This window comes from Diabrotica undecimpunctata, chromosome 6 (assembly GCF_040954645.1).
Source record: "Diabrotica undecimpunctata isolate CICGRU chromosome 6, icDiaUnde3, whole genome shotgun sequence".
NCBI lineage: Eukaryota > Metazoa > Arthropoda > Insecta > Coleoptera > Chrysomelidae > Diabrotica > Diabrotica undecimpunctata.
The window spans coordinates 152,052,598-152,196,776 of record NC_092808.1 but is presented as its reverse complement, the minus strand read 5'-3'; the positions used below and the strand labels follow the sequence as shown (position 1 = coordinate 152,196,776).

Sequence of the window (144,179 nt, the reverse complement as noted above, 5' to 3'; positions counted from 1 at the left end):
TTAAAGTCTATAAATATAGCAAAATGTTCAAACTATTCTTACGGATTGTACGGAATTTGATAGTGTGTGGAGTCTATAGACCTCATAATTTACATCACAATGATCTTTTGGGAGTAGTGGAAAAGGTACAACTGAAGGGTATAATCAATTTCGAGAAAAAAAATGAGAAAAATAAGAAAAACCAACACAAGATTAAAATAAATTTAGTCAAAGCGATGAGAAATCTTTAAAAAACATGGCTAGTTTCGTAGAGTTAGGTAGTATGATATTAATCTAATGGCAGCATCACACTTTTGGCTTTGTGTTATTCCTTATGTGCCATATTCGGCCGCAAAAGATGAAGTATGGAGAGTACATTCGTCATCCATTTGCTTTATTCGCACGGATAAGCAAATACCCGAAAAGCAAATACGCCTTTCCGTCCACTTGTCGGTTTTTTGACACGCTTAAAAGGACTCGAATAAGCCGAATGCACGGCGAATGTATGTGTCGACTGCCCACACTTCGCTCGCACCGGTGGTTGCCTCGCTGATTATCTTAACCTAACTTTACTGTAATTCTCGTTATTATTGAACCATTATTTCGACAAATTTGTGTGTATATAATATATATAATTATAATTAGGCTTCGATTTGTGGTGTACCTTCTGTGAAATGGAGTGGGCAAACGAAGAGGTAGTGAAATTTCTGGACTTAAGTAAAAATCAGTTGCAGCGACCGTCAACACGTCCACGCCCATTTTGGTTCTGATAAACACGCATAATGCAAATATTTGGCATGTTTGGTCCGCCGGCACAAGTGTGGAGTAGCGTATTTGTTATTCGCTGACGAATAACAAATATTTGGGCAAATGCAACGAATCCGCATAACAAATAATACATAGCGAAATGTGGTGCCACCATAAGAAATTTAAACACAAATAATTGAGCGAGGGTCTGTCGATCAAAAAAGATTTATGCCAAAACTGCTAATACGAATACATCTAAAGGCTAACTAGCAAACATTTTTACGTAAAAAAACCACATTAAATAATGATATTTTTGATACTCCACTATAAATCAAAGATATCATTTTTATTAACGTATTTTTGCGTTCTCATTTCGAAGATAAGACTGACCATTATCCAGTGTTTTTATAGAATTATAGTTTCAAAGATTATTTGTATAAACAAACATGCCAAAAGGTTATTTAATGTGATATTGATGGTTATTTAATATAATAATAGCAGGAATCAGTGGACACAAGATGCGGCTACAAATTAAAATATTTTTATTGTGTGCTTTTGTTTTCGCAGGTAAATATATATTTTATTTAACAATACAACACTGAAAACTTTGTTTTCAAAAATTTCCACAAAATTTATTATAAAAACTTATCACTACAGCGGTTTCGACAGAGTGCCTTTCTCAAGTGATCTATTTTTGGCATGCGTTTACACTTTATAGTCTCTAATGAAATAGGTTGAGGAGGGGAGAACTGTTTGTCTCAAGTTGGTCACTCAGAATTATATCTGTGATTTTTAATTTGTTAATTTCCATAGATTCTAACAAAGATAGCTTAAGGCTTTTATTTTGAATGTGAAGAATTTGAAATTCGTCATTAAAAGAATGATTATGATCTAGAAGGTGAAGTGCGTATTTAGAATCTGTTTTTTTATTATTGAAATCCCTTTTATGTTCTGCTATTCGTTTATTAAAATTTCTAACAGTTTGACCGATGTAAGTTTTTGGACAGTCGCCACATTAAAGTTTGTATACACCACTGTGTAAGTGCATCAATTATATATTTTATTTATTTACTGTAATTTACAATCCATTCAATAAATGTTCTAGGTATTTTGTACTTGTTTTGATCGCTATCGGATCATTATCTAAGTTAATCGGTGAACGAGTACATCCTTGTTTTATATGTTGTTGATACAACATTTAATTATGCTTGATTTTCCGCTTCACTAGCCACTTTTGCATTAGGTTCAGATAATTCAATAGTTTTAATAGTTTTTCAGTAGCTCTTGCTGGATCAGATTTTACAATATTTGAAATGACATACGTGTGTGAAGTTTTTGAAGAAATTGACAGGCATGATCTACTCGGTCCGCAATAAGGATTATGTTGTCTGCAAACCTCAAGTTGTTCAGAAAGTCCCATTTATGCTGACACAAATAGTTTTTCAATTATTGTTTCTCATAGCACTGGGCAATAAAGACGTGAATAGTTTAGGAGAGATGGTGCCTCCTCGCCAAAGACTCTTCCCCAAAGAACATGTGTTTGTGTAGCCATAGTATATTCTTACAGCAGTTGTTCCGCTATTATATATATTCCGAAGAAGATTTGTGTACCTATGATCACTATTGCACTCTGTAAACGCTCTGAACATGGAACTAAGCTGGACTGTCTTGAATGATTCTCCTTTTTTATGCAATATTATGCATAAACAGGCAAACAAAGGTTTTAATAACGCATTTGCCTCCTAGTTTTATCATGCCATTTAAAATGCCGTCCTTTCCAAATGTTTTATTATTCTTTCTACCTTATAAGGCTGATTGATTTTCCTCTTCGGTTTTATCCGAAAGTTCCTCTAATTCTTGATTTTGTGATCATCTCTAGAATGTGATCATCTCCATCGTTTGAAATGAGTTTATTCAACTACCTTAGCTCTGCTATGTTCTTTGTATGCTTATCTTTCATTTCACTTTGTTTTTGCATTAGATTTCTAAAAGGTCTTGAGTTTATCACTTCTCCTTGATTGCTTACCTTGGCACTTCTGTGCCTTCGTTAGGGCATCTACCAACGTTTCACTAAGTTAAGCTGTTCAATATTGGTTTCATCTTGCACGCCTTTCTGTGGTTACTCTCTATTTCTTCCAGGTGTGCCATTGTTTTAGTAATGGCAGTGCATGTGACATTTTTAGTCCTTGCTACCACCTTTCTTCTTTTCTTCTTTACGTTCAAGACTATCTTCAAAATTGATTTATTATAGTAACCTCTTAAACAGACTCTTTTTTATTAGTAATTATAAAATCAATTTCTTTCCTGTTTAAGCCATTTGGTTTTTGACAAGTTTACTTTATTTAGAGGCTTTTTTTAAAATAAATGTTCATAATATGGCCTGTGTTGCAGATGCAAATCTATAAGAGTTTGGCCCCTTTCGTTTCTATCTCCATATCCATGAGGTCCAATTATAAACCTAATCATCTTGCTCTTAGGTCTTTCCTAAATCCTCTTTTGGCGTTTAGGTCTCCAATCAGTATAGTATAATTCGTGGTGACCTCTTGTATCGTAGTATAAACGTCGCATAACCATTCATCATCTTTGTCTGTGTGAGCACTTGTACGTGCGTATACCTAGATGATCTTCAATCGAATTTGTTCGTTTACTTTGTAGGTAAGATATATGACTGTATCTCTTATGCTTTTAATTGTAAGTACTTTATTTATATGATTTTCATTTACCATAAATCCGATGCCACCATTAGACATCTCTCCTCTATAATGCAATAGATTTTTGGACGAAAGTACCATTTGTTCTTCACTCTTTCGCCGTACTTCTGCTAAGCCAAGTATATCCCTGTTTGTATACTTCGTTTGTTACTTTGGTCTTGTTCTTCGGTATATATGAGTAGATCCGTATCGTTCCATCTGTATAGTATAAATTAATTATACTTAACAGCGAGTTTATCAAAATTTTTAATTACAATGACATTTGAAGATCAAGACCTTTGACAAAAATGATTAATTAAACGAAATAAATCATTGAAAAAATAGTTAATCATCTTGTTAGTAATATACAGGATTTTATTAAAAAAATTTTAAAATAGACGCAGATCAATAATAGACATTAATATTTCGAACACAAATATTCTGTGTTCTTCATAAGATAAACAATAAATCAAATATGTTGTCTTTTATTTAAACGGGATTTTTCATTCGTATCGTATTCGTATCCATATTCGTTCTAACACTTCTTCAGTAATTTCTGCCATATGCCATATGTATGTGATTAATACTCTTTTTGTATTATTTTATACATTTTATTTTTTCCTTGTTCTTAAGATATACCTATTTTAGTTAGCTTAGTAGATATTTACAGGATATCTCATACATCTACACGTACCATACAATTGCGCATGTTATAAACGAGAGACAGAGTAAGAAGCACGTGTTGTAATTGCTGGGTAAACAGAATAGGAATCCCATTGCCACCTTATTATATAATTTTTTATTTTTTATATTCAATTATTTATTATATAATTTTTTATTTTCAATTAAATTTGTGTTTTGTCTGTCCTTTTACATAAAAGTGACCTGTAAAGGTCAAATTGAAAACTCTGTTACTTCTGTATAACAAAAGTAGCTAGAATAATAAGCAAGACCAAGAAAGACGATAAATATCTAACCTGATATCAGACCAGTTCCTCACGCTGACGAACTTCCAATCCAACTTTCACCTGACAATTGGAATTTACACACAGAAAGCTCTGAGGTTGAAGATATGATACCTGTCGAATTCTTCTTCTTCAAGTGCCATCTTCGTTCCGAAGGTTGGCGATCATCAGGGCTATACGTATTTTCGAAACTGCTGACCTTAACAATTCGTTGCTGCTACAGCTATACCATTCCCGTAGATTCTTTAGCCAGGAGTTTCGTCTTCTTCCTATGGACCTTTTTCCTGCTATTTTCCCTTGCATAATTATTCGAAGCAGTTCATATCTTTCGCCTCTTGTAATGTGTCCCAAGTATTGCAGTTTTCGTTTTTTGATCGTAAATATGACTTCCTTTTCTTTATTCATTCTTCTCAAGACCTCAATATTTGTGACTCTCTCGGTCCATGATATTCTCAGGATTCTGCGATACATCCACAGTTCAAATGCCTCTAATTTTTTGGTATCAATCTTTTTCAACGTCCATGACTCCATTCCGTAGAACAGCACAGAAAGTACGTAACATCTCATCAGGCGAAGTTTCATTTCAAGGCTCAAATCTCTTCCGCAGAACACTCTCTTCATTTTAGTGAATATGGATCTGGCTTTTTCTATTCTTATTTTGATTTCTGCTGAGCTATCGTTGTCTTCATTTATAAAAGTGCCTAAATATTTGTATTTGCTAACTCGAGCGATAATTTCATTGTGTAAATATAAATTTTGGACATTTTGTGTTGATTTCGATATTACCATAAATTTAGTTTTCTTTATGTTCAAAGATAGTCCATATTCTTCGCTGCAGTCTGCTATCTTATTCACCAATGTCTGTAGCTCTTCAAGTGTTTCTGCGATCAGAACGGTGTCGTCGGCAAATCTCAGATTGTTTAATCTAACACCATTTATTTTAATACCTACAGATTGCTCAGAGAGTGTTCTATTCATTACGTCTTCGGAATAGAGATTAAACAGGGTTGGTGACAGTATACACCATTGTCTCACACCTCGCTTTATTTCAATTTCTTCAGTGGTATTATTCTCTAGAAGAATGGGTCGAGACAAAAAATTGTTGAGAACGATAAAAGTACGCAAGACTGCATACCTTGGACACATACTAAGAAATAATAAATATAGCCTTCTGCAGGTCATCATGCAGGGTAGAGTCGATGGCAAAAAGGGAATAGGTAGAAAGAGGAAGTCATGGCTGCGAAATATTCGAGACTGGACAAACATGACTGTAGACGAATTATTCCACGTTGCAAAAGACAGAGAAGCTTTTAAAAATGTGGTCGCCAACCTCCGTTAATGGGGACGGCATAGGAAGAAGAAGATTATTCTCTACTCTCACTACTGCTTTCTGATTATAGTACATATTTGCTATTAGTCGGATGTCTCGTTTATCTAAATTCTTTTCTGTCAGGAGTCTGATTAAGTGATCATGCCGCACTTTATCAAAAGCCTTGTTGTAATCTATGAAACATATGAATACATCTTGATTTATGTCAAGACATCTTTGAGACATAAAGTTCAGTGCAAACAACGCCTCTCTTGTTCCAAGTTTATTTTGGAATCCAAACTGGGTATTATTGATGTCCATTTCCAGTTTTCTGTGTACTCTAGAGTGTATAATTTTCAGGAATATTTTCAGTACATGGCTCATCAGACTGATTGTACGGTAATCACTACATTGTTTGGCATTTACCTTTTTTGGTATAATAACAAAGGTGGATAAAAGCCATTCTTGTGGTATTTTTCCTGATGTATAAATGCTATTGAAAAGTTCAACTAAAATGTGAATCGAGTCTTTTTCTATTAGTTTAAGGATTTCCGTTGGTATTTCATCTGGACCTGGGGCTTTACCATTTTTCATTCTTTTTAGTGCGTACATTACTTCTTCTTCCGTTATTTCTGGACCTTCGTCTCCTTGTATGTTACTTAGCTCAGATTGTTGTCTATCATCTGCAAAGAGTTCTTCAATATAGTTTTTCCATGTCTTCAATATCGAATTGGACCTACAGAATTTTAATGGTTGTAGGTTGCTGATTCTTTATTATACCTCGTGTGGGGTGAAATTATATATGTACTTTTCTTCACTGATTTATGAACTAATACATAACAACTAAACACTTGGTAAATTAAATACATTACTCTTATAAGGAACGTGTGAACGAGAGAGAGAGAGAATTAAACTGAACTTTTGTGTACGAGAGAAATTACTGAGAATAACTTTCTTCTTTGAGAAATGTGATTACGATGAGACTATGTGGGCAAGGAGGCAGAAGGCAGAAATTGTTTTTTTTTGAGGAAACGGAAGCTATCAAGATTGTCCTTTGACAACGTATAAGTTTATAGTTTATTTTTTTGTCTAAAAGATAACCAATGCATTTTAAAAGACATAATTCTGTTGTATTATATTATTTTGTTAATAATTATCAATATTGTGATTTCAGGTATTACCTGCAACATTCCCAATACGCTAAAGAAAGACTTTTTCCAAATCTACAAAGGACTAGCAGTAGAAGCAAAACAACTCACTGGTACCCATGTCACGATCGACAAATTAACATTTACCCACTTTGACAAAAAACATTTGGAAAATGGAACCTTATTAGATTCTTCAAATCTGGAAGATGTTAAGTACGCCAAAGAGAAGATAGTATTTATTTTACACGGATGGGCTAGTTCTGCGACTGTGGATTGGGTTCTGGATATGAAAAATGCTTTTCTTACTATTTATCCGAACAGTTCTGTGATCACAATTGATTGGAGTGGACCGGCATCACAGCCTTATTCAATATCTTCCATCAATACTTACGATGTTGGTATGTTAAAAAAGCTTAACATTAATTAACATAATATAAGTCATCATGAATTTAATTTCTTAAACTTAATATTATAATTTTTTGATATTTGATTAACGATTCTTTCTAAGATATATTGCTTTTTTTTACATTGTTCTTCTTATTAGCAGTGTGTTATCACCCAACAGAATAACTAATACAAAACTATAGGAAATAACAAAACGAATAACATATCTACTATAGCCAAGGAAATAAAAATTAAAATGTATGGGTCATACTTTGAGAAAAGATTAAACAAACATAGCGAGACAAGCTTGAATATTAACCAGAGGGCAAAAGAAAAAAAAAGGAGATCAGACATCATCATATAATGGGGGTCCTACGGCGATTGCCGCTTCCCGCATTTCAGCCTCCTTTTTTTCCTATCTCTCCAATCTCCCTCTTCTAAGCCTCTAGATTGCATTGTTTTTGTAATTTCTCTTCTCCAGGAATTTGGTGGTCTTCCCCTTTTCCTTCTTTCTGGCGGAATATACATTAAGGCTTTCTTTGGCCACCGCTCCTCCTCCATTCTCATCACGTGATCATACCATTGTAATTGCCTTCCTTGTATTCTATCTGAAAGAGTATCTCTAATTCCTGTACGGTTTCGTATTTCCTCATTCCTGATTCTTTCCATTCTCGATACTCGACATGACCTTCTAAGATAATCCATTTCCACAACGTCTACTTTATCTCGTTCATTCTTTGTCATCGTCCAACATTCGGCACCATATGTAGTAATTGGTTCTACAATTGCTTTGTATACGCGAAGTTTGGTATGCATCTTTGTTTTATTAGACCACAGTAATGAATTCAGTAGTTGGGTTATTCGGTTTTGTACATCTATCTTAACTCTGCCATCTGCTGATATGATGCTTCCCAGATATTTATACTGGTTGCAGCCTTTTATGACTGCGTTTTCAATCCTCAGATCTGTGGTATTTCCTCCAATGTTTAAATATTCTGTTTTGCTTATGTTTACAGTAAGCCCCCTTTTGACATACTCCTCAAATAATTTTCGATTCATATAATTTATATCTTCCTCATCGGTTGCAACCACCACCTGATCATCTGCAAACAACAATGTATACAGAGTTTCTTGTCCCACTTCGATGCCCATAAATCTACATTTATTTCTCCAATTCCTCAATGCTTCTTGGACGTATATTTTAAAGAGTGTCGGTGACAAACAGCATCCTTGCTTTAGGCCTTTAGTGACTTTAAATTCATTTGAGGTTCTGGTTCCAATTTTTACACAACTAACTTCATTTTCGTACAATTTATATATCGCTCGGATATACGTCGAATCCAATCCGGACCTTTCGAGGACCTCAAACATTTTCTTTAACGGGACACTATCATATGCTTTCTCAAGGTCTATAAATACCAAATGGGTCTCTCTACTTCTTTCGACACGCTTTTCAATTATTTGTCGTAGGATAAATATATTATCAAGGCAGGATCTCCCGGTACGAAAGCCGCTTTGTTCTTCAACTGCTGGAAAAGAACTACAACAAGGAAATACCAAACATTTTACTAAGATGGGGTGAAGTCAAAGTCAGAGCAAGAAATAGAAGAGAATAGAAGAAACTAGTACACAGTTTATCCAGAGAATAAACAAGAAAGAATATCTCCCCACTCGGCCAGTCAGCAGTCTTACACTTTTGGCCCAGAAACGCATAAGTTCTTAATATTGCACAAGAGAGAATGGTACTAAAGAGAAAGAGCAGTATATTCTCAAATATTGAGAATATACTGTTACAGTTACTCATCCATTCTGACTTTCTTCTTGTTATTTTGATAGTTGTTTTTAATGGTTATTATGATATCCAAGGGAACTTTTTTATTACGCATAGGAAGGATTACATATTTGAGACACTCTGTTGAATACTTTCTTTAACTCAATCATTCTGAAATTCGAATGTATGCGGTAAATAATACTGTTAAAAGTCCTTACCGTGAAGCGTGCAGCTTAAGGAGCTAGATGAATACTTCTACGGTTTCAAAACGTTTTTCAACAACGATTGAAGAAAGTCCTCCGGATCAATAAAGAAACTCTAAAACATTCGAATTCCAGTCCGCCGATTAGGCTCATGAAAGAATCAAGATTCTGAAAAGACCGACGAGACATTTGAAAATGTTTCCAGTAAAATTCTCGGCATCTTTTCTTTATGACGAAAGCAACAGATGTTTTCAGCTCTGTGCAATCCTTGGAAGGAGGGGTAACACTGTTTTGAACAGCATTATACTTTTGGATTAAAGCTACATATTATCTTGAATAGTTTTGTATACTATCTTTCTGTATTTATTACCAGCGAGAGGTTTCCGGATAACTTGTAGACTGTTGGGTTTGAAATATACACTAGAAGGAAAAGAAAACGTAAATCTCGATAGTGGTGGAGTTATGCTTATGAACGATCAGAGTATTTTAGATTTCTCAAATATTTTTTAAATTATTGGTAATATTGGCTTGGACGATTTTACTTTAATTATCAGTTTTTCCGGATTTCGTATCACGAATAATTCCGCTATTTTTCACGGTATTGGTACCTATCCTAGCCTAAATGCCGCGTTTACGACGTTTGTGAGTTTTCTGGTGGTCTTTTTCAGGACTGGTATTTAGTAAAATCCCAGAAATTAATTATTATTAATATTATTTTTGATTACTTCTGTCGTTTCTTTGGTACTTCAGTCGTCAGGACGAAAATACCACTGAACAACTAAAAATCATAAGAGCAAGCTAAATTTTAGTCAAAATGTTAGTTTTAGGACCCCAAAGAATATGCAAAAACGTTCACCATTCCTACCCTTCGGCTTCCCCCCAAAACTGCCCCTCGTACGGGAGAAAAAACGGAAAAAATCGATTTACCAAGAATCTGTAAGCTGTAGAAAAAAATGTTTGAAAAAAAAAGTATATAGCTGAGATAAGTATTTTCTACCTAAGAAGACCGCTTTGCAATTAAATGCTGGTAGCTTTATTACTAGCGGAGCAGATAAGCGGCGATATATTTTAAACTACCTTTATGAATAACATTCTACTACTCTGTTGTTTCAATCAGCATTGCTCAACCAATTATCATTTATTGGTTTTAATATTTTAATAAATTTGTTAAAAAAATTGGAGCGACCATCCATAATAGTGTTGGATAATGCATCCTACCACTCAAGAGTAGAAGAGAGATTTCCTTCAAGCAGCTGGACAAAATAAGAAATAAAGTTGTGGTCGACAGAAAAGAAAATTTATCACAGTGACATATTTTTAAAAGTCGATTTACGTCAAAGGTGTGGAGAGCATAAAATTCAAAAGAAATTTGTTACTGACCAAATGGCTCTAAAATATGGCCATGAAGTTGTTCGACTTCCGCCCTACCATTGCCACTATAATGCAATTGGGTTAGTTTGGGGTATAGCCAAAAAATTTTATGGTAAACATGCATCCAAAACAACAGATGACGCTAGCGTTCTTAGTTTATGGAAAGAATCGCTAGAACAAATAAAGGCAGAACAATGGCAAAATTGTATTAGATATACGGAAGACATAATCGTTCAGTCTTTTCAAACCGAGCGAGTTATAGATGAGGTCCAGCCTCTAATTATTAGGATAGACAATTCAGATAGTGACGACTCTGATAGTGAAATATCAGACAGTGAATAGGACAAATCGTTTGCTAAAACGAAGTAATAAAATTTTTTTCAGGAATTCAATTCGGACTTTGTGGTGTGTTTTAGTTAAACGGTCTAATTACTGGACTGCATACTCTCAATAGCTTTGGTATTAATTACTGGACTATACGTGTTTAAACCTTTTGTTTTGCTTACAACTCGGAAGTAATTTAGTGCCAATCTATTTCAAGGTTATATTTAATACAGTGTCTGCAAAAAGTAAAGTCTTGGATGTATTTTATTCAAATTTGGACATACCAGCAATTTGGCAAGTATTTTCCAATTTTACTACATGCAAAACCATTCGTATAATTTTTACTCTACGCAAAATAGTGACTTATAAAGACCTTGATGAACATTTGATGTCGACAAATAATTTCGAGTATTCCAAATATTCTGTCCCACTTCTTTTAACACGCTCTGTATATACATATTATATTTATTTTATTTGCCTTCGATACAGTAAAATCCAATATTATTACTGAACATAAAATACAAGAAATTAAATATTTTTACTTTTCAAGCGATCGGAATTAAATATTACCGCCCCACTGTTTGAGGCTCACCGATAATATCTTAATTGCATATCGGCAGTCACACTTTTTATTTAGAATGAACCATTCTCTCAGATACAATGCTTGAAGCAACGGGTGATCGTGAATGTCAGTACGCGGGCGAAATCAATTTTAAATAAATTGCATAAATAGATTGCAGATTTCGTTCATAATTTTTGTATTTTGCCGCAAAGTAAATTGGTTTTTATAAAGGTGTTCAATAAATAAACGTTGCGCGATTTTTGTCTTTTTGTATGATTCTATTGGGAGCAATTAAGTTTATTACTTTCATTGAATGGTCATTAGGAAATTTCTACTACTAAAGTCTAATCTTTAAAACCAATAGCATGCAATTTCGGTTTTGTGGTTTGGCAACAAATGTGAGGCATTTGAAATATACCTAAAAAAACGCTGAATTGAAACCTTTTGGACAAATCTCTGACGACTGGCCTATGGGGGTGGTAGGTTTTATTTTTGGCATATTATTCGAATTAGCGGAATGTGTTGAGTTGGTCTATTTATTCTTTTTGTACATTTCCCTAGCGGGTTTAGGTATTGATTTATTGTTGAATTTTAGTCTTAATTGTTGTTTTAGTGTTAGTTTTTTGCCTTGTTTTTCAGGCTTTTTTAGCTCTAACACATAAAAATTGTTGGATAGGGTAAATATTTCGCTGTATTTAAAATAAAAACGAAATTGTATGTTGTCCATTGATTATTTTATCTTCTTTAATAAGCGAAATATTCCTTGTAAACTATTACTTAGACTGACTTAGAGCACTTTACATGTGTTGGAAACAGTATTTAAATTCAAGCACCACTATTGTATATAATGTTGCCTATGCATTAGTTACTCTTAAATTGGCGTAAACTCCCGTTAATTGAATCCAAGTCACAAAGTAAAGTAAGTAAATGTAAAGTAAATGTTTAATTATTGTAATATACGTTGAACTATGAGTACTATAAAATTTTAAGAATTATTTTAAAAATATACATTTAAATACTATAAAGAAAGTATTTAAATAAGTTCTAAATTAAAAATTACTGAAAAAAAAAGATGTGCTTCAAATAAATGAAAATGTACGTAGAAATAAAAATACCACAAATAACGCTCAGAATATAAATCAAATAATTTTGTAGTTCGTACATCGACGATATACACAAAGGCAAAGCAAACAACAATTTTCAGCCAACATAACAAACAGTAATTGTATTTCTAGCAGTGCCATCTATGGTGTCACTCGAGAGATTGGCACTGCCTTCATAACAGGAAAGTTAAATAAAACAGAAACAGGTTTGGTTTCGGAAAATCAGGTTCGGGAAATCATAAAAAACCGGTATCAACCAGCGGGCGATACCCCCTCTAAACTTTTACCATAACCACGTTACTATTCGTAAACCTAATAACGCTTTGGTTCAAAATTAAGAAAAACATAAAATTAATTAGAATACCTACTTCTGTCATCTGTAGGCCAAGTTCACAGATTAATGAACCTATATGAAAGAACGAAAACTTACAGACCTATATAAGCAACTAGCAGCATCAAAAAATATAAACGAAAGACAGACAATTTAAATCAAATTAATACAGAAAGAGTACAACAAATCATTTTTTATCAATAAATAAAATCACATTACATTTAAAAAAGGCATCTGAACTAGATTCCTCAACAAATATCACAATATTCTATTATGCATTATTTTATTTGAATATTACTTATACACACTTTGGATTATTTTTATTTAAGTTTTATATGGTCGGCTACCATGACCAGGTAAAAATACGATTATAATTGAAGGTATGTAAGTAATAATAAAAAATGTTAGTGGATATAATAGGATAATATATTACAGTATAATGAAATATTTTATGATCTAACTGTGCATCATTAAGACACACCATTTAGTACAGAATTTATTTGATTTGGGTTGCCGGGTTATTTAGAAATTATTTGTTATTTTATTGTCTATAGGAATTTATCGGACATCTAATCAAGTTATGGTACATCCCTTTACAATTATTATTATACTACCATCTAGAGACTGGTAGAAAAATCTATGTCAGCCATTTAGTTGGATTCAAGACAGGGAGAGGTCTCTGGCAGACTCTAAGGTTAAACACAGACAGAGCGGCTTGCGCTTCGTTGGCTGCCGCGCGGCTTAAAACCAGAGATATGTAAGAGAGCTCTCTTACATATCTCTGCTTAAAACACATGAGCCGTTTTAACGGAGGCAGTAGTTTTGCCATTGTATTCGTTGTTCTCAATGTCAAATTTAGAGTTTTGGACGTAGAATGGTACGATGATGTCTCTAGAATCATCTAGTGAAAGTGACGATTTGTTTTTCCTAATAAGTGCAAATTTACTTTATATTAGGTCAAAGAAGAAAAAGAAACGCAGGTATTGGATACATCTTATAGTGAATGAATGCAAAAATAATGGAATGTTTTACACGTTAGTTAAAGAAATTATAGATGGTCCAGAAAAGCATCTTTCGATATAAAACTGTGGGTAACCTCTTCCCAAGCATGTTTTTTCTTTATTTTATTCGAATATTCATTTGAGCGCATATCCCAAATTGCTGGCCGTGTGTGAATTTGGGTAATTAATTTATCGATGTCTATAGCTTCAATAATATATACAAAATTTGGCAAACACTCACAAAAGTAATCAAATAAAACCGTTGGAAAACAGTCACACGTCTGTGTTGAAGCAAGAGATATCTATGGACCGTGGAAGTGATGACGTAGATTTTATTGACATCTGTCAGTTTCACTTTCCAAACAAACCTTGTTTAGTGTGGATAATTTGTATTCTTTGTTATTTTTTCATTTTTTTTACAGAATCTTTCCGCTTTTTGCAATATCTAAGTATTCTAATAGTTACTACAACAATTTTACAAAGTTGTGTAAATAATAAAGCATGTTGTTTTATAAAAATAGCAATAAAATGCATGTATCAATAAAGTAAGGTTAGAATGTCTTTAATTGAAATTTTTAAACTATATTTCATAGAAATAGAATACTGAATTATGATGGTATTATCGTAAAAAACATTATACTTAAAAAAAAAGCAGCAGAGGAAGCAAAATGTTAACTTTATAGACTTTAAAAAATCTTGAGATTGGGCATTTCAACTTTTGTTTGGAAAGTAATTGACAGTTGTGACGTCACACTTCCACTGTCCATTACTGATGTGCCGTCAAAAGTCATAAAACCACCGACGGCGCATGGTACTCAGCATAGGCCGCGCGACGGCCGACGCGGCGAGCTGACAAATGACGGCTCGTCTGTGTTGCATAACATAAGTATCAAAGACGAGAGACCACTTTCAACACCGCCGCAGCAGCCGACGCAGCGCACGCCGCCCTGTCTGTGATTAACCTAAAAGAGTACACAAACGGCAGCAAATGAAAGAAAAGTGAGGCTTTTAGAACAGTTTTTAGTCTAGTCAGGTTGTGAGTATGTGAGTTTCACGTCAGGCGTTAAAGGATATTGAAGTGTTGCACATTTGGAGGAAACTAATTTTTTCTCTCTGCAACACTTCACATTTTAAGTGAGTTCCCATCTACTATGGTTTCTGTTGAACGATCTTTCAGTACCTTTCGAAGGAGAAAGATGTGCATCAGAAGTACAATAGGACAGGACATATTAACTCGGCTGTGATTAATGACCGTCCTTCATCAAGGGAAATTCATGAAGGAAAATCAGAATTGGATTAAAACGATAATTTTGGGAAAGGTAATTACTTAATTGATAAAGAACTGATATTATTATTATTATTAAGCACTAATTTATGGCCATTTTCGCAAGCGAACCTCAAAGTCAAAACTTCTCAATAATTTTGTTAATGCAATAGGCCGTCTAGTGAGACCCTATGATAAAGTGAGAGGAAAAATAACAGTTAATCTGGTATAACGTTAAGCCTTTGAATAATCGAACTATCCAGTTGACCAGAGTTTATTATTCGCAAATCGAAAAACAATAACAGTAAATCGTAAAAACACAGATAACAGAAATATCTACTTAAACAATAAAGCGATGTTTACTCGTTGGTTGCCTAATAGTTAGGAATGTGACTTTTTAAAATTAAAGAGGTTTACCATTTTTGTAATGTTCAAAACCGTTTTGAAAACATAATTATCAATAATTATAAATATCTATAAACTTTAAAGTAATGAGTTCATTCTAGCAATATTTTGCTAAGATTCCTATAGAAGAATGTTTTGGGATGATTCTTATAGCAGTTACAAGAAATAAAACCGTTAATTTTTGTTTTCAAATTTACTTCTACATATAAACCACTAATTCCACTTCTAGTCGGAGTTTATTTGCAAGATATTATTAAAAAAAACATGAGGTTTCAGATAAAAACAACTCAATTCTTTTGTTACTATTATAAGATTTGTTTGGAGGATGTGGGCTAGGTTTTCTGCGGAACTGGACAAGACTCTAGGCTGGATACCCCCTACCATCAGAAATTACAAAAGATTCGTTGGAGACGTAATAAGCACGGCCAAAAAGCATATACCAAGAGGCTATCGAGAAGAATACATTCCTGGTTGGTCCCATAACAGCGAAGAACTGTATCAAAATTTCCTTGAAAGCGGCGATCAAGAATTAGTCGATGAACTGCTCCACAGCCTAGATGCAACAAGACAACAAAAATGGACGGAAACTGTAGAAAGTCTTAATTTCAAATACTAAGTCGACAAGCATGGACAGTACTAAGAAAATTAGGAAGGGGAACTCCCATAACAAGGAACAAAACAACAATTAACCCAAACACTATTGCCTCACATCTGGTATCGACATCTAGGGCCTCGAATGACAAGTCATATACAATCAAGATAAAACGAGTGCTCAAAACTTTACAATTCTAATCTACAGAACACTGAATACTCCCGCCAATTCGCTTGCGAAGAAGTCACTATAGCTCTCAAGGTTGTAAAGCCCCAGGTTTTGACAATATTCATCCCGAATTCTTAATTAACAGCGGCAAATATGCGAAAGAATGGATGGCCCACTTTTTTACAGACATTATGAAGACCGGTAGGGCCTGCGTAGCGCAAGCGGTAGGATGCTTGCCTCGCATGCCGGTGGTCTGGAGTTCGAATCCTACCGCCGACAAGAACAACTAGACATTTTTAAAAATGTCTATAGGCCCCAGGTCGACTCAGCCTGAATAAAAAATGAGTACCTTGGGTAAAACCAGGGGTAATAATAGGCGGTTGAAGCGTAGCACTGGCCATGTTACCTTCCTTGTATACCGTAGGCCCTAGATATAGCAGACTACCCTGCTATACTCCCAAAGCCGCGAAGCGGTATAAAACGGGAGACTATTATTATTATGAAGACCGGTACCATACTACAGGAACTCAAACGCTCGAAGGTCATTGCCATAATAAAACCAGGGAAACCAAATGATAACAACCCTAAGAACTACAGACCAATAGCCCTACTATCGGCGACCTTTAAGCTACTAGAACGACTTATCTACAACAGAATTAGTCCAAAGCTACTTGAATCAATACCGGTTGATCAGGCAGGTTTCCGACCGAAAAGAAGCTGCGCAGATAAGGTTCTCTGACTTACCACATTTATTACACACACCAAAGTACCCTGGGCATACTCTTGACAGAACCCTATCTTTTAAGGAACATCTGTAAAAAACAGCGGAAAAACTTAAATCCAGAAACATCATCAAGAAGCTGTGCGGCACAATATGGGGAGCATCGGCTTCCACCTGGCAATCATCTGCCCTGGGCCTTATCTTCTTAACCGCGGAATACTGCTCTTCAGCCTGGCTTAACAGTTCACATATACACAAAGTACGATAAATAAATAAATAAATAAATAAGATTTGTTAATATGAATATCGTAATTTTTATACCTCAATTAAACATAATATAAATTTTAGGAAATTTCATGGCGGATATGATTCTTGACCTGATAAATAAGCATAACGTTGATATTAAGAAATTCCTTCTGGTGGGTCATTCACTCGGAGGACAAGCTTGCGGATTTGCAGGAAAAAAACTACAATCAGTAGGTAAAATTTTACCTAGAATTATTGGTCTTGATCCTGCTGGTCCACTGTTCAGTATTAGACCAAAGTAAGTTAACTTAGCTCTTTTATTTAGATTTACTTGTTCCAGTATAAGACTGTTTTACAGACTTTGAGTTCAATTATATATACTTTCCAGATTTCCTGAATAGTTTTTTGAATGGTTTGTTTATATACTCATTTGTTTTTATCTCTTAAAATTATTGATATTTTCTCAATCTTAAAAAATAAAGAAACCAATACTGAATAAAGCCAAACAATTATACATTAAAGAAAAATGTTAACAAAAATTATGCGAAGAAGTATGATTAGAGATTATACACAGAAAGCAAAGAAAATGACAGGAACTCGAAGGAAAAAATTTAATAAGATTGGTTAGACCCAAACAGAAAAAATTGCATCGGCAATGTACCAACGGTCTCACAAGAGCGTTTTGACAATGTCAAAAATCCATGTTAGGCCTCGAATTTTTTTTCATCTATCATATTCACCTGATTTTTCTCCTTTTGATTATTATGTATTACCATGTCCGAAAAGATGACTCGATATGGACATCGACAAAAGGTGAATAAAAAATAACGACATAACAAGTTGTAAAATGGCTAGAATCGTTTTACTAAAAGGAGTTCTTACCGAATACAATAAAATAATTTATATAGCAATAGAGAGTGAGAAATAACAGAGAATTGAAAAAATTATATAACGAGCCAGATATAGTAAAAATAATTAAGGCAGAAAGGGTCATACCATGACTCAAGATCAACAAACCGTAATATTATTATTGCAGCAGATTAATACCCTCTTGTTATTGAACAAGAAGAGGAACTAATGATGGACCGTTGAAAGTGGAGGCAGATTGTTAAAGCAGCGAAGACTCACCTCGGTTTTAGTGCTAGAAAGAGGCGGAGAGAGAGAGAAAGATGATGAGAGAGAGAGAGGAAGAGAGAAAGAGAGAGAGAGAGAGAGAGAGAGAGAGAGAGAGAGAGAGAGAGAGAGAGAGAGAGAGAGAGAGAGAGAGAGAGAGAGAGAGAGAGAGAGAGAGAGAGAGAGAGAGAGAGAGAGAGAGAGAGAGAGAGAGGAGAGAGAGAGAGAGAGAGAGAGAGAGAGAGAGAGAGAGAGAGAGAGAGAGAGAGAGAGAGAGAGAGAGAGAGAGAGAGAGAGAGAGAGAGAGAGAGAGAGAGAGAGAGAGAGAGAGAGAGAGAGAGAGAGAGAGTATTTGAGGTAAGAATTGACTTTTTAATATATTTTATATACTGTTTGCAGAGACAAGAGGCTGAATCCTACAGACGCAGAGGTCGTAGAGGTTATTCACTCTGATGGAGGAAGATTCGGATTTGACAATCCCTGTGGTACTATCGACTTCTTCCCAAATGGTGGAAAATGGCAACCTGGATGCCAAAAAATCGATTTACTTGATATTACGAGCGTCGCTGATCCAGGTGTGTATAAAATAAGAACATATACATACAACTATTTAAAGTCACAATTTTTTTAAATACAAGCATAATCACTAATTATAAAAACTATAGAAACGGAAAATTATAGAAACAGTCTAATATCTCAAGAAATACACTTCCAAATAAAAAACTAAAATACGCGGTTCAATATTTTTCAAAAATCTATCGATAAAATTCGACTATAAATAATTTTCAAAGAGAATATAGCCAGTAAACAAATTCCTGAGTGAGCTCTGTTCTAGTTTTGGCCGTCTTGTTATAAAAAGAGCTCAAGTGGCAGAGATAAGTAATAATATAATAAGTTATATAAGTATATATTATAATAATAACTTGATTATTAGCTAAATACTATAAGATTGGTACTATATAAAAATAAATAATATATAAAGAAAGAAAGAAATATAAAATTAAAAGACATATATAAAAGATAACTATTTTCTGTTTCAGAATTTTTTAGACTGTTTATATTTTTTAAATCAACATAAATATTTGGTTTATTTTTTTTCAGTTACTTGTGACCACCAGAGATCCCACGAATACTTCACTGAAGCCATTCTCAATCCCGGTGATTTCCTCGCAACAAAATGTACTCAATACACTTTATTATTTAAAAAGTGTGATGAAAACTACAAAGTACCGTTGGGAGACCTCACTACTACGCTGAAAGGAAATTTCTACTTCGAAACGAATAAGGAACGACCCTATGCTAAGAGACAAAAAGGACCAGGAGTGATAAACAAGATATCTAATCTTTTTAAACATTAGAAATTATGCTAAATTGTTAAGCTAGTAATAAAAAATAGTTTGATATAAGTTTATCAGTCATTTAGAGAATTTTAATTTACTTACAAATAAACAAAATAGCTCTTGACAGAACCGATCTGGCATAATTAACATATAGACTTGGAAAGTGATAATCATGAGTCTTTAGCAGGAAAACAATATTGTATCGCATTTGACTTTATTATAATGTACAATCATCCAATATATGTTAAGAGACAGGATATTTTAAAACAGTTATAGAACATTCGTGGAAATTGGCTTTATTTTATTCAAAACTTTTTAGAAAACAGATCGTTTCATAATAGAGCTAACAATCGCTTCTCTTAAGAACAGCAGAAGAAAATGGGACTTTTTAAGTCCAAATTAATAGTTCTACACTCTTTTTGATCGCCACTAATGACCTAATCGAAACCCTGGAACCACGTTTACATGGAATATGACATGGTTGTTTATGTTAAAGCAAAAATATCAGTTTAACTTCAACAGTTTACAAAACTCCTTAGGCAGTTGGTACAGCTAGCAGTAAAAACTTTTAAACTTCCAAACACTCATGCCAACTTGAACCGTATGTCAGTTTTAATGTCAATCAATATTTGACGATTGTAGTTGAATTCTCACTGATGGATTAAAAACTGAGCTGTAGATTATCGAGAGATAATAGGAGAACTTGAATTCCTACTAATAAATAAGAAAATTCAAGGATATCTAATAGTTCAGTAAAAATGTTATGGTTAAAACCAATTAAAATAAACTAGTGGAAGAGGTTAGGTAAGTAATAATAAACACCGAATAACCTTGCTCTTGTAAACTACATATTAAAATTTCGTTTTTCTTTTAAATTTTCGAATGTCTTTTTTACGGATATGGATTTTTGTACATATGGATTTATCAAGTTAACCAATTTTCAAACTTAAATGAAAAAATATAAGAGCTATAGAAAAATAGACAATACTATTTTATATACATCTATTTCATAATCTTTACATTTTATTTTGGAAATATATTATTATAGGGAATGGTTTCCATGGGTTTTGACATTGCTTTCTCAAAGTAAGTAGCAAGGGCTGGTTCTACTACTGGAGCTGTTTCGTCAATCAAGGCACGTAAATTATTTTTCAGTACTGTAGTTGTTAGTAAATCTAAAACAAAAAATATATAGATTAAGAAAGTGGCATTATATTGTTTTAGAGTTGCTGAGTAAAATTGAATAAGAGCACCCAAAAAGAGAAACAAAAATAAGACGGTTTTTTATTATAACTATAAGATAAATTAAGATCGTAAATGAATGGAATGAATTTGAGAAACCAACCTATATCCTTATTTTCCTTGAATACTCCATCAAAGCTGTAGCCGGTAATGGTGCCAACGTGTACCTTTGCTTCAACTTTAGTATTTTCTAAATATTCAATGCCCTTTCTTTTAACAATTCTCATCGTTAAGTTGATACTGATTTGTGAATCGGCTAAAATTATATACACATTTTTTTAAGTAGTCCAGTTTTTATCTAGTTAAAAATAAAGAAGAGCAATAAATGAAACTTGCACAAAATGAGAATAAGTGGATGGTCAAATGCATGATAAAAGCGAAAATATTTCTATTGCGTATTAGTGAGTAATATTAAGTAGTCCAAACAGCATACTTATGTTTCCGTACAAGTTACCAGCTCCTTTAGTGTTGGCAAAAAATAAATTTCCAACCAAATCAAATTCTCCTTCGAGGTAAATATGTGGTAAATCTATAACTGCGTAAGATGTTAGTTCTTTAGGATCGAACCTAAAACAAATAAACTTAAGTCAATACTGTGTATATATATATTTTTAATTAGCCTCGTTCCTTGTTAAATCAGCGATATTTAATACATGTGAACTCCATTGAAAAGTTACATTTGGGATTGCGTTTTCAGAGGACGCGATTCTATTTTTTAATGTAATGGGGGTATTGTTATACTACTATTGTATTTTTAATAAGCCACAATTGAAGTTTATTGACCAATAATGGGGGTTAATGACCAAAAAAGGGGTGCAAAGGGTTTTTGTGTTGTATCTCGTAAATTAGCAACCCTACAGAAAATTGTATTAGATATTATTTGTAGCAAATTAAATTGTATTCATTTTCTTCAAATAATTTTGATATTTTCGTAATGTTATAATACCAGGACAGTTATGGCACACTGCAGAACATTTGAGACCTGCTTTTCGGCAACCACACATACTGCCACAGTTTCCCTTGCTTCTGAAAGTTTGGATTTTTTTCCAAATTTTTCCATGCTTTTTTCTGTGCACACAGTGTTTAAATCACAGGATTGAAATAATAGGATTGCGATGCTGCAATCGCAGAACAGATAATGACTGTATCTACATCTGATTTAGCCTGGTCGGCACTAAATCAACCTCTGATAGAGCAGTTTTGAGATGGTCTATTAAGTTTATTTTATTCTTTTTATCACCAAGAAATTTATTTTGTGATAATGTTGGTACGGTGTTCTTATTAAACTTTGTCTCTGTCGCTTGGTGCTTTTTTCTGCGACGCAAGAGCTATCACAATTTTATTCCTGCAATATTAGGGTTTTTGGAATAGCCATCAAATAATATTATACTTGCAGGTAGTCCATAGTGTTCTATTACATACCCAACAAACTGCTTAAGAATGTCGATGAACAATTAATGAATGTCCTAAAATCAAAGCAAATAGACTACAATGACCTCAGGATCATATCGAATTTATACTATAAGCGGCAATCAAAAATACGTGTTACCAAACAGCTGTTAGATGAACTTGAAATTAGACATGAGGTGAGACAGGGATGAGTATTGTCGCTAATTCTTTTTAATGTTTATTCGAAAGAGATCATGAAAAGACTCTTGAGAGAGAAACAGCTGAAATAAAGGTTATTTAAGTTCCCATTAACAACATTATATATGCGGATTACAAAAGACTTCTTACCTAGACTAACTGTGTGTGAAAGCAAACCCACTTAACACTTACAACAATTCTTCAATGAGTCGATATATACTTACGTGTATCGCTTAAACTTATAGTTATCTACGCCAAGTATCGTCAAATTTGTTATTTTAACTTTAAAATTTAAGGCTCTATTCCCACGTTGTTCCAATGTTACAAATGGGATAACAATACTTTTGGTTGCTGGTATCAAATCTTTAATTCCTTCTGCTACGAATGGTCTAACTTGTTCCGTAGCTTTGATGAGACATTTCTCCATATTTGGTTCGTTTCTTCTACATCTTGGAAAATATGGAGCTGAAATGAACGTATGATAGTACCAAAAAAAGATAAAGTATGTATAAAAGTATGTATGTGAAATATGAAAAATTAAACACGAAAAAAAAAACAGGTATGTACGAAATAATGACAGTGATTGGTTGTACTATGGTCATGTGTTACAATAAAGTACTATATATTTCACACTACTGCTCACAAAACGAATCACTTTCGAATTCCCTCATAAAAAAAGCTATTTATAAAGATCGCTGTTTATTCCTGCTATCTAAGTCCTATTATAATAATCCGGGAAGAAATGGTAATACATCAAAAACATACTACATCGATGAAGTGGTTTCTTGTTTGAAACAAACTTTTGTAAATGCAATACAAAGGCAAAATACAAACATTACTAATGTTTGTATTTTGAGAACGATTTCCGAAGTGGAAATTGAAACGTCAATAAACGTATTTTAACCTTTAATTGTGGTTTATTCCCATTTAAATAGTAATTAATTTAAAATGCCACAAGAAAATAGCTTCAGAACAATACAAGCTATACTGGGACCGCACTGTGCTCACAAACCAAACAGTGGCACATAATAGACCAGATCTCACATTAGTTAATAAATTAAAGAGACAAACAACATTAATTGATGTGGCAGTACCCAACAACAATAATCTTCGTGTTAAACAGAACGAAAAAATCGAGAAGTACAGGGATCTGGAAATTCAAATACGAAGACAGTGTAGAATGGAAAGTACCCAGACAATACCTATTATTCTCTCTACTACTGGAGTCATTCCAAAGAACTCTCTAGAAAACAAAAAAATACGTATGAAAATTTTTGGGAGATACTCCAGCATACCAAGTCACCTTGGAAAGGTGTTATTGGAGGTGATATTGTTTGAGTATTTATAAGTTGAATTTGGGAAGATGGATTATTATATTTTATTTTTTATTCATTAAAAAAAAAGCTTTAATTACAATATTTCTGATAATTGTTATTTTATCATACGATTTTACTCTTATTGTGATTGGCCTACATTTTTAAATTCAACTAAAATAATGTTGTAGCTATAAACATCAGTTAAATTTTATTAGTCAATGACTTAGATATAAAATAAACATACATATTTGTTTTTAATAAATAATGGTTTGTTTAAACAAAAAAACAATAACAGAAAACATGCAATGCATTGAATCTGTTCATATTAGGTGTATAAGTAAATATTTTAAGATATTATGTACTATTCTAAAAATACTGTAAGGGTATATAAACTGACAATATATTAAATTTTTTAAATATTGTGTTTATTTAATTGTAATTAAAATTACATTCTTAACTATCTAAAATTTGACGTTTCGATTTCCATTCGATTTCGATCTCCGAAAATCGTTCTCAAAAAAGATCATATTAAGATTTTTTTTGAAAAGAAAAAATTGTTTCTTGTCAATAAAATGCTACATAATCTTTTTAAAATGAAAATTTTCATTTGGGTGACAATAAGATCATTAAATAATACAATAAATGAATCCCAAAACAATTTATAGATCGCATAATCGCAAATACAGGTGGGACAATACGCGAAAAAGAGAGGAAGCGTATACGGGAGAAGAAATAAAGACATAGGAAAGAAACTAGAAAAAATATACGAGTACGAAGGAGAAACATATACTTTTCCTAGACTTCAAACAGTCGTTTGACAAACTAAACAGAAGAAAAATGATCCAAGATTTATAAGAAAGTAATGTACCAAATAAAATTATAAGAATGATAGAAATTCGAGATTCTCAAGCAATAATAGACTCCGGAAGAGAAAGAATAGAATTAACCAAAATAAAAAAATGGAGTAAGACAAGGAGATGTACTCCCAACGGTACTATTTATTCTATCACTAGACAAGATAAGAAAAAAACTGTCAAACGCAGGAACTACAAACGAAAATGCAGTACAAATAATAGGATATGCAGACGATATAACCATAGTAGCAACAGATAAAAGGGCATTAAATAAAACATTCCAAGAAATAGAAAACGAAGCCAAACTGAGAGGACTGGAAATAAATGAAAATAAAACAAAAGAATCTACGACAAAACGACGCGGAAAACAGGACGCGCGAAAAAAGGACGCGTGGAAAAAAGGACGCATATTATTAATGAATTACTATAAATAGTTTATTTTAATTGACATTAGCCATTACCCCCTTTTTATCCCCATATGTTATTACAGAAAATGATTCTACCTAACCTAAAATCGGTTACGAAAAATAATTATATGAAAAAAACTTGCACTCACATTTTATCGAGGCTTAGGACTAAAATATCTTAAGTAAAATAATAAATACTAATATAATGTTGATTTAAGATTTCTGGTATTGAAACAGGTTAGATTCCATATTATCAGAATTATGTATGGGATTAGAAAAACCCAAGTACCAGCCCAGTAAGGGGTCTAATAAGGGTTTAACGCGAACCGGAAGGTTGGTAAATTCCGCAGGTAATGTTAAGAATGTAAATAGAAACGATTAGTAAGAAAATAAAACTTTCTAATTGTTTGATAATTGTTTTTAAGAAATGAATATTACAAAAGGTCCGATATAACAAAACATCATTAACCAAATTGTTTATATAGGGGAAACTTGTCGCGGTAGGTAATTTATTCTGTTCTTAACAAGAAAACATTTTACAAACTGATATCAGTCTGTTAAGATGGTGTTAGCGTTTGTGAAAAGCCAAAAAGTCAACAACTTGTTACTTTATAATTTTTCTCCATAAAAAAGAGCGAGTGATTGGTGAAAAGACAATTTGGAAGTGTGCTACTTATAATAAGTGCAAATGTACAGGAAGAGTGCATACCGTTGTGGATGAAATTACAAAATCCATAGAACATAATCACGTTGCAGACACGGCAAAGATTGAAGCAAAAGAAGCTTGTAACCGGATGAAAGAAGTTGCGCAACAACTGGAACACTCCACCCAAGGTGTAGTAAGTGAAATTTCTCAAGGACTTTCCTTAGCTGCTACGGCACAACTTCCATCAGTGTCGTCGTTAAAAAAAACTGTGCAAAGAGTTCGGAACGAGCTAGGACGTACGCCCGCAAATCCGAGAAATTTAGAAGAACTTGTGCTTCCTGAAGAATATAAAACAACTACAGGCGGTGAGCTATTTCTATTATTTGATAGCGGGCCAGAAGAAGAACGTATTTTGTTATTTTCAACACAAAGAAATTTAAGATTTGTGGAACAATGCGATCATTGGTATGCCGATGGAACATTTAACTCAGCACCACCATTGTTTTCTCAAATATACACAATTCATGGAGTGCGATACAGTAATGTAATCCCGACTGTATTTGCACTTCTAACGAACAAAACACAAGAGACTTATACACGTGTTTTTCAGCAACTAAAGGTGTTGAATCCGGCCTTGCGCCCTCTAACAATAATGATGGATTTTGAAAGAGCGGCAATGAATGCTGCACAAGCTGAGTTCCCAAATGTGAGAATCCGCGGATGTTTTTTTCATTTCTCGCAGTGTATGTGGCGCCATATTCAAAGTGCCGGATTGCAACGTAGATATATTGAGAATCCTGACTTCGCCCTTCACCTAAGACAATTGACAGCTCTTGCGTTTGTTCCAGACAACCATGTAGTCAGAGTGCACGAGGAGTTGCTCAATAGCGATTTTTATACACAAAATGAAGAACTACTAGTGCCGCTGATTAATTACTTTTAAGACACTTGGATAGGGAGATAACCTAGAAGAGGAAATCGAAGACAACCCCTTTTTCCAGCAAATATATGGAATTGTTACGATTTGGCAGACCAAGATATACCTCGAACTAATAATGCTGTCGAAGGATGGCACAACAGCTTTTCTTCTCTTCTCAATAGTGCACATCCGAATATTTGGAAATTTATTAATTCTCTAAAAAAAGAATATGATTTAAATGTTTTGAAAATAGAGCAGTACATTTCGGGCAATGTACCTCCACGTAAAAGAAAATATCAAGATACAGCAAACAGGATAAGGGCTATTGTTGCCGATTATGCTGACAGGCCAACTTTAGAATATTTGAGAGGCATTGCTCACAATTTTCAGTTACAAACATAAAAAAAATACAAAAAAAATTAATATCAAAAATAAAACAAACAAAAAATAAAATGACAAAAAAATTCCAAAAAAAGCAAAAAATTAAAAAAAAATAAAAAAAAACTTGTAAACACGCCAGCTTCTGCTGCCAGTCCTAAGCCTGGATAAAGTGTGAAGGCAAGTTTTTTCCATATAAATATTTTTCACTTTTTACTTTTACCGTAACCGATTTTAGGTCAGGTAGAATCATTTTCTGTAATTATATATAGGGGATAAACGAGGGTAATTGCTATTGTCAATTAAAATAAACTATTTATAGTATTTCATTAATAATATGCGTCCTTTTTTCCACGCGTCCTTTTTTCCACGCGTCCTTTTGTCGGTATACCAAAACAAAATTCATGACCGTAAGCAAAAAAAAAAAGAAGACACAAATTACAGAACTGACAATAGATGCACACAGTTTCAAAGACGGTAGCATTCAAATATTTGGGAGTACTGGTTAATACAAGAAATGAAAGTGAAGATATGAAAAGAACAATTCAGGCGGCCAGTACAGCGTTTTATAGAAATAAAAAAATGTTTATAAATAAGAAAATAAGCCGAAACACAAAAATGAAATCTATAAAACGACCATAAGACCAATAGTAGTATATGCTGCAGAAACATTTACGTTAACAGCAAGAGAAGAAGAGCAATTAAAAATTTTTGAGAGCAACATCATCAGAAATATACTGGAACCAAAGAGGAAAAAGGAAGAGAATGCAAGACAATGTATGAATCACGAAATACAAGAATGGATGGGTTAAGAGAATATGGTTAAAACAATAAGAGCACAAAGAATTAGATGGTACAGACATATATTGAGAAGAGAGAAGAGCAACCCGTTAAGAGTTATAACGGAATGGATACCACCAGGTAAAAGAACGAGATTCAGACCTAAACTGAGAGAGAGAGACAACAAATGAAAGAAGACTTAAGGAGTATGAAAATTAAAAATATAGAAAGAACAATCAAAAAAAGAGAGAAGAATAGAGAAAAGTAGTGGGAACAGCAAAGTCACACCAGAAACTGTTAAACCAAACCCACAGAAAAAGGATCTTCAAGTGAAAACATATATATATATATATATATATATATATATATATATATATATAAGAAAACATTTAAAAAAAAAGACGAAAAGTCCATTATAGCGCTGTGTAAGAGGAATTGGACGAGATCAGGGGGGCGACACAGTGGACGAAGTCGCTGATTCCAAATTTGAGAAGATGGATGGACTGTGGGCTTCGTTGTTTGGATTACTTCCTGGCGCAATTCAGCGATATGTCAAAAAAAAAACGGTGAAGGCAACGAAATAGGAAAGAAGCCAACACGACTGGTGAGCAAGCAGTATGGTTGGAGAAAGTAAGAAGCTTTGAAATTAAACATCAATAGGGGGAAAATTGAGACATCAAATTATTAGAGCTATTAGAGCAATGTTTCTATATCCAAGTAGCAATTAACAGAAAAATTTGTTAATTTTTTTTAAAATTGATATTTTTAAAAGTATTTTTTTTATTTCATCAATTCAATATCGCTAATAAAAGAGACGTTACTAACCAAACTAGTTGCAGATATTAGTAAAAATCACTTACGTAATTCATTTAATCCAAGACCCACCGAACTTAGTTGCAAAATCACAATTATAGTCCAAAATGTGATGCCAAGTTTGTACATGGTGACTCACTGTATCTATTTAAAGATCATAAATATGCACTCGATATTATTATACAAATATTGTTTAATAAAAATGTATTTAACAACAAATCAACAATTACCAGCCACACATCGTACCGTATTTTGTTTAACTGACATGATTCAAAAGTATCAGCAATTATTATTTGCTAGATCTTCACGTAGAAATAAAAGGAGAGGGTAATTATTAGTCCATAAAAAAATTAAATATTAGAAATATTTGTGACATGAATATAAAAACGAATAATTCTTTAAGCCGCTGTAAAAATTTTACAAACTTAACTAAAAATAAATTCATAATATTTATAGAATCATTATTTGATAGACATTTTTGAATGATATTCACTATATTATTTCATGGACTGTATTAAAAATATCAACTAATTTGTTGTTGCCAGGGTGTTCTCTTACTTTAAATTTCTTTCCAGCGCTGTTTTTCGTCTAGATTTACTATTTTTCGGTTACATTTTAGAATTCATCTTATTTTTTTATGTAGAATTATTGCACCCCTTAGGGAAAGATTATCAGCGGATTTTACAAAAATTGTTTATAATGTAATAAACATTAATATAATAACAGTTTCATAAATTATTATTATATCTTTGTTTATTGGAGTCTCTAATTGTGTTTGATAATTTACAATTTAGTATGCATTTTAGTTTTCTTGGTTTATCTGGTACAGAGTTAGTACTTCTTTTAACGAATTAGAGTATGATAATATTCAGTTGGTATGAGTATATATTATAAGTCAAAGTATTATAAGTATTATCATTCTAACTTTACAACCTTGCGTGGGTCCTAACCTCCTCAAGAAATTCCTTCCTCCACCAAGCACGTAGTCCCATATTTTTCATGTCTTCATCGATGTAATCAAGGAACCTTGTTCTGGGACTTCACCATCTTCTCTGACCAATGAGTCTACTAAGGAGCATTTTTCTAGCTGGACCATATTGTTACATCAGCATTACATGTCCTATCCACCTCAGACGTCCTATCTTAATATGTTTTACGATATCTGGTTCCTGGTATATTCTATAAAGTTCGAAGTTATACCATCTTTTCCACACTCCATTCTCATTTAGTGCTCCCTAAATTCGCCTTAGTACTTTTCTTTCGAAACATCCCAACTTGTTTTCATTACTGTTTGTTAGAGTCCAGGCCTCTGAACCATATGTTAGGACTGGGCGTATTATTGTTTTGTAGAGTTTTATTTTGGTATTTTTCGATATAATTGTGGATTTAAGGAGATTGAAGCCAAAATACCATCTGTTGACAGTGCAAATTCTGCATTGTATCACTGCGGTAGTATTATTTTCAATTTTAAGGAGCGCTTCCAGGTATATAAATTCGTTTACTGCTTCGATGATGTCGTTTTCTATAGCAAGTGGTCGTAGAATTTGTGGTTTGTGCTTATTTTCATATACTTCGTTTTGTTAGTATTTATTATTAAACCCATTTTTGTAACTGATTTTTTTAATGCTACATACGTCTCTCGTACAGCGTTTTCCTTTCTCCTAACAATATTGAAATTATCAGCATAGGCAAGAAATTGCACTGATTTATAATATATTGAACCAATGGTTGATTTGTGACATAGGTATTACTTTTTTCAAAGCCAGATTGAACAGTATATAGGAGAGAGGGTCTCCCTGATGCAGCCCGTTATTTGTTTTAAATGGTTCAGACAGTTCTTCCTGAATTCGTACTCTTTTTCAAGAGTTAATTTTGTTAAATTTACCAACTGATTTGATATTAATAGCTCTTTCATTAATTTGAACATTTCTCTTCTATTCACACAGTCGTAGGCTACTTTGTAGTCTATAAATATGTGATGAGTACGCCATATTTCATATATATTTTCATATGCCATATGTCGTATATATAGATATGCCATATTTCAGTCTTTTTTTTTTGTTTAAGGGTTGCAATCTGAGAAGTTGTCGATTTACCACCTCTAAATCTAACCTGGTATTTTCCTACTATTCGTTCTGCATATGGTGCCATACGTAGTACTGTGATGAATATTTAATACTCTGCATTTAGAAGCTTAGTTCCTCTGTGGTTAGAGCATTCAAAGCTATCTCCTTTTTTCTGTATTGTGCAAAGTATTCCAATATTCCAATCATTAGGGAGGGATTTCTGTGTCCATATTTCTTTTATAAGCTGCTGTAATGGAATTATGGTATCGTGGCCACCTTTTTTTATATAGTTCAGCTGGGAGATTATCTATTCCGGGTGATTTGTTTCTGGCTAGTTTTTCAACTGCAACTTTAACATCAAGAATCGTTGGTGGTTCTTTCTCCCTCTTGTCTGTTCCCCTTACCTCATCTCTTTCGTTTTTCAGGTTTTCTTCTTCTTCCTTTATATTAAGTGCCTGGTACTAGTATTCCAACCATCTATTCAATACATCTTTTCTTGTTGTTAATAGGTCGCCATTCTGTGTTCTGCATTGCCTTGTGGTTGAATTCTTTTCTGTTGATGTTAACTTTATTATAGAATGATTTAAATTCTTTCTCTCTGTTGAGGTTTTCTATATATTTAAGTTCCTTATTTAAGTAGTTTCGTTTTTCTCTTTTGTGAATTCACCTTTATTTTCTTCTTTTTGTCTGGTAGTTCTCTACAGTTGTTCTAGTTAGTCGGGTAAGCATCTTTCTGTAGGCTTCATTTTTTTCTTTTGATCCATTCTTGCCTTCATCGTCAAACCAATGATTTTTTGTTCCTATTTTATCTTTTGCTGCTGCTTCAATGTTTTCCTTTATTCTGGTCCAGAAAGAGTCTATATTTGTCTGGCCTTATTCATTTACATGGCCCAAGATGAAGACAGTCTGTAAAGGCTGGTCCACAGATTTAACATAAGAGCAAAAGAATTTAATATGATAATCTCATTTCAGAAAACTAAAACAACAGTAGTCAACCAACAAAAGCATCGGAAGATCCCGCAAAATATGGAGTGACAACCTTCCATAGAGGTATTAATCCGTCAATGAATAAGCAGAATTAATTATAAAGAGGAAGAAGAAGAAGAATATCAATAAAGACACCTAGCCATTTTTGATTATATAAAAATGAATCAGAAATTGCAGCATTAAGAGGTTGTCGGTAGTGGATCTGCCATTGAGAAAACTACTTTGATGTGGGGAGTAGTCTTCTACTATTTTATAAATCTTTCATCAATTTGTACATACTAAATGTCAAGGAGATTTGATGATACGACATGGAGTGGTCTTTGGGTTTGTTGGGGTTATAAGTAAAGAAGATTACAAGCATTACATGATGTCTCAGGAAGATTGTTTAAAGAAAATAGGTGAAATGTCATCTGGAATAGATGTAATATTTTTTAGGCTATCTAGAGAGTAATGAATTTCTTTAAGAGCCATGTTTTTATCTACGAGTAATTTGATGTTACGCACTGATAATTTAAAAGGGTTTTTCGTGAGTTTTTTATTGATTAAAATTTAGGTTTAGGTTGCTGTCATGAGCAGTTTAGTTGTAGTTTAATGTCAGCTTTAATTTCACTTAAATCTGAATAAGCTTCTTCTATTCAATTATAATAAAAATTTCATAACAAGAGGCAACATAAGTTGTGCAACTTATCTGAGCATTCAAATTTACACTAAGAAGATGCACAAAAAACAGAAAAAAAATGTATGAAATTTACTAACTTGCAATTGAAATATAAAATTTATTAAACAAGAATATTCATCATTTTTTATACTAATCTAACATCCTTTTAGATTAAAAAATCATTCAAAGCCAAAAGAATCTTACTAGTATCATTGACAAATTGTTTGTTGGTCTAGATAAATTTGATATATACAGGAAATTCATGTTGATAGACGGTACATATTTTTTCTGCATTTCAGTTGTTATTGATTATATTAACAGTGAATAAAGAAAAATGTTCCAAGAATGCAGTGTAGTGGTTTTATGTTTTGCGATTGTGCAAGCCAAAATGTATAATCAGTCTGATATAGGTAAATATAACTTAAAGCTAGTACTTTTTATATAAAAAGTCGAATTGTTCTAATCATATATGAGGATAAAATAATTTTTGAGTTTACCAGTAAAAACAATGAATTTGTTCTTTGAATGAACATGAAAAATAAGCCTTTTTTCTTCTCCTTCTCCATTTCAGAGTTACGCATTTATTACTTCTTCAAAAGATGTTCTGAAGCTATTTTCTTGTGGCATTTTAAATTAATTACTATTTAACTGGGAATAAGCCACAATTAAAGGTTAAAATACATTTATTGACGTTTCAATTTCCACTTCGGAAATCGTTCTCAAAATACAAACATTAGTAAATTAAACAAATTTTGTTTTTGTTACTTAGTGAAAAATTCTTCTAATAATTTAATTTTATCTGACTCATCTATATTGACAATTCAGACATACATTATACATTTTAAAGTAGACGACTTTAAAATGATATTGCCAATATTGTTGAGTTGCGTTCCTGGGACGACTTTACTTATAAGATAGTTCATTCGATTACATGAAATCAACTTTAACTTGAGAATATCCGTCAGAAAAGATCATAACATGTAATTCGTCTTTAAAAAGACAAATACATGCCATGATGACAGTAAAATTCTCCTGTTAGTGATTCCATAGTAAATTATGAGGGAAAAACCAGGAAAAAAACCTCATAATACTATCCCGACATGGTAAGTATTTGATCTTGCATTTAGTTTACCTTCAATAAATACCAAATTCCGATTTTATATGTTTGTTATTTAAAAAATATAAATGATGTATTCTCTATATGTTACTGACTTACCAATACTGGTATTTTCTTTTTAATAACTTCCTCTTTCAATATGGGTAACCAGATCCTACTACATTCTGCCGAGGAATTCGCGACACAATTGGTCTCATTTAGCATAATTAGAGCCGCTTCTTTGATTTTTCTCTTTTTACCATCCGTTTCTTTTAGGACTATATTTGAATCATTCCATTGAACCCTATGTTCATTATCCCAAGCATGTTTACATATTTGAGATCTATCAAATTCTCTATTTTTAATATAGGATTGATGTTCACTTATTCTAACATTTAATGGCCTTGATGTTTCACCTAAATAAAACTGATCGCATTCACAAGGTATTTTATAAATGCAATTCTTTGTCCTTTCTTGTTCATTGTTAGGTTTGGTTTTGGACAAAATAGATCTCAACGTGTTTGTCGTTTTGAATGTTGTTGAAATGTTGAATTTATTTCCTATCCTTTTAAGCTTTTCCGATAATCCTTTTATATATGGTATTGTTATTTTCCTCGTATTATCCCTTGTATATGCTGTAGGATCTCGTTCTAAGTTGTTTTGTTCTATTCGATCGATTGTTGAAAATTCCTTATTTATAAACGATAAAGGATAATCATTTTTTAATAAAACAGATGTTAACAAATGTTTCTCCTCCAAGAACGAATTTTCGTTAGAACAAGTAATTTTGGCTCTATCGTATAAGGATTTAATGATTCCCTTTTTAATATTAATATTGTGATTTGATTTGAAATTTAAATATCTGTTGGTGTGTGTTGGTTTTCTATACACCTGAGTTTCGTATCCAGTATCGTTCTTAGAGATTAAAACATCCAGAAAAGGTAATGTGTTATTATATTCCTTTTCCATGGTAAATGTTATTGTCTCTTCTTTATCGTTTATATCATTTAGGAATGTGTCCAACAACTCTGATCCATGAGGCCATATTGAGAATACATCATCTACATATCTCCACCATACTGAGGGTTTTAAATTTTGTTTAGAAATAATATTTGTTTCAAAATCTTCCATAAATATATCGGCTAATAATGGAGATAAACTAGAGCCCATTGCTAGTCCAAAACTTTGTTTATAGAATTCATTATTTAGTTGAAAATATGTATTATCAGTACATACTGTTATTAACTCCATTATAGCTGATATATTTAGTCTTGTTCTAGTTGCCAATGTATCATCACTCCCTAATTTTGTCTTGACTATATTTAAAGTCTTATCTAATGGCACATTCGTAAATAAACTATTTATGTCAAAACTTACTAAAGTATTATTTGAATTAAATTCAATATTTGATAATTTATTTAAAAAATGTTGTGTATTTTTTATAAATGTGTCATTTTTATTTGCAATTGGTTTTAAAACATTTAATAAAAATTTTGATAGTTCACTACAAGGAGAATTCATTTAAATAAACACTTAGACCCATTTGTAGTACCATGAATTCTCCTTGTCCAAAACCAAACCTAACAAGAAAGGACAAAGAATTGCATTTATAAAATACCTTGTGAATGCGATCAGTTTTATTTAGGTGAAACATCAAGGCCATTAAATGTTAGAATAAGTGAACATCAATCCTATATTAAAAATAGAGAATTTGATAGATCTCAAATATGTAAACATGCTTGGGATAATGAACATAGGGTTCAATGGAATGATTCAAATATAGTCCTAAAAGAAACGGATGGTAAAAAGAGAAAAATCAAAGAAGTGGCTCTAATTATGCTAAATGAGACCAATTGTGTCGCGAATTCCTCGGCAGAATGTAGTAGGATCTGGTTACCCATATTGAAAGAGGAAGTTATTAAAAAGAAAATACCAGTATTGGTAAGTCAGTAACATATAGAGAATACATAATTTATATTTTTTAAATAACAAACATATAAAATCGGAATTTGGTATTTATTGAAGGTAAACTAAATGCAAGATCAAATACTTACCATGTCGGGATAGTATTATGAGGTTTTTTTCCTGGTTTTTCCCTCATAATTTACTATGGAATCACTAACAGGAGAATTTTACTGTCATCATGGCATGTATTTGTCTTTTTAAAGACGAATTACATGTTATGATCTTTTCTGACGGATATTCTCAAGTTAAAGTTGATTTCATGTAATCGAATGAACTATCTTATAAGTAAAGTCGTCCCAGGAACGCAACTCAACAATATTGGCAATATCATTTTAAAGTCATCTTCTTTAAAATGTATAATGTATGTCTGAATTGTCAATATAGATGAGTCAGATAAAATTAAATTATTAGAAGAATTTTTCACTAAGTAACAAAAACAAAATTTGTTTAATTTACTAATGTTTGTATTTTGAGAACGATTTCCGAAGTGGAAATTGAAACGTCAATAAACGTATTTTAACCTTTAATTGTGGCTTATTCCCAGTTAAATAGTAATTAATTCTTCAAAAGAGACGTCTTAAACCTCTTATTCTTTTCCGTTTGTGATCAGTTTGTGTTTGTTAGCAGAGCTCATCCCTTCTGTTTTGATCGATAAATATTCAGTTCTCTATCTTTGCTTTCTATTTTCTTTTTCTTGTTTAAAGTCTCATAAACTGATATAAGTAAAGTTCTCCCATTCATTAATAATTTAACAACCTTTTTTTAACATAAATCTGGTTTTCTTCACTGAAATACTCTTTCAAAAGATTTTTAAAATGTTGTCAAAGGGCTTTGTTTCAAAAAATGTCTCAAGATTTAGGAGACGAAATTCTGAAGAAACAAAATCTGGTGAATTGAGAGGATATTTTAAAAATTGATATCTCAAATTATCCTATTTTCCCAATAACAAAGCTAATTGTTAGATGAAGGGTGCATTGTATGGTTGAAAGAGTATTTCTGAAGCTTCCTTTCTGCTGTTACAGTTTTTATGATTGTCCAATTGTTACTATTTTGCTTCTAGTCTATATATTTTTGAGTTTACAACCAGATCGCCTCTATATATTGAATAATGAAAGTTAATTACTTAGCTTAGTTATATACAAGCCCAACACCGAAAGGTACAAATGGGTCTACTGATTAAGTAAGTAAGTATTTACTTTATTCTTGTCTTACACCATGGTTTATATTAATTTTATCGAACACTATCAAGTTTCTTTTTATAGCCATATCTCTTTGTCAACTTTTGCCAACCTTTATCCATCCACTCCAGAATGTAGTTGTTTCCCAATTGCTTCCATCTGACTTTGTCCTGCACCTATCTCCTCCACTGCTTATACGTCACTGATCTTTATGTTGTCTATCCCATATCTCTCCTGGTCTTCATTCCAGGATTCTCCATGCTTGTATGTTATCGTCATATCTAACTATGTTGCATCCCTATTACTATTTACCTTTTATCACCTCCTTTACGATGTCCCTGACTTTTATTCTTGGTCTTATTTCGGTAATTTTAATCTTGTCTCAGAGTGACACTTTAAGCATTCTTCATTTTATTGTTGTTTGTGTTGATTTTACCTTTTTAAACGGATTTTGTGGTAAGCTTGACATGCTTGCTCCAACCCTTTTGTGTCTTTGGAAGATGGTGACTGTTCAATCTTAGTTTTTTTAGATAGTTGCATTCTAAGATGAAGACGCAGATAAATAGGAATGTTCAGGAGTTTAAGTGAACCTGTAGTAACTACACATTCAATTATTCTGGTTTGATTGATTTATTTTAATTTGTTTCTAGATCTTTCCAAATGCAAAACGCACTACTCACGCTCTGGAAGTGTCTACAAAGATTTCTACAGCATCTCTGAGACTCCCAGCGCAAACGACACTCTTCTCCTGGACTTTCATTTCTCAGTCCTAGCTCCCAGTGATGCGCATATTCTCCTAGCTTCATCGGACAAGGTTCAAAAGACAGATCCGGCTTACGAGATCGTTATCGGTGCCGGAGGAAATACGTTTTGCGATATAAGAAGAAAACAGAAGTCTGATGTCAAGTCTTCGGTAAGGGTGAAGGGGTTGTTGAATGCGCTGGATCCTCAGTCTTTTTGGCTTCATATCACGAAAGGTAGGTACTATATTAGTCATTAAAGTCTAATACTGCTCAACATAGGTGGCCAATTTTTTTTAATATGAGTTTTAATACTGAAAATCGCGCCCAGATTGACATTAAAAAATTATTATAACAACACATTACAACACTATTCGTCGCTGGAATAATACGATTTTTTTTAATTTGTCACCTACCCTATATTTATCTATATTTACAGCAAGTTCTGGTTTAACAAAAGGCACCATTAAATGTTCTTAAAGGTCTGGCAGTATTGTCGATGGAAGTTTTGATTTTATTATGCTTAGCTTAGAAAAAGTTCTCTCACAAGTACCACGTTTAATAGTAAAATAATGGTAGAAGGTATGCCCCAACAAAGGGCATACAAAGAAAAAAAACGCGAGCTATACCGATACCTTCTTAATCTTTTTCTTGTTGTTTGAAACGTTCTAAACGTTTTGGCAGGTATAGCCTTTACTTAGGTAGCTTAGCTTCCTTCGTGGATGAGTTAGTTGTTGCTCTGGAAACCTTCTACCTTTATTATACGTATATATATATATATATATATATATATATATATATATATATATATATATATATATATATATATATATTGTTATGATGTATTGTTTGTGAATGATGAGCAATGAGTGTTTATTTAATAATATAGGGTTTTTATCGCGGTTCTCAAAGAATTAGTTTGTAAGTACTTTTTAAATTATCTTTATTGTATCTATTATGAAACACACATATATATCTAACATAACCAATGTAAAATTTAAAATAAACTATCTTTAAATTAAAATTCTTATTAAACTAATTAAATTCTAGAGACAATGTAAAATTTAAACAAACTATCTTCAAAATTGAAATTGTTATGAAACTAACTAAATTATATTAACAAAATTTTGTACCTTTCTTTCACTGAATGCCTAAATGAACTGTTTGCACTATATTGAACAATTGGACCTTCTGACTGACTATATTTGATCTGACTTCTTCTTACTAACTGAATGGCTTATTTCATGCTAACTTTCATACTAAACTGGCCATCTTGAATCCAAATCACCAAGTATTTATACCTTTTCAATCTTCCAGAACCATCTGGTAAGAAATCCTATTCGATTTTGTTCTATTTCTTCTATATGGATGTTCTGGAAAAAGTAAGAAATCCTATTCGATTTTGTTCTATTTCTTCTATATGGATGTTCTGGAAAAAGTATATGTTCGATCCACAGACATAACCATTATTCGAGAATGTTCTACCGTAAACAGAGGTCAAATTCTGTATTCTGGAGAATTCTTTAATTTTCTATTGATAATTTTGTTGACATTTAGGCTTTTCAGATCAGAATATACACTTAAATCAGAAACTAACACTCTAATTTAATAAACTACACATTTTAAACAACATATTATTATAACCCCACTTTATATTCGTAATCATTACTTAAACGTCACTTTAAAGAGTATTTTTGGTTGCCTAGTTACATGGCTCACTTAAATATATCTACAACATTATAATTACTAAAATAAAACTTTTTTTTACACTTATTACATGCTAATTTCTTAAAAATGCCCCCACATAAATAATTTTTATTAAATTCTCTAGTATATAACTTCTTAAAATAACCAAATACTTTTTATATCTAATATTATCTAGTATATAATTTATAAATTATTTTCTTTAAACACCAATCATCTCAATATATATACATATATTCATATATTTTCATATATATATATATATATATATATATATATATATATATATATATATATATATATATATATTGTTTAATTATATTGTGTACGGTTTTAATTTGTAGATGGAGATATAGCTGTTGGTAAAGAAGGAGAAGAACTGCCTTTTATTTCGTGGGTAGACCCAGATCCTCTTCCTTTAAAAGTAATAAGTTTTAGTACATGGTCTGGTGTGGAGGCTAAATGGTATTTTGATTGTGAATTTAAACATGAAACTGAGGTAGGTATCTAGAATATTACATGTATAAGAAATGAAGAGATGCCTAAATAAAGCAAAAAAAGTTTTAACAATCTGCCGAAATATACGTTAAACAATATTTTCTAAACCATCAAGATATATTTTAGAATGACCACCATAAACAAATAATTGTTTTATTTCATCTTATAGCTTGGATCACTGGTAATTCACACAGTTGCATATGATATATAATGTTAATCTGTATTGTGTATGTTTAGTAAATAGCTTGTTACTAAGTTAAGTCGGTTTGTTGTTTTTGGGTATTATCATAATCGCTAATTATATTCGAACAATCACTTTTGGTTTTGTTGGGTACTTTATAAAATTCCTAAAATTAAAATCAAACTGACGAACCATTGAACCATTGTGCTTTTTGGGAACTAAGACCATCTAACAGTGGCCGTGTTGTTAATGGCCAGTGGCTAAGTTGTTCTTAGAAATGTAATTGTATTAGTGATAGACACCGATATAGATATTCTACCTATCCTTCTTGAAGCGAGATGAGCTCGGTGTAACTTGCAGTGTGTCGAAACAACAGATTCACTAGCAAGATGATAGTACTCGAATAGATCGCATCTGTCTTCTAAAAAAGACATTGAACGTTTGGGGACTGGAAAGGCTCACTAGACCCCCGTGTGCGATCGTAACTATGACTCTCTTAAAGAGATAACTGAATGAAACCATCATTTCTATAATCCAATGGATACGACACCTTAAATCTTGTTTTTTCTTCTTCATCTTTATGTTTATCTTCTTATCGGAGGTTCCACATCAACTGTAAAGTTTTGCAGCTAAGAGAAATTATTACGTAAGATGCCTCGTCTTCCTTCGATCTTTTCTTCAACGATCAACTGCAGCAAATCATACTTATCGTGTCTAATGTTGAACCTTGTTTCTTTATTCTCAATTATACCTGTAGCATTTTTATTTAAACAGTTCGTCAAGTTTTCAGTTGTTTCACTATGCAAGTGATATTCATCCAAAAATCCAACTGTTGAAACTGTCTTCACTTAAGTATGTACATGAAGTAGAATCCTGTAATATGTTTATTGTATAAAGTTTTTGTAGATCTATTTGTTGATACACTGCAATATCGACTTAGTCTTTTTTCATTCTAGTATTTTTTTCTGTTATAGTTGAAACTATCAAGACAAAGTCTCCGTATTTATTATATTTATCCTTATCACACACATATTTCGACGTATCGATTCTAAACGATCTAATTTAGTTCATACTTGACGTGCCACTTTTTGGAAAATTAAAAAAGGAATTTTTTATATTTTCAATGTTGGATTTTTTCATCAAAACATAATTGCAATAATTCCATAACAGCATATTATTCACATACAAACTATTGGTTTCACGGCTATTTGAAATGGATTTGTCCACAGTATTTTCTCACTTTGTAATTGACGCTTCTTATATCTTGCTCTCTCACTTAAAAAACTTTTGATCAACACATTATTAGTGGGATTAGTTTTAGTTGATACACAATTATTTATAATTATTTTAATTAATTTTTATAAAATTTTACTCGCTCACAAATATGCACTTACTTTAGTCAGCGCCATCTTTCAAAGAATATCCTAAATTATGTTTATCTTACTGTACTATTTTTATTTTAGGAGATACAAAGACCTTTGACAGATCTTGATAGACTCCGAAAAGATTATCTCTATCATTATAATCCATACGTTAGACCTGTTAAACATTTTAACACTACTACCACAGTGTCATTGGCTATTAATATCAACCACGTAGCATTAGTAAGTATTCCTATTTTAAATGTTTGTAGTATAAGAGTAGTTTAATGCCAAGGTAAACAAGTTAGTGGTGCTTTTGGATTGGTAGAAAGGAATGAACGAGCAGAAATGCTGTTGCAGTTTTATCAAAAAGAACAACTTGTCATTAAAAATACATTTTATATTCTTCAACCTACCCTGGGGCAAACAAAAATAAGGACAACGAACAACAATGAAAAGACATCAAAAGTTATTTAGAGGTAGTTTCACACAATATTCTAAGTCACAAAAGGCACATGTGAAGAAACATAACAGAATTGTGACGTTCACAAAAAACTATGAAAAATCAGGCAAATGTATATACCTACTACTGTTTTCTCTATAATCATGGCGGAAATATAGACAACTGGACCACTAATATTACTCAGAAGTAGAATAGGCAATCTACATTTTCAAAAATCATACGGCGGCGGTTAGACCAGCTGGTATAAACCCGGAAATCCTGATGCTCTTGGAAAGCAAACTCTAATGCCGATTGCATAAGAACAATGGAAAGATGCTAATAGGTTAGCAGAAATTATCCTTTCTTTGCAATATCAAAGAAACTTGATACCAAAAATAAGCAAAGGTGTGAGACAGGGTTGCATTTTCTACCTACTTTTGTACAGCATTAATTTATAAAAGATATTTCAGCTTGCACAACAGAACGAAAGTATCGAGTATCGTAATGAATGATATTTCTATTAATTTAATATACGCTAAGGACAGAGCTATAAAAGCAGGCGGTATAGAGGAGCTGCCAGAAATAGTTAATATCGTGAATAGAACAAAGAGGAGTACGGACTTAATATTAACATAGCAAGAGTCCAGTTGATGATAATCAGAAGAACAAAGGAAAGCTTATTGGGTAATAATTAATAGAACCATTGAACGGATTGAAAAATTTAAGCACTTTAAGGTTAATGGCTACAAGTGCCTTCGTTAAATTTATTAACTATTTCTTTCGACCTGAAGTTCCTTTAAATCTTCGAATGTGGGTCTTAAAATACTACATCCATCCTGATGTACGGAAGTGAAGTGTCACATAAATTATGATTTTTGAATGGATGAGGTAGCTTTCAATCTGTAGTATCTTATAAGTATAATATAATCATTTTTCGGTTTATTAAATTTTTGCTTTATTTTTGTTTTCAGGATGAAAAGCGATCAGTTATAGAAGTTTTGGGAGTAACAAAGATGGTAAAATTTATATTTAGAAAAAATTAACCTTTTTTTCAATTCATCGGTGATAATTCTGTATTTCGTGGTTAAACATTTTTAATTTAAGATAATTAGGTCTTAGAAGTTTGGAGTGAGAATCAATATTATAGTCTTCAGGGCCTTTACGACAATGCTTTCTTACAGATAGGTCAACAAAATGTTGAGAGCAACTACACCCAACTACCCAACTGAAGAGATCAAATGCAGAATTAAAGAAGCTTGCACAACGTTTCTAAAAATGAAATCATTCTTTTGTAACCACAGCCTAAACCTAAGATTACGTCAAGCAAGCAAGCAAGCGATGTAATTAAACCCAGCTTGTGAGACATGTTCACCCCTAAGACTTACGTTCGAGTGTAACAATTCATTGGAGCGAGGTGTATTGACTCGAGTAAAACACGAGTCACTTTACCTTGCTCCGATGCACCAGACCATCCCTTTCCCCCATATAGCACTATGATGCGCGATAGGGGCACAACTATCTGCCAAATGCTCTTCGTGTGGGAGTCCTGTGATCCTCTTATTCCTATGATTCTCTTATTCATGTGATTCTCTTATTCCTGTAATCCTCTTATGACTTACCCGCGGAACTGAAATTGCTTGCTTGGGCGTCAAGCCTCCACCCTGGGCCGATGCCCAGTTCGGAAACTTGGTGTTCAATAATTTGGCCCCTACGTGCTCAGTTTTTTGAGTTTTATTAATTTTTTTGGGTGGTTTGCACCGGTTTTTTGTTATTGTTTTTTGATTTTTTTTGTGGCTTTTTTTTATGTTTTTTATTGATTTTTTTAGTAGGATGTCGTGGTGAAAGGTCTTTATTCTCGGGGCCTACACAGTGCTTTGTGTTAGTCTGAATTGGTAGAGCTACGAACTGTCCTTTTTATTTCCTTTATTTTATCTCTAAGGGTTGTTCTCTCTAGAGTCTAAAATTACGTCAAAGAACGATCAAATACTATATGGACAGTGTTGTTATATGACACCGAGACCCGGACTCTGAAAGCTGATACGATCACTCGCTTAGATATGTTTAAGATGTAGTTGAATATAAAAATGTTACGAATATTTTGCACAGCGACACAGATCAATGAAGCTGTGATAAATAGAGCAAATGTTGTTCGTGAGATATTGAAAACTATTAAAATAAGGAAAATTTCATACGTAGAGTATGCTCTAAGAGAAGAAAGCTATATAATCATGTAGCTTATGCCAAAGATTTATAAATTTTAAAATCTAGTATTTGTCATGTCAGAAAATTAGTCAAAACTAATAAAGAAACGGAACCAGGCAACGCTCGAATAGAACTCTTCAAAATGTTCAAAAGCAATAGTTTTTTAACCATGTATGTAATAACTAGTGAATATCAGACAGAGAGTCCATATACCTGTACACGTAGTGGTGCTTTCAGAAATTATTTATTAAGGGGTTTACAAGTGCTATTAACCTTGAATAGACCACGTGTCACATCAGAGTTAGTAATGAAGTGTCACGACTCACTAACTCAAGCTTCAGATGGTAATACCATCATCCTAAGGTGGGTTAAAGGACACGATAGGAATAAAGGCAACCGCATTGCTGACCAATTGGCTAGGAAGGCGACAGATCTAAGACTTTTAGGACCTGGGGATCTTTTTGGTCAACTAAAACATGCGCAGAATTTTTGGAATGTCACTACCATACGCAAACCGTGAAAAAATGGGAGGAAGGATAAGGATGTAGACTTGCCAGGTTGAAAAGTCAGCATCAAAGAAGTACTTGGGAATGACTAGGAAAAACCTACGCTTGACAGTTGGTTTTTTAACTGGTCATTATTAACTAAGTAACTACCTTCACACACTGGGGCTATTAGACACACCCCTATGCAGGAAGTGTGAATTAAAAGACGAAACTGAAGGGCATATCCTATGAGAATGCCCGGAGTGATCGTTAATACGAGATTAGCAAACGGATTTTGTGAAACGTTGCAAAAAAGGACAGTCCTCAAGTCAAATTTTTAAAATACATTGTTTTTACGGACGAGGCCAGCTTTACGCGACAAGGTATATTTAACTCCCATAATGCACACTACTTGTACGATGAGAATCCACGAGTCAAAAGGGTATCACATTACCAACAATTATTTAAATTTAATATTTGAGTAGCAACTTTAGGTAACAAATCAAAAGGTTATCATATTCATATTGATGGAATCTTCAATCTTGCAATAAGTTTTCAAAAATTTTTGACACAATTTATTTTCCTTTTAAATCCTTTGCAAAAGTTTCTTGCCCAACTGACGTATGCTGAATCTGAAAACACTTCTGTAGACTGCTGACGAGGTTTATTATAATTTCTTAATAGCTTATTTGATACATTTTTATGAAAAACATAAGAAATATTCAGCCTAAATATGCATATACATTTTGCATATAATCCAGACTCTAGTTATTAGTCTATAACCCTTACTCTATAGGGATTACTTAACTCAACATGACTTAATGTCCACACTCTAATTATTACGATTGGTTTATTATCTTCTTAAGATACTTTCTAGCAGTTATTTTTTGATACTTTTTTCTTTTCTAAGGGTTGGCAAGACGAAAAACTTAGATGGAACCCACATAATTATAGTGGAATACAAGTTATGCATATTTTTAGAAGAGAAATTTGGCAACCCGATTTATGTTTGTACAAGTAAGTCTGTTTGTATAATAAAAATGCTTTGATACATATTATATAGCGACGTTTTCTAAGTATAGAGATAGAGCCACCGAAAAAATTTTAATTATAGGAGGCTGTGAAATAATTTACAAATAACGATTATGTTATTTACTTAACCTCAATTAGTCCCAGGCCTAACTAATAAAACAACATTTTTTTGCAAAAATTATACTTTTTTCGCCAAAATAATCTCCCATAGCGGCGATACAATCATTCTAACACTTTTCTAATTTTTCGATGGTGCCTTTGTGAAAAGATTTATCTTTGCCTTTAAAATAGGCTTCAGTTTTGGCGATTGCTTCATCTGAGCGATATCACTTGCCACGGAGCATTTTTTTAGATCGAAAAGGTTGTAATCGCTAGGGGTCAGATCTGGACTACATGATGCTCACGGAAGCAACTTAAAACCCAATTTGTGGACAACAACAATTTTTTCTTGAATAAATAAGGCCTTTTATTTGCGAGTTTGCCCTTTAAACGCTCAAATAAACCAATACGGTAGTCGCTGTTGATTGTTTCTCCACGTTTCAAATAGCCTTTGGTCTCCTTTCGGTTTTCTCTGGGTGCTGTCCACTCAGATGACTACCGATTTGATTCAAAAGTGAAATGATAGATCCATCTTTCATCCATTGTGACATATCCATACAAAAACTCGGATTTATTCCAAATAAATATGTCCAAACAGCGCCGAGATTCATTAATTCGTTGTTTTCTATAATAATTTTCAGCATTTTTTCGATGTTTTTGGGAATAACTGCATCATTTGGCCTTCCAGAGTATTCAGTATCATTGGTGTCAGTACGGCCGCATTTTAATTCAGAAAACCATTGTTTATTGGTTGTAATCGATGAAGCAGAGTTCCGGTTTTTAAGCCATTGCTCAGTTTGGATGGTATTTTCCCAATAACGAAAAATCAGCCTAAATCACATTTACAGCAAGAAGACGTACTTGTTCACAACTTATTCTAAACGATGTGACCATGCCTGCTAGAGACGTTGTGAAATATCTTGGGCTGCATTTGGACCGAAAGCTCACCTGGAAGCAACACATTAACACCAAAAAAACTCAGCTCAATACAAAATTAAAACAAATGAATTGGTTACTTGGCAGAAAGTCGCAACTGCGATTGGAAAACAAAATACTGCTTTACAAAGTCATACTAAAACCAATATGGACTTACGGTGTAGAACTCTGGGGCTGTAGCAAGCCTTCAAACACAAAAATTTTGCATACCTTCCAATCAAAAACACTGCTTATGATAGCTAACGCCCCTTGGCCATCCACAACGACCTAGGAGTACCAACGGTAAAAGATGTCATATCACTTCAAGCCAACACGGCCAAAATTCGCAATTTAACGCACCACAGCCAAATTATCAGTGAATTATATCAGCCACCAATGGAGGAACGAAGACTGAAGAGAACTTGGACAGAAGACCTGGTTACATAGGTGAAAATGGAGAACTGTCGATGGACGGTACCCAAATCAATATTGTCATCATTTGACAACGTACAATGTAATTATACATTTAAAAATAAAAAAAACTGCAAACAACTGTAACTCGGTAAATAATAATCTGAATAACAGTATCTTCTGAATGTTGGAACTATCGAAATGCCAAATAGAAAATTTTGTCAAGTTTTTGTCATCTAATTTTAGAGCTCATTGTTTAATGTTAATTTTCCGATCACTATCCATTTCAATTTTTTTTCCTTTTTATTTAAGCCATTTTTATTGGATATTGGATCCATTATTTACTGAGTTCAACAGAATTTTAAGATATTCTCGACTTCTATTATAGACATTGACGTTTCTGATCATTTCTTTACCGATTTTAAACCTTTCGCTACTATGATTCAACCCTACTTCAAACACTGATTCAGAGTAGATATTAAACAGCTTTATTAAACAGCTTTGGCAACATAACATATCAATGTCTGAACCTCAGGGTGTTGAATATTTCACCTGCTATTTATTCCCAGGTTATCCCATTCTAAAATCTCTAAAATCGTCTTTAAGCGTGAGAGTGAAGAGTACATGGAATATCTATTTTATCCCCATTTCTTACTCCAATTTGTATTGTAACTTCTTCTGTCTATGCAGCTGTATTCTTAAAATTGTTTTACCAGGGATCTTTTGATTAGATTGATATATTGTTGACGTATTCTGGCCTTTTGCATGGCAGAAATTATCGCGTTTGCTTCAGTAGTGTCAAACGCCTTCTTAAAATCTACAAAGGCAATCAAAAAAGTATATTATACTAATTTGAGTTTCTATTTTTTGTTTGACTGTGTGTAGGTGTTTGTATTGTTTTGTATTGTATTTTTTAGTATATATAACATATATATATTATGACATTTAGTTTGTATATCAAAATTTTCCGTTAAGATCTTATAAATATCCAATTTTTAAGGTAAAAATGAACAAAATAGCAACAGAAAATCATTTTTCATTATTTAATAGATCATGAATAATAGCAAGCTGAAGAAGATCTGAATAAATTGGATATTTCTGTAAAAACTTACAAAAAGATGTTACCACATAATTGGATGCTGTCGGATGTAGAAATTAGTAGTGCAACAAACTTTATTGCTAATCTGTTTAAATAATTTACTTCCAGTACAACTGATTTAAGTGAAGACGAAATTATTTCCACATCGAAAGCATATCACGCAATGACACTAATTATCAACGGTAAGATAAGAACCGGGATTATAGTGTTTTTGACAATTACTTATGAACATTTTAATCACGTTTTGTATATGTGCCAGTTTGTGGGTTTATTTACGGTGCCCCCAAGTACCTTTTTCATGAAAATGCATCCAGTTGATTATTTATATAACAAAACTGTCAAAATGACAATATATGAAAAATTCCGTTAAGATCTCATATATATTAAAATTTGAAATTTGGTTAAGGAAATGGATAAAATAGCAACAGAAAATCTCATTTTGTTACAGTTTTTATGGATAATATGACTTTTGATCCAAAATACAACAACAATGATGATAATTTTGATGAAAAATGTGTAAATTCAATTTTTTAGATAATGCTCCCCTCGATGTATGGGAAACTGATTTTAATCATCTAATTGCCCAAAATTTACCATTATAAAAAATGGAAAGTCTCTTTTTTGCCTGTTTTCTCTGTACCCTGAGTAAGCTGAAGAAGCTTTGAATAAATTTCACATATTTTTAAAGATTTACACAAAGATGCTACCAGCATAACTGATTCAACTGAAGATGAAGAAAATGTTCTCACGACACAATTTTTAAGAGGCAAATTTATATAACATCTCCCAATAGATGTCTACATCAGGATGTCCTGTTTTGGCAAGCTTATAGTGACGCATTTCCAAATGAATCTAAACGAAAAGTCTATTAGTTAAAATCAAAGAAAGAAAATCTTTGTATAGATACAAGAAGGCTGGTAAAGGTTTTAAAATTAGCAAATATACACCAAAATCCGATAAAACAATGTATAGAAATCCCTACGACTACGAACCTACGATGGCTAAAAACTCATCACCTAAAGACGATTCGTTGTTTTCAAAAACAGATCAATGTACATACAGACTGCTGTCCATTTAAGCCCCGATTCATAGAACAACAAGGCGATTGTCTAGGTCTTGCATACCCAGGTAGATAAATTATACCTCCATATCCTGGCGTTTTTCCATTCGACATCGAAGTGGCTGCATTGCATACAATTCACTTCTTTCAGGAATATTCAGGGAAGAAATTACAGTCTAGGTGTAAAAATGTGTACATATGGTATAGTTTTATCAGAAAACGTGGTACTCATTGTAGTGAATGCAATAATAAACCAAATCCCCCATAAAAAACAATACATGGTAAAGGATTTACTAAATTTAGTGATTTGCCCGGATATCCTACAGGTATACCAATGCAAATCGATATGCTTATATGCAGGCTTATATGGACCCTTTGCAAACGAACTATTATATGCCACACTGGCCAAGATCCTGAAAGAAGTCCAGAATAAAACCAGACTTGTTATGAGTATTTTCTAGTCCGTATGATAAAGAAAAACTACTCAAAGTAGATGGTCCTCAAAAAGCTATTGACAACATTGTTAAGCTTATGTGGTAGTATCGACATCTCCAGGGATTAACAGATAGTTAGAAAAGTAAAACGAAGATTTCCAAATAGAAGTTTGAAGTGTTGAAATCCAAGAAGCAATGGTAGCGAGAAAATTAGGTCAAAATTAGATAATCATCTTAGGCTATAAAATAACCTCGCCGTGGTAGAAAAGGCTAGTCATCAGTCTTGGTCCCTCTATTGTGGGATATATCCCGGGGAGCACGACCGATAAAGCTAAGTACAATCCAACTAACGTCCAGCGTCTGTGTACCGGGTGCACAAGACACTACATTTTTTTCCAAATTATCCAAACACATTTCTTTAATAAAAATCTTCATTTCTTCCTATATAATAAAACCCATCCTACAGTAGGATGAGCGCAGATGAGCCTGGATTGGTCACCGTGGCTCATCTCCGGCCATCCACCAAATTTCAAGTCAATTTTATTAATTAACACTTTTATTAATTTAGATTCTTAACATCCATACAAACGGATATGCATAGGGCATATATATATATAATATACCGCCTCCCTAACCTCAAGGTGTAACACCATCGTGCCAAAGAGGTGCATGGCCCAGGGGTAATAAAGTGGGCTACAAGCGATGCCCAAGGGAAGTGGCGAACCTGAGGGGAAAACAGCCTTGGTGGGGTAAGGGCGCACTGCCCCACTGGACCGATCAGCACGACCCAACTCGTGGGAAGAAAGATGAGAAAGAAAAAGAAAAATAAAAGAGACGGAAAAGGGAACAGTGGAGATGAAGAAGAAAGTAGAAGAGGAGGAGTGAAAGAAAGGGATGAAACTCAAGGGAAGAAAAACTGGAGAAGAGAAGTGGAAGAAATTGTAGATAGAAATAAAACAAACAGAAATAGCGGGAAGGATAGGGAAGAAAGGGAAAATCAGCAAACCAAGAGAGAGGAAGAAATAAAGGGAGGAGAAAAAGAGAAAGGGGAAAACAGGCAGAAGGAAGAAAAAAATAAAATGAGGGAGGAGATTTTAAGGAAAGAAAACGAAAGAAAGGAAGACGAAGCAGCAAGCAGCTCAGACAGCAGATGCAGCTTTGACGATGAATGGAAAAAAAGGAGGTCAAGAAAAAGAAAACCAAGCAACAGGACAGAAACGTCCAGTTTAGAGGAAGAGGGGAAGCCACTGAACTACAAAACTAGATCAAAGTTGGAGCGTCTCCAGGACAGCGTAGCGGAACTCGGGAAACTTATGAGAAAGGTGCCAAATACAAGGCTATCCATAAAGAGGGAGGTCGACATCTTGAGAAATCGGATGCTCGATTATATCGAGGAAGTGGAGGAAAATAATGAAGAAGAAGCTCCAAGAAAGTCTGTATGCATGACATCCAGAGGTGTGCAGATCAACATGGAACCCTTGAAAGTTAAGAAGTTGGCGACAATGGGGGTTCAAGTGGATCTAGAGAATCCAGAAGCCATTAAACGAAGGGTAGACGCTATCACAAATAAGATGACAACATGTAAGGAAGAGAAGGAAACAATAGAATTTCTAAATGAAGACTGGCCAGAGGAGGTCTTCACTAGGACTATAGTGAAAGAAGGTAACATCTCAGAATTAACAGGAGACGTGGCAGTCTTTGTCACCAACAATGACGAGGACAACAAAGCCATGGAAAAGGCCAAAGCTATGTTTCCGCAGCTACCAGGTGCTCCAGCGGAGGTGGATGAGGAGGGCGGCCTGGGAACTACGAAAGTCACGATGTCTGTTCATAAAGATGGAACGTGGATCCACAAGGAGAAGTACGGATTTAAACTTCTCCCAAACAAAAAGGAAGAACCTGTGCCGGTGAAGTTCCTGAAAACATGCAGGAAACTGGTACAGAAGATGGAGGAGCTGGGAAGAGAAAACCTGGGAATCCACACACCGGCAGCACTGGGAGTTGAGACATCGAGAAAAATTATGGAATGGGCTGTAAGAGGAAGAGATGTAACGATCACGCTCCTAGGTAAAAAAACAACAAGAAGGTGGACCAATATCAACACCAAGTCCAAAGAACAAAATGGAGTCGTAATCATCAATAAAACCAAAGAAAAATCCTTTGTGGATTTAATGACAGAGGTAAAAAACAAGCTGACAGGAAGAAAGGACATTGACATTAAAAGGATCAGACAGACTAGAGACCAAGGAATATCACTGGAGTTGGTCGGAGGACGGGAAAAGGCAGAGGAAGTGAAGAAACTTCTCTCTGATAATACATGCGTGTCGAGAGCAGTGGCAAAAGGAGGCATCGTGAAGAAAAGACTCTTAATACAGGAAATCCCACCCAATACAACAAAGGAAGAGATCCAAAAGGCCACAGAGGAAGCAGCTGGAAAAGAGCGGGTCTGTGACATTATAAAAATTTGGACCGAAACACGAGGCGCAGTAAGAGGGATGATGAGTGCCGTGATCGATGTGGATGAAGATGTTGCCGAAAAGATCTTGCAAATGAAAAGAATAAAAGTAGACTACACATCCTGCCGAGTGATAAAATCAAGGTTAGAAATACCGAGATGCTTGAGATGTCTTGCCTTTGGACACAAACAATGGCACTGCAAGGGGCAGAACAGAAGAGGATGTTGCTTCCGATGTGGCAAAGAGGGTCACATAGCGCTGGAATGCAAGGAAGAAACAACCAGATGCCTCAACTGCGACGTGAATGGGCATGTGGCAAATTCAAGAATATGCCCAAAGTTCAACCGACTGGTTGAAAATAGAAATAACTGAGGACTAGTCCCAAGAGTATGAGAGTGTAAAAGAGAGCGCGAAAGAAATCCAAGGTTTAGAAATGGCAAACAAAGAAAACATGACTCGAGAGCTGAGAGTGCTCCAAACTAATGTGGGAACGGCAAGACTAGCACATGATCTTGCTGAGACTGCCGCAGTAGAAAAGAACATCGATGTGCTGGTGACGGCGGAACCAAATCCAACAGCGGTGAAAAGAAGAGGATGGTTTGTAGATACGACCGGGAGAGCTGCTGTACGAATCTACAATAGGAAACTGCGAGTGTATGAAATTAAGCCCAAAGAAGGATATGTGATTGTTCGGATGGAGGGGGTGCGACTGGTCTGCTGTTATATTTCTCCAAACGTGACGGTGGGCGAGTACGAGATGAAGATAGACGAGATCATGCAGGAAGTGGGAAACACAGGAGGAGAATACGTAGTGCTGGGAGATTTTAACGCAAAAGCAGCGGACTGGGGATCTCCCATCACCGATGCTCGCGGCAGGATACTAACTGACTGGGTGGGTGCTCTAGACCTAGTGGTTCTGAACACAGGTCTGGAACCTACGTTTGTTAGGAGAGGTACAGGTACGTACATCGACGTGACCATGGCGACACAAGAAATAGCGGCGAAAGCAGTAGGTTGGAAGGTTTTGCCAGACTACACTGGAACTGAACATCAATACATTGAGTTCTCGATAACTGGAAAGGGGACCACTAACACGGTCCGTGCATCCGGGACGTCGATGGGCAGATGCGGCGATGGGAATGACTGGAAAGTATACGAGGAACTAATTAAATGGAGAGTGAGCATAATGCAGGGTCAATCACCGACAGTGGAAAGCCTGGAGAGAGTCATTAAAGAAGCGATGGAGGGAAGCAAGATTGGTCGCCAAGATGTCAACAGGATGCCATATTGGTGGAATGCGGACATCGAGGCACTAAGAAATGTGTGTATAGCGATGAGAAGAAGGTTAACAAGAGCAAGAGGTAGAGCAGGAATCAACCCTGAGATCATCGAGGAGATCGAGGAAGAGTACCGCGCAAGGAAGAGGGAACTGTACAGGAAAATCCGTACAGAAAAAAGAAGGCACTGGAAAGAGTTGTGTGAACAGCTGGATGAGGACATCTGGGGTCAGGGGTACAAGATCGTCATGAAGAAGTTCCATGCGTATTCTCCTTACGAAATGCCTATGGATAAGAAGCTTGAGGTAACAAGAGAGCTCTTTCCGGACGGCAGATGTCATGGTGTATGGAGGGATGAAGGAGCTGAGCGAGCTGTACCCTTTACCATGGATGAACTTATCGAGGCATTGGGTTCACTGAAGACTCGTAGGTCCCCAGGACTAGATCAGATACCACCTGAGGCGGTGAAGGGTCTAGGACGGGTGGAACCTGCGTGGCTTCTGGAACATATGAATGCACTGCTGGAAGCACAAACTTTTCCTGAGCCTTGGAGGACATCGAGGTTAATACTGCTTCCCAAAGCTAGGGAAAAGTATCGCCCCATCTGTCTGCTTCCATGCATCAGTAAGCTGTATGAAAGGATGCTGCGAGTACGCATAGACGACATGATTGAGAGGTCAGGTGGTTTATCAAGGAGGCAATTTGGTTTTTGTAAAGGGAAAAGCACGATTGATGCAATCATGAGTGTACTCGAAGCATTGCGCAACAGAGGGGATGAACATCGCTGGGCGGCTCTGCTGTTGTTTGATGTTAAGAATGCATTCAATACGTTGCAGTGGAACGAGGTAATGAAGGCAATGGAGGAGAGAGAATGTCCTGGTTACCTGATGAATGTGGTGGCGGAGTATCTGTCCGAAAGAAGGATTATGGTGGAAAAGGGCACGATCGTGGACGTGACGGCCGGGGTACCCCAGGGATCTGTCTTGGGCCCGACGCTATGGAATCTGGCATATGACGGGGTTATGCACTGTGAATACGGAGAGGGTACAACCCCCTTCGCATTCGCGGATGACCTCGCTGTACTGGTAGTGGCTCGGGATGAGCCAGATCTCAAATACCGGGTTAGAAACGTAGGCGGCGTCGTAAAGAAATGGATGACGCAGCACGGACTGAAACTTGCGACAGAGAAAACCGAAGCCATCATTCTGAAGGGGACAAGGAATAGGCAAAATATTGAACTAAAATGTGCGGGAGCATGTCTAACACCTAAGAAACATGTAAAGTATCTAGGAGTGACATTGCACCAGAATGGAAAATGGGGAGAGCACGTGCGGGAGGTGGTCCGGAAGGCTGCGAATAGTACGGCTGCGTTGGGGAGGGTGATGCCGAACATTGGAGGACCCAAATCCGAAAGGAGGAGGGTCTTACACGGTGTTGTACAATCGATCGTCCTCTACGCGGCACCAGTCTGGAGCGAGGCCGTAGAGATAACTGCCTGTAGGAGTCTCATGACACGAGTAGACAGAACAAGTCTGTTGCGAGTGGCATGCGCCTACAGGACTGTGTCTGCGGCAGCCTTATGGACCATCACTGGATGTGTTCCGTTGCATGTTTTGGCGGTGGAAAGAAAAGAGCTGTATGAGAGAAGAGGTCCAAACCTTACTGTGGCCGAGAAAAGACAGGAAAGGGAAAGGTCAGTTGAAAGATGGCAAGAAGAATGGAACAACACGGAAGATGTGGCACAGTGGACGAAAATGCTGATCCCAAACATAAGAGATTGGGTGGACTGTGGCCACAGGCGACTGGATTATTTCCTGACGCAGGTGCTCACAGGACACGGGTGTTTTAGGGCCTACCTCTATAGGATCGGAAAGGCTGATACAGATGAATGCCTATACTGTGGATACTCGGACACTGTGACACATACGATGTTAGATTGCAGCAGATGGATAGTGGAAAGGAACAGAATGGAGAGAGAGACAGGTGTGAATTTTGTTACAGTGAGAGAAATGATTGAGAGAATGATTGAAAATAAATTAGTTTGGACTAATATACACACCTATATCCGTGCAGTAATCAAGAAAAAGGAAGAGGAAGAAAGACTGCTAAACCAACGCTAAAGGTAAGAGTGAATGATGCTGAAAGGTGAAGCTAGAAAAGTGGGTCACACTGTGTGAGTTGGAATGCGTGAGTCAGACTGTGGGGAAGGAGGAAATGCCCATCTGGAAATAATGCCGAACTAGGAGCGATGAGTGTCTTCTACGCGCTACCTGGAACGAGACAGGGAACCTCCTTGCTGATGAATAGAGTGTGGATGTGTATGAATGGAGAATGAATGAATAAAGGTAGTGATTCGGAAGTGATGCCGGCCTTACAGCGGCCATTCCGCTTCCGGATCGCTGGATGACAGAGGAGGGTCTGGTTTAGCAGGTAGGCGTTCGGCGTAGACTCGGCGACGAGAGGGCATTTTAAAGTACCTCGGGAACTATCGCCGGGAGTACGAAGAACGAATCCTGCACTAAAGTTAGTCAGGCGGCGCCCTGGACTAAGATGTCTTTTGAAGATTCCAGACCCCCCCTCTATAAAGACGAAAAAAAAAAAAAAAAAAAAAAAAAAAAAAAAAAAAAAAAAAAAAAAAAGGTGTTTGTATTGTAATACTTCCTAAATCCTGTTTGCTTCTTTGGTTTTTATAACTTATTTTCATAAAAAGCTTATATGTTTGGACAGGAACATTATCGGTCGGTAATGTATTGTATACATAATATGTGGTACTCTACCTAATATAATGATTTAAGAATGTTTATATAATCAATCTAATTTTTAGTGCTGTGGGAGACATTAGAGATCTTTTAGAGGATACACTAATGGTAGTACATTATACTGGTTATGTAGAATGGAATCCTGCGATTAAAATGAAAGCATTCTGCGAGGGACAAAATCTGGAAACTTGGCCCAAGGAAACTCACAAATGTAATTTAATTATGGGGTTTATGAGGGAATTTAACCATATGCGAATATCCTTTAATAGAAATGACAGCTCTTTGGTAAGTATTTAAGACAACGTATATAGATACTTCAGATCAAAACAAATAAAAAATGTTTTGTTTACAGATTTAATTTTAATTAACAGCTTTTTATAAATAACATACAAATCCATAGAATAAAACGAACCAGTCAATATATGTTCCGTAAATGTAGAAACCTTACTTAGTTGTTCTGCAGTCACCATTAAGTCAGCTATAAGAAGTTCTAAATAACCAAGACTACAATCAACAGATATTAAAATTTTTTAATCATATACGCGGTTTGTCAAAAAATATGACTTTTATGTATAACCACAATTTAAATTTTTTGACAAATCGCGTATATGGCTTAAAAAAATTATTATTTGATGATCGTATTTTAGGTTTTAGAACATGCAGAACTTTTAATGAAAAATTACTTTCTTTCCAAAACTAAAAAGAAAAAGTTTTTCATATGGTGCGACTTAAAAGGACACCCTGTATAATAAATGTAAACAAAGAACTGGAAGTGGCTATTTGTGATAAAAAAAGCTTTTAAAAAAATTCAAAAAAATAATGTATTATTTTAATAGAGATGTAATATTAGATATTAGTTACAGTAACTGTTAAAAAATTCTATTGTTGCTCATGCCCGAAGAACCAGAGGAGATAATCACCTACATCTCCTCAATAAATAAACGAACTAATTAAAAATAGCATACCGAATAAAGCACCGGGTCTAGATGAAATTTCAGATAAAGCTCCGAAGTATCTATCAGCAAAAGCAATAGTATTTTTAACCAACATAACGGACGCAATCCTTACAGGCTCTTCCCAAATCGATGAAAGGAAGCTCACGTTATCATAATTTCGAAGCCAGGAAAGTATACTATGTTTCCGCAAAACTACAGGTCGATAAGCTTACTGCCAGCAGTCAGCAAGATTGTAGAAAGAGTAATACTAAGCAGACTACAAGCTTGAAACATACGAAATAGAACTAATCCCAGAAGCTCAGTTGGGATTTAGAGCAGAACACTTCAGCCAATTTCAAATACTTAGACTGACAGAATACATAACAGCTGGATTTAATAACAAACACTACACAGAAGCAGCGTTTCAGGATGTATGAAAAGCCTTAGAAAGAGTGATCTCTTTGTACTGAGGATAGGATAAGCACTATGCAAATATGGAGCTCCGGAGGCTGTAGGGTTACAGGGAGCAGTCCTGTCACCCCTACTGTACACAATATACACTGTATAGAAACTTAGAAGTAGCGGTCAACAATCTACAGGCAACATTGAAGAATGGTGTACCCAATGAAAAATAGCAATCCATTCAGAGAAAACACAAGCAATTATATTAAAAAAGAAAAGAGAAACCCCAGAGAAACAGCTGTTAATACAAGATAATCACATTGAATGGAAAAGAGAAGCAAAATACCTAGGAGTCATTATGGACCAAGGCTTAACATTCACGCAATACGTGAACACAACCATCCAGAAAACAGAAACATCCAGAGCAGCAATAAGAGGACTCGCAGGTGGAAAAAGCAAACTAGGCATAAAGACTGATAAACATACATTCCAATAATCACATATATGAATCTCTCGCATGGGGACACATAAGTAATTCTCAGTAATTCTGAGCAACATATTTCCAATTTTTTCCAGCTTTTTCCGATCTTCTTGACTAGAAGCTAGGAGTACTGTATCGTCCGCATATCGCAAATTATGGATGACTTCACCATTCATAAGTGTTCCTTCTGGTTTTTCAGAAAGTGCTTTTATGAAAATTCTTTCGGAATAAACGTTGAAAAGCATTCCTGCATACTCCTCTTTTAATATTAAGAGCCTGGGATTCCACACCATCTACTTAAACTAATGTTGTTTAGTTCCAATATAAATTTGCAATTATTCGAACATCTCTGCCGTCCAAGCCAATGTCTTTTAGAGCTTCGATCAATATAGAGTGCTTACCACGATAAAATGCCTTTTGGAAGTCAATAAAACAACAGTATATGTCTACAGATATATCTCGACGTCTTTGAGCAAGTACGTTCATTAAAAACAGTGCCTCTCTAGTTCCAAACTCGTTACGGAAACCAAACTGTGTGTCATCCAGGTATTTCTCGCATTTATTGTAGATACGACCATGTATTACCTTCAGAAAAATTTTCAATAAGTGGTTTAACAAACTGGTGGTTCTTTAATCAGCAAATGTTTTTGCTGTTCTCTTCTTAGGTAGAGCTATAAACAGTGAATTAGACCAACCATTAGGTAGTTGTCCGCTGGTATAAATGGTATTGAAAAACGAAGTTATAGCCTCTAAACCACTGCTATCATTTATAAGCTTGTATATTTCAGTTGGAATTTCGTCAGGACCAGTCGCTCTGCCATCTTTTGATGATTTTATGGCTTTTATAACCTCAGAGCGTGTTATTAGGTGTCCGTAGTAGAATTAGATTACTCACCTTTATTCTACTTTAACAAATTTAGTTTAATTGGCATTTTACTGATATCTATATCCCATAAAACAATAATTGCAGTGTTGTCATGGCATACTGCAGAATTAAATTTTAGTCCAAAAAGAGCAATACTCCTTGAGTTATTATTATTCTTTTTATCAAATAATGCTTTGGTAAAAACATGGTTACCGATCATAAAATTCATGTTTCGGCTAAATTACTCTTACATAAAATACCACTTACATAAAATACTTTATTATTATTTTTATGTAAGTGGTTACCCCTATGATAGATGGGTACCGTGCTATAAAATACATCATCTGGCAACCTGCCAGAAGGACAAAATAAGACATTTTCAACTGCCGGAAAGCCTTCTGAACGTTGTATCATTAATAATATAAATAAATGTGACCAAAAACAGATTCTATTTTATTTCTATTTTATTCATAGTCTATTTTATATTGGTAAGTCCCTATTCACAATTTTTTGTGTATCTTTACTTTGAAGAATATATCAACATAAATATTTCAAAACATGCATGTTTTTTTAAATATATTCGGTATTTAAATATTGTAATTTAAATATATAAACTCATAAATATAGCAAATATGAATGAAACGTCTAAGAAAAAATGTAGAAAGAAGACCACATCGTAAAAATTATTTAAAATATCCGAATTTATTTGTTAATGCCTCGTAAAATATAAATACTATTATTGTATTCGGTATGATTCTAACAGAAGATGGAAGAATTCCTTTAAAAAAAGCAAACGGACCTTCTTTGGCTGTAAAAATAACACAGTCCAAAATCCCCTTAAATTCGCCCGGTCTGGCATTCATTTGCCTGGTCTTGATGACGTCTAAAGGCTGTGACAGTAAAGTAGCTGCTATACCTGCTATAAAACTGCATGTGAAATAAGTCACTGTATTATCTATAAATAATCCTGTACGTAACAGTTGAGTTTTGATCTCATCGTACACGGATAACTGTCCAACGGTGATCATTACTGCTCTTGAACATGCTGTCGTTGATCCTCGAAACAACTGGTTAATTCCTTCTTCTTTATATACTCTAATAAAACCATCTATAACATGTTTGTAATTTCTCCGCTTTTCTGGAGGCAACTTTATATCATTTTGCATTCTAACATTTACTACGTCACTGGGAACTCCAGTCCAACCCCCTATTGCACCGCCCACTGATGCTACTAAAACTTTCGTGGCAAAGTTTCCCATATCGAAATAAGATTTAGCAATGTCGTACAAAGCAAACCTTGTAGTTGAATAGGTAAGCTGCCTACATACAGCAGCTGAAAGACCGGAGTAAAGAGCCAATATTCCCTGGTTCTCTATTATGTTCACTGTCATAGTTGCGATGGAGAGTTGGCGTCCAACTTGAGTTTGTAAATGCACTTTCAGCAAATCCAAGGGATGCGTGACACATACGGCTGCCGAAGCTGCTAGCCCTCCAAAGTACCATCTTGGATGCCTCTTAATTTCGTCAGACATAGGTTGCAGTAAAAATAATTTGTATTTTTTTATGTCTATATGACAATTAAGGCACTCAAAATCTTCGTTTCAGTCAATATACTTCTATAACCTCTTTTTTCAGTTAAACAGCCAGCAAAGCTTTCTATTGATCAGCTTTAAAATATTTCAAACGGTTCATTGTCAAAGTGACAGAATTTAGTTCTTCTTCTTCTTTTTTTTAGTTTAGGTGTTCGTGTTTCTTTCGCCTGCAACTCTATTTTTGCCAAGGAATGTACACTTTTTTTTAAGAATACTAATTTGCTTTATTCCATGCAGCTGAAGTAATGATACCCACATATAGTAACAATGCCAAAATTGGTAAAAAAACTGTCTTTTTTAAACTAATACAGGGAAGCTGCAGCACATATAAATAAATAAATAAATATATTTATATATAGGTATATATTAAACCTAAAGCTAAGATTAGTATGATTAGAAACATTAATATCAAATTCATTTGGTTTATGGTTTGGATTCCGACGAATTTGAGTGTACTAAGCTGTTAAGTTCCTGTTTGAAGTCTTCATCCGGATTTCTGAGCTCTTAGTCTCCTGAGCTCTTAGTCTCCAAACAAGTGGACAGTACAAGTCTGTTGCGAGTGGCATGCGCCTACAGGACTGTGTCTGCGTCAGTCTTGTGGACCATCACTAGATGTGTTCCGTTGCATGTTCTGGCGGTGGAAAGAAAAGAGCTCTATGAGAGAAGAGGCCCAAATCTTACTATGGCAGAGAGAAGACAGGAAAGGGAAAGGCCAATTGAAAGATGGCAAGAAAAATGGAATAACACAAAAGATGTGGCACAGTGGACAAAAATGCTGATCCCGAACATAAGAGATTGGGTGGACTGTAGCCACAGGCAACTGGATTATTTCCTGACGTAGGTGCTCACAGGAAACGGGTGTTTTAGGGCCAACCTCTCTAGGTTCGGAAAGGCTGACACAGATGAATGCCCATACTGCGGACACTCGGACATTGTGACGCATACAATGTTAGAGTGCAACAGATGGATAATAGAAAGGAACAGAATGGAAAGAGAGACATGTGCGCATTTTGTTAAAGTGAGAGAAGTAATTTAGATAATGATTGAAAATAAAGCAGGTTAGACTAGTATACATAACTATATCCGTGTAGTTATCAAGAAAAAAGAAAAGGAAGAAAGACAGCTGAACCAACGGCAAAGTTAAGAGGAAAAGATGCTGGAAGTTGAAGCCTTCCTTCCTTTGCATTCCGCGTCCGGATCGCTGGATGACAGAGGAAGGTATGGTTTAGCAGGTAGGTGTTCGACGTAGACTCGGCTAGGAGAGGGCATTTTAAAGTACCTCAAGAACTATCGCCGGGAGTACGAAGAACGAATCCTGCACTAAGGTCAATAAGGCGGCGTCCTAACCGGATAAGATGGGATTTTGAGAGACCAGACGTTAGAAGATCAGTAGGCTGTTCCAAAAAAAAAAGATGGAACGTTAATGTTGAATCCGATTTATCTAAGATTGGGGTACAACAATGAGAAATGGAAGCGCAATATCGAAGAAGATGAAGTGCTATAGCGGATGAGGCGAAGACTCATCCCCAGTTGTAAAGCCAGTCAAGCAGAAGATCCAATCGACACAATGATAGGAGAACTGTTCTTCAGCTGGTATTCAATTGTCACCATAGGTGAAAATACGAGTAGAAACTATGGGTCTTAGTGTCACGTTGCCACTTCTCCTCATTGTAATAAAAAATAATTATTTTCAATAAAGCGTTTAGCAAAATTAATTATATTAAAAAACAATACAAGTAAGATTTATTTTTGTTTAATATTTATATTGTAGGAATTTTAAGTCAAGCAAATTGTATCAGACTACTTAAACTGGACTACTTAAACAGGCACATTACACAACTGTAGTTATTTTTGGCTAGAATAGAACGAAATTGTTGCTCTACTGTATAATCTAATAAATTTGATACAGACTTTATTTTAATCTTTCTGAGGAACATAACCAAAATACTTAATCAATTGTTCATAAACAATAAAACCTATTACAGTATTTGGGATAATCTTAACAGCAGATGGGACAACACCTTTAAAAAAAGCTTTGGGACCTCTTTTGCTAGTGTGCCGTATACAGTCCCAAATTCCTTTAAATTCTCCAGGCTCTGCATTCATCTGTTTAATTTTGATCATATCAAATGGCTGTGAGAGTAAAGAAGCAGCGATTCCTGCAATAAAACTGCAGTTTAAATGAGTAAGGATGTTATCGTTCACCAAGCCTGTTCGAAGTGTCATTAGTTTGAGTTCATCATATATCGAGAGTTGTCCCACAGTCAGCGATACTGATCTCATACATGCCATGGTGGATCCTCTAAAAACTTGGACAAATCCTTCTCTTTGGTATATTTGCACGAGTCCGTCTATAACATTTCGATAATTTCTTCTATATTGGGGGTTTCTTCTTATATCACTTTGCATCCTTACATTTACTATATCTGCAGGAACGCCAAACCAACCTCCAACAAATCCTGATACCGCCCCTGCCATTACTTTTGAAGAAAAGTTGTTCATATCGATATAGTCTTTAGCTTGCTCATAAAGTGCGAATTTGGCGGTTGAGTATGTTAATTGAAGAGAAATAGAAGCTGATAGACCAGAGTATAATGCTAGAAATCCCTCAGTTCTAATTATATTTAGAACCATCTGGGTTGTGGATTTTGACCGTACTTTTTGAACTTGTATTAGAACTTTTATTAGTTCTATAGGATGGGTTACCAAAACGGTAGCAGCACCTGCTATACCTCCAAAATACCATCTTGGTAATTTAATGTCGTCACGTGAATAAACTTCTTGGATTTTATATTTATGTTCACTAGAATTTTCTGTTAATTTCATACCATTATTTAATACATACTTAAAACGTCAAATTGACAATAACCTTAAAAATAACATTTTTCGTGCTATTTGACTTCTTCTTTTTTTACATCAATAATAGAATAGAATAGAAATATGCTTTATTGTCACTGAAAATTATACAATTTTATGGACAAAGCTTACAAAAAGTAATTACATAAAAGTAAAATTACATAAAGGGAAGGTCGACCATAGACCAGATATTCGTCCTGCGCCACGTGTTGGAAAAAAACTGGGAATTCAACCTCGATGTACACCAAATCTTCGTGGACTTTAAACAAGCTTACGATTCTGTTACGACAGAAAACGGATTAAAGAAGAAGACAAAAATAAATCAGGCAAGAAGACCGACGAGTACGACCCTTCCTACCTATACGCGTACAGGGCCAATGCAGCTAGCAATAAAGTTGGCCTAAAAATAAACTTGGCAAAAAAATCCAAGTACAATGGGCCAGTGGATGTCTAACGCTTCTCTGGTTTCTAATTTGTTTCTAAACGTGAATTGACTACCATATAATCTTTCCTCTAATTACTGTAGAGTTATAATTAGATTTATCGAAAAAAAACTGTAGTTATATTGCACATTCATTACATTTTTAGATATACTACGAGAGCTCCGAGTGGTCAATTCTGGAGGCAGATGTTATAACAAATATTTCGGCTGCAGAACAAAATATAACCTCAGAACCAGCGATATTTGAAATTAATTTAACGATTAAAAGGAATTCTATGGCACTTGACTGGATCTTTTTTTCACCGTTTATATGTAAGTCTACATTCACTCTTTATAATATTCAAATCTAACTTGTGATAGTTTTGAATCTCTAAATATGCCAAAAGTAGTGATAATATAATTGCTGTATTTATGCTTCAGTTACAGTATAGAGTTAAAAGAATCAGTAGGTTCAATGCGATGTGCCTTGCGGCGGAAGACATTTCTTTGGAAGCCAGAGCTTCTCTGTGGATCATACAGTGTGTCCATATACATATTGGAGACTTTTGTTTCACAAGCGCTTGTAGAATTTGAAATTTTCCGGACATTGCACTAGCACCATCAGCGCATATTCCGATGCAATTTTTTTCACTATTTTTGTTTCATTTATATAATTATTTAAGGTATATAATGCGAGAGTTGTTGCTTTCAGTTCTTCTGGTTTACTGAAAAGTAGTTCTACTACTGATATGCCATCACAAAATCGAACATAGATAATAAAATGAGCATCTTTATTGCTACCTATTGCCTCATCAAGCTGAATCGAAAACAGCTTGTCGCACAACTTACCGAGTAGCTGATCCTATACATCTTCAGCTATATCACCGATTCGACGGACAATAGTATCATGTAATAGAGGTATAGACTCCAATTTTTTGGGAAAATTATCTCCAAACATAGTTTCTACATTTACAGTAAACGTTTCTTTATGATTTTTGCTTTTCATGTGATTTTAATTTTGAAACTCGAAGAATTCTCGGGGTTTGTTAATGTTGTCACCTCGGGGGAACAATTAAGGGTCTAACTACCTTCTAATATCCCCGGGTGCTCTGTAGAGGGTTTCAAATATACTGTCGAGAGCTCCTCTACTTAAGTCCATTTTCGGGTTATGGACTTGGAAAATATTTATCTTCTGATGGCTTGTCTTGAAAAAGACAAGATATTTCTTACATGACAAAGATACACCAAGTCGAAATAAAGCATCAGGTCGTGGTTTTTTGACGGCTTGTCTTGAAAAAGACAAGATATTTCTTACATGACAAAGATACACCAAGTCGAAATAAAGCATCAGGTCGTGGTTTTTTGACGGCTTGTCTTGAAAAAGACAAGATATTTCTTACATGACGAAAATATAGGTCGAAATAAAACATCAGATAGTAGTGGAATAATATCTCAGCTACAGAGTATAATTGGAACAGCAGGAAGCAGCGCCCCAAGAGCACTAAGCTCTTGGAGAGCCCGTAAGGGACTGACCTGGCTGACCTGAAAATCGCCAATATTTATATGCGCTGTTCGAGCAATAAATAGGGATTTCCAGGCAGGGTCGCCCAGAGCCAGGCCGGGCCCCGAGGATGAGACCTGACTGCCCCCCCCCAAACCCAGTTAAACGAAAATTCCCAAAAATCTGATAACTCATAAACTGGGATATGTAATAGTGAACACTCATGCCATTGACACAGGAAGGAAGAAAATTAAAACAGTTTTAACAATTAAACTTTGTTTTTAATTATTTACAATAGAACTGGTAGTTACAACATAACTTTTCTTGCTTTCATATCCGCAAAGTTTTGGATCACGTGGTCGAAATCAAGAGTTTTTGCAAGTTTCGACTCTATGCTTAACAGTCCCAAATCAAATAATCGTTGTTGACCCATAGTAGATCTTAAACAATTCTTAATTCGGCTCAAAACACTAAATGATCTCTCGGCCTGAGCAACGGATACTGGTAGGCAACAGAATATGCGAAGAGCAATGCACACATTGGGGAAAAGATTTGTCACATTAAGAGACACGAGCTTGTTCAAAAGTTTTGTTGGTTTCAGCGACGTATCTGAGATGTTTGACTAACGGCCGGGCCCGGGCCCCCTTGGGCCCCGGGCCCCGGGGATTTTGCCCCCCCTGTCCCCCCTTCTGGTCGGGCCTGTTTCCTGGTCAAGAGCCAATGGAAAAATTCGAGGCGGGGCGATGTGCATCGAAATGCGTACTAGTCCACAGACTATCGCATTCGATCTGCTAAAATTTTTGAGCAAATAATATACAAAGGCCTTTCTCATTAATTTACTTCAGTAAAGGCAAACCCAAAATTTAAGTATTCTTGAGAATATTTTCTTAATTTTATTTTTAAACCACTATCGCCTGTGCACTTGTTGATGCTTCACTAGTATCGAATGCTCGCTTATGCCCAATTAAAAATTTATCCATGATTTTGTATAAATTTATATTTATTTCTTGGGTGGCCAGAACTGAGGAGATGCAGACTGTTGTAGATGGTCTAGAATGATCAAAATAACTCGGAACTTCTCGCAAAAAGAGACATCGGTTCCGGATCGGTGTTGCCACATATCAATAAATTTACTTATTCTCAGTAATTTTGTAATTAAGGTTTTACTTTAAATTTACCGTCAAAATACTCAAGGTACATTATTATTGCATACATATTATATTGTTATTGTACGAGAGGGGACGTGGTGAAAATAATTATAGAAAATTTGGTCGCAATTGGCAAAAGGTTGAGGAGTAACGCTGCATTAAACAGTGCTTCATCTTCTTTACTTTCGTTTAGTTTTTGCATTTATTCTGTATTTAATAATTTATTAATGAAATATTCTGTATTAATAAATATATAATTTTTTACTTTTAGTAATATCCATTTCTGTACTGTCAAGCTTTTGGATCGCTCCTTTTGGACAGCTGAAGATCTCGGTAGTTTCAGCACAACTTGTGATATGTACCTTAATTTTGCTCAGCTTGTCATTGATTGTGCCCAATCATTCTAAGAAAGTTCCGTACATAGGTTGGTTATTTTTTACATTTTACTGCGTAAAATTTTTACAAAATAAAAATTTTTATTTCTTATTTTCAGTTTCTCTTTATAGCTACACACTTTTGGCAATTTTAATTGCCATCATTGTGTCAATTGTAGTTGTTAATTTAGCTCGAAGCTATCACAAGAAGGCTGTGCCTCATGTTCTGTGCACAATTTTAACTAGCAAGTGTATAAGGATATTTTTGTGTCTACCTAATGTCAAGGTAAGTCAAAAATTAACGGACGGTGGACAAAGAAATTCATCAATATTATCATTAGCTCAAAAACCCTTCATAGGTCAAAGTTTGTTCTATTATTTTCCACCATTCTGATCTGTTCAGAAGTTTTCAGATTTTGTTCCATTTGTTCCATGTATCTATATTTAGGTCTCTTTTTAACCCTGTCCCTGCTGGCGTCTGTCCTATTATTTTTTTGGTATTGAATTCTCCTGCATCGGTTTAACATGTTCGATCCAGTGCATATACTAGGACCAGATTTTTGTATATGTGACATTTAGTTTTTCTTGTAATGTTAATAAGCATCCATCTTTTTATCTCTACGGTGACTAGTGATCCCAGATATGTAAAACATTTAATCATTATCTTAATTATCATCATTAACAATATATTTTTTTGGACAACGAGCTTGGACACAAAAAATATAACTGTTGAGTCTAATGTAAAGGTCTCTTTAAAACAGAGTAATTTCTTTTTTTCATTCATGGAAATGCCCACATTCACTTGACATCTCATGGCGAAAAAAGTACTAGTTATTGCATAAATGACGATTATTAATACCTTGAAATTTTTTAGATGGCCGACAATTATGGCAACTTGTACGATACGCAGGAAAAGCATCAAACAATATGGGTGCTTATGGGAACTGCTATAGACAGACTTACGTTCATAATTTACTTGATGTTAAGCATTTATACCATAATTTTAAAGAACAATTACAAATAAATATATCATTACCTACATGTCTAGTTTTGGAAGTATACTCTACGTAAAATGATTATTAAAATACATCTTCAGCTGCAACTGGATCTCGGTATTCACTTACCAAATTTAAATGATATCGTTTTGTCTTAAAACACGGTTTTTTAAACGCAAGTACTGAACAAGGACTGCATAACGAAAATGAATTAGAACTTATCTAAAATTTATTAAAATATAAACATTTTGTAATTTTTCTTTCTATTGTAAATAAATTGATAAAACTTTTCTTATTAGTACCGTGTTTTTTATTACCCTATAAAATATTTTTATTAATTTTATTAATTTAATGAAAATATCCTTAGACTTTTCCAATATTTTTATTTCTCATTGGAAACCTATTTGAGAATTCCATTCACACATCAATGTCTATGTTAAGAGAAAAGTTATTCAGGAATTAAATGACTTGCAATTGTGGTTTTGCTTTTCCCATCGTTCGCCAGACGTAATTGGCTGAAGAGTGTGCGACTCGAGTTATCCAAACCTCTTGTTAAGCGACCTTCAGTTTTATTTGCGTTTGGGTGAGCGTCGTGTTTCATCCTTACCACATAAAATCATCCTAGTACAAACCTCCTCCTTGGTAGAGCTGGGAATCCATATTCGTTGGATCAGAAATACGAGCACGTTTTAGAGCGCGTACTCTGATTAGGCGAATAGTGATTGCTGATTGTACAGGGTGTACCCAATTGGTAGTGTGCACAATATTCAAGCTTTGGTCGGTCTCTTTGGGATCATTGATTCCACACGAACCTGTGCAATTACTAGCCAGTCGGGTTTTTGAACTCTATTAAGGCTGTACACCCTTCCAGATTCCTGGAAGCCTAGTTTTTAGAATAGCGTAGATCCCAAATTATCTAAGTGGTGAGTAAGTTATTTTTTCCTACTCATCCAGCTATTCTACAAACCATCGAACGAGAATCGAGATCAAAAATCTTTTTATAATTATAATTATGAATGGACCTATATAATTGATTTGGACCCCTAAAATAATCAAAAATATACTACAATAGTAGCATCTCTTGAGGTAAAAAGTTCCGGAAGCAAACAGGATTTCCGGATTAAGAACTATTTTGCATAAAATTAGAAAAAATGCATTTTTAACTTATAATAGAATATTGAACGAAGTGAGTCACTGATATGAAATGCGTGGACAAAATAAAGCATTTTGCAGCTCATATTCCATGGCAAAATAAGGAACTGAAGGACAATGGGAGGAAGATGAATATCTTGACTGGAAAACCTAATGGAGTGGTATGCTTGAAGCTCAAACCAACTTAATATATAGAGTAGCCATGATGATTACACACTCCTTAACAGAGATAGCGCTTGCAGAAGAAGAAGCAGTCAGTACTAATTGCGTAACTTATTTTATTATAAAAATGCAAAATGAATCATTTAAACTGATAACGTATCGAATCAATCTGACGTTGTATCAATAGAATATTTTCAAATTTAAATCTTCTTCTTCCTCTTTATAAGCAATTCTGCTTGTTCATTGGCGGATTAATACCTCTATGGAAGGTTGTCACTCCATCTTTTAGGTAGTCAATCAACGTATCCTTTTCTATGTGTTTTGGTTCGATTAGTTCCTTTACCTCCGTTCTTTGACCTCTTATGAAGCGCCATATCTCCTTTTGCAGACCCTAGAAATTATTGTTCCACTTATTTCGAAAAGCGTTCCCAGTGCTCATTTTTATTTTTTTTACAAGTGTTTGGTTTCTAATGGTCTTGTAAGTGTGGTATGCCTCTTGTGTTTTGGTTGACATGTATTTCAGGTAAGCTTTTTAAATGATTTACAAAAATACAAAATGCAGTAAGATATATAATATATTAGTTAAGCATTCAAAGTAAACTATGTTTAGTAATTACATAATTGAAATCACACTGCTTCTAGAAGATTTTCTTGATCTACCGCTGGACGGTTCTGAGAAAGCTTTTTCCCTCATAGAAACATCTTCCAAACGTTTTTTGATTTTATCTATTGTGTTTTTTATTTCTTTTTTCTCTGGTATTACAAGATTATCTGAAAGCTTAAGCTCTTCGAATTCGGTAAGATCTAACGCTAGATATGGAGCTCCGCTAGCAACGTGAGCCTTCATCTAAAAAGAAATATTAAAAGTTTAAAAACACAACTAATTCAAAATGCATCAAAAATAATTATAAGTAAAAAATGTAAAAAACTAGAATCAGTATTTATTGAAATGGCGGTTCTTCTTCTACGGCACTACAGCCCAAAATGAGCCTTGGCCTCCTTTATTTTTTGCCTCCACCCTTGTCTGTCTGTGGCTGCTCTTCTCCATACACGGACTCCTAAAAGTGCTTGTGCGTCGCTGCTTACTGTGTCTTCCCAGCGCTTTCTTGGCTTTCCAACTGGTCTCTTTCCCTGCATTCTGGCGTTCAGTGCTCGTTTTGGTAGCCTATCCTCTCCCATTCGTATCACATGTCCGGCCCATTGCAATCTTTGTATTCTAATGAAGTCTGACAGGGGTGTTTCCTTATACAGTTGATAGAGCTCGTTGTTATATCGAATTCTGAAGATTCCGTTTTCCCTCACAGGTCCTAGTGGCGGTACAAATGGCGGTTACTTGATGAAAATTCGTGTGAATTACAAAATAAAACATAAAAATACAACACTGTTTGGTTAGTTTCTACAGTGTATCGTTAACTTTATGTACCATGTCTCGCTGTAAGATCAGCTTCCTTGATAGATAAAATGTCTCTATTTAGTTTAAAATATATCCTAGTGTACAAAGCAAGTTGTATTTAGGCCTTTCGGAAGATTTCTAGTCGTTCGTACATCGTATCTACTTAACTGCTCATGATAAAAGTAATGGAGAAACAGGTATTGGGAGATCTTCATAAATAAACAGTGGATCATAGCAAAATGCATATCTACACCAAAATACATTGTTAAAGTGGATATTAAGTATTCTAAAAAGTTCTTTGTCTAGAGAGGATATCGAGAGGATATGTTTTGTCATCTTTATTATTTACTACTGAATTCGAACATAAAAAAAAAAATGTTAAAAATGTTGAACATTATGTATATCTAGGTCATGTTATCAAACTAGGAAAACCAAATCAAGATGCTGAAATTAAAAGAAGAACACAACTGGCATGGGGCGCTTTCGGCAAATTAGCATATATCTTGAAAAACACCTCCATTCCTGTAAACTTAAAGAAAAAGGTGTATAACACATGCATACTACCAGTTTGTACTTACGGCTTGGAGACAGTAGCCCTTACCAAAAAATCTGCTAAAAAATTAGAAACAACGCAAAGAGCAATGGAACGAATCATGCTTGGAATATCACTAAGAGACAAGATTAGAAACACCGAGATAAGACGTAGAACGAAGATTAGGGATATTGTGGAAGAAATTGCAGAAATGAAATGGCCCTGGGCAGGTCACGTAGCCCGATATAATGACAACAGGTGGACACGGAGAATTCTAGAATGGAGACCAAGGACGACAACAAGAAGCACGGGAAGACCTCAAAAAAGATGGGTAGATGACATAAGAACAGTGGCAGGCAAACAGTGGATTAGATTGGCGCAAGATAGAGAAAGATGGAAGTAATTGGGAGAGACCTACATTCAGTAGTGGATGGAAATTGGTTGAAAAAGAAGAAGAAGACTGAATTTGAACATCATTATAGTTATCAACAATTTTTGATATGGTAATGTTATTGTCTTACTATCTATCTTATCATATCGATCGACTAGCAATAATCTCAGAATGAGTCTTAATAAGCAGCAAACAACACAAAGTAACGTAAACATATCAAAGAGTTACAAAGACAAAGCTTATAAAAAGTCAGAAAATAACAATAACAATTACAATTTACTGAAATTGCATAAATTGTCAATATCACAAAATAAAAGATAATAAAAATAAACAATCCATTGCAAAATTTATATAAATTGCAAATTGCAAAATACTTTAGTTACTTGTACATAAAGCTATTCGTTAAGAAACTCTTCTACTGAATAATATGGTCTTTCAGATAGATAGACTTTTCTCATTTTACGTTGCTTGGGGAAAGATTCTTTACTAACTCAGTGGGCGGGATCATCAATAAACATCAAAGGTGGAGCAATTATGATTATATCTTGCTGAAAAAACATGTAGGTGTTTACGAATTAAGCAAACCGTTTCTAAAATATATAAAGAGGGAACTGTTAAAATTCCGTGATTTTTTGAAATATTTTCTGCAATCTGTTATTCTTCTAAGGCCAAACAGATACCGTTTTGCTCTTTTTTGTTTTTGTAGTTTAAAACTAACATCAGATTGAGCAGCTGTACTAGAACCCCAAAAAGAAAGTCTATACCGAAGAAGAGGCTCAAACAAAAAAAATATGTTATTTTGGAAGATACTCAATTGATTTCCTTTGAAACAGAGCTTATTACATAGCAGGCTAAGGCTAGTTGTTTATTTAACAAATCGATATGAAGGAACCATTTAAGGTGGCTGTCTATAAAAATATCAAGAAATTTTACAGAATCAACGATACTGACTTGGCTGTTATTAAGAACTAAGTGTTGAAGAGCTCCTTGACAGGATAATGCTACTGTCTTATCCACGTTAAAAGAGCGTAATTCTTATAGTACATTTTATAGTACGTTCCAGACGATTCTTATAGTACATTTTTTTAGCTGTTTTGATAAATTTTAGATAGGTTCCTCTGTACTTGGTGATATATTCAGTGACATACATGTTGGTAGTAAATTTCTTGATGTACAGAGGTGAACGCATATTCTTGGTTGATATACGGATACCTTTGGTAGTCCAGGGTCTCTGATGTTATGGCTTAATTGTAACTAAAGGAAATGCCTTATTTAATATACAGACAAGCCTATCTAAAAAATTACTGCAATTATAGTCCACGTTCATAGAAAAAAGTGCCACCCAAAAGTCAAGCATAAATTTTGGAATTTACGAAAGTTTTAGTCGCAAAAAATCTTACCTTAACATCGGGTTTTTAAAGAGGATTTGTTGAGAGTGTTAAACTTGGTATAAACTGCTTTATGTAAGTATAGTATATAGAGGCTTTCAGTCGCGGTTGTTCTTCATACGGGGAAACTGTCCGGTTACCGGTTTCTGAACACGTGTTTCGCGGTACTAACACTGAGATCATGAGATATAGCACATTTGCGTCTGTACACGATTTAAAATAGTACTTGCGGTATTTTTCGCGTAACTATAAGCGAGAGAGATAATTAGAGTGGAGAAAAAGCGTGGTAAGTCTGTACCAAGCGATAGGTAGCGATAGAGAGATTATACGTCTGCCTAGTAGGACTCAGCAGACGAAAGAGAGGACGACTGTTTCTAGCAACAGTCAGCAGTCAAGAGAGAGTGTCCGTTACCATCGAGAGACAACAGGCAAGAGGAGAGTCTTTCTTCCTTGCTATCTTACAACTGTCTGTATTTCTAATGGAGTGGGGTTGAAATGTGAGTAGGAAGGGTTGGAGAACGGGAAATAATTGTAAAATTGTGGCAGAATGGTAGCTAGTAATACAGCGAAAAAATGACATGATTTTTCGCATGTGAAAAAATTGAACATATATATATATATATATATATATATATATATATATATATATATATATATATATATATATATATATATATAATTTTATTTAATAAAACTCTATACCCATGTTACTATATAGTTTTCTAGGTTTACAAATTTTAACATACCTGCATCTTTTTGGCTTCTAGTACTGCAATCTTATAGTTTATATCAGTCTTTACAGTTCCCAAATCAAAGAAATCCTTTTCAATTATAGAAGTTAACTCCTCGTTTAATTCTGTGCCAGTTTCGTCATTACATTGGCTAAAATTTTAGAATAAATAGAACAAGAAAAAGACTAATAATTATTTTTGTGCTTACTTGTTTTCCTTAAGTTCTGCAATAGGTATCTGCCAACAATTCGGTATTAACACACTATTTTGTAAAGGTGGAGAAGGTAAAATAGACATGTCGTTTGATTTTTCAATGTTATTGTCTTCAAAAGTTGTCCGTATGCTGGCAATATGATTACAACAAGTCAGCAAAATATTTGATCTTTCCCATTTGTTGGCATGTATCCTAATAAAGAAAAATATATTTTGCTGTGTACCTATCATTTACATATTAGCACTAATATTAACTACACACTATAAGTATTACCCCCGAATTTCTTCATCCAATTTTGGCCTCTCCTCTACTTCTGAAATACCAAAATATTTTTTATGCAAACTAATGTTATCTTTATATCGCAAATACTTCGAGCTACGTTTGGCACCTGGGTAAATATTTCTTCTACCAAATTCTATACGTTTTCCTAGTATATTAAAAGCTGGAAATTCAATATTTATTGTTTGGAGACATTTATTTTCATTTATTTCCCATAGTTTTAGTATCTACAACAAAATAGTCTTTTGTCTGGGCGATTTTCCATTGTTATAAATATTAAATTGTTGAGGTAGCAAGCACCTTGTATTATTTTCAGTCTAATAATTATAAATTTTAAAGCAAGAGAGTGCCATCTACTAATATTTTAAGATAAATCTTTATGCTGTCTTTACTAACAGCATAGTAGTGCTCTAACAAATAGGTTTTTAAATTTACTGAGAGATGGCGCAAGTAGTAGGTTAGGCTACACATCTTTCTTTTCCAGATAATATTTCAAAACTGAATAATAGTCCAGGAAATGAAGCATTTCACCTCGCAATTTTTTCGTCCTGCGTGCATTGACTTGAAATTTTAACAGAAGGTAGATAATAGCCTAAGGATCAAAATCTATATCAAACCAAAGTGCGCCAAAGCCTTGGGGGTGGTTGCCACCCCATCTCGTGGGTGAAATTTTTTTTTTACGTTTTAACCACAGGTTTCGATTAAAAAAGTAATTCTAAATAAAAAATGTTCTATACATTTTTTTTGTAAAACTGATATTTTTCAAGTTATTCGCGATTGAAAGTAACAACTTTTAGACGAAAAAATCGACGTTTTTAATCGATTTTTCGCGAATAACTCGAAAATGGTGCATTTTATCAAAAAAATTGTAGAGAACAAATTTGTAGCTTTTAAAAAGACAAATACAATTCATTTTTTAAAATGTTTTGCGATATGATAGGAACCGAAATACGGCCTATCAATGTTCAGCGGTTTTCTTTAAATGCCAAATTTGAAAGATTCAAAGTCAAATATCGGAAAAATGATGCATTTTTGGAAGAAAACTCATAGAACCTTTTTTAAAGAGCATAAATAGACCTATCATAAAAAAAAAGACTCTAGCTCAAAAATTGAGTGAGTTATGATGAAAATAAGGTCAATACCTCATTTCTTTACGAAAAAATCGATGAAAACAACCCCCTGACCACCCCCATAATTAAAATCGTTCTTCACCCTTCTGCAATTCTCTTTGTACATGTATTGTTAATACGTCCAAGAAGTTTGACCCATTTAAAATGCTTAGTTTTAGAAAAAGTACAGCTTAAAGCGAGAAACGATTTACAATTTCATATTTTGTACCCTTCTTTTTTTAAATATCCCCGAAAATACTGAATATATGAAAAAAATAAAAATGTACTAAACTGTAGCTTTTCTAATGACTAAAATTTTCCTTTATTTAGATTTGTTGTACAATGAATATTTGGCAAGATATAGCCGTTTAAAGCATCGATTTACGATCAAGCACCATCTTTTTCGAGCCCTTTAAACTCACCCCATGTAAAAACCAAGGGTTCCAAAAAGATTTAATTCACAGATCCTTGTAGCTCTTAAAAACCTCTACAAAATTGTTTTTGAAGAAACACTTTATCGTTAAAAATGAAGGAAATACGTTAAAAAACTAAGTAATTTTTTTCCGGAAAATTCCAATTTTTTCAATTTATATCTATTAAATTAGTTTATAAAAACTGCAATGTTGTAAAGGGTGATTTTCAAAAGTTGAAAAGTTGCAAAATTTTGGCAAAAAATTGTTTTCACCTATAGCACTCATAACAATTGATTTTTAAGGGTTGAAAATTTATGAAATTGTATTTTAAATTATAAAAAAATCACTATTTAACTAATCCAAACCAAATTTCACTCATCTTAAGATTTGTAATGTTATTTTACAATTTTTGAAAATTAGAGGTAGTTTTCACCCCTAAGAACAATCAGGGTTCATCGACATGACATAAACTATAAAGCAGAGGGTGAGTTGAGCTTAAATCCAAATTTTTATCCAAATCGATCAAAGGCGAAATCATTTTTTTAGAATTTCCATAAAAAACCATAGTATTTCCTTTGCCATATTCCTTATTATTGTTTTAACTATATACCATTCTTCTTTGACATTATTTTATTTACCTCTTTCAAGTTTTATTTTCTGCTGGTACTCATTCTTCTTTATCTAACTACGTGTGTGTTCCACTCTTTTCTATTTAATATCAGTCGCATTAACTGCTTATGGTTGTTAGCGATTAGCTTTTTTTGCATTAAAATTTTTGGTTGCATTTAGTTTTTGCTTAGATTCCTTTCCAATTTCTTGTTTTATAGTCGCTACTGCCAGAAAATGGTCTGTTGCTGTCTGCTATCTATTTGACTGGCAGTGTTACCATCCAAGGAGATCCATGTTATTTTATAGATATTTTTCTGTCAAAATGTGTACTCATGATTTTCATATTCTGTTCTATTGCAAAATTTACTATCAGTATGCCGTTTTTATTTTATGTTTCGTGTTTACTTTTCCATCCCGTTATATTTATAGATGTTTTCTCTTCCCATTTTTGTGTTACAGTCGCCTATTACTACTTTTAGATCGTACTACGATAGATCGTTTAAAAGGTCTTCTAATTGTTGGTAAAAATCAATCACTATAGATATTTTACGGTACTTTCCTCTCAGATGTAAACAGCAGATCCTTTCCGAGAATGGTTTAACGTCTACCACATTTCTCTTGAGACTTTATTAAAAAATCTATACCCAGCAGTCTATTGGCTCCACCACCATTAAACAAGATTGATTTATCAACTTCTGATATTCTGGTTGTCTTAAATTTTGTTTCTTGGAGAGCAAGAAGGTTTAGTTTGTATTGATTCAAGATGCCTATTAAGTTTTTTACTCCTCCCTTTTCATAAATACTTCTAACATTCCTCGTGGTTATTTTTCGTTAGTTTTCCCTTAATTATATCCTTTTTTGTTTGCCCGTTTCTATCATTATCATTATCTTTTTTAGGTTAACATTTGCTCCTTTGGTTTCCATAGTCGTGTCCTTATTCTTTGCCTTTTTCGTTTATATTTATTCACAATGCTGTAATTTTAGAATTAGTAATTTTTTTACATTAATTTCTAACAAGGGTTGCTTTTTAAGGGTTGAAATATGATGGAACTCTATTCAAAAGTATAAAATAATCATTAATAAACTAATTCAAACCAAATCTTACCCATATTCAGGTTTAATATGTTATTTTATAATTTTTGACAATTAGGGGTAGTTTTCACCCCTAAAACCCTTCAGCGCACTTCGGTTCGATATAGATTTTGATCCTTGGGCTATCACCTACCTTCTGTTAAAATTTCAACTCAATCCATGCAGGACGAAAAAATTGCGAGGTTTTAACTTTTTTCGAGCTTCATTTCCTGAACTATAAATTCACTTGCCCTAAATACGTACGGAATTTAAAAAAGTTTAAAAAATACTGTCTAAAAAAAGACTAAAAAAACTGTCAACACTAGCAAAACATAGCCGCTTCATTTAATTTTTAAGAATTTTAATAAATTGATCTTTTTTACTCAACCAGAGGTTAAAACGAAATATCATTAATGCATGAATTCCCCAACAAAATATCTGTGTAAAGCTTTTTTTACATTATGCAATTTTAATGATACGCAAGACAGATGCAACTGCGCGCACCCACCCGACATTTTCTAGCAATACTTATTCTGTGCTAGACGAAAAAATTAGAATATGTCATATTTTTCATGCTTTTTTGATGCAATTTATTGTCAAAATTCATGTTGCCAATATAACCATATTTATAATTTAGAATAAAATTTTATTTTTTTTATTGGTAGCCCATTTTGCTTATTTAAAATACGCCGTAGCGTGTTTAAATAATTCACTTTCAAAATCTCGCGTGTTATAAAGTTACCATGGCAACATCAACAGTTTTAAATATTTATCTGACCTGTCAGGAGTACATAACTTGTAACTACAAATAAATAAAATATGAATAAAATGTTACAAACAAATATTTCAAAAACTTTATTCAAATATTTGGAAATCTTTATCTTTTAAATGAATAGGAAAAGTACAGTAGTTGGTATTGTTTGAAATAATTTATACTTCCGTTTTTTAAATCAGAGGAAATTAGGGTTCAAATGAATATTACCGACATTATCGGAAGCCAATGGGGTTGTACCTTCATTAATTGCACTTCCAATAATGTTTGAAACATTCTTCTTATTCTTCTTTTAAATAATATAAACCAGTAATAACAATTTATCTGATGTGACAGATTGCAAAGTAATTTTTGTTTTTTATTATTATTAGCTCTTATTTCAATTTTTTGTAGTAATAATACATGGTTTTACCAATAAAAAAAAATAGCGTAAAATATTCGTGGATAACTGATCTTTAAAACACTTGCTCTATTTTTAGCACTCACGCAAAAATCGCACTCGTTTTAAAGACCCTAATATCCACTTATACTTAATATACTATTATGTAAGTGTAAATGTTATTCTTCTTCTTCTTCTTTTGGCATCATAACCCTGGATGGGTCTTTGCCTGTCTGGCTATGTCCTTCCATTCAGATTTCTCTTGGCCTCTTCTCCTCCATTGTCTTATATTCATGGTTTTCGGGTCGTCTTCCACGTCCTCCAAACATCTCGTCCTGGGCCTTCCTTTTTTCCGCATTCCTACCGGCTTCCACTGTAACATCTTTATCGTTTTCGAGTCTTCTTATCGCTGAACATGTCCCAGCCATAACAGTCCTTGACTTTTCACAAATTTTACTTTACCCTTTATTAAGTGCATTTACCTCGTCATTTCTCATGATCCTCTATGTATCGGGCCATATACTTTTCTCAGTATCTTTCTCTCGAATGTCTTCCTCTTGTGCTTGAGTTGGGCTTCCTCTTTTTTAGTCATTACTCAGGTTTCACAACCATAGGTTACTACGGTCTAATCAAAGTTCTGTAAACCGGAGTTCGCCCCGCGATACGTTCTGACATTAGTTATGTTTGTTGCCCATATGTTTGAGATGAGGATGTGGTTCATGTTATTAGATGCAATAATTTGTGATTTATATTTAAATATATTTAATGCTGTACTGCAATTTCCAAGTGAAAATATCTGTTGGCAGCAGTGAAAGTGGTATCTCAAAATTGCACAAAAATAATTGTTATGTAAGCAGATCACCTAGGCAAGGAATATACCTTGCAAGAAGGACTTGCATAGCATTAGACTTTCATGGTCTATATGCAAAGTTACTTTAATGATTTGCTACACATGGTCTATTCCCTATTTAAAATTGTGGGATTATGGTACTGGAAGGGAGAGGATTGACAAATAACAGATGTCTAATGTCTACATCGTTAAAAGATAACCTCTTTAAAATAAAACTAAAATTGTTTCAGCATTACAAAATCCAATGCATATTGCCAAATTTTAGAAAGGACTCTTTTGAGTGGCCAACCCTGTATATATGTTCAGTTATTTGTTCTATGTTCGTTTGTTCTGTTGTGATTCTAAGGCCTTCTTTTTAGTTTTGTATGGATTTACTTTTATTGTCTTCTATATTTAGTACTATTTTTATTGATTCATTATTCGAATCTTCAATCTTTTTTATAATTTTTTCATACTCAATATAAACAAAATGTCACAAGCATATCGCTTATGGCTTAGATATTATGACTGTATGTTAATACTGAATATTCGGTATAACTTTTTAAATATGTCTAACAGTGCTAGGTTAAACAATTTTGGTAATGTAGAGTTTTCCTCGTCCACGGTTTATTTTATTGAGCTTAGTTTATTCCACAAGTTTGGATAATATTTTTAGAAACTTATACAAAGTAGGTTTTGTGTATAGAACGCCTCAATCATCTCGGAAACTGTGATTTTTATTGTGTAAGATCGCGGGGACCATTCGATAAAATCACGCCTTCCAATCCATCTTCTGGCAAACACATCGGTATTGTCCTCATCACTTGCGCATAGTAAGGTGGAGTATCTTGTTGTAGCCAAATATTGTCGTTTCCACTTGGGCCAGAGGCCTTCGTGTTTGTAAGATAGTCGTTCGCATAAATATTTACTTAATGCCCTTCGTACATAAATAACTATTAATGTACTGAATATTGTAAGGAAAGAATCTTTTCTGTGTCCTTAGTAATTCAAGGGAAGTTTCTTTAACTAAGCAGTTTTCTCTTCTTATCGCTTCTATTATTAAAAATGTTTACAATATATTGATTACCTTTATAGTTAGAGAAAATGCGAATTATGATGCCAATTTGTACTGTTTGGTGCATACTAGATTCATGTCTTATTCCACCATATACACAGTTATGGATCTTTAATTTTCGGTATCTTTTATGTTTCATTTCTTAAGTAATAACTAGTTTGTTTTGGTTTTGTCGTAAATTTTTTTCACTAAATATTTTTTTCATTGTGATATACAAGGCCTGGCTTATTATTCCTACACAGCTCAACTTTTCCAACAATAAATCCCATTTTTATGGTGATTTATTATTATAAAGTATCTTTCAGTATTTTTTGATTTCATGTTTATCGCAGTGAACATATATTCCAATTAAAACACCTTAGGTGCCTTCAGCTCCACTAGTAGCTATATATGATGAAGAAACTAACACCGGCGTCATCTCAGAAAATTTTTAAACCTACGTGAAAACATTTTATTGCAAATGTTAAACAACGTTTTAAAATAAATCCACTGATATACTACGTCTACACACCACCACTACATAATAAATAACTTACTCCATCTTCAGAGAAAGACAAAATTGTTTTTTGGTTGTCCATTATAGCTACGTCAACAATTTTTTGTTGGTGTCCAGTAAAAACTGCTATTGTGTTTGAAGCTAATACCGAATTCCATACTCTTATCGTTTTATCATCACTTCCAGTTACCAAAATATTTAGAGTTGTACTAAATGAGAAACAGTTACATCCCTACAACAAAAGATTGGTGATAACTTCTATTTTAGTAAGTATATTTAAACGTAGATTCTAGATATTACGGCGATAGAGGTTTCTACAAAAATATTGCCCATGGGAGCTATGTAAAAGCACCTGTTCAAGTTATTCATTGCATTCGCGAACAGTTACACTTCAGTTTAAGACATGATTTGCATGTTGCTCTATTCACTTGTTATATTTTACAGATACGATATCTGATTCAGCAGGCTTCAGTTAAAATGGTCTGGCATACTGGTCTGATAAAAAAACTCCACCAAACCTGGATGCCAATCGTTTTTCCAAAAATCAACAGTCACTGAAAAACTTTCTACACCCTTCACTCCTCTTACTTTATACCGCCTACAACAGTGACCTCCCTATCATTAACAACAACACACTTTAAATACACCTCTACTCCATCGTCACGTAGTGCAACACAGTAAAAGAGTAACATTAAATCCAACAAAACACAAATGATCCTTTTCGAACTTTCCAAATACTCTCCACCATACATCAAGTAAAAAAATCACATACTGGTCACTGTAGAAAGACTCTTACTCAGACCATCAGTGCCCTATGAGGGATCATATGAAACTGATGGTACTACACGTACTAATATCAAACTCACCCTAAGCAGGGTGAGACAGAGAGCTAACCTCCTAAAAGCATTATAGTGCCTTTTAGAAAAGCTTATTTTTCCCAGACCGTGATGGCTTTGACAGTCTCGTATTTAAAATCGTAAATTGAAGATCGCGATTTGAAGAATATTGCCTACCAACAAATCTACGTGTATTTATAAACTCAAAACCAAAGGAACAACGAGACTTTTCTATGTAAGTTGTACATATTATATTATTGGTAAAGTGTTTCCATATAAGATCAGCAAAGGAGATAAGGCTTTTTGAAGGTGATGTCACTAAAGTGAAAAAATGGACATATACGATTTGGCAATCTCTAGTTTTGACTTTAAAGATACTTGTGTATGTCTGATAATAGACAACAACATTGAAACCGTAATTATGTGCTGGCGTTTTAGTAGTTTTATGACTTCTGACATAATTACTGAGAAAGTGTTGGCCTTCGGAGACATAGATTGCGCTACATGCACCTCATCTACTGCAAGCTTTACTTTGCACGACAATTTGCAATTATTGTGAAAAATTCAAGCTTCAATCAAGCCTATTTCTGTTCAATTAAGTCTTTTTTGTGTTAATACATTACTACAGACGTTTGCTTAAAAGCTTAAAAGACATTTGCAAAAATTCCATTACATTATTATAGCATATAGAGATGCTATAATTTCAGGTATGATTTGTTGTGTTAGAGAAGGTCTTTTCATTATGGTCTGAAAGGATTTTGGACATTTGATGCCTAAATACTTTTCTATCAGCATCATGTCCAACATGATTAGCAGGGCCGCCGCTACCATGTGTGCCAAGTGTGCATCGCACACGGGCGGCCAACAATAGGGGCGGCCAAAAGCAGTCCACTGATGATAATACTTTTTTAAAACGAAAATAAATTCAAATAATTAAATAGTAATGATTCAGATAATTCTGTAAACTCTAATATTCCAAAAAATAATAATTATTCAGTACGTGATAATACTTAAATGCGTTTCATTTATCATGTATACTTCTTTTTTTCATCCTAATCTAAAAAAAAATGTCAGAAAATATTATTTATTGTATGAACTGCCGCCCTTTTGCAGGTACAGTCATAAAGCAGTTTCGGGAATACTTTTTAATTCAAAGCGGCTGGCGGCTTTGGGACTTCAGTTATTTGGGATTTTACACGTAGATGCTTTAGAAGAATTTAGGCAAGTGGTTGTAAAGTTTCTGTTATAATATTGTTCCTATGGTTATGTTTATAGATGGTTTAATATTTCTTATGTTCAGTCTTAGTTGAGAATTCGATGAATTTAGACACGCTTTTGATAAACGATTTTGTTTGTAAAATATAGTAGTGTACCCGTTTCTTTTGCACAGAAGGTACTGTATTTCGAAGTAACGTCGAGATCAGAGCAATTTTATTCGTATACGCGTTACGGCTACCTATTATTTGGAGAAACATTATTTGGACAACTTATTTGAAGTGTTTTTGGCTTTGTTCTTAAGTGATAATTTCAAAATGTCCGAAAGAAAAAGAAAACGACTTTTAGGATTTCAATATAGAAAAATAAAAGAGGCAAAAACTGAGGAGAAATAAAAAACTTAGCGGTGCACTGAAATCGTTTTTGATGAAAAATATACATGAAAATGTAGAAGACTCGGATATAAATTTAGGACCTTCAAGCGAAGTCCAAACCATAGAAAAAAGTACCAAACAATTGAATATTCCTGCGGATAGAGACGGAGGATTTGATGACAATAATAGCGATAGTGGGAGTGCTGATGCTGAAACGCCTGAACCTGAAACCACCAACCAAGACAGAACAATTTATGTTCCAGTTAATCTGGATTACAGGAAGCTCCAGCATATACTTGGTTTCAGATGATCTCGGAAAATGGCCTGCAAATATGAATCCAAGTGAAGTTTAATTTGTTGTTGAAAATTATCCTCAGCAAATTTTCAGAAACTTATTATTATCGCATATTAACTAATCAAGACCAAATTCATCGCCCGTGGTTACTTTACTCATTATCACTAAATAGTGTTTTTTGTGCACCTTGTAAACTGTTTTGTTGTGATGAAAGCAGCCGACAATTACTTAGTGGAATTAATGGGGTAAGTAACTGGCAACATTTAGCTATTATTTTAAAAAGACATGAATCCGGTGCAGCTCATATAAAATATTCTCAAAAACTGTTTGAACTATCTACAGCATTAAAAAAGGATTTACACTTGTCTCTGCTCATCAAAAATTATATGAAATGGAGAAAAAACATTGGGGCGCTGTTGTTGAAAGATTATTATAAATTGTAAAATTTTTATCTAAACAATGATTAGCTTTTAGAGGATCATTAAATAAGTTATTTGAACCAAATAATGGAAATTATTTGCAGTTAGTTGAAATTATTTTCTAAGTTTGACGCTGTATTATCAGAGCATTTTCGTCGTGTGGAATCCAAGAGTACAAATAAACCACATTATTTAGGATGGCAACATCAAAATGAATTGATTGGCAAACTCTGTTCAGGACGTTATCCTGAAACAAATTCGAGAATCTAAATATTTTTCTATCATATTAGATTGTACCCCAGATATAACGCACGTAGAACAAATAACAATTGTAGTAAGATGTGTTTCAACTTCAACACCAGTTCAGATATTTGAATACTTCTTGGGCTTTTCTCCTGTAACTGACGTAACTGGACAAGGTCTGTTTTAATTTATAGAAAATAAACTGAATGAATTAAATATAAATATTAATAATTTGCGTGAACAGAATTACGATAATGGAGCCAATATGCGTGGTAAACACATTGGATTGCAGAAGAAAATCTTAGACAAATATCCTCGAGTAGTGTTGGAAGGGGGGCGGCAAATATTAAGTTGCACACGGGCGGCCAATACCTTAGCGGCGGCCCTGCAATGATTAGCTAATACACTACCAATGCAACCAAACTGCAGTATTACCTTTTATGGAGACGATACCATTCGTTTCAAATGTTATTAAAAAATGTTTGTAACCCAGTCGATAGTGGCTCTCATAATCAAATTTTTTGCTGAGTCAATACATACTTCTGGCCACTGCTGTGAAAACAATATTTGGTCAAATTCGCGACTATTATATCTGGTATCAGATTACCGGAAATATTAAAAAATAAGATATGAAGTAAAAAAATTGCGTAATGGTTTCGATCCTACAAATAAATAAATATATCATCAGACAATCACTCTGCCTCTCGGCCAAACCTGTAGTATATATTTTTTTCAATAATTTTGAAATATAATATTTTACACTATTTTTAAAAATTATTTTAATCGACTAAATTACCTTTCTCATTTTTAAAATATAAGGTTGTTTATTCAGCGACATATACTTCTTCATCAACGATGTATTCGGATCTTTACTGCAACTGATAACGGCATTCTCTATGCTACAATATTCCATTTGTTCGACGTTACTGTTATGGACTGCTTTGTAGAACTGAATTTTCAGGTACAGTTTTTCATATTTTAGTTCCTATAAAAGTAAATAATTTGGAGGATCACAAATATATCAGTATAGGGACATCAGTATTAAACAAGTAATGGAAATAAAATACCTGGTAATTACACTGTCTAGCTATGGACGCTATATGCAACGGTGCGAAAGAAGTCATTGGTGACTACGAGCGGAAGAAGAAGAACGAATGGATGACAGATGAAATATTACACCTTATGGACAGAAGGAGGGAAAATAAGAATAATCCCGAACAATATAAAGAACTGGATAGAACTGTCAGCCGAAAGATAAAAGAATCCAAAGAGAAATGGTTACAAGAAAAATGTCAAGAAGAGCTGGAATGAAGACACGATAGTTTTAATATGCATACAAAAATCAAGGAGTTTACTTATACTTACAAGAAAAAACAGTTTGGTAAACAACAAACTCATTGTAGATAAAGAAGAACAGTTACGGACTTGGGCAAATTACATAAAAGATTTGTTTACGGATTATCGTCATATTTCTACGAACACTCTTGATCTGAATGGATCAAAAATATTGAAAAGTGAGGTGATAAAAGCTATAGATCAAACGAAAGATGGGAAAGCAACAGGATGCGATGAAATACCAGTCAAATTTTTAAAAGTCTTTAACGAGAACAACCTGAACGTAGTATTAGAACTGTTTAATAAGATATACGATACTGGTCAAATTCCATCGGAATGGTTGAAATCTACATTTGTGCCCCTTCCCAAGAAATCGAATTCTAAGACGTGTAGTGAATATCGCCTTATAAGTTTAATGAGTTACACCCTTAAAGTATTCTTGTGTATTATCCATTCCAGAATAAGAGCAAAATTAAAACACATCATAAGTAAAACACAGTTCGATTTTAGATGCGGTTTTGGAACTCGAGAGCCGCTCTTTGCAATACAAGTCTTGATTCAAAAATGTCTGGATCAACAGAAATATGTTTACGCCTGTTTTATCGACTATGAGAAAGCATCCGATAATATCAAATATGACAAACTCATAGAACTATTACATCTTACAGGACTTGACACTAAGGACATCCAGATTATAAAAAATCTATATTGGAATCAAACAGCCCACATGAAGAATGGACATATGATGAGTGAAAACGTAACCATTTCGAGAGGGGTTAGACAGGGCTGTATTCTTTCGCCACTGCTTTTCAACCTGTACACGGAACAAATATTTCTAGAGGCACTGGAAGAGTACAACGAGGGCATCAAGATTAATGGCGTACCAATAAGTAATTTTCGATATGCAGATGATACTGTTATACTGGCCGATAACATTGAAGATTTACAGATGATGCTAAATAGAGTAAATACAAGTGGCAACCAATTTGGACTGAAGATCAATAGAAAGAAAACTAAATTTATGGTGATCAGTAAAAAGAACATTCAACATATCGACCTGAATATTGAAGCCGAACGTATTGAAAGAGTACACTGATTTAAATATCTGGGATATACAGTAAATGATAAGTGCGACCCAGATGTAGAGATTAAGATCCGAATTGAAATGCTACGTACTCTCTACGCTACTTTACGGAGTTGAAGGGAGGACGTTAACAGCAGCAACTATAAAGAAGTTAGCGGCTCTACAAATGTGGCTGTATCGACGCATAATGAGAATACCTTGAACAGACAGAGTGACCAACACAGAGGTATTAAGACGAATGGGTAAAGAGGTGGAATTGTTAACAACTGTTAAAAGGAGGAAAGCGTCATACCTGGGCCATGTGTTCCGTAATGATAAGTACAATCTGCTACAGCTTATCGTGGAAGACAAGATCAAAGGTAGAAGAGGTTTGGGCAGAAAGAAGAAATCCTGGCTGAGAAACTTGAGAGAATGGTTTCAAATACCAGAAGCTGCGAACATAATAACATGCGGCACAAAACAGAGAAACCTATCGTTTAATGGTCGCCAACCTTCGGTAGAAGACGGCACATAAAGAAGAAGCTATGGAGACCTGGACAAAGAAGTGAGAGATCAAGTACAAAAAGCAAATAGACTAGCAGGATGCCTTAATAACATTATCTGGCGAAAGAGACACATTAACACTGAGACGAAGTCAAGAATTTATAAAGCCAGTGTGAGATCAATAATGACATATGCCGCAGCAACAAGACCCAACACAGCCACAACGCAAAGGCTACTAGAAACGGAAGAGATGAGAGTACTGAGAAGAATTGAGATGGAAATATGCTGAGAGATCGAAAGAGAAGTAAATACATTAGAAGAAAATTTAACTTACAGTGTATAAATAAATGAACGCAAAATAGAAAAAAAAAGAATGGAATAACCACATAAGCAGAATGGAGGAGACCCGTGTCGTCAAAATAGCAAGAGATAAGTCACCAATCGGCAGAAGAAGTATCGGACGACCGCGCAAAAGATGGGGTGAAAACCTTCCATAGATGTATTAATCCGCCAATGAATAAGCAGAATTAAAGAGGAAGAAAAAGAAGACAAATATATCGGAATATCAGATTACGTTCTGGAAAGGTCACACTGGACAATGTCAAATTAGTTCTGCTGATCAGATAACTGATCAATTATTCTTGAAAATCATACATTAAAGGATTAACAAAACACTGAAGCACCAGATATTAGTAACACTCAGTTTGTAACACTACAACTACTTCGAAATAAAAAACTGGATAATAAAGACATTAAAATAATATCGAGTTTGTATTTAAACCAAGTTGTTTCATTTATCAGATGACATAGAGATACAACGAGAGGTAAGACAGGCGTGCATACTTACAAAGTTGTGTGTGCAAAAGAAACATTAATTGAAATTAAAGTCAAAGGAAAACTATCAATAATATCAGATATGCAAATGATACGTTAATAATCGAAACGACGATTGAAGAATTAGAGGTTGAATGATTATTGCAAAGGCACAACAAGATAGGTTATGGAATAAGTGCGAATTCGTTCAAAAGATGGACATATATACATCTTTTGGAACAGTCGTAACAAAAAAAAAACATATATTAATATTTAATAATATGACAAAAGCAGAAATAATCTGAGCCTGTCCAGACCACGAATACTGACCTATTATGTGTTTTCCGTAATATTGTACGCCAAGGCATTTGACTGTTGTCAGCACCAGAAGAAGGTCACCGCACTACAAAGAGTAGGATTGGATAAGAACGACATTCGGATCATCATGAATGTATACTGGAACCAGCTTGCTCAAGTCAAGGTCGAAGACCAGTTGACCGACCAAGTGAAGATCATACGAGGAGTAAGGCAAGGATGTGTGCTATCGCCGACTCTTTTCAATATATACTCTGAGGAGATTTTTAATGAAGCCCTCACAAACCTAGACATGGGAATCCGAGTGAACGGTGAATACATCAATAATATCCGCTACGCCGATGACACTGTGTTACTAGCAACCAGCCTAAACGATCTGCAGGCCTTACCAGACCGAGTGCGAACTGTGAGCGTAACATACGGACTGAACCTTAATATTAAGAAAACTAAATTCATGGTTGTCAGCCATACAACTACATAGTGGCACCATACATAGTGAGGTGCTACGTTCTTCCAGTGTTACTATATGGAATTGAAGCCTGGACACTGAAGCAAGCCACTGAAAAACGAATCGAAGCCTTCGAGATGTGGATATACAGAAGGATACTAAAAATATCTTATGTGGACCATGTCACCAACGTTGAGGTCCTACAGCGCATGACAAAAGAAAAAGAAGTGCTTAATTTAATTAAACAACGTAAGCTTGTGTACCTCGGCCACGTGATGCGGAACGAAGAAAAATATCGAATTCTTCAACTCGTTATGCAGGGTAAAGTATTTGGCAGAAGAGGACCGGGACGCCGGCGTATCTCGTGGTTGAAAAATCTCCGACAATGGTTTGGGATGACCTCAGCGGAGCTGTTTCGCAGAGCAGTCAACAAAACCATGATAGCCTTGATGATCGCCAACAACCGGACCGGATAAGGCACTGAAGAAGAAATAATATTGTATGGAATGAAGACATTGACACTAAAAATGGACAATAGCAACAGAATAGAAGCGTTTGAGATGAGGACTTACAGACGAATTTTAAAAATAAACCAGCCATGAAAATAATTTGCAATCTATTACTTTAAACTTATAAAATGATGTAGAAAGTATTGAATATTCCTGTTTGTTTATTCTTTTCCTGTTTTTGTTTTTACCAACTAGTTATTTAGAAAGCACATCATAAATTGTAATATTCTAATTAACTTACATCCCAATAGAACAACGTTATTCTGTCCATATGCTTTCTTCTTAACAACGAATTAGTCGGCTGAATAAATTTAAACACCACTACATCTCCACTGCTGGTACCAGCAAATAAGGCACATTTTGGTTTGGTGTCTGATTGAGTATGATAGAGGTTTTTATAGGATAAACACTAAAAAATATGTTAAAAATATATTAATTATTGCTATTTTCTTAAATTGGTTATATTCAATGATCTAGTAAAGGATTTCGACCTTGTCCAACTAAAAGTCATCATACATTTGCTCTATGATAGACAAATTCCACATAATCTAATCAAAACTGTGCTAAACATATCCCAAGAGAGTCAAATTTAAGCTAAAATAAATAAAGAATTTACAATTCAATACCAGCTGTTAATGGTATTCTTCTAATAAAGAAGGTGCGCAAAATGGGAGGATATAGGACGGAAGATATCTATCTTCAATCTTAATGCTTCGGAGGAAGTGTAGTGGTCATCGTGATGTCGTGTATTGTCGTCTCCAACTATCTGTCTCTGGTCATTTCTTTTAACTTTGCATATGAATTTTGCATATACCTGTAATTTGGTCGATCCATCGTATTGGGGATCTTCCTCGTGATCTCTGACCTTCCGTGTTTCCTTGGATAATAAGTCTTTCCATATTTGCCATGAAATATTTGCTGTGTCGGCTCTCATGATGGACTTTGCTGGATCGCCGTTTACTGACTTTTTGCTCATTTAAAATTGAAATATTTGTCCTATGGTAGGTCCACGTAATTCTTAACATTTTTCTCTAACAGAATATTTTAGTAGCGCTTATCTTTCTTCTTTCTGATTTTAGTAGGGTAGAAGATTCCCATCAATATGTCAGTATTGGAGTCCTTACATAATTTGGCCATCTTTCGTACAACGACTTTGGCTAGATCTACGTTTTATTTCTTCCTGTAGTGACGCTGTGTTTATGATCAATGAACTCAGATATAATTATGAGCTCACAAGCTCAAACCGGTCAGTTGTGGTAATGTGTGGATGATTGTTACATAGTCTATTCACTATCATGATCTTTGTCTTTAATATGTTTAACTGCAGAACAAATATTTGACTTTTGTTTTTAATCAGTCGTATCAGATCAATTAACTCTTCTTGACTATTTGCAAGAAGTGCTGTGCCATTTGCAAAACGTAGGTTATTTATTTTAAGGCCATTTATTGACATTACCTTTTTCCATACTTCAAGCGCTCTTCTCATAATATGTTTCTTATATGGAATTTGTTTGAGAGTGTGTCAAGCACTTCAACTGTTTCAGTAGTGTGTTTGTATAATTCAGTTATAAGCGAAATTAAATGCTGTGGTACGTCTACTTCCTTTAGTATCTGCCATAAGTGCTGTTAAACGCTGAACAGAGCTGTTCAGCGTTTCACCCGACACGAAGAATTGCTGATCTACAGATTCCTGGAAGTAGTAGCGAAGGAAGATCAAAAAAAGATCTGAGAGAAACGCTTAGGCAGGACATGTCGATAAAGGGTATTAATATTAATATGGTCCAAGAGAGACATAATAAAAACATTGGTATTGATGCTAAATCGCAGATATACGAAGCTGTTAGAAGACCTGAAGGAGAAGTATAGGTCAACTTTGAAAAAGGTGGAGTGACAATTTGAACTTAATGCCGGTGGATCAAGTTTAAATTGCTAATTTGCGTAGAATAAAGAAGAAAGACGAAGAAGGTTGTATTGGACAAATTGAGAAAAAGTAAGTAGAACAAGACTTGGAATATGCTTTCCTTCTTTTAAATGGTTAGTCCCTTTCATACAAGGGGAATATACACGCTGTTTACAGGATGGCAGCACTCCATATTAGAAATATAATCCGAGGCCTGAAACTATTGCATAGAAAAACTATTTAAAGTTTAAGTATTTAAAAAACTCACAATGAAATAAAATTGAATTTTGGACAAAAGTAAATTTTGTGAATTTTCTTGAATTTTTATCGGGAAACTGTGATAAATGTACATGAATATGTAACTAAATTTATGGTGTATAAAATATTAATTTGCTGTCAAAATTAGGTATATAACAAAACTTAAATATATAGGTACGTAAAGTTCTCACCTCAATTATATGGTGTACCCCCATGATTAACCAATACGGCTCATGTTTGAGTCCGGAAGCTTCATATATAGCAACACTTCTGGTTGAATTAGCCACAAACAACATTTGTATGTCTTCACAAAAGATCGCGTCCGTTACCCATCGGTTTTTTCTTCTTCTTTCATTATCGGTTCTCTCCAAATCTTCTCTGGTCATAATAACATAGTACGAAGTCAAAAAATTAAGATTGCCATCGTAAATTCCAATTCTGCCATGTTTAGATATTATGGCATAAGAAAAATATTTTTCTGTTTCGAGCAGGACTATTTTTGTTATAATTTCTCTCTAAAATATATTTATTATTTTTCTTTTGATGATTCTATCTACTATCTTTTATACTATAGAGTAAAAACTGTCAAACTTTCATTGCTGTTAATATTGTTTTTAATATTGCACAAACACAAACATTGCGTTTTACCAATGATCAGCTGGCAATCCAAAATTCTGAAATTGGGGGCTAAAAAGTAGACGTTTAAAATTAAGTGCAGCTGATTTCAAACGCAGTGGCGGGAAGTTCCATGAAATATTTTATCGCGTAGCTCTGTAGTCGCGTAGCTCTATTGTAATATTAATTAATTTCAGAAGAATATTTTTTATTTGAACTTACAATTCTGGTCAAAAAATCCAAACACTTGCATTTTATATACTTTTTTTTAAATTTTGTCAGCGTACAGTGGTTTTATTGGAGAGAAAGTAAACATTAATAATAAAAAACGTTCATTCATAACAATAAAAACGGGTTTTTTATTGTTTTTAAATGATTTCGTCAACACCGAAACAAAATTTTGACGTTTAGCAAAAAATAATACTTTATTCTGTTAATTAGCAACAGATTTTTTGCATTTTTTATTACATTTGCGATAAGTTTCACATTTATTATGATAAATTCAGATCACTGTTCGTTGGTGGTTTCAAATCGAGTTAATATAACTCAGGAAAATAATCAAAAGTTGTGGTATTACATGAAGATGGTCGAATTGCAAATTATTTGAATACTGTCAAAAGTACCGTCCATGATGCTCTTGCGAAAGATAGTTAGACTGAAGACCAGATTCATGCAGAAGAAGATGCAGAGATCAGCGTGATGGACGTGTTTTTTTAAGATTTCTGCATGAACTGTTAGAAAAGTCCTGCATGAAAGTGTTTTACGTTCTCATGAGCCAGTAGAATAATTTAAATTAAGAGCAGGTCATCGAGCCAACATGATGAGATTTACTAATGATCACAAAGACTGGACTGTTCAGCATTTCAGTATTGTAATGTTACCTGACGAGTCCCGTTTTTGCTTACAATCTCCAGACGGACGCGATCGTGTATGTAGGAGATCCTGAGAATGATTTGTACCTTGCTGTATTACACCCAGAACGCTATTTGGTGGCGGAGGTGTAATGGTATGGTCGAGTATTTCTTTCAACGGACGCACCGGATTAATTTTCATGAAACATGAAACGATAACAGTAGACAGATACATACGACAGTGTCTGGAGGACCCTGTTGTCCCCTAAGCCACTTTCGTTGGGGGTAACGTCTAACTTATACAGGATAATGCGCGTCTATATACTGCGAATCATTATGAACTACCTAAATACTGTCGGAATTCCAATTGTTTTGGATTGGCCCGCTTGTAGTCCTGATATGAATCCATTTAAATATTTATGAGACAGTTTAGGAAAAAAGTTAAAAAGAACCATTGCCAGGAACGATTTAAGAGCTGAAAAAAGCGTTGAATGAAGAATGGGAACATATACCGCAAGAACAGATTGAGCTACTTATTGCAAGTATGCCTAGGTATATTAGAATTCTTCCCAGATGTAGGAAGGCAATACCCGATACTAAACCTAAAGAATAGCTCACTGTGTGCAATTAAAATCTTATTTTTTCTTTTGTTAAATTTTTCAAACAATATTATTATTTTTGCGTTATTTATTACTTTATTTTGGGTTATTTTTTTTCTATTATAACTTTTTAGTGTTTTAAATAAATTGAACAACTACAGAATCTAAGAAACATACAAAATGCAAGTGTAGATATTTTTGTGACCGGGAGTGTATTACTCACATAAACAACAAACGAAATTTGCTCTTACAAATATTTTTTTAATTTTAAAACTGCAATTATATAGTCATTGGTAAGATACAAAAAAACAAAAGAATTATTATATTTATACTATGTAAAAATTTATCTGCTATTAAACTATATGTCACTTAACAGAAAAACCAAACGAGTGGAAATACAGAAGAAAAACTAACCCTGGGAAAATATAAAGAGATATCTACTAAGTAGTAGAGTCGATCAAGCTTGGAAATGTATTAAAAATGTTCGAAAAAAATGAAAATGAACAGGAAATATAGGCCTAATTCAGAACAAGAAGTGGGAGATTAATGGCAAGCAATTGCTGACACAAAACAGGAAACAATTTCTTTAAAATAATGAAGAATTTAACAATAATAACGAAGAGGAAGTACATCTCACAAAGGTTCATCTGAGTGTGAGATCCGTGGACATAAGGGCTTGTGTGTTCTGAATTCTTTACTTTGGTCCAATTGAATTTCCATTAATAAACAAATGATAATCCAGAGAGTAAAAAAAAAACAGGTAGACCTAGTAGAAATGGAATTCCAAAACAACTGAAAAAATAGAGACAAGGCAATTGATATGGTATAGTCGCATGAGTCGCATGAAAGAGCATAGATAATACGCTTAAAATAAAATGTTGACTTACATTCATATGTGGCATAGATTCGACTGAAGTGAGGTGTAAGTTAACATTAATTTCAGTTCTTAAGGGGATGTTCTCTAACAAAAAATCTAAGAAGTCGTCCCAAACTATTCTAGTCCGACTTTTCGCTATGTCCTCAAATAAAATGTGGCTTTGATGTAAATATTTGGGTTGATCTAAAAAGAAACTTTAATTAGTAATAAAAACGGACAAAATGACTTCAAAAATTGAAAATTCGATGTCCTATGTGTGTTGTATAAGTTGTTTCAGAGTAATAATTTAAAACAATAGTTTTTAGAAGATAAAATTTATACCAATCTTGTATATAATAAATTGGAAAAGATTAAAAAAACTAAAATAAAACAAATAAATAAACAAAGGAAAGTGAATAAATAAATATTGGAAAAAATATAACTACTGGATGTGAAACTGGATTATACGCGAAAAATGTAACTACTGAATAAAAACTGCATAATGTTATTTGTAAGTTTACCAATTGTATAACAGAGGATTTTTTATCGTATTCATATTGTTGTTAAAATTAATTTTATTTTTTTGTTTTGATGATGATTTCATGTTTTTACCTTGTTTAGGATTCTGCCTCTTCAAGGAAAGGGTGCTCCTTTTTTTTGTATAGCCAGGGGGTATGTTAAACGTAAGGGTGATGCGCGTGTGGAGTTGTAGTGGTGGAGTGCTAGAGAGCTGGGGTTCAGAAGGTGGCGTATTGTGATAAGAAGCGCACAAGAGGAATTGTTGGTAAGCAAAACAAGCCAAAGGGAGGTACCTCAAGGTGTTACCAGCCATTAGATTGATTCTAATATATCAAAATACTCATCAGAGAGTTCGTTTCCAGTGTTGTGTAGAAGTTTAGATGGAGGGAATAAAACTTTTCTTTTAGGAACCCTGGTGAGTGTTTGCCCTCTGCGATTGCAAGCAGTTTTTAGTATTTGTTTGGCTCTGTTGTTCGAGCCTGTTATAGTGCAAAGGACATACCTTCTGTTGAGGAATTCTGTCCTTAATGGGTATTACATTGGCTACTTGGTGTATGAGTACTGATAAGTAGTCTCTGCGTCTCCTCGTGCAGAATCTAAGTATTTTTCTTTCTATGGCCATGATGGTGTTCATTTGGCGGGTTAAGCGACGCATAGATGCATACCTTGTTTTATATTGACGTATTTAATATACAGTAAAACATAATGTTTTATTTGACGTAATGCCCATTCTACCGGACAGCGCTGCCAGGAGTTTTGTCCTTTTTCTTACCCTGTCTAGGTCTTCTCCTAGCAGGGTTATCTGGCCCTGAACATCACGGCAGTGAGAGACCTAAATAGTAATTATTGGGTTTTGGAGGCGTTAATAATCACTATCTATCTATTGCACCACCTAATAACTCTGCCTAGATAATTTTGAGCTCTTTCGAATACAGACATTTGTCCACGCACTCTATGTGGGCCTGACCTAAGGAGCGCAGTATTGTCAGCATACAGCAGTAGGGATTCCGATCTATATTAAAAGCGGGGGATGTTACTGTTGTAGACTGTGTATAGTATTGGAGCAAGAATTGAGCCCTGGGGTATTCCAGCTTATGGAGTGAATGGTGAGGATAATGTGTTGTCAACTTTGATCCGGATAGTCCGATTGTCCTAAGAATCAAAGTCAAATATGAATAGATTTATGAAACCGTATGTTTCGCAGTCAATATCCCAACTATGCACACATGTGTGGTGTATTGTTAAAAATACAATGTAAATACTTGCCAAACATTTGACGTATACATTCCGAGAACTCTTCTTTGGTAAGTCCGATTTCTTTGCCATCTTTTATATTTTCTTTAAAACTTGTCCTCAGTGAATCTAGTTGGTCGTAGCTAAATTTTTTAATTAAACCATACCACGCAGTGTTCTGGTTTGTTTCATCAAGTGAGTCCAAACTAAAACAAATAATTTTATTTAATGATGAATGAACATTTCATTTTGGAGAGCGTTTTGCTAAAACCCCAATATGATCAAATAACAACTACTTTTAAATCATTTTTAACGAAAAAGACGTCTAATCGCTCTTGCTATTCAGTAAATATTCTTAAAGATCTTTACAGTAAAGTAAAAACTTCTAATGTATCTAAACTAACTAACTTCTAAACCCGCATATCTGGGTTGCTTAGAAGACACCAGCCAACTAACTCTGCATCAGGAAATGAAATTAAATATTTAATTGGTTTGATAAGACCGAAAACTTTTTGAACTATTGTAATCCGTTTGGATTTTTAAATTTTAATGTTTTTTAATAAACGTTTATACCAATTAAATTAGAAGTTATTACTTCACTGTAAAGTTTTTAACTATTATGTTCTCACCCACTGGAAACTTTCCTGTTTTAAACTATTCTTAAAGAATTCTATTCAAGAATATTTTAAAATTTACCTACTGATTTATTCCAAATTCTGGTGACTCATTTCTTTAATTATCAAACATATGTAATATATAAAATATTCTTACCTTAAACTGTGGAGCTCATCAACAATTTCAATTGTTTCCATTTCTATGAAAGAATTTCAAGTTATCGATTTATTTGTGTTACCAACTAAAGGTGAAACCATAGTAACAATAATAAGGTTACTGTAGATTAGAAAAGATTTTGAATATGTATTGAATTCGGACAATTTTATATAAGAAACAATAACAAAACAAATGGAAATCACAGATATAAATTAGAATCAGAAAGTCAAAATAATAATCAAACATCAACTGTCAGAAGAGATAAATATTCTTAGACAAGCTAGCAATTTAATTAAACTCAGCTTATGAGACATGTCCATCCCTTAAGTCAATCCCATTGGATTGAGGTGTATTAACTCGAGTAAAACAGGAGCTACTTTACCTCGCTCCAAGGCTCCAGACCATTCCTTTCCCACCTATAGCACTCTGATGCGCGACATTGTAACAACTATCAGCCAAATGTTCTTCATTGTTCGTCCTGGGTAATAAAACTCCAACATGGTTCCCTAATCGATTGTAATTCTTGAAACTGATATTGCTTGCTTGGACCTCAAGGCCAGACTTGGTGCTCAAGAGTTTGAGCCCTACGTGTCCAGGTTTTTGGTTATTATTCATTTTTTTGGTGGCTTGCGTCGGTTTTTGTTAGTATTTTAATTGATTTTTTTGGTGGTCTTTTTTATCTTTTTTATTAACTTTTTTGGTAGAATTTCGTGTTAGTAAGAACTTAATTACTGGGGCCTACACAGTGTTTTGCGCTAGTCTGTATTGGTAGAGGTACAAACTGTCCTCTTTCTTTCCTTTACTTTTTCTCTGGAGGTTGTATTTTCTCCGGGTATTTTTATTTAATTCTTTTTCTAGGGTTTGTTTTCTTTATGGGATTTGTATGCATTTTCTGTTACTCTGGATACCTATTATTTTATTTCACTATTTGTTTCTTTGATCTTCAACAACTTGTCACTATAATCGGAGAATACAGTAAGCGAATGGGATTAGAGATTAATACCAAAAAAACCAAATTTATGATCATCTCCAGAAACTTGGATGCACTTGAAAACTCCACCATAACACTGAATACTAAGTCCATTGAAAGAGTGAGTAAATTTAAATACCTGGGATCGTGGCTTTTTGAAGACTGGGCATCGGACAGGGAAGTAAAATGTCGCATTGAGCAAGCTCGACAAGCTTTCGTAAAATTCAAGAAGGTACTGACTTGTTCAGAGTTCGATCTTCAACTGAGACTAAGGTTTACTAAGTGCTACGTGTGGTCAGTGCTGCTATATGGCGTAGAGGGCTGAACACTCAAAACGAGGGATATAAACAGATTAGAAGCTTTCGAAATGTGGCTCTATCGCCGTATCCTAAAAATACCATGGACAGCGAAAATCACAAATATAGATGTCCTTAATAGAATAAACCAAGAACGCCAACTTTTCGAAACCATCAAGAAAAGGAAAACGGCGTATCTAGGTCACATCATGCGAAATGAAAAATACCAGTTCCTCCAACTTATAATCGAGGGTAAAATTGAAGGCAAGAGAGGAATGGGACGCAAGAAAATGTCCTGGCTCCAAAACATAAGGCAATGGACAGGGATTAACGACATACAATCTCTGATACATATTGCAAGAAATAAAGAATTAATGGAAAATGTGATAGCTAATATCCATTAGTGGATTTGCATCTAAAGAAGAAGAAGAAGATTTGTTCTTTTGGACATTTGTGTTTTCATTGATGAAATTCATCGTATCTTATGATCTCTCGCAGTATGAGACTCGAGTGATTCTCCAATTCTGCGAATTTTATCCTGGCTTTTTCCTATATTATGTCCATCACCCTGATTTGTTGCAGTTCTCTGAAAAGGAATCGTTCTGCGATGTATTTTGGAACGTTAACTGCTTCTCTTAAGTTGCTGTTGTGGGCCGCTTGTATCTTTTTCTTTGTTGTATCACATACGTGTCCCCAGGCCAGGATGCGTACGTTAGTATCGGTAGTATGATACTATTTACTAATCTCATTTTTGTTTTTGTCCTCCAAAGGACTGACATTCACGAAACATGTCACGAAACTGACATGTTTCGTGAATATCAGTCCTTTGTCCATTATGACTCCCAGGTATTTTGCTTCGCTTTTCCATTCGATAGGATTTTCTTGCACTGTAAGTTGTCCCTCTGGCTAGATATTCTTAGAACGGTAAGACAGGGGTGTATATCGTGGCCACTACTATTTAGCATGTAGAGTAAGGTCATCTTCAAAGATTGTGAAGTCTAAAAGGTTGTAAAGAAACCTGAGATAGCTAATGACACCGTTATATTTATTATACCAGATATTCAAATAGAAAGAGTAAACAGGTACTGCTTGGGAACATGGCGCAATTTATAATGCAGAGCAAAGTTGTAAAAAGTTAAAAGTTGTATTGTAATACAATGTAAATGTATAAATGAAGTAGGTATAGAGGCCTTGGGAGAACAAATGTTAGATTGAAAGTACACAAAGAATGGTAAAGTGAAAATACCCTAGTAAAGAAGAACGGGCGCACAAGACAAAGAAGATCAAAAAGTTCTACATAAGATGCTGTTAAGGCGTCAAAAAACTAGTACTGAAGGCTAAAAAATGAAACATGTGATTAACAGTGCAAACGAATAGGCCACAACATAGGCTTAAATGAGAAGCAAAATATGGAGAATAACAAAATTTCTAAGAACGGATAGGAAAGGAAAAAGGGCATATCAGCCTAATACTGCTAAAAGATTTAAAAGAATATTATCAAAATCCAACAAAATCCAACTAAAGTAAAGAAAGTCGTAATGACAATGTACTAACGTCAAAAGTAAAGGAGGGGTTTCTTAGTAAATCTCTTGTAAATGATATCGTGTTATAGCAAGAGAACAAAGAAATGTCAAAAATGGAGTATAAGTAGTTAAGAGGAACAGAAATGGTTTGCTGTCATCAAAAAAGCGTGGTGAGGCCTTTGTTAGTGTACGGCTGTGAAGTTAAGTCTGTAAAGTCTGTAAATTATGTAATGAAGGTTCAGGAAAAGAAAAGGGAGGTGCTAAATTAAAAATGTTACAGTGTATGTTGATTAAGACAAAATCAAAAATCAAAAAAAAAAGGTTCAAGAATTCAGGCTGCAATAGTTTGGCCATCTTCTGTATAAGAAAGAAGTTCCCTTAATATTATAAAAACTATCAAAAACATCTATCAAAACAACAAAATGGAAGTCAAAATGGATGGACAACTTACAGAACCTATAGAAATAGGCAGCTGAATAAGACAAAGGGATTCATTGAGCCCCATGCTCTTCAATTTAATCATGGATGAGATCATCAAAAGCATTAAAAAATGAAGAGGATACATAATGCGAAACAAAGAAATAAAAATACTCTATTGCGCAGACGACGCACTATTGGTAGTCCAAGATAAAGATTATAATATAATAAAAGAATATAATATGACAATTTTATGTCAGAAAACTAAAACAATAGTAGTCAGCAAAGAACCAACCAGATGATAAATAGAACTTGATGGCATTAGTATTGAACAAGTAATGGAAATATAATACCTGCGAATTATACTGTTTAACTATGGGACCTAGAGAAAGAAGTGAGAAATCAAGCACAAAAAGCAAATAGACTGGCAGGATGCTTTAATAACACTATATGGCGAAACAGACACATTAACACTGAAATGAAGTCAAGAAATTATAAAGCCAGTGTAAGACCAATTATCACATATGCTTTAGAAAGAAGACTCGACACAGTTACAACACAAAGGCTACTAGAAACGATAGAGTTGAGAGTACTGAGAAGAATTACAGGAATACGCTGAGAGATCGAAAGAGAAGTGAAGACATTAGAAGAAAATGTTACGTACAGTGTATAAATGAATGAAAACAAAATAGAAAAAAAGAATGGAATGACCACGTAAGCAGAATGGAGGAGACCTGTGTCGTCAAAATAGCAAGAGGTAAGTCATCAATCGGCAAAAAAGTATCGGACGATCGCGAAAAGATGGAGTGACAACCTTTCATAGAAGTATTAATCTGCCAATGAACAAGCAGAATTGAGTATAAAGAGGAAAAAGAAGAAGAAGAATGTAGAACTGAGAACTATATGGGATGAAAGATAGAGCTGCTAGAAGTTGAGCGAAAAAGAGGTAGAGGAAAATCAAGAAAAACATGGAAGGACTGTGTGGCCAAGAACCTAAGAGAAAAAGGCTTAAATAAAGAAGACACTATAGACAGAAATGAGTGGCAAAGAAGAGTAAGAAACAGCGACTTCTGAAAATGGAAAAATTGGTCAATGAAAATAGAAATGCTAAATAGAAACATGAGTGAAAATGTCAAATGTCATATCATATTTTTATTCTCTAAAATTGTCCCACCTATACGTAAAACACACCATTTATAAGTTAATATGAATAATTTTTTAAATATGTGTCCTTGTTTTGGTAATAATACTAATGAATTTAATATACTTGATAGCGTAAACGTTTTATGATTTTATTAACAAAGGAATATTTTATAAAATCGGCTATTTTTCTAAATAAAAAAAAATTAAGCTTCACGCAAGCGAATGCATAATTAATAATATTAATTAATAACCTAAAGTAAAACATATATATTGTATTAACAATTTAGTCACTTGTTTCTCACGCAATCCGTTCCAAACCAAAGCCAGCTAAAGCTATTTCAGCTGTGAAGATGCATACACGCAAAGAATTACACAAATTGTTTAAAAAAGCATTTATTACCATCAAACAATCCGATTTCAAATATCTATTAAAAATTTTCGGCAGAGGTCGATACATTGGAGTAACTCCTTACGATTTTACAAGTAAAACGAAAGGTATTTTACGAGTGAGTTTGCCTTTGATAGTATTATTTTCAATTGCAGCTTATATATTTGTAATCGGTATACCTATGTCACGCAGAATATTGCTGTATGCTAATGCTGTTTACATGACTTGTTCTATAATATTCGTATACTACATACTGATATCTGCGAACTCAATTCTTCTAAAAGACTGGTTTCAGTTTGTTCGTAGTTTGGAGAAACTTGAACAATGTTTGAACAAGCTACAGTTCTCGAAGTACATAAGTTGTGTACGTAGTTCGAAAATTTTTGTACTATATGTTTTATGTGTCATATACACAATACCTGGCGTAATGATTATTTACGAATTTAGACAAAGATATTTTATGTATTTTTATATAACATTCTGGCAGATCGCCCATTTCTTTCAATGTGCAGTAGTTATCTATACATACTACGTAGCGCATTATTTTACAAATAGATACAAGTATATAATTTACCTATTGAAGACCTATGGAAACGACGCCAAACTCTTAAAACATATTTTAAAGTATTTGAAGGAGGCCAACAGTACAGTCAAATATTTTAATAAAATTTTTAACAAGATGATATTTATGATTATGGTTATTTTGGCGACTAATTTGTGTATGGGAGTAACCTTGGTGTTATATACCCCAACTTTCTATCTTTATAAAGTAGTGATGTCACTCGGTACTACAAAACTCACCGTAAGTATCAAAGTGACCAATAATTTAATAAAAACCAAATAAGAGTTCTTATACTCGGTGTGTTAATTCTTTGTTCAAACGTAATCATCCAATTAACGTGTAGCATTTGAAAATTCTTTGGATATGTATTGAATACCCCTCGTATTTGTTAAAGTATCAAAGAATAATCTTAGTGTATTTCATTTCCCATTCGTACGTATTAAAACACCGAATTTTTCCAATTAATTTTTACGTCGCCGTAATGTAAACCATTTTTAGAGTTGTTTATATTTGTTATATTTGATATTTTTCTTTGATCGAAACCGCTAAATATTCTGCGTTTCAAATAAACATCCATTGAGATCGCTGAGAAGTTTTTGCCGGCAAGTTAATTGCTCATTCTCATGGTACAATGAATACACATGGTACATGGTACAATGAATACACAAGGTATGATACATAATGTTCCAAAATCGGTTCGCTTTCGCGCATGACGTAGTCAAGATCGCTTATTCCCGCAACATTTGAATGTAGTTGTATAGGAAAGACTTTTAATTTTAAGTTTTTTTTATATAATTTGGCTAATTTAATTATAGTAATTATAAAGAGATGATAAAATTATGTTATTATAATATTTATCCTTTATAAAACATAGATATCCTTTATAAAACAAGTTTTAATTATCTTTTATTACACGTAGGTACTGGTTAATTAACTTATACTCCAGAGTTCGATATTTCAGATGTAAAAAGATACAGAAAAGTGGTAAACGTATATATATACCTACTGAACTAAACACAAAATCAAATTAAATAATTACAAAGTCAACTTTATTTATATCGAATGAGCTAGCTGGCCATCGAATATGAGTGTAGTGAGGTCACACAATATTGCACAACATTTAAAATGACATCTTTTGTAATATTCACACATAAAATTATCTTGATATTGTTTATACTAATGATAACATTGTATATTTTCATAATGATAACATGATTTAACAAAGAAAAATATGTTATTTTGGAAGATGCTAAATTGATTTCCTCCGAAACAGTTCTTATTGCAAATTGCATAGCAGGCTGAGGCTAGTTTCTTACTTAACAAATCGATATGAAAAAACCATTTAAGGTTTCATGACTAATAATTAATAAAAATAAAGATTTAGACTTACGTCGTTGACCTAGAAGTAGTAAGAAGCTGCTCAACATACTTTTTGGACTCTCTGTGTTCGCCTCCTTGTATGCGTTTCTTTTGGTTGGTTAAAAGGGTATCCGATGTTAATTTAGGCAAATAAAGACTAGGTACTGCCTCAGGTTTGAGTTTTAGACCCTTTTTAGAAACGTAATTTAAAAGTACCTGTTGTAGATTTCTTTGGTAATCTTCAGTTTTAAAATGTGTAGAACAAATTCTTGCAATATTACAATTAAAATTATCCTATCTATAACAAGATATAATCTACAGTTTTCTTGTCACACTATCTTTAGGAAATGTATGAAACCTAAAGATTTTATCTTCATTGTTACTATTACAACAAGCAATTGCACAGCGTACTTTGAAAAAGGTACAAAACCAGATATACAATGGCAAATAAAAACTTTCAGTTTTACAAAAAATAAAAATAATATACAGTATGAATAAACAGTAACTAAACACCATTTGTAAAAAGACACATATGTAAGCATATATCTAAATTATTTTTCTATTATAAAATAGATGACTCAGTCAGTATTAAGTTACTTTAAAATATATTTATTATCTCATAACTTGCAATTTGCAATAGTCACTATTGATAACCGATATTATTGCTGAACTTTTGTTTTTATACAAGCTTTCTGTCTTACCGGTGTAAAGTAGTCTGAAGTCGATATTTATTGTGTTTTGCGTTTGAACTAATTTGTGTCTTATTTTCATATTATTATATTGTTTGATAAGTAAATTTTGCATATAATAATCGGTAGGTTATAGTAATGTGTATATTTTTTATTTCACTAAATGTCATTATAACTCATCTAAAATACCATATTGAATTGTAAAACAGATTTTTCTTTATTGTACTCTATTTTGTTTTTATGTCAGTAAAACTGCTTGGAAGTGAGTGACAGTGAATCAGAATAAGCAAATCTACTACTATTTACCTATTCACAGTATTTCATCTGCAGAAAATTTTTAAATTTCAAGGGATTTGCATACAAAAAGAGTACTTATAATATTAGTATATGTATGAAAACAAAAATAAATATTTCGCCTGAATCTCTAGGAGAAATAAAGGTTTTACTCTACTGAAAATATATTTTTTATTCAATTATAACCAAAACAAAACATTAAAAAAAAATTAGATCATTTTTTAACCGTAATTTCAAAATTATTGTGTACGTTAAGCTGTAATAATGGGTTCGAGGTGGTTCAGGCGATCTTAACTACGTCACACTCCTGGGCCAGCTGTCAAATGTCATGCGCAATATCATACTTTGTGTATTCATTGTACCATGGCTCATTCTTACTTGAGTCGCTGTAAACGACAGTCGGCTTAGGTCTGGATCCAAATTTATTCGTCGAATTTGTAAAGTTTTCTGTTTTTGTAAAGTGTGAAGTATATGTAGTTACAGAGGAGGTTAAAAAAGTATTTGTGTCGCCTGCAGCAATTCGGCGTCATAGCCCGTGACGTCACATGATACCAACACGAAATATTTAGGCGGTAGGTGTGTTCTTTTTTAGAATTACTTTGCCGAGTACACTGGCATTACAGCCACTAGACATATTTTATTATATACGCGGAGAACTAATATTTAAAGATTTCTGTTAATGTTAACTTGTTAATGTTCAATTTTTTTTGTTTATTTCTTTTAACTAACCTTTTTTTAAATTTCATTTGAAAAATATATGTTCTGCATTTCTAATAATTATTTCCCTAGTTACAACTAGTTGTTGTAATAGTTATAATTAGGCACCTCAAAGTGGCGTCCTTTTTAAATTACTAGAGGTGTTTCCTGTTTTCTTTCTGTGTTTTGTTTTGTTTTTATTTAGGTATACTTGAAGGTTTCCTGATATTACTTGAGGGTCATAATTGATGGATATTATGACGGTGTCATCTACGAACATGGCTAACGTAGTAGTACTTGTTATTCAGATATTAGCCGTATATATAAGTCACAACTGGGGACAAAGGACACTTTCATGAGGGACAAAGGATTTAATTAAATAGTAATAAGAGTTTTTTATAAGTAATCTGACTTCAAATAACGTTCTATGAGCTATGATTTTAATAGTAGCTAGTGAAGTGTGGCAAAGGATGACTTACGTTTATATGAGAGGACGTCATGCCAAACATTTTAATTGTTAACATGAAATTAACACCATTTTTTATGATGTATGGAATTATTTTTGCGGCTTAATTATACAGGGTGGTCCTTAAGTAATTGTACAAACAGAAACCGTAGATTCTGCACATTAAAATATTACGATTTAAGATAACTTGCTTTAGTAAAATGTTGATATTAAGAAAGATACAGGGTGTTAAAGTTTAAATTTAAAATTTTATTTTTCGCTATAACTTTTACGTTTGTAAATATTTTTGGACAAAAATTTAAAATTTTATGCTATTTAGTAGGATAAATTATAATTTTATATATACGTTAATGTAACTGATAGAGGAGCCACATATGCTACATGCGTGGCGTAGATTTGCGATTAACTTTTTTGGTCTTTAAGTTTGCTATATTTGTGTTAAAAAATATTAAAGATACATTATTTTTATAAAGAAAAGGTATACTTGTTAGTAACCTCAAAATTTAACCGTTTTCGAGATAATCGCATGTTATAAGTCAGCTGCATAATAATTCTTAGTTGTGATATTTGTGCGGTAAAGCACTGAATACATGTAAATAAGCATAATTCATAGTTTATTCTTATTAAAACTCAAACATGATAATGTAACATTACAAAATTTTTGATATGGCTGCTAAATGTCTTATTGGAGAAAATATTCTTCATCTTCTTCTTTAGGTGGCGTGTCCGTATTCAGACGTTGGCCGTCATCATGTTTACAATTTCCCTTTTCTATCGCTTCTTAGGTTTCTATACCTACTGGCGTTGTATTACTTTTTCCCTATTGTAAAATGCTGAAAACATAAAATATGTGGTTTATGTAAGATGGTACACCACCACATTCAAGAGAGAAGGCAGTGAGAACATACTTAAATGTAACTTTTCTGAACGTTGGATTGGTCGTTGCAGTCATATTCCTTGGCAATGTGGTGAGATATTGATATAATTATTTAATTTATAAAAAATCCCAAAAGAATACTTATTTATTACGTAAATTGTTTACCCATTTTTATTAGGACAATTAGAAACTAAAGCACAGGTATTGAATAACACATATGTGTCTTGTTTTATAATACTTTTGCTACAAATCTAACTTTAAAGACTCAGCATTTTTACAAAAACATCATTGTTGGCCTAATAACCGATATTGTTATAAATATAGTAAAAGGCAATTTTGTTCAGCATAATATTAATTCGTTAGTTAATCATAATAGCCCATTTGTTCGAGATGTAATTATAGTTACTCGTAAGCTGTAACGTAATCATATAAATAAGTAATGTTATCGATAGATTATTCCGTGTGTGTATATAAGTAACCAATGAATGAGATACATCACAGTTTAATATATTATTTAACCTCTGTGACAAATAAGATGTAGTTCCATAATATACCATAAGATTTGGATATGTATCCAAAAGAATATATTCATCCATTATACATTATAGCCACCACGTAGCCCAGAATTTAATCCGCTTGATTTTGGTGTATGGGGTGTATTAAAACAACGTATCTATAAGAATCCCATAAACATTCGCAACCAACTATGTGAAGCAGTTTCTTTAAAACCAATGATGCTATTTAATATGAGACGATCTTTTATGGAATATATTGACAAATGAATTAAAGAAAATGGTGGACACATCGAACACTTACTTTGACAAAAAGTTATGTTATTTAGTTTAACTATTTCTTAATTTGGTTTGTAAACAAAATGTTTTGATTATGACTTTAATTTAACATAAAACGTAAAATGTTTGATGTAAAATCCTATTATTCTGTTTTTTGTCAAATCCTATTATTAATTATCCTGCTAATATATTTATTTTATTTAATATTTCGTTAACTATAAAGGTATTTTATACCAAAATTTAGATTTATTAATGTTTTTGTCTATTTTTCCTTCGTTGCCTGGAATAATTGCCTTAAATCAGAATTATGCAGCTGATTTGTAAAATGCGATTATCTCGAAAACTGTTGAGTTTTGAAGTTATTAACAGATATACCTTTTTTTTGTTAAAATAATGTATCTTTAATAATTTGTGTCATAAATACAGATAACTCAAAGAGCAAAAAAGTTTAGTGCAAATTTATGCCACATATGTGGCATATGTGCCGACCTCTATCAGCTACATCAAAGTGTGCATCAAATTATAATTTCTCATATTTAAAAGTACCCAGTTGTAAATTTTTATGCATAAATGTTTACAAACATTAAAGTTATAGCGAAAAATAAAATTTTAAATTTACACTTTAACACCCTGTATCTTTCTTAATATCAACATTTTATTAAAGCAATTTGGCTTAAATCGTAATATTTTAAAGTGTAGAATCTACTGTTACTTTTTATACAATTACTTAAGAACCACCCTGTATATTTTATATTGATTACTATTTAATTAGTTGTTTGATAGTCGAAAACTTCTGACAACTAAATATTGGAACATTTTTTGCTTTTCCTCACGTTTATTAAATTTTATTAGCTTGGCGCAAATGAGGCTTTAAAATCAAACATATGAGTAAGTATTGCATTGTTAACAATAATTGCCACGCGTTATTTGAGTATAAATAAAGAAAACCGTCAGTTTTATTACGAGTAAAATATAATAATGGAACGTGGAAAACCTACTGATCCAAAAGTTCGAGAAATTATCATTCATCAGTACCATGAAGGGAAAACAATGCGTGAAATTTCCAATGAAATGATTGTAGCAATGCTGTGTTAGCAGCTGTGTTGAATATAATTAAGAAATATGGTGAAACTGTTAGTATTGATGGTTGCGGCAAAGCTCAGGTCGTTCAAAAGCTGTTTCCCAAAGCAGAGTAAAGCATTTAATACGAATACGAATAAGTCGGGAAGAAGAAATAGACTACGAGAAATAACTGCTAGAAGGAATAGAGAAACTGGGATGAAGGTTTGCAGATAATCATGGTGCAAAGTTATCTAAAGCGACGAAAGCAAAGTTGATGTCTGTGTAAGAGATTATCGAAAGCGTCTGATTCGGGAAAATGTATGATTCGAGAAGCTTTCCATAAGGATTTTCTCAAAAGAACTGTAAAGTTTCCACAAGATATCATGGTGTGGGGTTGCATATCTGCCAAAGGGTTTGGAACTTTACACATTTTATTGAGGCCATAGTAAACGCAGCCAAATATCACAACTTCAACCTTTAAAGTTCATCGTTAAATTAGAAATGTTTCTGTTAAATATGCATACGTGTGTGCACAATTAGGATGCAATAAAAAGTTATACAAAGTTCCATTAGATAATTGACATAAATTAATAATTTACAAACAATGCGCTACGTGGAAATTAATTCATTTATTTTACACGCAATCCCTTAATACCAAAAGCCACTTACGGCTCTTTCAGCAATGAAGTTAAATACGCGCCAACGAATATACAAATTGTACCAAAAAGCATTTATTGTTAACATACTGCCAGATTTTAAAAACTTAATAACAATTTTCAACCGAGGCCGATACGTTGGAGTAACTCCTTATGATTTTACTAGAAGTACCACTACTCTTTTTTTACGAGTATCTTTGCCTTTAATGGTGCTATTTTCAGTCATCGCTTTTACGTATGTATATAGTATACCCATAGTGAGTAAGCTATTGAAGATTGGCAATGCTACGTACATGATGAGTGCTACATCACTTGTATACTATATACTAATATATGTGAATACAATTCATCTTAAAGACTGGTTCAAGTTTCTTTGTAGTTTGGAGAAACTTGAACAATGTTTGAATGATCTACAATTTTCGAATAAAAGGACTTGTGTTCGTCGTTCAAAAATTTTTGTAATACACGTCCTATATTTTCTATACATAATACCTTCCATAATGATTATGTATGAAAACAGAGAAGAGTATTATATATATTTCTATGTAGCATTTTGGCATATAGTTCAAGGCTTTCAAAGTATAATAACCATTTACACATACTATATAACTCAATACCTCACAGATAGATACAACTATATAATCTATCTATTTAAGCACGATAAAAGCAATGCAAACATTTTAAAACAAATACTTAGCTACATGAAACAGGCCGATAGTACTATCAAATATTTTAATATTATTTTCAATAAGATGATATTTTTGGCTGTAGCTGTCCTAGCGACCAATTTATGTGTGTATGTAACTTTAGTACTCTACACATCGTCCTTCTTGCTGTTTAAAGTAATCTTGTCAATTGGTACTGCAAGACTTATGGTAAGTATGCGTTAAAACAAATCTACATCAATCTTTACGTTTCGGATAATATTTCTATACAAAAAGTGGTTTTAGAACAATTGAAAATAATTGTTAGGAAAAGTATTCATTTTTGTACTGTAACAAAATATACAGCTGGTTCCTAAAAAAACTGATACGACTTTAAATATTATTATTAATATTATTAATTAATTTATAAGTATAATAGTTAGAAACTATTAAAATCGCTTCTTTATTATGACTTAATTACTCGTTTGGTGTTTTCAGCACCCGGTTTATATATTTATTTATTTATCTTCAATGGGCTACTACTCAATAAGATTAACAATGTTTACAATATAGTTATATTCCAATATAACTATATATAAAAACCATCTATACCCAAACCAGCATTATTGGGGCACCTTTTGGTCATCTTTATCATCATCAAAAGAACCTTCATCTGTCCTGGAAACAGTTACATCAACACTGATCAAACAGCACCAAGTCGAACATATTACGAGTTGCATTCACAATATTCTGGTAGAAGAATTGTTGTAGAGTACATATTATTTGAAAACCATTCACAGTTAGGTAAATTAAAGTCAGCAGCCAGATAAAAGTGTTCAAGAAAAAAATACCATAATTCACTGCTTTCAATGTTTTATTAGTTTTAAGTTGTATAAAATAACAACAAATTGTTTATAAAGCTCACCAACATGTTACAACAATTTATGCTATATGTAATATATTTTATTGCTATATAACTCGATAGATGTTATAGATAGAACACGTCATCAATAGATTGGTAAACGAGATGATCAAAAAAGTTACGAGATTGACACCGATCTAACGAAGAAGCGAAAGAAGATCGCGAAAGAGATAGTGGAATGACACAAAAACAACATAAAAATTATGTAAATAAAACAACGGAAAGAAAAATGCGCAAATAGAAAGAAATGGAGACAGAAATCGAAATCATTTCGGACACATAATAAATTGTCACCAAAAAATAGAGAGAAAGGCGACTAATCCATGCTATAATATCATCTGATAGTTCAAATTATGCTGGAACGTCCTTTAGCAAAATTGAATTTTCTTTCTAATTTTTCGTGTTATTTTTACGGGAATGAAGATGTTAGCAGTGATATATATTGTTTTTAAGTTGCTACTCTGTATTATTACTTCCAATATATTGTTTTTATAAGAAAAAAACTAAAGTCACATCTTTTGTAGCACTTCATCTTAAGTAATAAAATTGTTTTTGTACAATTTCTATAAGTATAATAAAGTAACACCTCTTGAAGGCATATTCCTTTTTTATTGGTTTACCGCTTTATCAAATAATAGTTCAGCTTTATTCACACACCTTCAAAAAACAATACATTCAACAGCTATTCGCTAGTGGTATGACTATTTTTTATCACAGTCGTACCCAAAATAATTGATTCACCAATAAAAACGTAAGAACTAGTTTTACTGATAAGACGAGTAATAAACCTGTCCCAAATTTATTCGAGTTTTGGGTGTTGTCGATTTATAATTGGTTTTGATTGGAACGAATCACATTGGCAATTATTTATTTTGGAACAATTTCATTTTTAATAGGAAATCAAAATTTTTTGACAAATTTTCATAACAAATTTTGATTATAAAAATACGGTTCTTCCTGAAAACTTCGTAATTTATATATATATATATATATATATATATATATATATATATATATATATAATATATATATATATAAATATATATATATATATATATATATATATATATATATATAATATATATATATATATATATATATATAAATATATATATATATATATATATATATATATATATATATATATATATATATATATAAATAGTTAGAACTAGTTTCTGGAAGTTAATTGCTTGGTCGGTGTATATGCGAATCACTGCACGTACTATTTAAAACGGCAAATATTATCAACTCATAACAATCTAAACAGTGGAAACGAATGTTCATTTCTCACGTAATATGTTACTAGCCATATAAACTGCTAGACAAAATATATCGCTAATTATTTTTTCCATAATTCTCAAAATTCTTTATTGTATTTCAGAATATATTAGAGGAATTCTACAAAAATTCGCACCTTAACTGGAGCCAAATATGGTGATATTGCAATTTGCTGCCCGTACCCTGCAGTAACAATTTTTTTCTGTACATTGATACCAAAAAACATGTTTTCAGGTGCGAGCCTCAAAAAAAAGGCAAATTTAACTTTTTTCCAACAAAAGACTGATTTGTTCGCTAAAGCTATTTCATTCTTCTAGCGATCTGCCTCGAAAAACGAGTGAAAGAGACTTCTATACTTGGAGCACACGTACATATCAGGTACTAATCGCTCCGTCTTGGTCTGCAAAAGGAACTCTGACCCTTTGAAGAGCCAAGAAACACCTGCTCAAAGCGTGGCAAGCGGTTATTCAGTCCCTAAAATCGACGTTTTTTTTCATTTTTTCGCGATTTTACCCGAAAATAGATTAAAAGCTACCTCTATAGTTGGAGCACATATACATATTAGGTACCAATCGCTTCGTCTTGGTCCCCAAAATGAACTCTGACCCTTTGAAGAACCAAAAAAAAAAAGCTCAAAGCGTAGCAAACGGTTATTCAGTCCCTAAAATCGACGTTTTTTTCCATTTTTTCGCGATGTCATCTGCATATCTGATGTTGTTTAGCCGGTAACCATTTAGTAGTAGAATACCTTTTTCAGTTTCGTGCAAAGATTTGATAAATATTCTGTCAGAGTACAGATTGAAGACTAGAGGAGACAAAATACAGCCTTGCCTAATTCCACGCATGATTTTCACATAGTCACTGTGTTCACCTTCAACTCTGAGATTTGCTGTCTGATTCCAGTAAAGATTTCTAATTATTTTCAGATCTTGGTTGTTAATTCCTGTTTATTTTAGTATTTGCATTATCTTGGCGTGCTGTACTCGATCAAACCAACAGCATTTGTGAACCCGAACTGGTTGTTGAAAATTTGACCTTCACACAGCTTGTAGATTTTCTTACGATTATATGATTATCTTTAGGAACAATTTTAGGAGATGACTCATGAGGCTTATAGTACGGTAATCTTTGCATTTTTTTGGCTCGTGTTTTTTTTTAGAACTGCAATAAACTCAGATTTCAGCCATTCTGTTAGTATTTCTCCAAAGTTGTATATGTTGTTTAATATCTTTGCGATTATTGCTATGATATATCTATGATATTGTTATGATATATGGTTTAATTCCATATAAAATAATATTTAAATTAAACATGCCACCAGAAAACAACTTAAGAACCTCTTTAAACCTATTCTTTTTATATCAAAATCATCCAATAATGTCACGCTTTTCGAATATTTTTTTCAAAATACTTGTAGACATTAACAAATATTTAACAGCCTGGTTTGGTTTTGTTCAGCAGTTTATATATTTATTTTAGAAAATAACATATTTAAACAAATCAATATCTATATAAACGTTTACATATAATTTACTATTATCATTGGGAATAAAATAATTTCTGTTTATTTATCATGCTACAACGCAATATGATCACTGTGTTAATTTATTAACCATGAAGCAGAACAGCATTACAGGCGCTTATAAAACTTTCAAAAAAGCTTTTGTTTTAAAAACACCACAAGAACACTTTACATACTTACAAAAAATCTTTCGTATCGCTCGTTACTTAGCAGTGACTCCTTTGAACTACTCCGATAAGAAGCTGGTCAGTTTTTTGAAGGTATCGCTACCATGGGTAGTGATTTACTCAGTAATAACGCCTTACATAGCGTACGTGCCAAAAGGACATTTGATGATGATTATCTCGAATGGTACTTACATGATGTCTTGTATAAGCTTCTCTTTGTATATATATTTTTCAGCGAATTCAGTTTTGGTCAATGATTGGTACAGCCTGATTTGCAATTTGAAGGAAGTCGAACTGCATTTTGCTGATTTAAATTTTAAACATAAAGCAAGAAAGGCTTGTTCTTCAAGCATGGTGATACTGTATCGCATATTCGTTATATATCTCATACAAAGCTTGATCACTATGTATATCTACCTTGATACTGTATTTGTAATTTATTTTGCGATATATTGGAATTTTCTTCATATTTATCAATGCATATTAGTTGCATTTGTTTACTATTCCACAAAATATCTTCAAATCAGATACAACTTTTTATCTGCAGTGTTACAAAATAAAAGAGCCGATAAAAAGTGTATGGAAGATATTATAAAAGTTCTTTTAAGTTAAAGTGTGTTTAGTTTTGATTTATCGTCAAAACGGAAACCTTACGTTAGTTGCAACTTTGTTTATTAGTTTGGTATTTGATAGTGAAATTGTAAATAAAATACTATTTCTTGTCTAAGATTATGCCTCTGTGCCAATTTTAATAGCAATTTATAAATATACAGGGAAACTATTAGCAAAAAACGAAAAACAAAAATTAACTTTAACACCCTGTATCATTTTTCTCAGCAACATTTTATTAAGGCATATTTGGCCCAATAGCCATATTTTGGTCCAAATAACCTGTCCTTAGTCTATGTCCCAATAGTTATGACTCACCCTGTATATATATATATATATATATATATATATATATATATATATATATATATATATATACATAGTGCTAGTCACAAGTCCGTTCCCCCATCGTATCTTTTGAAGGGTTATTGTTATAATAGTGAAATTTGCTTATTTAGCTGAAACTCAATCAAAATTATTATGACTGAATAGGTATTTTCAATACCTTTCAAACGACGTATCACATACGAATAAATAAATAACCGGACTTGTCTATTTAAATTTGGCATGACAAGTTATATTTTTACCATATTTAGTATTTTACAGTATTTTTAATTTTTTTAGTACAACTTATTCCTGATCATTACTTCCTGTGATAGTTTAGAAAATAGCGGAAAAGAACTAATAGATACCTGCTATCATTTATCTATAAAAAGTACAACTGCTTCCGAAAGAGACGCTTTGTTAACGTGTGCCATGTACGCAGAGCGGTGGGCGCCTGTTGTCTCTGCAGGAGGATTTTTCGATGTCAATCAGTGTAGTGTCAACAAAATATTTCACAAAGTGCTCGATTATGTGGTTATAATGATCCAATTTAATATTATGATGGACAGTGTATTTGAGAATGATTATCAAAAACATTAAATGTATATTTGAAGTTTATTATCAATAAATATATGTAAATCTTTTATATTGTTACATATCGTTATATATATATATATATATATATATATATATATATATATATATATATATATATATATATAGAAAAGGATACTTTTATTTATTATATTCCATTCAGGTCCATTTTTTATTGAAGGCAACTTGAATAGTAAAGTAAGTATACCTCGATTTGTTACAGAATCATGTGCTTCCCGATTAATCTTCTTGATGTAAATATGGAGAATGTTTGGTTTCTGTTTAGATCACAACGCTCGAATAATTAGTCGGAAGTACTTAAACAATACTTTCCCGAGTCGACTTATCAGTGGAACATGCTATATTAAGTGACCTGCGCTATCTCCAGATCTTACACCTATGAACTTCTTCTTTTAGGGACATTTAAAAAGCATCATCTACGATCATTCTGAGGCTAGAGCCCAAAATTTGAATGAACTAAAAAACCGAATTGGAGAATCTCCAATTCTGTTGCAGAAAAAACTCTTTCATTTGTCCGCAGAAGTTTTTATGACAGATTAGGCTACTGTTCAGCCGTATAAGATCAAATATTTGAATCATTTCTGTAGTGAATAGAGAATTATTTCTTATTTTATTAGGAATTATATTTTATTTTCAATAAGAGTATATTTTTTGCATTATCTTTTTAAAGAAATCCGCTTTTATTTTTAATTCAACCACAAAAAATTGTTCACATTATTAAAAACCGATACAAATACACCGCCTTATAAAGGTCAGTGTATTTTTATCGAGTTTATGTTATAAGAAATGAACCGGGCATACGTATGAAAACAAAAATCGACGGACAAAGATGTATATTTAATACATATGTGTATGTGTATATGTATATTTATATGTTACCTAAATGGTTTTCATTTTCTCGTTTTCTGTCTAGGTATCGGAGGGCATCGGAGAATTAGAGAGGCAATGTTGCCAATTTTAGCGCTGTATATAGTGTAATATCTAATCCAAAACTTAACGTACAGTATGTTTTGGTTATGTTCGACTATCTTTTGTCTCATACGCTCTAAGTTGGTGGCTTGCTCAAGTTCATACCTGTACAATTTAGTCTTTAGCATCCTCCAAATTTAAAATCTAGGGGAGCTAAGTCTGGTTACCGAGGGAGTCTCATGTCTCCATCGTCAGCGCTTGGTGATATCTAAATTATTTTTAATATAATAGTGAATACATAATTTTATCAAATGTTATTAAATATATTGTTATACATAGTTTATATTTTCTATTTAAAAAAGAAAAGGTTTATGTTGATTACGGAAATTTATTGATTATAACAGAGTGGTCCACTGTATTAATGGATTTAGTCCTTGAATGTCTTGCCATAGGTCTTCTTTGTGGTACTACAAAAAGTTAAACAAAAATGAATCAATTAGTAATTGCAAACTAGCTAAATAAAAAAGTGTATTTAAAGCTATGTTGGGATTTAAAGTAAAATTCATTTTTATCTATGTATCTTTTATTTAGGTATAAGACCAGCTATGATGTACAGGACTGAGTAGTAAGAAGTTATGAAGGAAGAAGAACTATGAATGCGTGTGGCGGAAATAAGACTGCAAAGATATATGAGGGTAGTGGCTGAAAGGAGAACTCTAGAAGTAGCAGCAATTAATGCCAAAACGAGAGGTCATAAGTTAATCACTCAATATGGAGAATTACTGATTTGCAAATTCCTGGATGAAGTAATGGGTGATAATGGGTGTATATAAGAATCCTGAAGATATCATGGACCGAGCATGTAACAAACAACGAAGTCATGACAAGAGTCAACAAAAGAATGGAAATATTGGAAACCATCAAGACACGAAAGCTGCAATACCTTGGGAATATTATGCATAATGAAAGATACAACATACTTCAATTAATTATACAAGGGAAAATCCAGGGCAAGAGAAGTATAGGAAGGAGAAGAATCTCATGGTTGCGTAACTTGAGGAAATGGTATGGATGCTCATCAATCAAACTATTCAGAGTCGCAGCATCTAAGATCAAAATAGCCATGATGATTGCCAACCTCCGTCGCGGAGATGGCACGTAAAGAAGAAGGATGGAGTAAGAGTGGAGGATCAAAGAATACTTGGAGAGACCCTTAGGCAACACATATTGGTAAAGGAGATTGATATTGGTATGACTAAAGATAGACACTTATAGAGAAATGTAATTAAGGAAGCTGATCCTGCATAGGGATAAAAGCAAAGAGAATGATAATGATTAGGATCTATTATGTAGGTATCTTTATGCGCCTTATTTGCACAAAAATGAAGAAAAGCCTCATCTATTAAATTCTTCTATGTTTATTGTTTTTATTGTTTCTTTATTGTCTTATGTTATCCTAATGCCCTTAAGATACGTAAATTAGTATTTTTTTTCGCTATTTTTCTCTCCCGCATCTCCTACTTTAATTTTCTCTTTAATCAACTATTGATCTTCTTACGCTTTAATTTTATATTGGGCATATGCTTTTCCATGTCGTTTTTAACTTTCTTTACTCCATCTATCAATGTACGCCTTTAATAAAGTCCATACATGTGACCCCCTTATAACATGTAAAAACCTGGGTTACACATTGGTTAGAATTTTATCTATTACCGTTTTTTTTGTAAGTTTTAATTAGTGTTGCGTCTTTTTATACATATTTGTTATGAGTTTAGTATAAAGATGGTCTATTCTACTTTTACTTAGTGCATTTTTATCATCCAGTGCTTTATCTTATGCAAAGTTTTCTCGTAGTCACTGGCCTGTACAAAAAAAATGGGTGCGAGGTTATACTGCACTTTGGTTGTTTGGTAGTGTATTAACCAAATACTGCTAGATATGCTACTGACATAAAAGGAAGGAAATTCTGGCTCCGTTTGGATTGTCCGTTGAGGACTATTTCAGAGGAAATATCATTACGGGGTTAGAAAAATCAGGATAGAGTCTTAGCCTCTTAAAAGTTTTACAGGTAAGACTATAGAGGTGATAGATGCGCTTGAAACTATAAATTGTACAAATTGTACGAAATTTAAGATTACTACAAATTGCTGATGTTCAAGAAACGACTTAAAAAGCACAAAGTGCTAAATGACTAGGTAAAGAATACAAATTGTTTTATGTAGGGAAACGTTATACTAGGAATAATGTTGGTATATTTGCTGACAGATAAATAAAAGAAAACTAACAGTTGTAAGAAAGAGTATGCAGGAGATTAATATTGGTATGACTTACGCAAGATATAAACTTACGCAGAAATGAAATTACCGAAGATAATACCTGATAAACACAAAGGTAAAAAAGAAGAATAAGCAAGTGAGTACATGTCCATACAATTATAAAGCCGCTATTCAAAATAACGAAGAACTTTTTGGGACGTTTTAGGGTTACTAGATTAAATTCATGCACTATTCGTTATTCTTCTAATTAAGTTGGAATGGTATTCTAAATCTTGCTTTTTCAATAACCTCATATGGTGAAGTCCAGGAGAGTTAAATCTGGTCTTGCCCTCTCCTGGACTTCTTTATATGGGGTTATTTAAAAAGCAAGATTTAGAATACTATAATATATATATATATATATATATATATATATATTATATATATATATATATATATATATATATATATATATATACAATACTTACAGCTAGACCATGCAATGTGATTATTTTCCTCCGTCTCACTTATAGTGGATATGTTAAGAGGATTATACTTTTTTCCTTTTAAAATAGATGTAGATACTGCTTTCTGAACAGCTGGTGCATAGTTATTTGGTAAACCTGTAACGAAAATATAGTAATATAATATCAATAAAGGATTAAAAGCAATTCTGAGTCGGTGAAAAAATAACACAAAGTAGAACTCTATTTAAAAATCTCACATCTAATCTTTTTTAAAGAAAGATGCTAGGACAAGTAGGTATCAGCAGTAGGATCTAAGACGGTTAGGTGTGACCAGACAAATGAGCCACTTTGAATCATCTTTACCTATCAGACCATGTGTTTATAAAATATGACTTAAAAAATGCTCATGCTTGGTGATCATCAGGACTATTTTTGTATTATATCTATAATACACAGCTGCGCTAAATTGAACCGTTCTCTGAGCATTACGGAGCCAAGACATTCGTCTTGCTCTATATTCTTTCCCTAAATGATATTTTGAAGAAGATCTTTATTTTATTGTAACAATAAGAAGTATGTAAAGTATCCATTTACTCTGAAATCAATACCTTCTTCTTCTTCTTCTTCTTCTTCCTTCTTGTATGTAGATTTTAAAGCCTGTTTCTTCTTTAATATTAGCCTCCTAAATTGTTTAAATTATCGCACCATCTTTTTCTTGGTCTGCAAATACTTCTTCGTCCATTTGGTAACTTATCTCGCGCTATCTGTACTATCCTATCCTCTGTCATTCTACTAATGTGTTCGTTTCACTCCTGTTTTATGTTTTGTCGTTCATTCATTTATGTCTTCTATATTGCATGCTCTTCTTATGTTTTCGCTTCTCTCCCAAACAGACTTTTCCATGATATTAGCCGGAGTATTTTCATCTCTGTTGTTTCTAGTAATCATCTCGTTTTAGAAGGTTTTGTCTCCACCGTGTATGTTAATATAGGTCTAATTGCTGCTTTATAGATTCTTATTTTTTTGTTTTGTTTTAGGGGTTTGTTCTTCCAGATTTTGTCATTAAGAGATCCCGTCGCTTTACTTGCTTTTAAGCTTTATTGTCTTATTTCTTCAACATCTCCGTAACTATTTATATCTATTTCCAGATATAAGCTTTATAACCTTATAAAATCAATACCTATATCAACAATTCAAACATAAAACATATAGATACCATAAATAAATAATGAATGTGCGAAATAAAGAACATGCTTTTAAAAATAAATTTATGAAAATTTCAGCAAGAAAAAATAATCACTGCAATCTACAATTGAAGTCGCCAACCATGTGAAAATTCTTCCTTTGGTTAGTAATACCACGTGCATATTCCATCTCGTCCACTTGGTGCAGTAATTGTTGAATGAGAAATAATCTATAAGGATTCATATTATGCTTACTTACTACTAAGATTGGGCAACTATTTTCAGCAATAAGCTGCGGTGATAAATAAGTTACAATTTATACTTCTATTTTTAATGCCAATTTCTGAATAGATTCCACTACTTTATTAATATCCCTTGGTTTCTATTTTTTAGGTCACAACATAAAAAAAATGTATTTACTTACCTTCAACTACATCTGCTAAATTTGGAACAGCAGGGACAGTATGCTTTGATCGTAGGCGTTTTTCCTTTTCAAATCTCTTTAGAAAAGCTCTCGTTGTATCTGTTACTTCTTTGCCATCCAGGCTTTCTAAAATTAAGAATAATGTATACAGTGAAGGCTAAGTAAAACAGAATTGCATGATAATAAACCAATTTTCCGACAGAGAGGACTCCGCGTTACTTGGTAGTAATATTATTAATTTTTTGCTTAATTTTCATAATCAAAATATAGATAAGTTAAAGAGAGTTTTATTTTGCAGCTTTACAATACGATCCAGTAATATCTTATATGGAAAATACCAGAAAACAGTTGAATTAACCATTGAGATGAACAATAGAACTAACCAATAATAAAACGTATAATGGGGCAATTTCTGATTTAAATCATTATCATGTAGGAGCAAGACTACGATAGAGAATCCAAAGAGTGGCAAAAGGGACAAACACACCATGGAACAATTGTGTGTTTACGAACCCAGCAAAGAAAGGAATATCAAAATGCTCTACAGAGAAAACTCAACAGAAACAGCGACAAACAGATTGCGGAAAAGGAATGAAAACGATAAAGAGCACAAGAAACATGGAATGATATAATAAGAAATGAAAAAAAAGTAGCCAAATAAAAAAGAAAGCCAGATTTAAACAGCAATCACAGAAGAATAAAAAAACCACTCGTCACTTTTACCATCACTTTTTCTAAGTGTTTTTATCTCTGCTGTTTCTAACATACTTTTCGTACGAAACTATAAATAAATGATTACACTGCACTGCAAGCTCAATTTTTTATAAATTTTAACTGTTTAAAATTCATCGATTTCTTGAATGTAAGATTAATGTGGATTTATTACCATATTTTGTTTTAGAATTTCTCTATAAATTTTCCCTTTCCAGAAAACTTGATTAAGTTTTATTGTTTTAAATGGAATCCAAAACTTATTAAAAATTAAGTTATGAACAATTTTTGTAATTCAGATATTATACAAAAACGTTACCCACCTAAGTAATAACAACTGACAATAATATCTTCTCTGTATCTATGGTTTTTATCAAAGAGATTGCCTTGAAAACTCGCTTTGCTTAGGTAATGCCAGTTTTTGATAGTACCACAAACTTCTTCTAAATCATCCAAACCACAGTTTGAAGCGTCAATGCAGATCATCTCAGTAAATGATGACAAATTCGAGAAGGATGGCATCTTGTTCTGAGATATATTCAGTATTTGCAATGTCTTCTAAAAAATAAAATAAATATATGAAAAATATATGAAACATAATTTGCATAGTTTTTTTTTTAATATTTTATAGAATACTAGTACTGACGCTTTTGGCATATGCGTTTAACAATTCGTATGATGTTAAAAGAAGTCCCTAGATATTTTCAAATCTAATATATGCTTAAATCATTGTAGTAATGAGATATATAAGAAACATTTGTAATCTTTCATATAAAATGCATAAAACTGTTATTCTCATAAATATGTGTTAAATATAAGACTCAGTGTGTGATAGTGTCTTATGTGCCAGAATCATTCCGATAAAAGGCAAATTTCACATAACTGTTGCAAGTCTAGCTGTGGCATAGAAAACAATGAAAGAAATTGAGCAAGAAATAACAATGCTTATGTAAAATGGCATATTATTTTTTAATAGACGTATAATGCCAAAACCAAAATTATTCAGTACGAATTGCTGAAGGTTAAGTTTTGAGAAGAAGCTGAAAAGCTAAAATAAAGACGTTGATGAGATACAATGAGGTAGTCAGACAATATATGTCTGCGAAGAGGATGAAGTGTATAGAAAATGCAATCAAAGTAGCTAATTCCAAATAAGAATAGTGGTATAAGGACGCCTTACTAAGAAAACAGTTGGCGATGAAAATATGAATATTTCCAACAGACAATATGATGTATATATACTCAGTAATATTAGAAGTGTTACACATAAAAGGAATAAGTTTTTGAACTTAATATTTTGGCAAAATAGCAGATTCACATCAAGAATGAAACGATAACGTTGTCAAGAATTTTTATTAACAAGTAATAAAAAAAATAATGTGTTTGGCGACCCAGTAGCTGAATACACTACTGTATACGTCTAGGCATTGACAAAATGCAATGATCGATGTCTGCTTGTGGCACTTCATTCCAAGCAACTTGAACTTGAATGTATTAACTTTGCTAGATTATGTGAAGGATGCTGCAAAGTGGACAGTCTCCTTCCCATCATATCCCATATATGTTCGATAAGATTTAAATCCGCGGCCACGGCAAAACATTAACGCCAGCTTCTAGGAGAAAGTCCATAGTTTGACGAGCAATATGAGGAAGCGCGCTGTCTTGCTTAAAAAAGGACGTCTCGACGGACATCGAGAAAAGGTAGTTAAGTTGTTTGTAAGATCTCGTCAATCTCCACGGCGGCATCTTACCATCATGCATTCCTAAACCGAATCGTGATTCATCGCTGAATGCTTCAATACGACATTCTGCCACCCAATGCTGTCGTTCTCTGCACCAATTCAAACGTTGATGACACTGGTCCGCAGTCAAAAAAGCACTAGTCGTGTGCGGAATAAAACAAGTCCAAAGGCTCGAATGCAACGGTATAGTGTACGCATACTAACAGGTCTACCTACTACTCCAAACCATTGGAAACGGTCTCGCAGAGCCAGTAATCTATAGCGCCTATCTTAACGCTCTGTGGTACGACTCGGTTGACCAGTTGGTCTTCTTCGTGTTCCTCTACCTTCGGTTGTCCACACACGACTGTCGAAATCGCTAACATGGTGGTAATTGTGGTGTCTTCAAACTCTAGGCATTTTCTTACACTGAATACAATTTATTAGACTGAGGAATAATAACTTAACATTTCTATACGAACCGATTTTCACAAATCGGTCTCTTCACAAAAAAATTTAAAGATAAAACTTTATTTTTACTAAAAATAGGAGAGATAAAACATTAGTATTGACATTGGTATCATACATGTTCTAAAAATAGTCATTGTGTTGCCAAAAAATTAAGTTCAAGAAATTATTCCTTCTGGGTGTAACACTTGTAACACTAATGTCACTGAGAATATATTAATAGATTAGTTTTTATTTCTATACTTACGGATAAACTAGCTATGGTTCTTGGATCAAAGCACAGAGCAATCCCATCTGGTATATTCTGTTTCTCGATATGTAGCTCCTCCAAACTTAACAAATTTTCCAAACCTTCGACGACAGATATACAATTGTAACCAATATATAATTTTCTTAAATTTCTTAAATTTAAGTTTTCCAATTTGGAAATACGATTGTTTTGCAAGTAAAGGCTGGTGAGGTTCGGGAAGGTATTTCCGCCTAAATTGTCTATTTTAGTGATATCGTTGGTAAATAAATATATCACGTTTACATCTTTGGAAGCAGATAGTTTTGGCTATAAAAAAAATGAAACAAGGATTAATATGATAAAACTTAAGTGAGCAAATTCTCCATATTCTACTAAAAATAATATCTAATTAAATGATTTTGTTTAGACTATAAACATTTGGACCAAGAACACTACTAACTTGAAGACCTGATCACTCTATCCTTTCTATTTAAAAGTTTGTAGTACATTCATTTAAACATGTGTTTAACGAATATTTTTAAGTACATGAACAATGCAAACACTTTTAGAAAATTTAAAGAAAATTACAGAATATCATGTGTAATATATAATAAAATTATTGTTATTATTTTAAATCCTGAACCTGAGACAACTCATTGAAAAGTCGAGAGAGTTTCAAGTACCTACAATAATATGCTTTGTTGACTACTAGAAGGCATTCGATTGTGAAGCTGCATAAATATTTAGTCCATTTTAATAGAGATGGTTACACTGATGTACCTGGTTACACTTATTACAAATCTGTACCGGTCCAATAAGGCAACATTATGAGGATGCTTTAAGAAGGATGGGTTGGTGGAGTAACGGTGGCTGGGAGAAAAATTTCCAATTTAAAATTTGCAGATGGCACTACACTTATATAATGAACAAGTAATACTAGATCTCCTATAAAAAATTAAGTGGAAAAGCATTAAAGTTGATCTGAAAGGTAATAAATACAAAACGAAAATAATGGTGGTCAACGGATTCTACACTATTCAGCTAACTAACCACTTGCAGGAATACCAGATAGTTAAGAGTTATTAAGAATTAAACAATTTCTGCCTTTGAGATGTGGTGTTGAAAAAAAAAAAAGATGCGCATGCCATGGGCAAACGTTTCCATTATCAATCAACTCGATATTAAAAACAGGCTATTCACAACATCTCTGCAGGTAATTCTACAGTTATTTTTTTGCTTGTTTCGCAGATGTGTCGAGAATTTGAAGAGATGAATTGTTTTTGAAAATTTTGAATTCAGCGGGCCACTTTTTCTGCCAAACTCTTCAGCTTCAGAAACAGAGCAGCTGAAGAAAGTTTGTATTAAAGAAAATCAGCATCCTCAGTAATGGAGAAACGACAAGAGAGATAATATATTTTAAACAATTTTCTGGATTGCTTCAGAGTACAAATTGAATATAATATGCGGCAACACATAGCTTTGTCGTATTCCTTTATTAATAGATATTTGTTTTTACAGGTTGTTACCAATTCTAATTTTTGTTGTTGGCTTCCAGTACAGGTTTTTAATTGGCCTTAAGTCCTTATTCTCCAATCTTATACCCTTTAGAAGTTGTAAAAGTTTGTCGTGGTTAACTTTATCAAAGGAGTTCTTCAAATCAACAAAACATTTTTTTTGTCATGGCATTTTTTCAACAGAACTAATGTGAAAAGAGCTTCTCGCTTGTGTCCAATCCAGTCCGGAAACGAAACTGATCTGCACTTAAATTTGACTCATATTTCTGATATATGGTTATGGATTGTTTTTAAAAGTAATTTTGAGAGCGTGACTCGCTAGACTGATCAATCTAAGATCATGGCAATTACGAGGATTGATTTTTTAGCCATACACTAATAATAGCATAACTAAAACAAGAATTGCAAATAATTTCGAAACTTGTTAAGAGATAGATTAAATTACCAATTAGAGCGCCTTCAAGAGAAGCAGGTTGTAAACAGACAAGAGGAAGAAATAAATTAAAAACTAGAGAATCCAGTCAAACAGGATATAGAAGGAGAGTGGCAGACCATACAGACAGCTATGTCAAAAGCAGCGGAAAACTGTATAGAAGAGAGCATATAAAAAGACGAAAAGCCTGGTTTGATGAAGAATATGGAAATGCTTTGACGAGAAGAAACAGGGCAAAACTACAAAGAGGTAAAGAAAATACCCACAATGCAATCGAAAACTATGTGGTAAGCAGAAGGAAAGTAAAAAGAATTTGCAGAAAAAAGAAAAGAGAACAGCTAGCAAAGCAATTCAAAAACATAGAAGAAGCCTACATAAACAAAGAAGTAAAGAATTTCTACTATGAAGTTAAGAAATCCAGAGAAACTACAAAGAATAATCCACAGTATTGCAGAAACAAATGAGGCTTACTTCTAGATGAAACAACAGAAACATTAAACTGATGGGCGGAATATTTCAAAGATCTATTAAATACAGACTAACAAGAGGAACTTGAGGAAAATGAGAATTGGCAAGAAGATGAAAAAGATACGTGCGAGGAACCAACTTTAAATGAAGTCAAAGAAATAATAACAGAAATAAAAAATTACAAAAGTGCAGGAGGAAATGGTATCCCAGCTGAGATTGTTAAGGAAAGTGGCGAAATATTGAAGGAAAGGATATTTCACTTGACATTAATAATTTGGCAAAAGGAAGAAATGTCGAAACAATGTAATACCAGTCTTATTTGTCCTATCTATAAAAAAGGAGACAAAACGGAGTGCGAAAACTATAAAGGTATAGCACTATTAGAAGTAGTCTATAAAATACTTGCAAAAATTATTAGGAAAAGAATAATAAAATATGACAACAACGTGATTGGAGAATACCAGGGAGGTTTTATACCAGAAAGAACAACAATAACAACAACTGATCAAATAAGTATGTTAAAATTAATACAAAATAATAGCTACGAACAAAATTTAGGATTACATATGCTATTTATCGATTTTAAACAAGCATATGACTAGATTGAACGATGCTATAAGTGGCCATGAGAACATTAGAAGCAGTAAAGCAAGTCAGAAATAGGCCTGAGAAATTGGAGAGAGAAAGCAAGGGACCGAAAAAAATGGATGGGGAAATAACCAAGTTTTTAGCCTTTAGCGCTGTTATATATATATATATATATATATATATATATATATATATAAAATATAGAATTTATTCAATCTTAATTGAGTAAATAAATAAACTTACCACTTCTTTTAAATTTTTTTCCTGAAAATACAAGTGACTGCATTTTTTATCTACTCTCTTTTTCGTTCTTTTCTCTAGCTGTTTTGGAGGATTGGAACTTTTTTTTGATTCTGTCATGTTTAATACTTCTGTCACGTGCAAATCAAAACAAATATAACCGAAACTGACATTTTTACAATTAACGTAAATGGGTGTAGTAGGCAATACATTGAAGTCGAACGCTAGATACATAGTTTGATCAATATAATTGTGTGACGAAGAAGTAACGGATCCCTGTAATTTGCAGAGTAAGACTTATAGCCGTTTTTACGGGTCTAAAAACGGTTTTTCTTAAGATATTCTATTTTCTGGAATTATTCTTTTACTGAAACATTTGTTAATAACACCAGCTAAAGTGTTTATTATTAGTTTCAGTATCAATCTATTACACAGGTAGGTCTACATTTTTTTTACATGAAAAAGTATTTTAAGTTTAATAGGTGTCCTATAGTAAATAGGATGTGCTGGTCACCAATCTGTACTTGGTTTTTTTTTCAGCGCGTCAGGTTGTCAAGAAAACTGTGTTTAAAATATTTCATAAAAACTGCCAAAAATACTGAGAAAATATTTAGTAAAACTGTATTTAATACAAAATTACCCTGCAAAATTGAGTTGTTCTTAAAAAAAGAATTCAGTATAACCTAAGTTAGACAATATTAGGTATTTTGAATTAAACCGTTTTTTTTTTTATGAAAATTACATTTTGTGGTCTTCTTTTTATCAATTTTTGTGAACGAGTCTCTCTTCAAGGTCCAGCAGTAATCAACCATCATCTTATATCCAATCTTGCTTGGTAACGTCTCTTCATCTCCTTTATACCTTGATGGAACCTCTCCTCCCTGACGGCTTCAAGATTTTCGGGAAAATAGCCAACGTGGGAATCCAGAAAATGAAGTTGGACGCTCATATTGCATCCCAATTTTTTATAATTTTCGACCATGATGGCTTCAATTTCTTTATTGTATGGAGACTTGTTGTTTCCAAGGAATTCGTCTATGACTTCTACAAGAGAACCTTATGCTTCAGATTCATTCTATGTCATTGTATTCTGGAACAAACTGTCCGATTTTTAAGTTTCGAATTTGAGGGCCTACAAAAATTCCGTCTTTAAGTTTAGATTTAGAAAGTGCAGGAAATTTGTCGCAGATATATTTAAAGTAGTCACCTTGTTTATCTAAAGCTTTTACAAACTGCTTCATCAATCCTAACTTTATGTGAAGAGGAGGCAAAAGAACTAATTTTGGGTCAACTAGTTTATCACGTTGCACATTTTTTTGTCCTGGTACAAGTCTTTCTCTGAGTGGCCACTCTTTCTTAACGCAATGTCAATTTCATGCTCCACTGTTCCACTCACACAAAAAACATGGATACTTTGTGAACTCAGACTGCTAAACCAAAACATGGATATTATTTTGAGATCTTCACAGAGTTGCCAACAATATTCGCTATACTTTATTTTATTTAGCAACAGCTTAAAGATTCTCATATATTTCTTTGAGATGCACGAAGTGGGCAACAGGCACTGAGACATAAGAATTACCATTGTGCAACAAGACGCCATTCAAACTTCTCTTAGAAGAATCAATAAATAACCGCCATGATGTGGAATCGTAATTGTCAGCTCCCAGTTTCATGACTTCTTCTTCTTGATGTGCCTATCCGTTACGAATGTTGGCGATCATCATGGCAATCTTTCTCTTATCTGCAGCAGCGCGGAAAAGCTGCAGATATGTTGTATTGAACCAGATTCTGAGATTCTTTAACCCAGATTTTCTTCTTCTTCCTGGACCTCGTTTTCCAAATATTTTTCCTTGCAGTATGGCTTGATGTTTCATGACTACTTCAGGAATATTATGACAATACACCAGTGAGCCCTTATGAGAAAAATATTCCGCAAACTCTTTTTCACGATGCCTATACCACGAAAATGTGGGACCTGAAGCCAATAGATTTTTAGCTTTCAGTCGTGATCCTAAGATTTGTGCAGCATCCTTCGATAGGCTTAAGTCTCTCACTAAGTCATTTAGTTCAGCTTGGATAAAATTTGAGGTTGGTCTATTACAGGATTGAATTCGTCTTCATCGGTTTTTTGGTCTGAACTTTCATCTGATAATTGCTGTTAAATGGTGTGAAGAAAAGGTGGACGAATAGGGATTCCTGGTCCATGAGATACAGGTCGTCTAGCAGAAGGTAAATCAGGATATTGAATTTTGATATTGACTCCTTTGTTGTTCCAAATAGGCATTGATGACCCCAATAAGAGATCATTTGACTAGCTATTCGGATTCGCTTTGCACAAGCGGTAGTTATCGTTGATTTATAGATGTACTCTTTTAATAAAAAAATTCTGGAGTGAGTTTATTTTTGCCACACTTTACCTTAATTGGGTGTTTATTTTAAATGAAATTTTGTTTAACTAGAAATCAATAGTTTGAATGGCAATATCATTTGCATGCAAAAAGTCTAGCTCTGCGCTAGGTTCCTCTAACGGATGACTGATAAGTAGATGCGATAAATCTTGCAGAGCAACGTATTCACATTGAGTATCTAAGTCAACAGGTAATAATATTTATTTCTTTAAGTTGGTTTTATACTTAGGCACCTTCGATTAACGGGCGATTCAGTTCTCTACAGAGGATTGGTTCCAGGTGATCTTTCTTTCAGATGATCCAATTTTTTTAAGAATAGCTTATTCTTCTTTGCTAAAAATAATCCTTTTTATTGGATCTGGTAAATAGACTCATCTGGATTTTCTTTGATTTGAGTCTTCGTGCTGTGGTCTGGTGATCATGAAGTAAGTGTCGAAGGTCTACCATTTTGTTTCTGTCGTTCCACTTTTCTGTAGCATCTGTAGCACTTTTTCTTCTGATATATGATGAGGGATACCGGCGATAGGAATAAGCTTAGTTATGGGTGTGGTTCTCAAAAATACCCATTGATGATTCTTCATGACTAGTTAATACCTATCTCCACATGTCTAGTATGTACTAATGTTCCCGTACTGGTGCAGTATATATTACAGTCGAAAAGTAGAATTCAGGTGCCAATCCAACTATAGGATGAACGCTCCACTTTTAGTTAAACAGTTTGCAGAGAATATTGTTACTGGTTGTTAGTTTGCCTTTTAAATTAAGTTAGAGCAAACTTAAGGCTTCCCGAGATTGGATTCATGTATTTTGATGTTACTGGGATCTTTGCCAAGTTTAATTAAAACAACAATTTTGTCCTTATGCTTTGTTTATACTCACAGTTTGGACACAACCGTTCATCATCTGGAGAAACCACTCTTACCTTTTGAATCTTAATAACTCGAGATCGATTAATCTTTTATATATATCGGTTCAATACAAAGGATATTAAGTTTTATTTTAGGATTTAAATTTTTGGAACTCAGTTCATTTTAGTAAAAGTATGCGCTAGCTACTAATACGATGACCTTCTTGCTATTTCACCCCGTAGAGCTCTGGCGAACACTTTGAAACAAAAATCAAAATAAAGGAAAGTAGGAATATTAGATCAAAAGCATTTATTTAACACACAAATTAGACTACCTGTACAAATAAGAGTTCATATACATAGTTATATAACAAGGTGAGTTTTACACTGGACCAATTAGTACCTAAGTTATTGCAAAACGTGTCAATCAAACGTGAAGAAATATCCACCGGTTTTCAAAAATAAAACTCGCAAAAGCTGCGATGATGTATATAATACCTATCCTTATCTAAATGATATGATTTTTATTATTGTGTGCTTGTGCCAATCGATTATGTTCAAACTATATTCTCAAAAATCTATATGCTTAAATTATTAGTAATATGAATTAATCAGTATGATCATGGTCATAAAATTTCAATCATGAGAATTATTTTTCGCTCTTTAGTAGGCAAGTAAAATTTATTAAATATTAGACTTGTTGTTTCGTTGTTTTCTTTATTAGTTTTCTGAGTTCTTTCCGTGTTATTAATACCTGTTGTTATAGAACAACGAGTTGTTCTAATTAAAATAGTGTTTAGAAGGAAAATCTTAGAAGTTTAATGACAAATGTCAGTGCCACTAGAAACGATGTAAAAACTTGAATTTCACAGAACAAACAATACAAATAGATGCTAAAGTTATTGTTGCAATAATATCATTAATCAAAACCTATGATGCTGGATATTAAACTACATAATAGTAAAAAAATGACTTCAAGACTTAAAAATGCAGATAATATAAAAGATAACTCCAATATTTTCTTATCTAATCACGATGAACGATAGCACCGTTCAAAAGCAACTACAAGAGAAATAAGGAAAAATGAGAGACTTTATCAATCGAAAAGAACTAAATAGATTTAGCTATGTAGCAGGTGAGCGTGTGAGAACAAGAAACATGTGGGACGAAGCCCCTAATACAATGGATAAATAATTTAAACAAACTTAAAAATTGGATAAGGACCGTGCAGGACAAATGTTTGTAAAACCAGTAAAATCACGCTTACGTTAAGGATTGAGGGAAGACGACAATATAGTTAATTCAGTGTTATTTCATTGAGTTCGTTAATTTCGCTGTTTTTGCTGTCAATTGTGCTGTCAATACATATTGTTGTGTTTGTTTTAAATATGTGTGTCATAATTTTATATGTAAATGTCTTATGTTTATGTCTTGTTCGGTATGAGAAATAAATGTTTCTCAGCATGTTTAGCTTGCCGTGTTAGCATTCCAGCATTTTTTTTATTGTATAACCTTTGTTTAGACCAGGGATCCTCACTAGGATTTCTTCGAGAGCCTAATAGTTTGAATGAAATTTTCCTCAGGGCCGCAAGTACAAGTGGTGGTATGAAATAACTTTAAAAATATATGACTATAACATAAGTTTATTAAATTACGTAAAAACAATTGCATGTAAAAAGTAGGAAAATGTCTTTTACTTGACTCCAGAAATGTCAAGTCCTAAATTTGTTAATTCTTTGAAGTTGACGGGCAAAATCTTTCACAGCTCTCTAGAATGACATCTATGTTAACAGGTTGGGAAGAAACTGAAATTCTTAAAATGTTTTTAATGCTCTCACTAGTTAGCCTAGATCTTTACTTATTTTTAATGTTCTTCAGCTTACTGAATGTAGATTCACAGACATACGTAGATGAAAAATACAGAAAATTTTCTGAGCACAGTCAATTAATTTAGAAAATTTGTCATTTTCAACTGCTTCCCAAAACTTATAGTGAGCTTTTTCCTTCTGTTTTTCTTCAAAAATACTTTTGAGCTCTGTATCATGCTGAAGATCAATTAACTCATTTGTTAAATCCCTAGCTTCGTATCCAAAAATAGAAAGATGAGCTACATTTGCTGTTGTTATTGCCCATGGATTTTCCACCAAGCGAAATGGTTCTTGGAACTTCCTGAAGTCACTAAACTTCACAGACATTTCATCCTTTAGGTCTGCTAACAGCTTCAGTAGGTCAGAAATCTCTTGACTTTCATCTGGATTTTCATTAAACAGTGCTTTAACGGAAGGAAAGCTGGAATAATCTTCATTTGACAATTCTTTAATATACATATTCAGCTTCTGCTCCAGTAAAAACACAATACTCATCATTTTCGTTACAATGTTATTATAGTCTCCTTGAAATTTGGTCAATGTTTCATTCATAATGCTCATTGTATCAGAAAATTCTTTATTCTTTGTAGCCAAAAACAGAGTAATCTCATGTCGAATGCTGAAGAAACGTTCCAAAACTTTACCCTTACTCAGTCATCTCACTTCTGTGTGGTAAAGAATGTCCCCATATTGCGACATAAGTTCTTTCAAAAATTATTGAAACTTTCTGTGGTTTAGTTCATTTGATCTTATGACATTCACAATCTTTACAACTGTTTTCAGAACACAGCTGAAATTTTCACCAAATTTAGCAGCTAAGCTTTCTTGATGAATGATACAATGGAAACTCAATAAATTATCATTTCCCATGTCTTTTTTCAACAGCTAAACAAACCCTATATTTCGCCCCAACATTGATGGGCAACCATCAGAACACACAGAAAAAACCTTTTTCAAAGCAATGCTTTGTTCGTTAAAAAAAAATTACGGTAAATGGTAAATGTTTTTAGGGTCCGTTTATTTTTTTGGGCATGCGTATTTACGAGGTCCACAAGGTTTTGAAACATCTTTACTGGCCGGTCAGTGCCGCTGTGGTGGGGGTAAAGATGACTAATGCGAAATGCGGTACAATGCATGGCGCCGCTCTACAGTACTGTAATCTGATTAAATATATAAATAGAAACATTATTATATTAGAACTCGCAAATTTCGTTTTACTTCCTAGCAGTCTGAGGGCCGCAAAAAATCGCTCCGAGGGCCGCATGCCGCCCACGGGCGCGTAGTGAGTATGGCTGGTTTAGACCATCAATGACCTAGGAAACATTATAGTTGGACATTTTTATTGATGTTTTTTTATCTTTTTCTGATATAAATGTCTTGTGTTTTTCTCTTGAAATGTGTCTTATTTTTTATACATTGTAAAGGCTGCAGCTCGTTTATTTTTACTTACTGACACTCAAAATTTTGGTAAAATTTGGTTAATCAGTTTTCCCAGTTTTTTTTTGATCCCTCTCATTTTAGTTTTATATTATAAAGTTTATTTATTAAGTGTTTGATAATTTGTAACAGTCTGTTATTTTCTATTAAAATAGAAAAACGAATACAATAATGGTTGAAATTCAATACATATTTAAAATAAATTAAATCATTTAATAGTTGTATTACTTTTAAATGAAATTTAAAACATCATATGATATTTGATTACATATTTACATGATTTACTAATGCGACCGAATATAGTCTGAACGTCGATTCTGAAGCATCGTGGATATTTGTTGACGTTTCTATAAATACAAAAGAAATATGAACGTACAAAAGCCCGATCTTACCAATATTTTTTAACTATCTACAATCCTAAACACAAATCCCCGAATTGTGCCTTTTTGGCGGACAATATACATCTATCTACCGGTAATAGGACTTGGAGGTTGTGATTCTGTAATTGGTTTTTAAAAGAGTTTGGTTAAGAGAGTAGTTTTAGCATAAAAGGTATAACTTCATATTTGGAAAGTGTTTGTCTCTACGTATAATAAATATTAACATTTTTTTTGTCAGAGTCAGTTCATCAGATATAAATACAAAATTGATCACTATTTACATCATATCTATTCATATCGAATTCAAAATAGAACCACCTTACGTAGTAATATGACAGTAGGATTAATAAAAATAGGTGTACCCACAGTATTTTATAATTAATTATAATTATAATCATAATTACAATTAATTTTATACCAATTTCTTAAATGCTTTCGTTGTTTATTGTCGATATTTTTATAAAAAAAGAAAAGAAATGTACAGTAAGATAGGTAGAACTGCCTTGCAAACCAATTCAACTGATAAAAGTAAAAACCGTTATCAAAGCCAGGACATTTTAATAAATATGATATAAAATATTGTCCTGTATTAATAAATATGATATATAATATGCACTGAATATAATAAACCACTAGCTTTAATATTTGTCGACTATGAAAAGGCATTCGACACCGTAAATCAACAAAAAATGTTGGAAGCCTTGACAGAATGCCGAATTGACTATCGGTATATAAATATAATTAAACACATATAACAAAACGCAACAGCCAGTGTTAGAGTGGGTGATCGTCAAACCCAGAAATTCCCGATACAACGTGGAGTACGCCAGGGGGACACCATATCGCCGAAACTGTTCACTACGCTTTTGGAATATATATGTAAAAGGGCAAAACTGACCGACAAGGGCATAAACATAAATGGAGAAAAGCTTAGCCATCTAAGGTTTGCAGATGATATTGTACTAATAGCTGAAAGGATAGATGAGGCCAAAGAACTTTTAAATCAGCACTACCTTTCCTCGCTAGAAGGGTGATTGGAAATAAATATATCTAAAACCCAAATGATGACAAATCTTGTAGTCAACGAAGATATATGCGTAGGAACAAGATCCATAGACCAGGTAATGGCCTATAAATACCTAGGTCATGAGATTCGCATAGGAAAAGATAACCAAACCGTTGAGCTTCTCCGTCGTATAAGACTGACTTGGGCAGCCTTCGGCAAGCTGAACCATATTTTCAAATCGTCTGATATACCAATATGCCTTAAAAGAAAAACGTTTAATCAGTGTGTTTTGCCAGTGTTAACTTACGGTGCGGAAACGTTGACCATGACAAGGAGAACAATTCAAAAGATCCGTGTGTGTCAAAGGGCGATGGAGCGTGCTATGTTAGGCGTTTCACTACGAGACAAGATCCCAAATCGCCAGCTACGACAAAGAACAGGAGTGGCTGATGCAGTAGAGAGAGTAGCAATACTGAAATGGAACTGGGCAGGTCACGTGGCTCGAATGACAGATAATAGATGGACAAAACGGATACTGCAAGGGAGACCAAGAGATGATGCCTACCGAAGCAGAGGTCGTCCACCAACACGTTGGACTGACGATCTAAAACGTTGTCATAGGAATTGGATGCAAGAGGCACAAGATCGAAATAGATGGAAAATTATGAGGGAGATCTATGTCTAGCAGTGGATAAGCGAAGATTGAATGATGATGATATATAATATAATAATATTTTAATATCAAAATTTTTGATTTCCGAAATTTTACCTTATTTTCCAATTCAGCAATTTCCTAAGTAAAAACTGATTGGCCCAAAATTCAAGAACTGCCATTTTAAACCTTTGCCCATCTATTCAAAGATGAGTGCCTTAAATAATATATTAAATTACCATATTTTTCCTGTAGCGATTTAAATGAAAAAACTGCCATTGTTGATCCCTTTTTGGTAATAACTATCATTTGAGTGATGGATTCGACCGTTATATGTTGGAAATTTATTTTATATAACAATAAAACTAAAAACTTTCATTGGTTTCTATCTTCAGCTGCTTTGAGAGCTTCGCAGAATAAGTTTTGTGGAATTTTAACTTGGTTGGACCATCTAGTTGGTGATCGTCGTCTTAATCTTCTCCCCGGGACGTTTCCCGAAACAATTAATCTCTACAAACTATCGTCACCTCTGCGAACCACGTGACCGGTTGTCTGGGATATCTGGAATAGGACATGAAAAAAAATTGATGCATATATGGGGATCAAAAATACATTATGCTCTATGAATGGGGTGGTGAAGCAAGTATAGAATGCTGTTTGCTATTAGCATCACTCAGCCTCTTCATTCCAACTAAGTTTTCCGACTCTCACTTCCTAGTGGTTCTCCCAGAAAACCTGAGGAATCTCGTGAAAGATGGTGGTAACAAAACCCGGTGGTTCACAGAAAAATACTGATATGTTTTGTACATACCTACTTATGGACAGTGATCTATTTAATGACTTTTTAAAAACTATTTAAATTTGATGAAGAATTTTTTTGAACGATTGCATCCCTCTCTTGTGGTGGTATTTCTTTTAAGTTTGACGTAAGTTCAAAACACTTTTACATTTAGTTATTATATTGTAGCATAGCTGTGAAGATGGCTTTGTAAACCAAAAGCTCTCAGTTAAGAAGAAAATGCTTTACACACTTTTAGAATACTTCTATTTTGAATTCATTCATGTAATACAAATTGAGTAGAACTAAAATTAATTGACTGTTTTAAATATTAAATACATAAAGAAGAATTAAGCAAAAACATATTTTTTCATTTGCTCTTTCCAGATATTTCAGCTATCCTTTTCGAAATTCAATGACATTTTCAAAAAAGGTGGCTTTTAATGCTTCAAGAGAGTAAGTAGTTGCAGAAAAGCGTGATTATAAAGGCTTTTCGAAGGCGTTTGACACGGCTATAAAATATCGTTAATGTAGTTATGATTTGTTTAAATATTTCGGTTATTAAAATTATGGCTTTAACGATGTATAAATAACAAGTGTTTAAAATTACAGAACCATACCCTTGCTTTTTTAGAAGATACGGTAACAAACGTTTCGGCCTTAAAAGAATTTCTGAATTGGATACAAGTGTAAGGCACGGTATAGTAGAGTAGCAAACTGTGCTTTTGTAAGTGAAAAACTATATTTAGCTAAATAAATATTACAAATATTAATAAACATTTGGATAATCTTTCTTGTTTTAAAATTTACTAGCACTTAGAAAAATAGATTGTAATCAATGTTTGACTAGTGCTGTTGATTTTAGATAATAATATAATTCTACTTTTTAAAAAAACTTGTTTTCTTCGGCTTTAACTTGTATTTAGCCTATATAGAATTTTAGGAATAATCTTATCTTCTCGAGAGAAAAATTAAAATTGATATTATTACACCATTAACATCTTTTATATTTTGTGCTTAATTTCATTTTTTATGTTTTAAAATTATTTTAATTTACCAGTCATAAGCACCTATTTTTACCAATTTAGTCTAATTTTTTTAAATCTTTTTTATATGTTTACCTCAACTAATTAGATCAATCATATAATATAGAATGAAATCAATGTTTTTTGATATGTAAGCGAAACCACCCTCCATTTTTCTCTAGCCATTCCCAAAGTTCTTTGTAAATTTCTAGAACACGTGCCCATTTCACTAATTTTCAAGCCTCTATGTTTTCTTTCACCATGTATCCTCTATCATCTAACATATATTATGTTTAAGTCTTATTCATAAATGTTGCAAGCAAACTTTTAGTATCAGAAAATGAGTATTTGGATATATTGTTAATGGCAGTTTGGTATTGCTGTATTAATTGCTTGTTTTTTGATATGCGTTTTGGATTATGGTCGTCTGGTTGTTATTGCTAATTTTTGATAATTTTTATGGCCCTTAAAAGCCCATTTTGCACATCTCTTTTTGATCAACTAATGCATCTGTAGGGGAAACATTTTTGGAAATTTTTTCTCTTACTTTCAGTTTGTAATTTATTATTTTTTTAGTTATTTGATTTTTATCCATTCTTTAATATGTTATTTCCATTTTGTTTGGGAATATTTTATTTGCTTATTGATTAAATAGACATTGACTTATTGTTTTACGTCTTGTTTTTTTTTTGGTTTTTAAATTTTGTTATGTATTTTAGTTCGCTAGCTTGGATTCTAGAGTTACGCCTTCACATCACGACACATACTTGACATCCATGTACCAGAGATGATGTAACCATTGTTTTTTAAAAACGTAACGATTATCTTATAAAAGAAATATGGACACAGAAATGACTCCCCAATGATTGGCATATTAGAATACTTTAACCACAGAGGAATTACGCTTCTAAATGAGGCGTACAAAATATTTTCCACAGTACTATGTCACCATATGGCACCATATGCAGAACGGATAGTAAGAAAATACCAGGCTGGTTTCAGAGGTAGAAAATCGACAATTCATCAGATTCCAACCCTGAAAGAAATTTTGGACAAAACACTTGAATATGGCATTGATACTTATCGCATATTTATAGACTACAAAGAAGCCTACGACTCTCAGAGGGCCTGTGAATAGAAGAGAAATGTTCAAAGCAATGAAAGGGCTAGGAATACCAAATCAGTTAGTAAATTTAAGAAAACTAACTCTTAGAAAGGTTTTGGATAATGACAAATGTGAGCATTGTGGAGAGAAAAATGATTTAGATCATATGTGTTTTGGTTGTTCTAAAAACACAGTCTACTTATCCAAACTTGATAATGATTTGTTAAAATAAAAAATAGCAGCTCCTTGGAACATACTATATATATTTATTATCACTTGGCTCTGTAGATATTTACAACTCTTTAATTAAATTTTTAAAAGACAGCAAATTATCATTATAATTCTCTAAAAATTATTTACTTAATCTTGTTACCTTTATTTTAAACCATTTGTATAACTTCCTTCTCTCCGTGACCTAGTGTTGTTGTGTCTTATATAAATCAATGCCTTGATAGGTGCCTAGGTGAGAAGAGTGTGTCCCTGTTCTCCTAATATCGATGTAATCGTTTATTTTGATTTGATAGGGCATTTAGGTAAATTATAATAATGCATACTGTCTTATTCCTTTTGTATCTGACGTGTGATGACGATAAGTCTACGCAAAAAAAAAACTTATGGAAAAGATGAATGTAGAGTACGAATTCAGGGGAAACTGTCTTAACCTTAAAAAAACGGGCTGCGCCAGGGAGACCTTATCTTAATGCTTATGCATTATTAATCTTTCTCTGGAAAAAGTATAACGTATGTCACAAATCTCAACCAATGGTTTAATATATCATAAACCAGTGCAATTCCTTGAATATACTAATGATATCAATATTGTTGGAAGAAGAAAAGTTTGTTGTTGAAACGCTGTAAGAGAGGCATATGTAGCATTAAAAGAATCAGGTACAAAAATGGTTTTAATACTAAAACAACCACAAATGCTACGACCACTTTTATAGAAAACGATGTCATCGAAGTAGTGAATGAATTTGTATACCTGGGAGACCTCCTTAACACTAAAAATAATACTACCACAAATAGATCTCTACAGAACAATAATACGCCCAGTCCTAACATATGGTTCAGAGCCTGAACTCTAACAAAAAGTAATAAAAACATGTTAGTATGTTTCTAAAGAAAAGTACTAAGGCAAATCTATGGAGCAGTGGAGAAGACGATATAACTTCGAACTTTGTAGAATATATCAGGAACCAGATATCGTAAAACATATCAAAATAGAACGTCTTAGGTGGATAGGGCGTGTAATGTTGATGGAACAAAATGACCCAGCTAGCACAACGCAGCTTGATAGACCCATTAGTCAGAGAAGAGGAAGACCCAGAAGAATGTTACTTATTAACATCGATGAAGACATGAGAAATATGGTAATACGTGTTTGGCACAAGAAGGGGATGAATAGGGACGACTGGAGAGAAATTCTCGAGGAGGTTAGGACCAACACAGGGTTGTAAAGCCAAAATGATGATGATGATGACGCCACAAGAAGATTATCTTCTAAAGCCTCATTATTCTACTGTTTCTTGTCTTATTCTGCAGCGTTTCATAATGTATTTTGCATATATCTAAACTAAAACCTGCCAATTTTGTGACCTATTCATCTATTTTGTTGAACACTTGTGCAAACTCTAGGTAATTAAAGTTATTAACTTATCAGTATTTTAGGAGACGATTGTTACAATTTTTGTTTTAAAGAATTATTTACCTTTAAAAAAACAAAACTTTTGTTTGTTTTGGAAACATCGATAATGATAGAAAAAACCATAAACCTTATATATTACTAATACTTTTGAACGAAAAATTGAGAAGCCTATAGAGACCCATCCGCGACAATGGTATGTGTGATAAGGTTCATCCACGTATTATATTAATATTACAAAGAACCCTCTATAGAAAATTATGCAAAAATTTAAATATTGCGCTGGGCAGATCACCTTATAAGAATAAATAATGATAGAACACCGAGTAGAACGCTTAGTGAAACTATGGTGAGACGTCTGCTAGTAGGAAGACCAAGGAAAGACAAAGTGAGAGCCGATGCTAGCGAGATATTAAGGGTGGATAATTAAAGCTCAGACGCTTTAAACGAAAAATACTTAGACAAATTTTCGGACCTCACCATGACATTACCACAAACCATTATAAGATTAGAACCAATATCGAATTAAAAGCACTCTACAATGACGCCGATATTGCCCAAGAAATTAAATCACAGAGACTAAGATGCATAGACTACATAACGAGAGACTTGTAAAACCGGTATAGAAGGAGATTCCCACAGGCAAAAGACCACTCGGATGGACCACTAGGTTGATCAAAGACCGAACAAATTGGAAAAAAGTTCTACAGTCAGCCAAGACCCACCCAGGGTTGTAGCGCTGCGTAATGATGATGAATTAAAGGAGAGCAACAAAGTAAAAGAATTCGTGAAGGCGGATACTGGGGACGGTAAGTGTCCTCACTAATATTGCTAATAAACTGAGAATCTCATAGAGAAAAAAATGAAAAAAAATGGAAATTTCAATATTGGGAATTAAACTTACAGATCGCGATAAAAATAAAGAGATTCTTGGAAGAACAGGAATAAAACACATCATAAAAACATGTCAACGCTAAAATGGATGGAGATTTGCAGGACATGTAGCATGGATCAACGACGGTAGATACACTAGGATATCTAGAATGCAGTTTCCGTGAAGTACAAAGGACGAACTACAGAGCATAGATTATAACTGGATCCAACTTGCGCAAAATATAATTTCATGGAGACCTATGAGGGAGGCTTATGTCCAGCAGTGGACACGAGAAGCTGAATAACGATGCTGATGATGATAAAATAGAGTTAATTAATTAATTTTTTTATTAACCTGATATCTCTAAAGTTTTTACAGTTGTTGCAGTCCTCTTTTTAACCAATTTTGTAATTTTTTTGTGTGTTTGTGACCTTTTATTTGATCTGATCCTGTCACTTATTTATTCTTTAATTTTATAACTGCTGTCATAAAGTCTAACATTGTGATATTTCACATAAGTTTTGTATTTCTTTCTTTCTTTCTTTGTTGGTACTTTTTCACACAAATACTAAGAATTATACCACTGATTCCCTTAATGGTGTACTCGTTAATGCTTTGTAAATGAATGCTTTCTCGGTTCTCTACCTCTGTTTTACTCTTTTGAAAGATTACGGTTTGCATTAAAATTTTTTTGCAATGGAAAAGAGTCACGACAGCAAGAAAATCATACAATAACTTATAAAGAAGAATAATCCCTCTCACTTTAAAATTGGATTTTCCAAAAAAAAAATAAACCTTCAAATATTTTTGTCATTATTAAGTATTTTTGATAATTTTCTTAAAGGGACAACGAGATTTGATTCAATTATCCTTGCAAGAAATAACCTGCTAACACAAATTTAAAAAATCTCATGACTGTGCGTGTTTTACCTACAGAAGAAATTTGACAGATTTTAGTGCCACAATATGACGTCATTGTATGCCTGATCTAAAAATATGTAAGTAAATATTTTGTATAAATAATTTTTGTAAAAATTTGAATTGAACATATACTTCAAGTGCGTTTTTCATCACTCTATGAAATAATTTTATTTTTTGCAGTTTTACTAAAGTTATAAATAATTTGAGTACAATTGCTTAACATCAGCTAAATTATCTAATTTTCCTTATAGATTCACTATTTCCTAACAGATAATAATTACAAATATATATTATATAAATATTTATATTATGGATATAAAATATTTATTTTTGACGGTATTCTTTAAGATGCCGGTATTGCTACTCTACTATCAGTTGTTACTGCCGCATCTGAGAAAGAATATTTTTTTTTTCGGTAAATCAGCCTTATGTTTTTTGTTCACACAATTAGCACACAAATGTCAGTGAAGATAGGAAAAGTTCCAGACAGTAGAATTCACACTTCATCTAAAAATCTAGGCCCCTCTTTAGAAGTCGCAACTCGGGCGCCGTTTTGGTCTCAATTGCGCTAAATATTGACTTTTTTATTGATTAATTGACTCGTTCATGCTTCGCACTCGCTCACGTTGTGGCCAATTTCCGAATGGGTGATCAGTTGAAGGTGGAGATCGGTGTTGATGACTAGGTCGGCTACGCAGCCGATGATGCTGGTGGTGTACTTCGTGAGCGTTTGGAGAGCGGTCTGGGGCATACCTCCTATGTATAGGCCTTCTTCTTTCGGGTTGAATATTCTTCTCTTCGATAGATCTACTGATTGACGCGTGATTGCTGGTCCGTTGTCAACTATCAGCAGACCGGCAGATCCACTTCTGTAATTACAATGTATTAAAAACAATTTTTAAATTTAAAGAAGAAATAACAATGATAACATTACACTTTTTCATGTGCTAAGTATTTATTCCCGTAAATAATATGAAAACACATATAGTATCGATATATTTAGGTAATTAGTGGTACCGTGGGTCATATACGACACCACAGACATTTTTTAATTTATACTAAGAAATTAAAAACATACGTATTTTTTACATTTTTTATTGTGCAAAGTTATATAAAAGACTCTAAAGAAGTAGAAAAGAACATGTTTATAACAAGAAAAAATATTTTTTTGGTACTAGTTGGACAGCTGACGCATAGGTCTCTACCTTTTCTGTTGGCAGATCGAGGGCAAACTTGACATATTTTGTGGGTTGGAGGTTGAGTTTCTTGATTTCTGAGTACTGGCTGATCCTCTTGACCAAGAACATCCAAAATCATGGAGCGCAAAATCAGGACAAAGTTGGTATTTCTAATCTCTTTTTTAGTTGCGAAGTCACCAACTGTAGTGCTAAGTGTCTAAGAAAATCGTTCCTGTGACTAATTTTAAAGTTTGGATCTGATTTGGTTCTATTTGAGCTATAAATAACATAAGCATTATTACCTGCACTATCAAGCATGCCATAAAAAACTCTAAGAGGCCACCGACGAGTTTTTCTAGACACGGATTTAGAATGACACAACTGATCATAAGTGTCTACTCCTCCTTTTGTAGAGTAAATAAAACAATCTCGGGCTTGCTAGTGTCTTCATCAATTACCACCATAAGTATGAAATGTTGGCAGCAGCATAACAATTTTTTTTGGTTTTGGAGAAAATGATACTAACGTCTTATTATCGTCAAAAGCAAAGTCAGAACAATTTTTTTCTTTTTAAGAAATTCTGGCGAAATGTCAGACTTGCTTTTTCTTAAGATTCCAACCATTGTCAACTTTTTTTGTAAAATGTTTTCTGTAAAATCTGAGGACAAAAACCAATCATCCATGGTGATATTTCTATTGGTGCCATATCATATTGGGTGAGCAAGTTTCTGATGCATCTCGTCTTTCTTTTACCACATATGGTATTGCAGAATACATATAGAAAGTCTTACAGTCGCACAACACAACGATTTTAATTCCATATTTGTCTGGTGTATTTGGAATATAAACTTTAAAAGGACATGTGCCCCGAAAACTAAGCAACTGCTCGTCAATTGTCACATATGTGCCAGGAGTGTCATTAGCTTCACAATTTTCAATAAATTCAGTCCAAAGAAATTTTATAGGTACAAATTTATCATCACGTTTCCTTTTCTCTCTAGTTGATTTGTCATCAAAACGAAGACAATAAAAAATTCAAAGCATTTTTGTGACATTGTTGCTCTGAAAATTGATATTCCAAATTGTTGTGACCATAAATCCGAGGTACTCAGGTATCTATTTTTTAGAATACCACTCATATATAAAAGACCGAATAATGCCAAAATCTCTTCTTTGCTTATAACAGTTGTAAAACTTGGAGTTTGACTAAATTTAGAAGATTATTCAGAGATTTCTTGGTTTGTGTATTGAGTAATATAGCTTATCAGTGAGTCGCTGAAAAATAGTTTCCAAGCCAGAATCTCTTCTGGTGTATTTAAAGCGTGAGTCTATGGACCTGGTAGACGAAGCACTATGTTTTTTTGATCTGTGCGAGTATTATTTGAGAAAAACGGATTTTTATACCACTTAAATCCATTTTTTACCATATACTACTTTTCTTTTTTGATCGCTATCCTTACTCAAACATTTAGATTCTGTATAATTTAAAGGGACATCTTCATCACTCTCACCAGCCTCATAAGCACGCACAATTTCTTCTAACTCAACCTCAGTCAACGCTTTGCTTGTTGAAGCGCATTTGCTTATCGATTTTTAACTTTATTGCCCTTCGATCTGCTTCGGTTATTTAACTTTTTCGTATATTTCTAGGTTCATATTTGCGATTTTCGAATTGTATTTTCCAGAATTAAAAAAATCTAATTACGAATGAACAAATTTTCTCACTTTACCTCGACCCATTGTACAATTCACAAACGGTAGAAAGCTTTACAATACTACAAAATAAATTTGACATTATCTGACAATATTATCATATAATTATTTATCTATGCAATATTATTGTTTTGATGT

General features: G+C 33.4%; 8 protein-coding genes and 1 pseudogene across 9 annotated transcripts in view; 3 read left to right on the top strand and 6 right to left on the bottom strand.

Annotated features, from left to right (window-relative positions):
• The first annotated feature begins 1,141 nt into the window (after positions 1-1,141).
• On the top strand, positions 1,142-19,803 carry LOC140444130 (phospholipase A1-like). The gene is made up of 5 exons (XM_072535801.1): positions 1,142-1,293; positions 6,865-7,236; positions 17,387-17,582; positions 18,797-18,972; positions 19,499-19,803. Exons 1-5 carry the CDS (start codon positions 1,245-1,247, stop codon positions 19,753-19,755), a joined length of 1,050 nt encoding a protein of 349 aa, XP_072391902.1. The 5' UTR covers positions 1,142-1,244; the 3' UTR covers positions 19,756-19,803.
• Positions 19,804-20,725: 922 nt separating this feature from the next.
• Positions 20,726-28,929, bottom strand: LOC140444131 (uncharacterized). The gene is made up of 5 exons (XM_072535803.1): positions 28,727-28,929; positions 22,791-23,031; positions 21,413-21,546; positions 21,083-21,235; positions 20,726-20,912 (listed from the first exon to the last, which is right to left on the bottom strand). Exons 1-5 carry the CDS (start codon positions 28,806-28,808, stop codon positions 20,761-20,763), a joined length of 762 nt encoding a protein of 253 aa, XP_072391904.1. The 5' UTR covers positions 28,809-28,929; the 3' UTR covers positions 20,726-20,760.
• A 3,732-nt stretch (positions 28,930-32,661) lies between these two features.
• Positions 32,662-67,544, top strand: LOC140444126 (neuronal acetylcholine receptor subunit non-alpha-2-like). The gene is made up of 11 exons (XM_072535799.1): positions 32,662-32,800; positions 37,280-37,606; positions 39,418-39,572; positions 41,216-41,356; positions 42,527-42,571; positions 45,153-45,259; positions 55,850-56,069; positions 63,504-63,669; positions 66,257-66,409; positions 66,479-66,645; positions 67,234-67,544. The coding sequence occupies exons 1-11, from the start codon at positions 32,725-32,727 to the stop codon at positions 67,381-67,383; spliced, it is 1,707 nt and encodes a 568-aa protein (XP_072391900.1). The 5' UTR covers positions 32,662-32,724; the 3' UTR covers positions 67,384-67,544.
• LOC140444129 (mitochondrial dicarboxylate carrier-like) lies at positions 58,951-60,161 on the bottom strand. Its single transcript, XM_072535800.1, has one exon. The coding sequence runs from the start codon at positions 59,997-59,999 to the stop codon at positions 59,151-59,153; it is 849 nt and encodes a 282-aa protein (XP_072391901.1). The 5' UTR covers positions 60,000-60,161; the 3' UTR covers positions 58,951-59,150.
• On the bottom strand, positions 61,804-62,925 carry LOC140444128 (mitochondrial dicarboxylate carrier pseudogene; annotated as a pseudogene).
• A 1,715-nt stretch (positions 67,545-69,259) lies between the features above and the next one.
• On the bottom strand, positions 69,260-91,383 carry LOC140444125 (uncharacterized). The gene is made up of 8 exons (XM_072535798.1): positions 91,068-91,383; positions 88,960-89,127; positions 84,528-84,716; positions 80,390-80,581; positions 73,591-73,823; positions 73,312-73,509; positions 73,119-73,254; positions 69,260-69,515 (listed from the first exon to the last, which is right to left on the bottom strand). Exons 1-8 carry the CDS (start codon positions 91,260-91,262, stop codon positions 69,282-69,284), a joined length of 1,545 nt encoding a protein of 514 aa, XP_072391899.1. The 5' UTR covers positions 91,263-91,383; the 3' UTR covers positions 69,260-69,281.
• Positions 91,384-109,210: 17,827 nt separating this feature from the next.
• On the top strand, positions 109,211-114,578 carry LOC140444676 (uncharacterized). The gene is made up of 2 exons (XM_072536439.1): positions 109,211-109,384; positions 114,279-114,578. Exons 1-2 carry the CDS (start codon positions 109,211-109,213, stop codon positions 114,576-114,578), a joined length of 474 nt encoding a protein of 157 aa, XP_072392540.1.
• Positions 114,579-115,829: 1,251 nt separating this feature from the next.
• On the bottom strand, positions 115,830-126,349 carry LOC140442910 (protein phosphatase 1 regulatory subunit 42-like). Of its 2 annotated transcripts, none has more exons than XM_072533866.1 (6): positions 126,208-126,349; positions 122,980-123,288; positions 120,867-121,101; positions 119,833-119,958; positions 118,246-118,380; positions 115,830-115,969 (listed from the first exon to the last, which is right to left on the bottom strand). In XM_072533866.1, the coding sequence occupies exons 1-6, from the start codon at positions 126,322-126,324 to the stop codon at positions 115,881-115,883; spliced, it is 1,011 nt and encodes a 336-aa protein (XP_072389967.1). In that variant the 5' UTR covers positions 126,325-126,349; the 3' UTR covers positions 115,830-115,880. The 2 variants fall into 2 exon arrangements, with proteins under 2 accessions (XP_072389967.1, XP_072389969.1); XM_072533868.1 differs by having other exon boundaries at positions 120,867-121,098.
• A 3,414-nt stretch (positions 126,350-129,763) lies between these two features.
• The window catches only part of LOC140444124 (pikachurin-like), a 379,011-nt gene continuing 364,595 nt past the window's right edge, over positions 129,764-144,179 (bottom strand). The window contains exon 10 of the mRNA XM_072535797.1: positions 129,764-142,019. Coding sequence (XP_072391898.1) covers positions 141,755-142,019 — 265 coding nt within the window. The 3' untranslated portion in view covers positions 129,764-141,754. The remainder of the gene's footprint in view (positions 142,020-144,179) is intronic.

Bases quoted from the DNA above. Each gene is read 5' to 3' on its own strand.
- LOC140444130 (XM_072535801.1), top strand. From the start codon at position 1,245: ATGCGGCTACAAATTAAAATATTTTTATTGTGTGCTTTTGTTTTCGCA. The intron at 1,294-6,864 runs GTAAATATATAT...TTGTGATTTCAG, and splicing joins GTGTGCTTTTGTTTTCGCAG to GTATTACCTGCAACATTCCC. The intron at 7,237-17,386 runs GTATGTTAAAAA...TATAAATTTTAG, and splicing joins CATCAATACTTACGATGTTG to GAAATTTCATGGCGGATATG.
- LOC140444131 (XM_072535803.1), bottom strand. From the start codon at position 28,808: ATGTACAAACTTGGCATCACATTTTGGACTATAATTGTGATTTTGCAA. The intron at 23,032-28,726 runs GTAAGTGATTTT...CGTTCATTTCAG, and splicing joins TCTTGGATTAAATGAATTAC to CTCCATATTTTCCAAGATGT. The intron at 21,236-21,412 runs GTATGCTGTTTG...ATATAATTTTAG, and splicing joins TAACTTGTACGGAAACATAA to CCGATTCACAAATCAGTATC.
- LOC140444126 (XM_072535799.1), top strand. From the start codon at position 32,725: ATGTTCCAAGAATGCAGTGTAGTGGTTTTATGTTTTGCGATTGTGCAA. The intron at 45,260-55,849 runs GTAAGTCTGTTT...TCTAATTTTTAG, and splicing joins CCCGATTTATGTTTGTACAA to TGCTGTGGGAGACATTAGAG. The intron at 56,070-63,503 runs GTAAGTATTTAA...TTACATTTTTAG, and splicing joins ATAGAAATGACAGCTCTTTG to ATATACTACGAGAGCTCCGA.
- LOC140444129 (XM_072535800.1), bottom strand. From the start codon at position 59,999: ATGTCTGACGAAATTAAGAGGCATCCAAGATGGTACTTTGGAGGGCTA.
- LOC140444125 (XM_072535798.1), bottom strand. From the start codon at position 91,262: ATGACCAGAGAAGATTTGGAGAGAACCGATAATGAAAGAAGAAGAAAA. The intron at 84,717-88,959 runs GTAAGTTAATTA...TTACTTTTATAG, and splicing joins TAACGTTGTTCTATTGGGAT to GAACTAAAATATGAAAAACT. The intron at 69,516-73,118 runs GTATGTTAAAAT...ATTTCTTTTTAG, and splicing joins TAGAAGCCAAAAAGATGCAG to ATGAAGGCTCACGTTGCTAG.
- LOC140444676 (XM_072536439.1), top strand. From the start codon at position 109,211: ATGAAACAGGCCGATAGTACTATCAAATATTTTAATATTATTTTCAAT. The intron at 109,385-114,278 runs GTAAGTATGCGT...TAATTTTTTTAG, and splicing joins TTGGTACTGCAAGACTTATG to TACAACTTATTCCTGATCAT.
- LOC140442910 (XM_072533866.1), bottom strand. From the start codon at position 126,324: ATGACAGAATCAAAAAAAAGTTCCAATCCTCCAAAACAGCTAGAGAAA. The intron at 119,959-120,866 runs GTGGGTAACGTT...TCTTAATTTTAG, and splicing joins TGTCAGTTGTTATTACTTAG to AAAGCCTGGATGGCAAAGAA. The intron at 118,381-119,832 runs GTAAGTAAATAC...TTTTCGTTACAG, and splicing joins TTTAGCAGATGTAGTTGAAG to GTTTACCAAATAACTATGCA.